This window comes from Lethenteron reissneri, chromosome 36, assembly GCF_015708825.2.
Source record: "Lethenteron reissneri isolate LAM-NWPU_2019-01 chromosome 36, ASM1570882v1, whole genome shotgun sequence".
NCBI lineage: Eukaryota > Metazoa > Chordata > Hyperoartia > Petromyzontiformes > Petromyzontidae > Lethenteron > Lethenteron reissneri.
In genome coordinates, this window is record NC_083814.1 from 7,168,688 (window position 1) to 7,312,866 (window position 144,179).

Consider the following 144,179-nt stretch of genomic DNA (forward strand, 5'->3'; position numbering starts at 1 on the left):
CTCCACCCACTACTCAGGTAGCTCCACCCACTACTCATGTAGCCCCACCCACAACTCAGGTAGCTCCACCCACTACTCAGGTAGCCCCTCCCACTACTCAGGTAGCTCCACCCACTACTCATGTAGCTCCACCCACTACTCAGGTAGCTCCTCCCACTACTCATGTAGCTCCACCCACTACTCATGTAGCTCCACCCACTACTCATGTAGCTCCACCCACTACTCAGGTAGCTCCACCCACTACTCATGTAGCTCCACCCACTACTCATGTAGCTCCACCCACTACTCAGGTAGCTCCACCCACTACTCAGGTAGCCCCACCCACTACTCATGTAGCTCCACCTACTACTCATGTAGCTCCACCCACTACTCAGGTAGCTCCACCCACTACTCAGGTAGCCCCACCCACTGCTCAGGTAGCTCCACCCACTACTCAGGTAGCCCCACCCACTACTCAGGTAGCTCCACCCACTACTCATGTAGCTCCACCCACTACTCATGTAGCTCCACCCACTACTCATGTAGCTCCACCCACTACTCAGGTAGCCCCACCCACTACTCATGTAGCCCCACCCACTACTCATGTAGCCCCACCCACTACTCATTTAGCCCCACCCACTACTCAGGTAGCCCCACCCACTACTCATGTAGCCCCACCCACTACTCAGGTAGCTCCACCCACTACTCATGTAGCTCCACCCACTACTCAGGTAGCCCCACCCACTACTCAGGTAGCTCCACCCACTGCTCATGTAGCTCCACCCACTGCTCAGGAAGCTCCACCCACTACTCAGGTAGCCCCACCCACTACTCATGTAGCTCCACCCACTACTCAGGTAGCTCCACCCACTACTCATGTAGCCCCACCCACTACTCATGTAGCTCCACCCACTACTCATGTAGCCCCACCCACTACTCATGTAGCTCCACCCACTACTCATGTAGCACCACCCACTACTCAGGTAGCTCCACCCACTACTCATGTAGCTCCACCCACTACTCAGGTAGCTCCACCCACTACTCATGTAGCTCCACCCACTACTCATGTAGCTCCACCCACTACTCAGGTAGCTCCACCCACTACTCATGTAGCTCCACCCACTACTCAGGTAGCTCCACCCACTACTCATGTAGCCCCACCCACTACTCAGGTAGCTCCACCCACTACTCATGTAGCCCCACCCACTACTCAGGTAGCTCCACCCACTACTCATGTAGCTCCACCCACTACTCATGTAGCTGCACCCACTACTCAGGTAGCCCCACCCACTACTCATGTAGCTCCACCCACTACTCATGTAGCCCCACCCGCTACTCATGTAGCTCCACCCACTACTCATGTAGCCCCACCCGCTACTCATGTAGCTCCACCCACTACTCATGTAGCCCCACCCACTACTCATGTAGCCCCACCCACTACTCAGGTAGCCCCATCCACTACTCATGTAGCTCCACCCACAACTCAGGTAGCTCCACCCACTACTCAGGTAGCTCCACCCACTACTCAGGTAGCCCCACCCACTACTCATGTAGCTCCACCCACTACTCATGTAGCTCCACCCACTAAGGTATATCCGCCCGTTGCTTCTATCATGAGTCGAGCATGAAGGCATACAAATACTGAACTAGGGACAACATCACAATTCTCACAAATATTTAATGGGGATCAGGGACAGCGTTTCTGAAACCACCGGGCTTGTCCCGGCGAAAGCAAACAATTTAGAAGCCTGAATCCCTGAAACGTTCCTGCTTATCGATCGACCGACATCGTAACAGACGCACCCGTTCATTATGGGCCGGAGTACCAAGGTCCCCACGATGAAGTACATGATGATTGAGATCGCCACCATGATGAGTCCCAGCAGCATGGTACGCATCTCAGCGGCGGTCATCTGCTCCTTGATGGGAGCCTTGACCCTGGGGGCGACTCTCTCCATCTCTTGCTCCTGTACCAGCTGATTGATCTTCATGCTGTGTGGAGAGCATCATAAGAAGAGACACATATTCATCTTCCGCGTTCTTTCGGTAAAGTCACGTAGAAGGGAAGTAATAAAATAATAAAAATAAAACATAATAAAATAATTCTCACGACGTTTCGGCCGCAACGCAAGCAGCCGTCCGTTTTTTTTTCATTCTTCACCTGAGGACGGCTGCTTGCATTGTGGCCGAAACGTCGTGATAATTATTTTACTATGTTTTATTTTTATTATTTTATTACTTCCCTTCTACGTGACTTTACCGAAAGAACCAAGAAGATGAATCTCTGCAGTCACGAAAGCTTTAAATCGAAAATACATGATATTGTTATTATGAATATAAAACACATGCGAACAGCCATTTGGCGAAAGCAACACGTCACGCATGGCGCTGGCCACATCACCCACTCGTACATCACGCCGACCTTAATACGTGCTCGCTAACAGCAATTTCCCCATGGCTATAGTGTGGATCTTCGTCTTTGGGTGAATGTGAACTCTTCGGTGATCCTCGCAGTGGCTTTTGGCTAAGCATCGAACAAAGACGGGCACTGCATCGGGCGCCTTCAGATGCGCTTCTGCGGCCGTCTGGAACGATCTTCCTTCCGAAATTAGGAAGCTACTGGAGCTATGCACTTTTAAATCATCGAGATTGAAAACTCGTTTCTTTACAACTGCTTTGTGTTTGGTATGTTGTCCTTCTCCCACACACCCGATTAGCACGGTTGGCTGCATACAGCGCGAAAGTAGTTCAACATACATACATATAAAATGAGAGTGCTTGTTTGTCTTTGTCGAGGCTTGCATCGTGTGTATGTTGAACTTATTTACGTAGCCAACCATGCTAATCGGAGGTGCGGTCAGGTATGACAGAAGACCCGAGTAGAGGGCCGCTGTGAGAGAGAATAGCGACCTTGAACCTGATCCGGGCAGTGACCGGGACATAATTGAGTGATTTGAGTGCATATCACGTCAACACGCCCACTAACATCTGTTGCTGGAGGCACTTCAGTTTTCCACTTAGTATATCGGGAAGCCATTGAGTTGATCGCCAAACTGGATGTCTCATTGTGAGCTTTCCCAATCATATGACAGACGAGGTGCGGTGGATGAGTTGGCGTGTTCGTGTTCACGACAATGCGCAACAAATGGTTCCGCAGTCGCTTAAAGTTTGTCGACTTTCTTTGTTGCTGTCCGCATGAGTATGGCGTTGAAGTAGGGTGCTACGGTGGCGAGATGTTAACTGCCTCGCCTGGTATGCAGGAGGTCGTGGGTTCTATCCCAACCCTGACACCTGCTGGGTGGAGATGGGAGGGTGAGGAGGGGCTGGGTGGGGAGGGGAGGGGAGGGTGGGGCTAGGCGGGGGGTGGGAGGGGAGGGGCTGGTCACCCCGTGGTGCCCTTATAAAACTCAACGTTTAACCTACTCACGCCGGCTTGTGCCCCCCCTCACAGTCGGGCATATTTGCGAAATACACCACGCCGCCGTTGACCCTGGCCATTGACCGAGCAACCCAACGTTCCTACCAGCTCCCTCCGCAGGAATGTGTTTGTAAAACATGAATAAAAAGTCCATCCCATGTGTTAGTGATTTTTTTAATATTTTAGGCAGGAAATTAGTTTTCAATTTTTTTTTTCTGGGTTGGGACCCCCAGACAGCCTGGCAGATTTTGTCCCCCCCCCCCAATGTTGACTCCATGGCTACGGTCTTGGTGGAAGCCAGCGGTGGACAACGCCTGGCTAAGTGTGGTGGAATTCAATCGCTGCCCAGTCGGAGTACTTTGGATGTACATGAGTTTAAAAGAAGATCATTGGACCAGAACCAGCGCTCCAGTTTAGAGGTGCAAACTTCCCAGCATCTGTATATTTGGAGCAGCAATTATGACTGCGAAGAGCTGAGTGTTACCGGAAATACGTGCGGCATTGGACAGTGAAGCGGTCAATGCGGCGGTCGAATGGCGACAGATACGCCGCAGAGAGCGTAGATATGACAGCAGTCAACGTGGAAACAGAAGATGAGGAGGTTCCAACCGATACAACAACTTCCACCTTATATATATAAAAAAACTATCACACCAAACCAATATACCGTGGTACTCCGCACTCCTAGTAAATGATAATTCTGCCCAATGTGTTGGAAGAACGTTACCAACAATGCATCATTGAGATAAAAAAAACACATTCCTGCGAAGGGAGCTAGTAGGAACGTTGGGTTGCTCGGTCAATGGCCAGGGTCAACGGCGGCGTGGTGTATTCCGCAAATATGCCCGACTGTGAGGGCGGTCACAAGCCGTCGTGAGTAGGTTAAACGTTGAGTTTTATAAGGGCACCACGGGGTGACCAGCCCTCCCCTCCTCACCCAGCCCCACCCCTCCCACCCCCCACCTAGCCCCACCCTCCCCTCCCCACCCCACCCAGCCCCTCCCCACCCTCCCCACCCAGCCCCTCCCCACCCTACCCTCTCCACCCAGCCCCACCCCTCCCATTTTTGGATGCACGGACGGACACAACAATCCCCTGTGGGCTGGTGTAACCAGGATGTTCCTACCAGTATAACTGCTCTTGTATACTCGTCTGCATTCCATGCCAATATCTTGCACACACATCCATCACTCGTTCAGACTGTGTTATGTCTACATCATTTAGAGCACAAGGTGCTACATACGCCTGAGTAGTTAATGTCGTATTACAATATTATCCACAAATAATATTACATACACAAATACAATATTATATACAAATAATGTGAAACACAAATAATATCGATTAGTTGGTAATGGTGGTGCGTCTGCAGTGATGCAAAGTACAATATTTCTTGCCACATGTACCTGCATAGCTTAACACGTAGGCTTTCGCGACCAAAATCATCCACAATAAGAGGTTTTTTTTCGGTTAGATCGCGCAAAAATATAAATGTGTCGTTAAAACCCGCCACCACCCGACACAGCCAACTAGTAAGGGTTGTCACGTAAACAGAACGTGCCAATTCGTCACGAGTACAGCACACCGGTGTGTTGGAGAGCCACATTTATCTATTTACGCGCTCTAACCCAAAAAAACTCTATTATACCTGCATATTTGATCATCTGCAGCATAGTTGTAACTGTCAACAACACATCACAGCACATATATTTAAGTGTAAAATAGCTAGAGTTCTATTCGTGCAAAAGCTTATTTGAGATCAGGCTGTGTTATACTCTCATTATATAATTGAAAACAGTACAGTACTAACAAAGTAATATAATATATTCGTTATCACTCACACATAGACGTAGTGACGTACATTTAAATAATCTTGTCATTAACAGACGACACAATAGCACACAACTGAAAAAAATAATTTCACCACAAACTTTGACAACTGCTGAAAGTAAACCCCTATTAATTACAAACGTGTTCATATGTGAACTCTGCCGATTAGAATATATCCATTGCCTCGCATAAAAATACAGCTCTTTGTCAATCCACTGTTGAAGCACTTAGCACGCGATTACAATAAATCAATCAATATACATGAGGACAAATACTTTGGTTTAACACGTAGGCTTTCGCGACCAATAGTATTAATAATTAAGGTTTTTGGGTGTGATCGCGTAAGTATCAATGTGCCGTAAACCTCCAACACCCGACACAGCCAGGAAGGTTTGTCACATAAACAAAACGTGGTAATTATGTATTACTTCAGCCCACCGGTGTGTTGGAGAGTAAATCCACAACATTTACAATTTGAGTTAACGACGTTTTGCTGCAAATTACATCCAGCATCATCGGGCGTTGTGCAAATCGCCCGACACACCGGTGGGCTGAAGTAGTAACTAATTATCGCGTTGTTTACGTGACAAACCTTAGCGGCTCTGTCGGGTGGTGGAGGGTTACGACACATTTATACTTACGCAATCTAACCCACACACACATTTATACGCGATCTAACCCACACACACATTTATACGCGATCTAACCCACACACACATTTATACGCGATCTAACCCACACACACATTTATACGTGATCTAACCCACACACACATTTATACGCGATCTAACCCACATACACATGTATACGCGATCTAACCCACACATACATTTATACGCGTTCTAACCCAAAACCTTAATAATGGACAAATACTTTACCCGATTCCGAATGGCGCCGTTGGAATTGGCTGAATGTTTGTTTCCGACTCCATGGCTGCTGCATTCGTTGAGTAACAACAGAGGGCCCAGGACGGAATGTCACTGCACGGCTGTCTCCCGCTCACCGTCACCCTCCCGCGGCGCATCCGGAATCATTATATCAAATAACGAGCGCAGTGGCACATTTTGATGCGGTATAAAATATTCACGTGGAGGGCCACAGATTCCATAACAGCGATAATGTTGTTTCAGTCGCGTTTCATTCTCATTCCCCGTTGTTTTGTTGTTGTTGTTGTTGTTATTAAACAAGGCTATTCAGACACTGTCTCCCCGACAGACCTGGTCTGCACCTGAGGACGGCTGCTTGCGTTGTGGCCGAAACGTCGTGAGAATTATTTTATTATGTTTTATTATGATTATTATTTTATTATTTCCCTTCTACGTGACTTTACTGAAAGAGTCAAGAAGAAGGCTAACCAGGCTCTGTGGATGTCGCCCGCGGATGTGTAACATACACAACGTAAGAGAAGTTTTTTTGGGGGTTAGATCGTGTAAATATAAATCTGTCGTTAAACCCGCCACCACCCGACACAGCCAATGAGTAAGGTTCGTCACGTCAACAGGACGCGCCAATTAGTTACTACTTCAGCACACCGGTGTGTTGGAGAGTAAAACTCACGACGTTTACAATTTGAGTAGTACGACGTTTCGCTGGTGATTACAACCAGCTTCATCAGGCGATGAGCCAGACTCGTGATGAAGTCTTCCTGTTTCGGTCTTAAACAGACTAAAGGTGATGTCACCACACAACGTGTAGCAAAACAGAGCTGCAATTAATGGCCTGGCTTGCAAGCTTGCTTCATTTGTATTTGAAATGTTTTTTTCTGCATCACGTTTTCCTGAAATACACTACAGTCCGATGACAGGCAAGGTTCGATAATTGTACTTTTGCCCATGATTGCTGGCTACAAGGCAATACTTAAAAAAAAATTCGTAATTATTTACACCTCTTGATAAATTCACTGCCGGATGGAGGCCTCCAGACACGACCATGGGGGTCATTTGGCCAATGCTGGTTAGCGAGGGCGGTGGGTGGAGGGGGTCAGAAACCATTTCACGTACCACTTGGCACTGACGTGAGCCATGGCCTGGAATCAAACTCAGCTCTCCAGATCCATAGCGCAGTGCGAACACTCCGAACCACTGCACTCCGACTCCCATGCAAGACCGCGGTGTCAACTACTCACCTGGCTGAAGGAGGCATCGAAGACGCTTGGGTTTTCTTTGCCGTGCCAAAGTCTCTTAAACTCCAAAACAATCTTCTTGGTTCTTTCGGTAAAGTCACGTAGAATGGAAATAATAAAATAATACAAATAAAACATAATAAAATAATTCTCACGACGTTTCAGCCACAACGCAAGCAGCCGTCCTCAGGTGAAGAACAGGTCTGTCGAGAAGACAGAGTCATACAGACTCTGTCTTCTCGACATACCAGTCATTCAGACATTGTCTTTCCGACAGACCTGTTCTTCACCTGAGGACGGCTGCTTGCGTTGTGGCCGAAACGTCGTGAGAATTATTTTATTATGTTTAAGTTTTATTATTTTTTTATTTCCATTCTACGTGACTTTACCGAAAGAACCAAGAAGATGAATCCCTGCAGTCATTAAAGCTTTAAATCGAAATCCAAAACAATCTTTAAGCACGAGACAAAGTCATCATAATCTGGAGTGGACCACCCGGTACCTACCACACTGCACCGGATAGAACTCGACGTGAAGCAGTCAGGCGAATTTATGGTCCAGCACTTACTGATTCACTTCACTCACTCACTCATCCGTGGTCATTCACCTCCTCGGCAATCTTCTATCGCTACTACCGTGGTAATTTACCGTTACTCCTGAACTTCGCTCGTTCATTTCCCCCCATCCATGTCGAGGACTCGGTTCTCCCACACTGACAGTTTCGACTCGTCAACGCAGTGCGACCACCACACTTTGCAATTCTCTCCTATAACTTATTTTTCCAAACGCTTACAATAGCCTTACTCCATTGCAGCAACGTGTTGACTCTCGCATATTACAACTTTGACAGTGCTGACCGTCGCTGACCGCTTTATGTTTTTTGGGCTTTGTTCTTGTACTCAACAACCACACAAAGCACTTCATCTTTGTTTCTGCGTTGATGTTTGTGTAAGGAGCTGACTCGCCAAATTTGCGTGAGCACCTGCGAAACACGTGGGTCATTTTATTGACGCAATTAATCCGTTCATTGTTATTCTCCGTACGAAGTGTTGGCTATACGGCGTGCGTCGCTTGTCATCTTACTCTCGCCTACAAAAGAATCGCGCACATGCACAGCCCTTGTTGTCAACCCACTGCTGGATGAGGGCCTCCCCACGCTAATCAAATCGTGCCGGATTGTTTGACTATATTCAACCCAGCTGGACTGCAATATAGGTTGAAGGCAGGGAGGGGGGGGGGCATATAAGTACAGTACAGCAATTTATTTTGCTGTACTGCCTTTCTGCTGCCCACAACGTAGTTCCACAGCCTATATCAACTGTTATGCATGGTGGTTGCCCTTCCGAGCACGATCACGGCTCAAAATCCTGCTTAGCTTCCAAGATCTGATGAGATTGGGTGGACTCTGGGCAATTTCGGTCAAAGGCCATATCATTATTTGTAAATATTGTCCACTTGTTTTCATCATCATCATGATACCGTTTGTCCCATTGACCACCACTACCTATCGATCCAGGTCCGTCTTGCAAATTAGACTATCGCGGTCTCTTGAGTTCTCACCTGGTTAAACGCAACAATATAAACTCTTAACTTGAGAGACAAAATGAGCATGACGACGAGCCGCTGTGTACACCGTGGCAAGACTGCAACACCCGGCTGCATTGGGGCCACAGTCATCCGGAATTATTAATTTTGCTTGCACAAAATAATAATCTGCGTTACTCTTAGGTCTTTTCGGTAAAGTCACGTAGGTTAAAAATCAATAATAAAAATAATATTAGAAATAATAGAAATTAAATAATAAATCACGACGTTTCGGAGGCAACACAAGCTTATGTCTTCAGGTGGAACAGTCACAGCACAATTACTTGATACAGCAATTGTGCTGTGACTGTTCCACCTGAAGACGGAAGATTGTGTTGCCTCCGAAACGTCGTGATTTATTATTTTATTTCTTATATTATTTATATTATTTACCTACGTGACTTTACCGAAAAGACCTAAGAGTATGAATCCTTGCAGTCACGAAAGCTTCAAATCTAGAAATAATCTGCGTTGTTGTTGCGAATATGGGAATGCAATCACCAATAAGGAGAAAATACGCCTCCTTTCCATACGAAATGTTTTTGTTATGTAAGAATACTGTAACTTGCTTGAATTAAACCAATGCTGAAAACATCATTCCCAGAAGACTGTGTGGCCGATGTGATGTCTAAAAACCATGCTTTTATTTCTTTTATATGCAGGGACAGATATTTATGGGAAGCAGACGTAGTGTCTGTCGCTAGCAGACCTCCCAATCAATGATTGTGAATATAATACAATCTATACATGGCGAGACAACCCATCTTAACAAAGAAGTCAGCGTAGGCTGAAAAAAAACTCAAGTTTCACACAACACAGAGAAACGTGTACAAAACGCACTCAGCCTTGTGCATTAAGAGAGCCACGATGCATTTCTTCGGGAACTGTTGATGGATTTTTTTTTGCACAATGCACAAGGCTGGCTGCTTCTTGCACACGTTGCGTTGCGATTGTGATCAGTGATTGAGGCAGGAATCCATCCCGTGTGTGCCGAGGCATGTCAGAGCGTTTATTTCCTTCTTGACTCGGAGATTAGAATCCTGCGCAGGGCGCATTCGTGTGGGAATACAAGAACAACTTGCCATGCGATCTTCACAATATTCAGCAAAGGCATTACACTATTGTGGTCTATTTTACACCAGTGGTTTTCTGTTGAACACGCCTAAGAGCTATTATCACACATATCTCATTTTAGTTTTCGCTCATTAAACACTCGCTTATTATACACACGAGACACTAATTATGCTGCCTGTGGTGTAATGGTTAGCACACCGCAATTGCAACCCAGAGGACGCCGGTTTAAATGCGATCTCACGGTGCAGCAGTTTTAACAATTGGCAAGTTTCTTAAATCCACTACCGCCACCGCTAACCACACTTGCAATACTTATGGGGACACCACAGTTGATTTATCGGTAGGTCGCGTGTGGTGGCATAAAGTTGTGGTCCTCTCACCGATCCCCAATTATGTGGCCACTGTGGAAGAGGAGGCTAAATTGCCCTTTCAAGGCGTTCTCTAGAGCTGCCTCTGGTGGAGGCTCTTCTGCCAGCACTGGCACGCGTACGCATGCACCTATTACTTTGTTTCTATACTTGCTTATTTGATTTAGTTGCCTAAGACCACAGCAGTCTCTGATGTTAAGCCGGGTAAAGCCTGGATAGTGCTCTGATTGTAGACTGCCGGTGAGTGCCAGGTGTTGTTGGAGTGGGCTGCGAGGTGGCCAGGAGGTGGTGGCGTGGCGATGATCACAAAGAAGAGCTGTCGTTATTTTCCAATGCAGTAGAATGACTATTGACAACTCCCTAAGTGCTCGTTGAGATGACGACACCTTGAGTGCTCTCTGAGATAATGCGATGCAACGCGATGACAGTTCAAAGTGGAAATGTAATCTTTCTATGACATTACGACACCGATAGCACAAGTGAAATAACATTGGGAAATACAAAGAATAAAATGCATAGATACGACCGAAGGAAAAAAAGACATTCAACTGTGACCCACAAGTAAAATTCATGCCTGAAAATAGAAATTTCCTCCGAACATGATTTCGAACCGAATCTCTGGAAAACACAAACGGCGCATCACGGCAAATGCACGTGCTTTTCTCCCTTGAGGCTGTTTCCCACAGCGCGGAAAGACACGATGGCTATGCCAGCCGAGCGCAAAGAGGCCCGGCTTTTGGACCTGCCGCTGCCACCACCGTCGCCGCCGGCCACGTCGCTCCTCCAGGGACGCCGGGCGACCGGACGCGCGGTGTCGGAGTGCGCCTTGCGGCGGTGCTGAATCGTCTGTTTGTTCTCGCACACGCCCGCCAGCGTGTGACTCAAGGCCAGGAGGAACAGGAGGGCGGCACCGATGGCCACGGCCAAGAGGGGCCACAGAAGCCACTGCAGCAGAGATTCGGAGTCGCTGGCCGATCGGCTGAACAGGGCGTCGTCGTGGTGCACGCGGGCGTTGTAGAAGCATCGGAAGGGCGTGCGGTTGAGGGCCCTGAAGGACGACTTCAGTGGCTCAATCACCGCGGTGGCATCCGCGTGGTCCCGGTAGCACTTGGGCAACTGGTAGCACTGTAGGGAAACGATCATCGGCGCTCCGTTGTCGTCACTGTCACTGTGCTTCTTTGCCCAGGAAAAGCTCTCTCGATCTAAAAACGCCACTTCAGGAGGGGCCTAACAAGGCTTTGCAGTAGGGGGCGATGTTGCGTTGTGTAATCTCAATTGAGTAATTTGCAGGTATTGTAATTGGCGAGCATTCGGATGCTTTGGCAAATGCTAGTTACATTGCATGTTCTTTTTAACTATCGGAGGAAACTGTAGACCCAGGAGGAAACCCATGCAGAATAGGAAGAAAACATCCAAAAAATTAACACAGAAAAGCACGAGGCACACGCGTTACCCCTGTGCCACCCTGCCACACAGGCTGGATACAGAGTAGGAATAGAAAGATTCTACCACTCCCCACACATCCACGCACCACCAAGAATTGGCACGTTTCTTGGATTCTTGACCCGAGCTGTGTGGATTCTCCAATATCTCTGCATGAGGATTTGAGTGTTATATTCTCCATTGAGTGAGTTTTTCTGGGTAATACGGTTTCCTCCCACATGCTAAAGATGCATACAAAAATGTTCCAAACATTCCGATGCAGGACCCTCCTTAAAAAAGAGTCTTGAGACACATTGAGGTTTTCTTAGTTATGTAAAGGGCATTATTTTTTATACTAAAAGTGTGCCTAGCTTAGCACAAGTGGTATGGTGATATCACTGCCACTTAGCAGTGCATGACAGATGTTGTTGTCTGTGTGTGCATGGCTTAGAACTATGTTTTCTTTCTCTCTGTTCTAAAAAGGGCAATTGCCCACAATGTTAGCTTTCTGCAAACATATTTTTGGTCACAAATCAGTGTCAATAAAGACGATTGTGATACTTCTAGGAATGTGTGGAGACGGTGCGGAATTACGATTTAAACCGTTGAATCCTTGCAGTACAATGCCTGTGTCCATATTGCTGAAGAGTAGATCATTGTGCCACCAGTGAGGTCAACCTCGGTCAAAACTTTAACACTTTGGCCTGTCACTTTGGAGGTCCTGACTTAAGCACAACCATTCTACCAATGGCTCTTTGATTCCGAGTGAAGTGAGGATTTAGGCCATCGATCCTTGCAACGCAACGCCGCTTTGTCCTTCTTGCCCCAAAGAGAAGACCATTCACCCATCGACAAAGCTTAACCTTGGTATTAACCCCAGCACTTTGAGGTGTCACGCTCGACGGCTTTGACTTAAGCGCAGACATTCTACCGATGGCCCTTTGCCACTGGGCGTCAACGACCCCTTTGAGTCTCGTTCTCGACCCAAACACCGATCAAGCACTCATCCCCCTCCACCCGCTACCCGTCCCGTCTTCTCGAGCGAGGCTGGCGCGCGCACCTGCGAGCTGGAAGATATGGACTGCTCGTCGCGATGTAGCAGAACCTTGCGTCCCCACGGCGTCACGTTGACGTAGACCTGCAGGCACGGGTAGCTCGAGACGCCCTTGCAGTAGGGGCCGCACTCGAAGGCGCAGTCAATCCACTTGGGGATCTCGGCCGAGATCACCGTGCAGTTCGCCTCCGTGCTGCCCCGGCTGCGGAAGAGAAAAAGAAAGGCGCAATCTAACTCCCCCCAAAAAAAACCTGTATTATGAACCGTTGTCTTTGTTGACACTGATTTGTGAGCAAAGATGTGTTCGCAGCAGGCTAACGTTGTGGGTAAATGACCCTTTGAAGAACAGAGATTAGATTTTTTTCTTTGATGAAGGAAGTGCACACACAGACAACAACATCTGGCACGCACTGCTAATTGTCTGTGATATCAATGTACCGCTTGTGCCAAGCTCGGTGCACTTTTAGGCAGCTTGGTAACCCATTCATCCTGCAGTGGATTGACCATGGCTCAGGATGATGATGATGATGGTGGTGGTGCATGGCTGGGTGGGTGACGTGAACGTATAGGCGGCTTGGTAACCCATTCATCCTGAAGTGGATTGACCATGGCTCAGGATGATGATGATGGTGGTGGTGCATGGCTGGGTGGGTGACGTGAACGTATAGGCGGCTTGGTAACCCATTCATCCTGCAGTGGCTTGACCATGGCTCAGAATGATGATGATGATGGTGGTGCATGGCTGGGTGGGTGACGTGAACGTAGGCGGCTTGGTAACCCATTCATCCTGCAGTGGATTGACCATGGCTCAGGATGATGATGATGATGGTGGTGGTGGTGTATGGCTGGGTGGGTGACGTGAACGTAGGCGGCTTGGTAACCCATTTATCCTGCAGTGGATTGACCATGGCTCAGGATGATGATGATGGTGGTGGTGGTGCATGGCTGGGTGGGTGACATGAACGTAGGCGGCTTGGTAACCCATTCATCCTGCAGTGGATTGACCATGGCTCAGGATGATGATGATGATGGTGGTGGTGCATGGCTGGGTGGGTGACGTGAACGTAGGCGGCTTGGTAACCCATTCATCCTGCAGTGGATTGACCATGGCTCAGGATGATGATGATGATGGTGGTGGTGGTGTATGGCTGGGTGGGTGACGTGAACGTAGGCGGCTTGGTAACCCATTTATCCTGCAGTGGATTGACTATGGCTCAGGATGATGATGGTGGTGGTGGTGGTGCATGGCTGGGTGGGTGACGTGAACGTATAGGCGGCTTGGTAACCCATTCATCCTGCAGTGGATTGACCATGGCTCAGGATGATGATGATGATGGTGGTGGTGCATGGCTGGGTGGGTGACATGAACGTAGGCGGCTTGGTAACCCATTCATCCTGCAGTGGATTGACCATGGCTCAGGATGATGATGATGATGGTGGTGGTGCATGGCTGGGTGGGTGACATGAACGTAGGCGGCTTGGTAACCCATTCATCCGGCAGTGGATTGACCATGGCTCAGGATGATGATGATGATGGTGGTGGTGGTGGTGCATGGCTGGGTGGGTGACGTGAACGACGTTTGTGTCGCATGTTGACAAAAAAACACCCCACGCCACAGCACACACACACACACGTTGGTGGTGGGGGTGGTGGGGGCCTTTGGGCGCACACCGCACCCGTTGAGCAAGGGCTGCACGACGGTTATGGAGAGGATGAAGAACACGGCGATTCCCAGGCCGACCATCGCCAGCGCCAGGAGCACGACTCGTGCCTCCGCCGCCGACAGCTTCACGTTCTTGGGCTGGCGGCCCATTCTGGCCGGAGCCTCCTCCTCCTCCTGCCCGCCAGCATCGCCGAGGTCGTCGCGGATGAGGATTCTGCGTATTCGTTGCGCGGCACCCAACGGAGAGAAACAAAGGCAGCCGTGGTTTTTTGTGCTCGTGGCGCTTGTTGTTGTTGTGCAAGTTGTGGTCCAGTGTTTTTAAAAATATAATTATGTATTTAATAATTTGCCTTCATTTTCATTTTACCGCTCTCCGATTAGCACGGATGGCTACGTACGGTGCGAAAGAAGTCCAACATACAAGCGTACACGAGGCATAATGGTGAAGTGTAATGGAAAAGCACCAACGAGTGAGTTAGTGTCCCACGCAGGGGGTGAGCGTTATGAGTGGAAGAGACACAGAGGAGGGGTGATCCTACCTGGAGTGTTGTGGTGGTAGGAAAATGCTGGTTTTGAAGGTGTGGTGTGTGTGATGGACAACGTTCAGACGCTGTCTCCCCGACAGACCTGGTCTTCACCTGAGGACGGCTGCTTGCGTTGTGGCCGAAACGTCGTGAGAATTATTTATTGTGTTTTATTTGTATTATTTTATTACTTCCCTTCTACGTGACTTTACCGAAAGAACCAAGAAGATGAACGTTCCTCCATATAGCCGTAACAGACTGTTGGGGCAAGTTCAGTGAGCGAGCACCTATGATGGCCGGCACGAGGGGGTGGGTGGCCAACACCACGCCAGGCCGCCTTTGTCTCCCCAATGGCAATATTTACACACCACACCAGGTGCTCATTTGAGGCTGGAGTCGACGCAGGGAAGGCCCAGAACCGGTTCAGATAGAATCGTCACTGGTGGTGGTCATTAGTGACATAAACCTACACGTCACCGCTCCCCACACTACAGAGAACTTATGCCGATATGCAGGCGCCGTTGAGTTATATCTATTGGCCACACATTGAGTAGTTCGATCATTGCATGGTCAGGTTTCTTTCTGCAGGTTCACCGAGTAGTGTACACGTTTCTTGCATTGCCAATGGAGATAACCGCAGACGTAATTTGTTGAAATTTGGAATTTGAATGTCTCTCTCCCCGCTTCTCGCGTGGATTGTTCGCCGGATCCTGCGGGTTTTCCCCTCCACATTTAGAATCAACATGCGCCTATAGTATTTGTGGTTGCTATGAATTTACACGTGACAAGCCACTTCGTTGAACGATCATTCGTGGCCAGGTTGCTTCTGAGAAAGAGCCACACGACTCCGTGGGCCTCACCTGGTACAATAAAAAAAATATGATAGTTTTCGATTTAAAGCTTTCGTGACTGCAGGGATTCATCTTTTTGGTTCTTTCGGTAAAGTCACGTAGAAGGGAAATAATAAAATAATAAAAATAAAACATAATAAAATAATTCTCACGAGAAGACCTGTTCTTCACCTGAGGACGGCTGCTTGCGTTGTGGCCGAAACGTCGTGAGAATTATTTTATTATGTTTTATTTTTATTATTGTATTATTTCCCTTCTACGTGACTTTACCGAAAGAACCAAGAATATGAATATGATAGTTGAATACTTTCAAGTACAGAAGCCTTTTATAAAAGCATCATTCAATTATTTGTAACTCACTGCACCGACACCATCGAATTCACATTCGTTGAACACATTTGTTGTTTAGTTTAATGTATACGTCTTACGAGAGCGAGCAGAGTGGCTGTTGGAAGGGTGCAAAAACATCGACGGTCTTAGATTCCACAACGTACGAACGGGGCACGTCAGCAGAGACATTACTCACGGCTAAAAACCTGCCTCGCGCCTTCACGCTGCAATGAAACCAAGTTGACAGGCGTGTTCAACAGCCTCGTGCCGCCGCTTCTGTTGCGACGCTTTCAAAACGCATCGTCTAATAACGTACAAACTCGCAACGTTCGCGAACATTTACATTCAACACGGTGCACCCTCCGCTGTCGGCGGGTTTCATCAATGCATCCGTTAGTGTAGGGACGATGCATTTGCCAAAAGACAAAGCTCTTTAACCGAGGAGGTTACGTGTCTGCGTCTTTCGTTCGAACAGTTTGAAGAAAAATTTCTCACCCAATTCCCAAACGATTTGCATCGATGCTCTGGAGTTCCACCGGTGGCTCCATAGCTGTGTCCATGTAGAAGAGCCACAGAGGATTTGACCACAGCCCTTAGGCATCCACATCTACACAGCAAGCAGTCCGAAAACACTACATTTCTGATATTTGATATCAAACTCCACGAGTGCTAAAATATTAACTCGATGCGGACAGTTTCCCGTATCGCGTGTACACTCATTTACACACACACACGCACACACGGAATGTTGTTGCGTTTTTCAAACTCTTAGCAATCGTCATCGTCAGTGGCAGCTGTGATAAATCCACTGCTGGATTATGATAAAAAGTGTTTCTAATTTATCTTGCCGGATTCGTGCGTTTCTCATTCTGCCTCTTTCCAAGCATGCATCTCCACTTCCAAACATGCATCTCTCTATGTTTTCATCAGAATCGTCATGATCTATCTTCTGCTGCATGAATACCTATCCAAACCGTCGGCATCTCTAACGAATCTGCGAGCTGATTTCATCGCTCCATCTCTTTGAGGGATGCTCTGTCAGGTGTCTAACCCTTGGCTGCCACACCTTCATTATTTTTGTTACCATTGGCCCATGATTTAAAATACAACATTTGCAAAATGTATATGTGTAATTCTGCATATATTAATATCGATGTTTTTTGTTTTCTAAACGACACATGCATCGAATTACGAGCAGAAATCTATGTTTTTCGACGTTTAAAATCTTGAACGTCTTCATGGAATAACATGCCCCACCCAGCCACCAGAGGCCGCTACATTCAACACAATTATGACAAAAAAATCAAGAATCGAAACGAGACAATCCATAAATGACAACATAGGAATATGAAATTTCCAAGGTGACTCATGGCTGTGGTTACCACAGTGTAAACAATGCGTTGACTTGAGTGGTGTCTTCGTATTATCATTTCACAACTGACAAAAGCAGGGACCTTTAATTTCCTGGGAAAGACTTACAGATTGCCCGGGATAACTGCCTCAACAAGAGGACGATCCGGGGATAACCAGTACAGGTGACAACCCTACGCATGCCATCTCAACGATCGTTAATTTGACGGGGTAACGTACCATTGGTGGACTATCAGAAGTTGTACAAATGCCCACTACTTACGTAGTCCAGTAGGACCTCCCCCCCAAAAAACCACCCAGAATACAGCGATTGAATTGGCCTTTTGCAGAGGACTATACTCGCAAACATCTGCAAGAACGGTGACAATCTCCACAACATACGCGACCTATGGCCCAAAAAGGTGGCCCACAAAACTGGCTTCTCACCAAACAGGTTCACGGATGTATGTGATAAATTGGAGCACGCATAAATAATAACTGAGCTAACTCAGAGCCAATTAATCAGCGTCATTTGATGGTGGAGGGAAACCTCTTGGCAGTTTGCCTCGGAGTTATTATTAAACGGTCAATTTTAAACAGCATGGCTATTTTGATTCTAAAATAGTTTCACGTCGCTTTGAAAAGAATTGAAATAATTTAGCACACTTGGCTACATACACTGCGAAAAAAGTTCAACATAAGTGATGTATATTTACAGGGATATACATATTTAATCTAACCATTGCAATTGAATGTGTAGTTATATGTACAATATCATCATCATTAACATGAACATTCGTTATTTATCCACTACTTGCAAGAAGGCTTCTCAAAGCCCAAAGCCGACGTAATTCCTCATGGTCAAATGATGCCACAATCCATTTCATTCCAGAATGAACTGATCATCCTACCGCTCCATCGATGTAGTGGACATATACTTTTATATTTCTTCTCTTCCTTTGGCTGCCATTCACCAGTTTCATATATCAGCCACCATTCCTTCTAACAATATGTCCTGCCAGAACCAACTTTGCTTTTCCTAACAGGCAACTTGAGATCTCGAGCTTGCATTATATCTCTGAATCACGCTCTCTTGTCTCTGTATCTCGCTGGGTGCAGTGGTGAATGTCACGGCTACAGTGGAATTCATGAAAAAAATTGGTCGAATTTGAGTACAAATGAGTTACAAAACTAAATTTTCACAAAAATAATACGGTAGTGCATGTGTAAATTAATGAATTTACACCATAGAGAACGATATACATAATCGTTGATTGTATGAAATATTGAATTTTAAATCTATCGTGATCAAATAATTAAGTATGAATTCAGGATCTTCTGACAAAAAAAAATCATTTTGAGGAAATAATTTGACAATTTTCCATTTAATTTTATTTCAATTCCTTCTTCACAATTACATATTCGGGTTTTCTTTGAATTCCTTCACGACCATATGCTTAGAGGAATAAGCGTCAATTCAGGGTGACATGGTGCGTATACACTCACGCCCTCTAACATTAACAGATTAAACGGATGCCCTACTTATATTCTTTTGGCCTGCATTGCAGAGCTGCTGATATGACATTAAAGAAAGGAGAATTGCAACTTGAAATACATTAACCAAAAATTGAAACTCGGCTTTCATGTGCCTCTGTGCATCATCTAAGTGAATGGTGTATGCCAAACGGCTAATGTAATTAGGTAAGAAAAGTTAAACGCAAGCTGAAACTTTTTTATATTTATTTTAACACGATAACGTTTTCACTTAAACCGTACCTCCGATATGTACAATGATTTCATTCGCAAGAGTAGGCCATTGTGCAATTGTGTCATAACCAAAGTCTTAAATTTGAAAATCACTCGTGAAAATATTGTATGCATATATCCCTCTTCCTGAAAACATAGGTTCTCAAATAAAAAATAAAGGTACATTTCAATGGGTCTTTGGCCGGTTAAAGACTGGATCCACAGTATAACTGGTTTTCCCAGGGACAACCTCATGTGTAAATCTGTAATGATTGCCACAAACGTACAATCACCATACATGACGATAATTGTATAGCTCCAAAAGCCTCAGAAGATATAAATTTAAATTCTTTGAGGAAAGAGCAGCATTATGTGATTTAACATGGTTTTAATATTTGATAATGGTTGAGTTCAGGTGGAATGCTAAAGTGTGTAGAGGGCATTTAAAGGTTGTGTCGCATGGAGGACAGTGTTACATAATTACTGTATGTGCGTGATGAATTGCAAATGTAGCACTTTACCAATTCCCAGTGAATGCAAATTATTCTAGATTTATGATATACAGTAACTACATTTATTTTCAGAGCATGCGTTAATTATTCCTGGCAAGAGACATACGTTATATATACATTTGGTTTAAGGGGTAATGTCACAGCATATTGAGGCTAAATTTCGTCATATCTTACTTTCAGTGTGATAGTTTCAGGCGAGTAACGTGTTAAACACGAATATATATAACCGCCTAAGATAGTAGGAAAATAAATATTCTATTTAAATATTAAACATGGAAAGAATCACGTGCACTATGGTGCCTTGTAAGTTATTGTGGTACAAAGTATACGTGCCATTTATAGTAAGAGCAATTGCCTTATAACGACAATCTAACTTCATTACGATGATATATATTGCAGCTCCAAGGGATATATTCACAAAGGAAACATTATCACGGCGTGATGATTCACAAAGGAAGCAGTTCGCGTTACAGCGCTAAGCAATTTAAGTAAAAGATGCGCATAGCCACCACCAGATCACCACAGCTATCAGATGTGGGAAGCTAAGCTCAGTTGAACCTGGGTTGATCACCACCAGGGCTTGCCGGGTGTTGTAGCGGTGAGGATGAGAGATGGCAGGAGATGGCAGTAGTGAGTGCTACCAGAATGAGAAGATTTATACTGGTAGGAACTTCCTGGTTACACCAGCCCACAGGGGATTATTGTGTCAGTCGTGCAGGGAGGGGCTGCGTGGGGAGGGAGGGGCTGAGTGGGGAGGGTGGGGAGGGGCTGGGTGGGGAGGGTGGGGCTGGGTGGGGAGGGCTGGGTTAGGAGGGGAGGGTGGGGATGGGCTGTGTGGGGAGGGTGGGGAGGGGCTGGGTGGGGAGGGTGGGGAGTGTGGGGCTGGGTGGGGGGTGGGAGGGGTGGGGCTGGGTGGGGAGGGGCTGGTTACCCCGTGGTACCCTTATAAAACTCAACGTTTAACCTACTCACGCCGGCTTGTGCCCGCCCTCACAGTCGGGGAAATTTGCGGAATACACCACGCCGCCGTTGACCCTGGCCATTGACCGAGCAACCCGACGTTCCTACCAGCTCCCTCCGCAGGAGGAATGTGTTTTTATACTGGAGGAGGAATCCGATGAGCTATAAAGCTCTTTGTCACATGTCCTGTCGGGGCGGGTCAGAACGTTACAACAAGAAACAATGCCACAACACGATAGGAGTGCAACGTATAGGAAAGGTAAACAAAATACTTTAACAAATATACAATTAAAACGAAACTATTTTTCAGAAGCGACCTGGCCACAAATGATAGTTCAACGAAGTGGCTTGTCATCACGTGGAAATAGATAGCAGCGAAATAAGGGGCCGGCCATAAATGACGTCACGCACCTAGGGCGGGGGGGGGGGTCAGACATTTGTGACGATGTGTGACGAGGGGGGGGGGGTGAGAAATGTGACGTCACATCAAAATGCGCAACTTTAAATATATATAGACAACACGTTCTACTTAATTAAATATACTTTTTAATATATTTTTTTTATCCTACAACATCAGAGTGCAGCGCCACATTAAATACGCACTACAATGACAATAGTTTAAAGCGATTTGAAGCATGTTATTTTTTTTGGGGGGGGGGCAGAGCTTTGTGACGTCATATTTGAGGAGGGGTCTGACTTTTTGTGACGCCGTGTGACAAAGGGGGGGGGGGGGGGGTCAAAAATCGTCCAAAATCGCGTGACGTCATTTATGGACGGCCTCTAAAATAAAAATCTAAACGCGTGTTTCTAAATGTGGAGGAAAAAACCGAAGAACCCGGATTTAAAAAATCGACGCGACCACAGGGAGAGACACCGCAAACTCCAAATATACATACTCTTAGGTTTTTTCGGCAAAGTCACGTAGGTAAAAATAAGTAAATAATAAAATAATAGAAATAATAGAATAAAATAATAATTATTGTATTTCTATTATTATTTCTATTTTTTTTTTTACCTACGTGAATTCATCGAAAAAACCTAAGAGTATGAATCCTTGCAGTCACGAAAGCTTCAAATCTAAAATCCAAATATACAGCAGGCGTCGGGGTCGGGATCGAAGCGCCGACCTCCTGGACACCGCTCGTATGCACAGTGGATTATCTCTCACATGAAGTCAAACACATGAATGGCACTGGCCATTCGAGGAGTATAGACACTCCTGAAAAGCATATTGTTGAGACTCATTAAAGCATTCATGGTTAAATAACCGACATTTGAATTATTTTATATACAAGCTATGCACACATAGTATTTTTCTATTCTCCCTAATAATGATAACTTTCATCCTTAGTTGTCAAAATATGGCACAGTAATGGATAATTTCCGAAAGAGCTTTTTAAGCCACACGCTGCGAATTATAGTAATTATTGTTCAATTTCTGATGCGGCCGTTTGGGTTCAGACTCGCGACCAGCCTGGTGTGCATGCAGTCTCACTGCAGTTCACAATTATGAGTTCAGATGAAGTCAGTGAGAGAACGTTATGAAATGTGAATGTACTCAGCTGCAACATCATAATTCTGGTTTTCATAAAAGTAGCATGAAAATGATTGATGCTAATACATTTAATTAAAACTCTACGCATTGAGTACCATTCACGTACAGCTGAAAACGTGTCAATTAAACATATACAATTTGATTATCAGCAATGATCAATCCACGGCTGAACGAAAGCCTCTCCCATTCGCTGCCACCTGCACAATCTTGCGACGCAGCGTTCCATCCAGCACCTGCGCACAAACTGATTTCATTGCTCCATCTCCTCAATGGAAGTCATTTGGGAAGCGTTCTATTCCCTGATATATAATATGGCATATGTTTTTTGTTAAAAGCTGGCATGGTAAAGAACAAGCAGATATTGGTGGTGTAGTGGTTCGTGCACTGTGCTATGAACATGCTATGTATAACTTTTTTTCCCACCGTATGTAGCCATCGGTGCTAATCGGAGGTGCAAGGGAAGGACAACAAACTAAGCACAAACCAATGCTGTTCTAAAGAAAAGAGTTTGAATCTAGATTTAAAAGTGCATAAAACCTGAACTGAGTTGTTTCCCCAGTCATGACTGCCATCAGTGGCAAGTGACATCTGAGCGGGTCTAATGATACCGCCCTCTCCCAACCCCCCACCACTGGTTCAAAGTGCAGTGGTGGATGGAACAGTGTTGCAGTGGCTATGCACCGCATAATGAACCCTGCGACCAGAGTTCAATTTCCAGTCATAAATAATATAATTATAAATCAGTAATATTTTTAAAACTTTTTTTTAAAACACGCTTTAATGAAATGTACCCTACTCGTAATGGCAGAACTCCACGACTCCAGGAAGTGGCCACCAAGCTTGCCATAACGTGGGCAATTAGACCCAAGCCGAAACATAACATATAAAAAATAATGTTTAAAAATATTTATTTTCTTATTTTTATGATAAAATATGGTATTGTCATCAGTATGACATAAGTATACCAAGCCTGCAGTCGATATCACATTGAGAAGTGGGTTAAATTGAGTTACAAGATTTGAGGATACAACAACAACAGAGTGAGTGAATAAAAAGCGTGTAATAATAAACATCTTTGGGCACCCCGTCTCTTTCCCTTCGCTAACTCACATGGTGAAGTATGATCACTCAACCCTCATTATAGACGTAATGTGGGGAGGCCTTCATCCAGCAGTCGATTGACACAGGGCTGTAGATTTATTGTATGGTAACATCGTTGCTCCAGGCAAGATTGCTTCTGCAACATGCACTGGAAAATCATTGGCTTCAATAGGCTTACAATTTTTAATTAAGATGGACCAAAAAATGATTAATTATACTAAATTTCATCGAATAAAATGGCCTTGTCATTATATATATGAAAAAATTCAATTCAGTCTATCAGGAATTATTGCAGCCAGTTAAAGAATGTTGATGTATGACTTTGCGTTGGTGCATTAGTTATAATTTTTAATTTAATTAAATAGCTTTAACACTTACTTACAATTTTTTGAAAGTTGTAAATTAATCTTGATTGGTTCGCTAAAAATAAGTTTAATTTTATATGGTAATCAATTATTCTTTGATTCTTTCGATAAACTCACGTTAAAAAATAAAGTGAATAAAAAATAATAAAATAAACACTACTAATGTAGACTGTAGCCTGGTTATAAATCGGAGTGCGTGTACTGGCAGTCTATAATGTCGAATATAGCCTGGTTATTAAGTTTGGTGAGTGTACTGGCAGTCTATAATGTAGACTGTAGCAATGGTTATTAAGCTGGGTGAGTATACTGACAGTCTAAAATGTAGACTGTAGCGTGGTTCTTTAACTCGGTGAGTGTACTGGCAGTCTAGAATGTAGACTGTAACCTGGTTCTAAACTTCGGTGAGTGCACTGGCAGTCTATAATGTAGACTGTAGCCTGGTTTTTAAGCTGGTGAGCATATTGGTAGTCTATGATGTCGACTGTAGGAATGGTTATTAAACTGAGTGAGCGTACTGACACTATAATGTAGACTGTAGCCTGGTTCTTAACCCGAATAAAATTAAAATAATAGGCTAAAGTCTACATTATAGACTATCAGTACGCTCACCGAGGTTAAGAACCAGGCTACAGTCTACATTATAGACTGCCAGTCCACTCACTCCGATTAAGAACCAGGCTACAGTCTACATTAGTTTTTTTATTTCATGTTTATTATTTTGATTCACTTTATTTTTATTTGTTTCTATCTACGTGACTTTACCGAAAGAACCAAAGAACATTAATTCCTGCAGTCACGAAAGTTTTAAGTCAAAATGTTATCAATTACTCTGGGCGTCAAATGTGTAATTTGACACTTTTAAATTCATTCGCAGTCTTAGGCCGCATCCGGTCATCAGAAAGAAAACAGCTACTTTCCTGATTGGTGAAGCCACAAAGAATAGATACGTCACTTAAAAGACTCAGTTATTACAGAATTCACACTTTATTTTTTACGAATAATTCCCCCTTTTACCTAACAAAATCCTCACTTAACAATCTCTAGACTTATTTTTCAAAAGGATCCTGCATTTGGATATTTGAGGAATCCCATGAACGAGTGTCTGGCTTCGCGTGGGAGAAAAACTTGAGTGACGGGAGAAATCCACTCATAATTCGTACAAGCAGTATGCTACACACTAACATTTTTTATGGGTAAAAGTTAAGCACCCAAAGGCAGTTGGGTACTTTCGAAGCTCAATTTGTGTTTGAATACTTATAAAACTCCTTGATATTCTACACTCGACCTTTAAAACGTTTCATATTGTGTGGTCACCGCGAACTGCACAAACCCTGCACAATATTATACTGCCACCAAGTGTATCATTGGGTTAACTGCTATTGGCAGAGCAAGAAATCTGTAGGTGAACTATAAGATTTTACTGCCTATGCATTTGTGTACATCGTTTTGCCCCTGAGAGCTTATACCAGTGTTTGTCCAATGGGTAAACTCACCCTTATAATAGGAATGTATAAATAGGGGGATAAGCTTTGCCCCACACTTTTTTTCGTGGAAAACTATTTTGGACGACAAAAACCTATAAACGTAACTATTTTTTTTTATTTTACCAGGTAAGGCGCACCGAGCTACGTAGCTCTTTTCAGAAGCTACCTGACCACGAATGATAGCTCAACGAAGTGGCTTATCTTGTGGACATTTATAGCAACCAAATTCTCTCAACCTCAGGTTTCTAAATGTGGAGGAAAAAACCGGAGGAGCTGGGTAAAAACTCCACACGACCACAGGGAGACATGCAAACTCCAATTTAGAAGCGTCAGCGTCGGGATTAAATCCACGACCTCCTGTATAACATCTCGCCACTGTTTGCCCTGACCTCATAAACTAGATATTCTTCAACCATATAAAATCCTATGTATAAATTTGCTGTGCTTAAACAATATATCTTAATTTTGGAGCTTTCGTGACTGCAGGAATTATTCTTTGGTTCTTTCGGTATAAGTGACTTTACCGAAATAACCAAAGAATTAAACTATATTTTTCACTTGATATTTTACCCGCCCCCGCCCCCTAGTGGCGTGGTTACACCTGTGTGGTCATGTAAGAGATGTCTCGTGTACTTAACCTATTGTATCTCTACTTCTCTATCTCCGTGTATACCCGTGTCCTGTCCTCAACTCCTTGTGATTATTCCATCTTGTTTGCGACTACTCTCCTGATGTCCTGGTGCTGCGATTCCAGAGAGCACGTGTGCAGGATGAGATTCAGCACTTGGGTTCAGCTTCTTTGCGTAAGCTCATCCTTTCTCACACCAGGCACTGGTGCAAGGAATGAAATGCCCCCCCCCCCCTTCACTCTTTGTAGACCAGGGTCTAGGCTCCATTGCAGTTGAACTGCCTGTGTACTCAATAGCTATTCCACCACTTTACCTGGTACAGTATTCAAAATTTCCTGCCACATCTGCCTCTATCTCAGCTGGAGAGCTCCCTCTGTCAATGTAAACAATTAAAGCGCATTAAGAAAAACATGTCCAAGTGGCATTCAGTGGTGTTTCTCTATCTCAGCTGGAGAGCTCCCTCTATCAATGAAAACGATTAAAGCGCATTAAGAAAAACATGTCCAGTGGCATTCAGTGGTGTTTCTGACCAAGTGTGAACGAAATGTGCCCCACTGACAACAGTGTAACATTTTTTTTTGTTCCTGGGTAGGAAGTGTTATTTCCTAATTGCTTATGCCTCAAAAGTACAGAACATGGCTATTTGTGACCAGGACAGTGATATTTTGAAATTTACATATTTTCCAGAACATTCCAGATAGATTCAGTGCTGAGTAAACTTGGAGTGACTTGCAGAACATTCTAGAACTTTCCAGTAATATAAAGTCGTATAAATACAGGGGCCTTAAGCCCACCAGTTCAGTCTAGTTCCAGCTGCCAAAGTGGATACATATCTGCATTTTTCTGAGATGGCATAAAGAGGAATATCCATTTTCAATACTTTTTAGGCATAAGCAATTACGAAATAACACTTACTACCCAGGAATAAAAATTGTGTTACATAGTGCAATCGGATATTTCTGAAAATGACAATTCTTTAGAGCCTTTTCTTTAAACAATGTGTACATAACAGGATGTGCAATGCACGTAACAAAATGCACAGCATTGTTGAAGCAATACACATTTATTGACGTTAGGAAACATACAACAGAGTCTATATTCTTTTATTCTTTCGGTAAAGTCACATAGATAGAAAATAAAAAAAGTAATAAAAACCTATTTTTTTCTGTATCCATTTTATTATTTTCTATCTATGTGACTTTACCGAAAGAACCAAAGAATATGAATTCCTACAGTCACGAAAGTTTTAAGTCAAAATTTCATAGGAGTCTATTTATAGCCACAATGTCAAGTCATTGCGTGGTACATAGTGCAGAATATAAGCATGCCGTTCTTTAAAATAATGTAAATACGAACATTACACTGCATGTAACCAACCAGATTCACACAAAACAATGTTTGGTTCTTCTGTTTTGCTATCATACGAAAAAAAATCACAATTCTCTCTGTACATGGGGGTATCACAAGTTGCATGTGTGTGTGTGTGTATATAGGTTTATGTATAGGTGTTCATATGCGCATTTGTATCGATATGCTGTTATAAACAAATATCCCTTCATAGCCTCCATATACTGTCCGCTTAGGTGCTGTAAGCACACACCTATTAAGCCCGGCGAGGAACACGAGGTGGTGTGGCCAGCACCACACCTTGCTGCGTTTATGTCCCCAGCGTTGATGCTCGCACACCACAGCAGGTACTCAATTAAGGCCGAGATGACCTAGTACAGGGGTCGGCAACCAAAATAACAAGAAGAGCCATTTCTTTCCAATTCGGTACAAAATTCTGTATTTCAAGAGCCGCAATGCATCTGAGTACATACTGTACATACGTACATATCGTCAAGAAGCAGCCCGTAAAGAGCCGCATGCGGCTCCGGAGCCGTAGGTTGCCGACCCCTGACCTAGTACAAGCTTGCTAACAGCACTTTCCCCAAACAGTACGTGTAGGTTACACAGGGTCTCCTTTGTATTGGCGCATTCGTATGCATTTGTGTGGAAACGAGTCTGTGCATGTGTGCATGTGTGCCTGTGATGTGGGAGGTAGAGGGCCCGTGCCAGGCAGCTATTGGCGCCTATGTGCGATCGCAATGTACGATTCGTGAAAAAATCCCCGTGGGTTCCTTCCCGTCATCCAGCGCCGCCAGGAAGCCCTCCTCCCCGCGACGCTTCGACAGAGCCGCCAACGACTTGAACGTACGCGGCTCCGTGATCGCCAGGTCAGCGAGCATCTTGCGGTTCAGCATCACCTGTGTCTGCCCACGGAACATGAATGCATTAGTCCCAGTGCCAGATTTATGACCGAGTGGAGCACAGATGGGAGTACGTCGTTAATTAAGGGGTCCTTGTGCTGTGCTGTGCTATGATGTTACTCACTCATCTACTGCTTACCTTCAGAAGGTTGGTTTTAAAATGGCTGTATTTCAGCCCGTGCTCCAAGATGCCAGCAGTGGCTCGTGTGATCCACAACTGAGAAAAACGACAACATATTACTCACGACAACAATATGGGACACACCAGCCTTTTATTCTACGGTTGAGACATTCATATTGAAGCAATGTTTTGTAGTTACATAGACTTATGTAGATCCACATCCCATTAGAGGTACAGATATATACAAAGTTACATTTACAATATAACCATGTTCCCCCCCGTGCTAGCCCCCTCCCGTCCCTGCACGCCACAAACCCTCGCCCCTCTCCCCTGTGAACTCCTACAGGCAAACTCCTTTCCTCTCCCTCCTGTGCTTATATAAAGCCACAACAGCAGATCATTTTTTCACACCTGAAGACGGACGCTTGTGTTGCGACCGAAACGTCGTGTTTTATTTAATTTTTTCTACCTACGCAACTTTACTGAAAGAACCAGCGAGTATTAAAATGTCTTGTAAAGGGGAGCAAAAGAGTAAGAGGCATGTGATTTGAGATTAACATTTTTACTCATGGGTGCTTGCGAACAGCATTTGCCCTAACAGTCTGTTAAGGCTACATAGGGGATCTTTGTATTTTATGCTTTCAAATCCATACAAGTATTCAAATAAGTTAACGGATTACTCATTGAATTTGTTAAATTATGAACAAGGTTGACATCTACTACGTATATTATTCAACATTATGACTTTCCCAATTATACTGCAAATATGTTTAAAGACTATGTCTAAATGCAAAATATCGACATGGCATTGGATGATGTCATATATCCTTTACATAAATCACTGCATTCTCATCTTAAACGTTTATTGGAAATGTAAGTCAAAGCAATGTATATCCTTGCTGAAACGAGCATGAGGAGCAGTCCTCAATTCCGTTCGTGACTCTAAGCCGATTGTGTACATTCCACATTCCAAGGCGGTGCTCAGTCCTTTGGAAGCAAACCCGCAATGTGGCAGTACATGACAAACTACTGTCCGTACAATGAGCATCACGCACGATGAGAGAACAAGCGAATCGCTAGATCGCGGGCTATGAGAGTCGCGTGCCGTTTGATGCGTAGCAGTTAATTATTCAGTGGCTTTGCGAGCCCAGTGACTTGTATGTTGAACTAATTTCGTAGCCAACCAACCCTGTTAATCGGAGGTAGGGGAAGACAACAGACAGACTTACGGTGCGCATGTTTCGCCTTCGCAGATGACGGGCCTTGGTGGCATAGACGAAAGAGCGCCGGACCGCGCGCACGGCCAGGCCATAGCATCGGTTCTTGCGTCCTCGGAAATGCTGTCCAGATGCACAATGATACAAAGACAAAGATCCCCCGTATAGCCTTAACAGACTGTAGGGGCAAGTGTTGTTAGCGAGCACCTATGAAGGCCGGAACGGTACACGAGGGGGTGGGTGGCCAGCACCACGCCCGACCGCCTTTGTCTCCCTAGTGGCGATGTTTACACACCGCACCAGGTACTCATTTGAGGCTGAGTCGACCTAGGGGAGGCCCGGGACCGGTTCAGATAATCGTCACTGATGTTGGCAGTGAGCGGGAATCGAACTCGTGTCACCGGGTTCATAGCGCAGCGCGCTAACCACTACACCACCGCTCCCCACAATTATACACACACACACACTCGACAACGTGGAATCCATGAAACCTGGACAGCAAGACATGCACACATTCACTGGCTTTCCAATTGGAAGTCACAGACACATTACTCTACATACAGATGGAAACGGTATTTCTTCATCTCATTTCCTAAATATATTTATTTCAAGTGAATAAGATGTAACGTTTATGATCCCGGCTGAATATATTTTTTTCTTCCAATGATGCATTTTAATCCCTCTATTTGAATTTCCCCAACCAAATGAGGGCGACACTGACCCAACCGATTGTTCGATGTAAATACGTGTCAGCCTGTTTGAGAATGACAGTCACTGCAGTTTTAATACATAGGCCCACTAAACACCAGATGCAATCACTCTCGGCGAATAGGCAAATCGCCAGGCATAGAATCGCATTTGTAACACGCAAAGATGCGTCTCAAATAGAAAATAAAAAAACCCAATCAGGAATCTCAGGAAGTGACTGAGCCACAGGCACCACTGGCAACAGTAGGCCGCATAGTGCTAATGAGTCAATAATAATGATATCGTAAGATCGGAAGTTCTCCAGTATTGTTTCAAGCAATCCTGACCGCTGTCAAAACTGTCGAAACTGCTCAAGAATACGCTCGCGTTCAATCCTACTGATATGATGCACTCCGAAAAGGCCGTGCGGCCGATTGCTTAATCACTACAATACTCTGTGTGGCGAGACAGACGTAAAAAAGAGAGTCCGTCAATGATATTCTCCACACCTGCGAATACTTGAAGAGCTCTTTCGCCCGCCAGTAATGGTTATCACTCTTCACCCTGACCAAGCGACTTAAGGACAGGAAGACCATTGCGAAGGCGACTCTTGATGGACACCCCCCCTCTCCAAATAAACCCTTTTTGCCAATTAATTAGAGCCCTCCCCACCGCGATGTCAATGAGAACCCCTCAATTGAGCGCTCCACGTGCGTTCTGCCCTCCACGACAATGACACATGATGTGGGTCCCCACTTCCTCCTTCAATACTCGGCAGCGCAAGTATTTCCGGCGAGGGAAATGATTCCGGGCCGAATAAAAGTTCCGGGGCTAAGAGAGAGGGGGGGTTGGTTACACCTCCCGGATTGTCCTGGAATCTTTACCGATCTCGATTGAAAGCAATCCGCGAGGTTTAAATGCTGGGACAGGATGGTTTACTGATGTAAATTGTGAATGAAATTAAAATCCCTTAACAGTTTCCCGCCATGAATTAAGCTGTCCACCCAAAAAATTGGGCACACCATCGTTTAATCGATTGGCATGTCGCCTTTGTTGATTTCGAAAAGTGTATTGGTTTAGCCATGTTTGTTGTAGTACAGAGTTAGACTGATGGCCTTAATCTAAGTTGTCTTGTGGTTGTTGTTTGACTTGCATCCCACTGGGATTTGTGCACACAGTGTTGGTGTACGGTGCTTTTTCTGCAATATTTTGCTGTCTTTTCTTGGATTTTCTGTTTGCATATAGTCACATTAAGATGTTTTCTTGTTCATGTTTTTGTTTGTTGCGGTTGCACCCGATTCAAGAGCCGAATGGCTCACAGGACTATACCTAATAAATGAACTTGAACTTGTTGGAGTAAAGTGTGGGTACTCGATGATGTCTCTGGCTCTCTCTAGTGGAGGCCCATCCGCTAGCAGTGGTGTGCTGAAGCAATCGCAGGGATTGTCCTTTTACATTTGATTGATGGGTTTTTTTCACTCCACATGTGTCAATCAAGTTGGCATCTATGCACAATTGAGCACGTCGGGCTCCAAGTTAAATTAAGTCTCTTTAAAATGTATTAAATGTATTTGCACGCAGCGTTGATATACGGTGCTTTTTTTCTGGAATATTTTGCTGGTTTTCTTCTGGATGTTTCTGTTGCGCGTCGTCACTATAAGATGTTGCTTGTTCATGTTTTAGTTTGTTGCGGTTGCATGGCTCACAGGGCTAAACCTAATTAATTAAAATGAAAAACTGAAAAATGTAAAATGTTGCACCTCCACGTGCACGCCACGTGTGCGCCCCCTGCCGACGTGTCCCACCACCTCCCAGCGCCACAATGTTGCTGAAACAACAAAGGTTCCGGCCTGAATAAAGGTTCCGTTCCTTATATGCACTTTTTAAATTTAAATTACTATACAATTAAAAACAACGATTACCCCGAGAGATATTATTGGGTACACTCTAGAGTCAATTTAACTTTGTCGCCGCTTGTTTAGTTCTCAAACGCATTTTAGAACGTTAACATTGTCGGAATGCGCGTTCCGTGTTGCGTTCCGGGTGAAACACGTGGGCCTCAACCCTGCAACGTCCGCATGGTCACGGCGAGAGGAGCGCTACGCGAGTTTACTTTCTAACGTTTCTAACGCAACATTCTCAACGTCGCACACACAGCAACAACAACAACAACCCCCCACACACACACACACGGCTATGGGGAAGAAGAAGCAGGGTCCAAACTTGGGCCGATCTATAATCAAAGACAGGAACAATGCGAGCCGAACGCAGCGCAAGAACGACTCGTGGGTGAGTGCTTTGAGAATGGATGCTGCTGTCGGTAGCCACGTTAATTCCCTCACCCTTAAACTTGTATTTAAGGGCTTGTCTCTTGGGATTTTTCCTCACTTGATACGGTAAATTTAGCTGTGACGGTCCCGCCTGATGACGGAGACTTGTGTTGCCTTCGAAACGTCGTGATTTATTATTTTATTTCGATTATTTTATTTTTTCTATTTTTATTTTTTACCTACGTGACTTTACCGAAACAACCTAAGAGCATGAATCCTTGCGGTCACGAAAGCTTCAAATCTAGAACGTTAATTCCACTTGGCTCTACTCCTGAACACAGTTTTTTGCTCGCTTCACGCTCTGCCCAGTGTTGTGTTTCGAAAGGCACAATACTAATTATAATTATACTACTAACACCATTAGCTTGTGCATCACCGTGCGTGTGTCAGACCACGGGTTTAGGGCCCCTTGAACGTGGTGGTTGTGCCACCAACACCAAGTGATGATTATCTGAACCGGTCATGGGCCTCCCCTAGGTCGACTCAGCCTCAAATGAGTGTGTAAACATCGCCACTGGGGAGACAAAGGCGGCCGGGCGTGGTGCTGGCCACCCACCCCCACCCCCTCGTGTACCGTTCCGGCCTTAATAGGTGCTCGCTAACAGCACTTGCCCCTACAGTCTGTTAAGGCTACACGGGGTGGAGGGGTCCTAGGCTTTGCATGATCTGTTTTACACGTCTCTATAATATATAACACAATTATCACGAGCCTGTTGAGAATATTAATAATGCATTAGCGGACGATGTCTACTTCACGTATTCGTGTCTCTATAACTACAAGTATTAATATACGCAGGCCATCGGCCGTACGACCCTCTGGGAGTAATGCTTTCTCAAGAACGACGCTCATGATTGTTTTGAGTTCTACATTACTTTTTTGCTGTATAATTTTGAGTCTAACTCGGATCCCATGTCGTCCATGCTTTGCAAGATTGACAGTTCACTAGAACTCATCCAAGCAAAGCCTGACTGCCGATTGTGGCACTCTCCATCGAAACCGACCCAGAGTCTTGAAACCAGTGCGGTTGACACTATGCAGTCCTGTCATAAGTCCGTGTTGCTGATGGGCTGTGTAAAATATATACTCTTATGTGGAGAAGGCGTCATTATTATCACCATCACCACGATACATGGGCAGATAGCCCATAGGTGTCCACTGTACATTTCGTCATTTGTTTCCACTTTCCTCTGCCTTGTGCCACATGTGCTCAAGTAGGGCCACATCTTTCTGGCACCGATCTCTACTCTGATGTCGTCGTAAAGCCATTCTCTGTTCGGTCTTCCCCTCTTTCTGGCTCCTTCATCGGAGCCACGTTGTCTGCTAATTTACGTCGCTGCTTATATTCTCCACAACGCAGCTCGTGATGATGTAATGCCATCGAGGTGTCTGTCTGCATGGCCAGCACACGGCCACGGTGTTGTCATTTATTCCCCTCCTCCCTGCCGTCTCATCATAACAGCTGCACACGAGCGAGCTGAACGACGGCTATGACTGGGGCCGCCTGAACCTGCAGTCGGTGACCGAGCAGAGCGCGCTCGATGAGTTCCTCAGCACCGCCGAGCTCGCCGGCACGGAGTTCACGGCAGGTAAGGCTCCTCCGAGAAAACCAAACACACGTCTCGCATCGTACACTACGCCCGTGACCAAATCACTTTAGCGCAGGGTTGAGCCTGATCGGTGCTTGGGCGAGTGGCCACCGCACGTGCGTGGTTTGTCACAGGTGGCTGCTAGAATGGCGCCGTCACCGTTCTAGAATCTCACCTCGGATCCGGAGGAACTCTGCTGGCGAACAGAGTGGAACCAACGTGAACGTCCTTCGGAACAAACGCCTCATTCGAGACCCAAATATCACACCTTTCTGGCTTTGACATTCCCCGAAAACACTTGTAACAGGCTGCTGCGCCAGAGGTCGCAAACGGATTTTGATTCCTTACCCGTACCCGGCCGCACCAGGGTCGCAAACGGGTACCCTACCCGATACCCGGCCGGGTATCGGGTAGGGTACCCGTTTGCGACCTCTGGGATGAAGCCATGTTGCAGGCGCGGGTGGGTTGATTCTAGGAACTTGAATTGTGAGAAGAGACAAGACGTTGGGAAATGAGTGACAAACGGTTACTCACTCACCAGTGACTCACGGCCTACCCATACCCAGCCGCACCAGGGTCGCAAACGGGTACCCGTACCCGGCCGGGTACGGGTAGCTGGGTATCGGGTAGGGTACGGGTATTGTGTACCCGGTTGCGACCTCTGTGCTGCGCCCATCTCCTTCATGAATGGAAAATTAAAGACAAGCCACGGAAAGTGCGACTGTCGCCACGCAACCAAAACTCTGGGCCATGTAGCCAACCACTGGAGTCAACCACTGGAGTCAACCACTGGAGTCAACCACTGGAGTCAACCACTGGAGTCTGCGCTCCTTCAAAGGAGGAGGAATAGCAAAAAGACGCGAACTCTCTCCTGAAGCCCTATCGTTGCTAGCAGACCTCGACATTGGAATTTAGCTCCTGAACACATTGCCCATCATACACAAGGATAGAAATAAAAGAGGAGGCTACGGAGGCTACGTGGTAGGGTAGTAGTAGGCAGTGCGGTGAAAGCCGTAGAATTCTTGAGTTGTGGTTCTGTGCTCCCATGTCCGTGGCTCTCCCTGGACTGACCAGCATGGTGTAGTATGGTTTAACAACCTCCCCGTGACCACCACATCATGGGGATGCCTTCATGGATAATTGGGTTGACAAAGGGTTGTAAATTATTATTATGAATTCAAAACTCTCCAGTGTGCAACTGTCATAACCCAGAACAGACTGGAATGTCTCAACAGTTAACAAATACGAAGGGGGCATCACAGCGAAACACCACTCTGCTACTCCTGACACAATTATCTGGCTCATCTACCTCAATGTAAAATTATAGGTGTTGCTCTGCATCAACATCAGCCACCCGAAGAAGATGATTATAATAGACACTAACTCATCAGAATATTGAAGCCTTCTTTCTGCGCTGGCACAAACCATTTCTGAATGAAAAGGGGGTACATGTATTGCTTTTGCTGCGCACTGAACTAGCTAGTGTATAACACGTTGTTTTAATGTTATTTTTTAAATTCAGAGAAGCTGAACATCAAGGTGGTGTCTGAAGTCGCACGGACGGGCGTGCTTTCGGACGAGGAGAGTCAGAAGATGAAGCTGCTTCATGAAAGCAACAAGCACTTCCTGAACATCCCACGACGGTAGGGAGACACTCTTGCCAGGTTAATGTGAGCACGTTGACGTGTCATTATGGTCAGTGTGATTGCAGCCATCATCGCTTCCTTCCGAGTGGTTGTAAAGTTGACGACTGACCTTCAAGGTTTGCTCGTATAGTATCTCACCATTGGCTTTGGATCTTCTCCTGGGCTGCTGACATCTGAATGTTGCTACAATGGCTGTTGTTAGTGTCGGGGTTAATGTTAGCATTTCCATTATGTTTATGGTGAAGGATTACACTTTGGTACGTGTTATCTTGACGTGAAAAGCTGAAGGTTAACGTGAGTATAGCGCCCATTGGTGTTAATGTTAGTGGAGAGGTCACTTTCAACTATTGCTTGATTTGTCAACTGACCCAGGTTGAAACTAATGGTTTCAGCAGTGCCATCCCATTGCTCTGACAGTGTTAGCCCCATCAGCCACATGTCCACATATGCTCGGTTTATTAGAAATGGGAAAGCACTCCGACACTATTTATACGGATCCAGGGTCTCGCTCTCCATGCTGCGGGGCGGCCGCTCGCTTACGTGGCGTTGAGTTGACCGCTTGATTCTAGGAGGTCAGGAAGAAACAGCCCTTTGCTATGTTGCTGGTTTCCTGCTTTAAGTTTTACCCACCCAGCAACATAGCAAAGGGCTGTTTCTTCCTGACCTACTTTTCTGCTTCTACTATCTACATAACAAAGGCTCAGTTCCATTAGCAGCAGCCGCACCTTAACAACTCTGGCACCTCCCAGTTCAACCAGTCTACACAACAAAGGCTCATTCCTAGCAGCAGCCTCAGCCGCACCAACCTCACAATAATAATACAAAACTCCGATCCAGGGGCCTACCTTGGCTCCTCCCCCCTCAACCAGTATATATACAAGGTCGGGTGTCCTGGAATTTCTCTTTACTTGATACAGCAATCGTGCTGTGACGGTTCCACCTGAAGACGAAAGCTTGTGTTGCCTCCGAAACGTCGTGATTTTTATTTTACTTATATTAATTTAAATTTTATTTTTTACCTACGTGACTTTACCGAAAAAACCTAAGAGTATTGACCGCTTGACCCTGTGTGTGCGTGCGTGTGGCCAGACCCCGCTGGGACGCGTCCACCACCACTGAGGCGTTGCAACTGAACGAGCGGGAGGACTTCCTGGCGTGGCGCCGCCAGCTCGCCATGTGAGTGCCGAAGCCTTTTCTCCTCCACAAATGCATTTGGAAGCTTTAATTGTGTTGCCGTGTTTTTGAACGGATGTGTTTGCTCAAGGTGCCCTGGGTAGTCGGAGTGTGAGTGTAAGTGTGAGATGAGGATGCGGGATGGTTCATGGGTTAGGGTACCTGGCTCGCCATCGGAAGGATTCGAGTTTAAATCATGATCTGGGTGTAAGCATGTGTGAGTGTAAGGTTTGACATGCATCAGAATAACAAATTTGTCTCGCAATCAGAAAGTTAAATTTTCAAATCTTGGTTGGAGATTTTAGTGAGTTAAGTGATTTCCTGCTTAAATGAGCATTGATGCATTTCCCATTTCCTTTTTATACCACTGAGCCTGTCAGGGAAATTTCAGATTCGGGGGGAAAGTAGTAAGTCCATCCATAGCACAATCACGGTTGACTATGAGTGTGTGCGTGAGCATTATTATTATTAGTCTGTGATAGTGTCACTGTTAGTCTGAAAAAGCATGTGTGTTTGTCACTGTTTGTGGATATGAGAAATTGTCTGAATATTTGTCTGAATATTTGGTCAACAGTTGCAGTAGTTTAGCACATGAACCCTGGGAGCTAAGTTTGCTTCTTGTTGGCAGCTATCATCGGTGGCGAGTGATCTGTCAACCAGTCCTGGGCCTTCTTTCACAAACTCAGACTGCCCAGAATGGTGACGAATTATCAAACATGACCGACGTGGCGCAGGGAAGCAGGCCTTCATCCATTCGGTGGATTGATAATTGGGCTGTACCTTATTAATGATTATATAGGACCATCACGAATGTACTCGTGAATGTATGTTTGATGCACCAGTGTTGAAGATGTATGAGGGATTCTCCCTGTGTAAGAGTGACGATGGTGTGTGTACACTTCTTCCAGGCTCCAGGAGAAAGAGGAACTCATTCTCACTCCATTTGAGCGGAACCTTGACTTCTGGAGGCAGCTGTGGAGAGTCATCGAACGGAGGTGACCGTCTCCTCTTGACGAGTGACTGACCACTTGTTAAAACTTTCTTCATTGAAGTATTCCTCGTGTGCACCAGGCCTGTGACCAAACCCCTCTAAATGGGCCGGGGAAGCTAAGCATTGTTGAGCCTGGATAGTGCTGTGATGCAGTGTTTGAATGTCAATGGTAGTAGAGTACGTTTAGGAGGCAACACAAGATGGCTTGTGTTGCCTCCGAAACGTCGTGATTTAATTTATTTGTTTTCTTTTAACCTACGTGACTTTACCGAAAAAACCAAAGAGTTTAAAGTATAGTGTTCCTAAATAATAATACGAAATTGAATATGAATGTTTAACACGCAGGCTTTTGCGACGAATATCATAATACAGGTTTTTTTTGGGTTAGATCGCGTAAATATATAAAGGTGGCAGGTTTAACGACACATATATGTACGCGATCTAACCCAAAAAAAAAACGCATTCTGGATGAATTATTTTTAACGTGAGATGTGAATGAATTCACTTTCTTGTTTAAATCTCTTACCACGTTGTCTTTTTTTTTCTCATATTTTGCTGTCACCCTCCCTCCGTTCCCTCTCCATCTGTTACTCCACGTCACCTTCCCCCTTCAACTCCATCCCTCGCAGTGACGTTGTTGTTCAGATTGTGGATGCAAGAAATCCACTCCTGTTCAGGTGTGAAGATCTGGTACGTTTTGCCCAAGCTGTTGCTGTGATTGCTTCAAAGTGCAGGTTCTGTGTGCCTCAATTCACTGAAGAGGTTTTTGGTCAGGAACGACTACACTGTTGCGTGAAATACCGCCACTTTGAATAGTACTGCTGCAGACAATTGATGGTCCTAACTCTATCCCGTAATCCTAACTCTGTATCTCCTTTTACATGATTATCATCATGTACCCATGAACATTCCTGTTGCCAAAGCCAATGCGGATATGGCAGTTGCGGTACTCTTTAGAGCATGAGTATTTTTAACTGCAGTGAACGTTTGTAACACATCAAAAACACTACCTTTAAAAGGACACATAAGCACGTGTGCTATGCACTATGAAGAGGGGTAATTTCCCAAATAGTCGCCTGTTATATACTCTTGAAGGCAGTGTTAGTGATGAATACAAGTGCTTGAGTTTTTATACATCAACATCCGTGTCCTTGCCATTGGCTCCACTGATGCTTGACGGACATTTTCACTTTGACTTGGATGACGCCGGGCAGGAGCGGTACGTCAAGGAGGTATCTCCGCACAAGGACAACCTCATCCTGGTGAACAAGGCCGACCTGCTCTCCGAGGGCCAGCGCCAGGTGTGGGCCGACTTCTTCGAGGCGCAGGACGTGCGCGTCGTCTTCTGGTCTGCGCTGCACGAGGCCAAGCGGCTGGAGGCCGAGGCACAGGTGCGGGGGCGGCGGTGGCGGCGATACGCGTCCATTCATTAATTCATCACGCATAGTCAGCGAAGGAATGTTGCGGCAAAAGTGTGACCTCATGCGACAGCATTTGCGTTGACTGCTCTTGCTGCCATACACCGGTGTCTCGAGTGATTTGTTTGATCCACGTATCACAGTGGGGAGGGGTGGGGGCAAACATGGGGGCGGCACCATTAATTTTATGGTGGAAATTCTCACTTCCAACTTCAACCGCCAACTGAAATGCGTCCCCGAGTGTCAGAATCAGAATATTTATTTATGCTGGAGGAGGAATCCCATGGAGATATTATAAAGCTCTTTTTCACAGATGTCCAGTAGGGGCAGGGCAGAACGTTACAACAACAAATAATGCAAAAACACTACAGGTAGTCCCCGGCTTACGATGGTCCGACTTACGATATTTCGATCTTACGATGGCGATAGCGATAGCGATATGACAAAATTGTAAAATATTTAACATTTCGCGCGGCAGGCAAACGCAGCAGCGTATGAGGTACGATACTGTACGTTGGGACGCTGCCGGGATGTTCTGTACGCATCTCCCGCCTTGTGTGGTGATGCCTCTCACTCTCACCAGCGGTCGATGGAGTTAAGTTGTCTCAGTGTTCAATGCATGTTAAAAGTTTTTATAGCAGATAAGAATGTTTCCTGAAAAAACTTTCTATGAAATTGCAGTTCATATAGGTAGGCTAAGAATTTACCTTGGTTTTTTTACTTAAAATTTTACTGTGCAATACAGTATTGTAATTAATAAGTACATACAGTATATAGTTTATACAGTACGGTACTGTAAATTGCTCTGTTTTGCTAAATTATCACCATTCTTTAAGACTCCTGGGTAGGTTAGGCAATTTTCGACTTACGATATTTTCGACTTATGATGGGGTCGTCATAACGCATCTCCATCGTAAGTCGGGGACTACCTGTATAGGAGTGCAAATTATATGCAAGGTTAAACAAATGACTTAAAAACATAAACCAATAAAACTAAACCAGTTTTTTTTTATCTTACTAGGTGGGGACAGTCCGCAAGTTGCAATCATTTAGTCAGGTTGACTTTCGCGACCAATATCCATAATAAAAACAATGTTGAGATCGCTTAAATATAAATGTGTTATTAAACCCGCCATGGCCAATTCGTATGGTGTGTCACGTAATCAAAACGTACCGGTTAGTTACTACTTCAGCACACCGGTGTGTTGGAGACTAAACCCACTGCAAATGGGTTTACTCAATTATAAATATTGCTCATTTCAAGACGCGCATATTTACTCTTTTCTATTAAACATTCCATTGTGCTGTTTGTTGCTGGCAATTTGGATAGTTTGGCCTTTGGGCCTGTGCTCAGACACCCGAATAAAAGCAGAGACTGCTGCTCGATTGCGCGATACCTTTGGAGCCTTCCCGTTACAACGACGCTGTCCATGGACCATGGACCATAGATAAATTGCAATCCCCTCTCGTTTAGACAGGCAAATCAATCTTCACAAGTGAAAACATAACTGTAAAACACCGAATGGATTTTATACGTCGTTGTCAATCAACTTATCCTTTCCTTTTGACGATGGTTGTGAAGTTGCGGGACTAGCATCTGGGCAAGGGAATAAATGTTGGACCGGTTTGTTATTTTAACACGTAGGCTTTCGCGACCAATATTATTCATAATAACGTTTTTTGGGTTAGATCGCGTAAGTATAAATGTGTCGAAACCCTCCACCGCCCGACAGCCAATTAAAAAGGGATTAGTCACTTAAACAAATGCCAATTAGTTACTACTTCAGCGTGTTGGAGAGTAAATCCACAACATTCACAATTTGAGTTTGACGTTTCGCTGGTAATTACATCCAGCATCATCGGGCGATTTGCCAGAATAGTGAAGCCATCCACCTGCTTCCGTTCTTAAATAGAGCAGTAGGATAACGTCATCACAGTACCCAATCAGGTGCAGAGATCAAAGGCGGATGGGGGATTATTGTAATTATATAATAGATTAGTGATCAGTGATTTAGTATGTTTCCTCTATAAGGTTAAGTAGCACAAGGCATCTGGGAAACACGTAACCTCGTATTTCCGTGGGAACCGCAAGAGGTCATCATTTGTCCAATGCAGTGCTCTGTAGTCCCATGCCTCTCTGTATTTATGCATATGTCCAGAAGGTGGTGCTCTTGAGCGGATGTTACTCAAACTGACCTGTCAATGTCCAGTCCAAACGTTTACCTCGATAAGCAGTGCGTGGAAGAGTAGGCCAAATACCCGCTAGAGCTCCCACTACTGGAGGCTCCACTGCCAATCCCCACTCTCTTTGCCTTGCCCACACACACTCTTGTACACTGATATTTTCTCAGTATCTATTGCTTTGGTAGTTGTTGCTAAGCTTTTCCTTTTTTTTTGCTTTAGATTTATTTTATGCATTGCTCATCCTTGTGCTACTTTTGGTCTTTGATTTGTAAGTGGTATGACAGACAAACTTCTTTCATTTAGTTAATAGTATTTTCAAGGCGAGGATTATTAGTCGGCAAATGACCGTTAAGATTGAAAAAGGTATAGTTTAGTTGGAGACGTCGCCAATTTGTCAATAAATTGCGGTCGCTGAAATATGGCGAGTTCACATGAAAAGCGAACGGAAGCTTCGGTGCAAATACTGCACGCTTTGAGATGCGCTTTTGCGGCCATCTGGAATGTTCTTTCTGACATTAGTATGCCACTGGAGCTATGCACTTGTAAATCTGGATTGAAAATGTATTTCTAGAGAACTGCTTTTTGTGTTTAGTTGTCCTTCCCCCGCGCTTCTGATTAGCATGGTTGGCTACGTAACAGTGCAAAATAAATTCAACATGCATACACTCACCCACTCACGGTTGGCTACGTACGGTGCGAAAGAAGTTGACAAACATAAATGCATACAGTACATATGAGGGCTCCAATCAATCAATGCCGACGTGATCCACGTGGTGGTCACAACCCCAAGCTGGTGCCGATGTCCCACCTCTCCCGGACGTGAGAACGTCACTTCGAGCAGGTGGCAAAGAGTAAAAAGCGGACGGCGAGAAAAGCCAATCGTGACCCGTGATTTCGAGTCACCGAGGGTCACGACGCGCGCGGTGCTTTCTCTCGCCCGTCGGCTCTCGTCACTCGCGTGTCAATAGTCACCTCGCTTGAGCGATGGCTGGCAGTGGGATAGGCGGGTACGCATGTCACGGCGTAGTTTGTTTTCGTCAAGGAGGGAAAAAAATCCTGGGAAATTGACAGTTTCACCCGCAGTGTGGTTCCCCGCGGGCTTGTTTTTTCGCCAGCTGATTTGTGTCTCTATTTAAAAGAGCCCGTGCCGCATTGTGCGATTAAATCGATGACGACGACAGGAGTCTTTCTGCATTGCACTCGACGCTGTGCTTGTGCCAGATTGCATCGCGGTTAATGGTGGGTGAAGGTGTGTGGAGTTCCACGCGCACTGTGTTGCATGCATATTAACAAGAAATACATAGGGAAATGCGACTATGAGAATGTGTACAGAAGGGAAAAAAGGAGGATTAAATAGTCGAGTGAGTGTGGGGATGGTTTGGATCAATACGTGGAATGACAAAGAGCTTCGTTTAAAAATAATGTAAGTACTTGTAAATGGTGCTCTTGGGCTTGACCATCAAAATCGAATAGGAAGTGGTTTTAGTAGTAAACACATCAACTATAAATTAGCTTTTTGAATGCATTCAGATGGTGTGTAATTACCATGGTGTAATGGTTAGTGCACTGGACTTGCAATTTAAAGGTCGCCCGTTCAGAACGTTTTCAAAACTTCCTCGTAGATTTTCACAGCCAATATTCTTAAACCTCTGTCCGCCCAGAAATATGAATGTGTACACTACAGTTTTGTCGATTCGCAGGTTGCCAGTGTGGAAGAGTAGGCCAATACCATCTAGAGTTCGCAATGGAGGAGCCCCTTTTGTTAGCAGTGGCGTGATCAAGAAATTGCAGGGCTGCACCTTTACCGTAAATTACCCTTCATCATCTTGCTCTATTTAATATCGGAAGCAGGAACACTTTTTCACAATTCTGGCAAATCGCCCGATGAGGCTGGTTGTTATCACCAGTGAAATGTCGTACTCAATTGTAAATGTTTGTGGGTTTACTCGCAATCACACCGACGTCCTGAAGTTATAGCTAATTGGTACGTTTTGTTTACGTGACAGACATTACTAATTGGCTGTGTCGGGTGGTGGTGGGTTAACGACACACATTTATATTCACGTGATCTAACCCAGAAAACCTTTATCATGAATATTGTGAATTGCATGATAACGACTGCTCTTGTCTGCTCTCCAGGGCTTGGACGAGTATGAACAACAAGAGACAGAGGGAGATGGCTCCGACCTCAGCGAGGAGGACACCGAGCCGGAAGATGGCACGAGGGAAGAGGAGGAGAAGGACGACGGAGGACAGGACGAGGCCAGAACAGCCGAAAAAGATGGCGAAGATCTCACGGATGGCTGGGAGACGTGCGATGAAGATGACAGTGATTTCAAGTCAGTGACCGACGGCGAGGAATCGTGGCAGGACCTGGGCATGGAGGAGAGCGCCAGCGCGCCGAGGGCACGTTCGCCCGTCAAGAACTCGAGTCGCTTGCTCCACCAGGACGAGCTGCTGCTCGTCTTCAGGAACTTCCACGTGGGACCAAAAGTGAAGCGAGGGCAGACGACTATCGGACTGGTAGGTGCTGCGCGTTTTTATTGACAACCGAGCGAAAGCTGTTTGGTGGCTGTTACGGCAATTCCACCTCGCATGTCGCTGGTAATGCTTGTCTCTCATTGAGTGGAAAAAAGTTTGTTCGTGCCGACGTTCTTGATCTGGTAAGCAATGACCCCATGAAAATGATTGCTGTGCCATGGACTTGTGTGTAGCGGGGTCCATGGTAAAGTGCAGCAGTGGATGAGAAGTCACGAGTTGGAATTTTCAGAAGTAGCCCTGTGATACCGTCTTATGTGGGTCATTGTTGATCACGGGGTCAAGTGCTACTCTGCGACAGTTCCACGTGAACGGGATGCCGAGAGCAAAATTGGAACAGTATTGAAATTGGGGATAAAAGACAAAAGCATTAACTAAAATGTTTTGTTGCTACATTTGGCATATTACAGCTGTTCATTAAAACTTGTGATTTAATTTTCTTGTGATGAACACTTTTTGCAGGGCGTATATAAAAATGTACACTCCTCAGTGGGGATAGCGGACTTTTGAAGCTCCAGTACTTGAGGAATTATTTATGACAGCCTCTTCCGAGATCATTCATATGCTGCAAGGATGGTCGCTTTGAGGGTTCCAAATGGAAATGTATTTGTCTCATGATAGGACACAGATAGCAGAATTGGTATGATACTTTGGAGAAAAAAATTTAAATAAAAAAATTGAAAAAAAAGGAGGGAAAATTATACACTTTGCAATGTTTAATCTTTTCCAATATAAATTCTACACCTGTTGCTTTCTGGACAATAATAAATATTAAATGAATAATTTAAAAGATTTCAAAGTAGGAAACCAGACTATGACAGATCCACATTTATAGAGAATATAAAAAGTAATTCCAAAATTCATCCCTTCCCGTGCCCTCTTCCCCTCTGTAAAAAGAAATAGTAAAGTATCCGACGGAACATTTTTTTATTCCATTGTATTATATTGAACGGACCGTTTTGGCTGCCAGTCCTCGGCGATGACATTTAGAAGATGGCTACGCTGTCCTCGGCAATTGATGCACGTGACCACTTCCCACATTGATTCATTATCATGCCCCTTCATCCATGGGACAACAATCATTGGTTTATCTACAATATCTGGGGATGCTTTTGTTTCCAGTGAAAGCACACACACACATTCCTGTATAATCCTAGGGAGTGCTGCTGCAGCGGTTAGCGCATCGAACTACGAACCTGAAAATCTGTGTTCAATTCTCACCCCCTTGCTCGTTCGTGGTGAACGGTAATCCTTCACCAACTTACATGGACGAGCATTGTGAAGTAGGGTCCAACTATCCCCGTGATGGACGCAGCATTGGTAGGCTTTCATCCAGCAGTGCATTGAGAAGGTCTTTAAATTATTATTATTATTTATTCTGCTACTTTCTGGGAATTGGACTGAAAGTCACGTGTTCTATACTCACACTGGGCTTGCATTTGCTGGTGGTTGTTATAGGCCGAATCCTGACCTACCACCGACATGTTTAATATTAATTTGCATTCAGCCAACAATTGCCTATCACCGTTACGTCAGCAATTGCATACTGGACTCAACTCTCCTTTTCTGCCTTGATGTCGTTTTGAGGGATTTTGCGATCTCTGGCTTGCGGCTTACAACACACCGAACGGTGCGTAAAGTGGTCAGCCGTTTCTTTAATTGTGCTTGGGTAACGCAGGGTTGTGCTAAACGCTGACGAAAAGGTAAACGTGAAGGGTACAGATGCAGCCCTCTAATTACTGGCAGAAGAGCCTCTACCAGACGGAGCTCAAGATCTGTCCTTCTTGAGAGTATTTGGCCTACTCTTATACGCTGGTTAGACGTCTTGACAGAGGAGTGAATACCTCCACTTTACCCCACGACAATCGACTAACTGGTTCACTCATTTCTAGAGTTGTGCTAGAAGATCAACCTGGAAGCCTATGGATTGCAAGGCCGGTGTGCTCAACATTACGCAGCGGCAACAACCTAAAATTCGTTCTACAAAACTACATTTTGTGCCGCAGTGGTGAGATGTTAACCTCCTTGCCTGGTATACAGGAGCAAGTGGGTTCGATCCTGACGCTGACGCCGATATATTTGGAGTTTGCATGTTCTCCCCATGGTCGCTTGTATTTTTCTCCGAGTATTCCTGTTTTTCCCTCCATATTTAGAAACGTGCGTTTAGAGTATTTGGCTGCAATACATTTCCACATGATAAGCCACTTTGCTGTTGGGCTATCATTTGTGACCAGGTCGCTTCTTTAAAAAAAGAGCTATATAGCTCAGCGGGCCTTAACTGGTAAAATATAAATAGTTTTAGTAAAAAAAATTCAAGATAAAATTTGCATTTAAATTCCTGTTTGCATCGCGTTCCTTGTGCATTGTGTGCTGGCGCTGTGAGTGGCAGTCGCTACCCAGAGTAGATGCTACCTGTCACAGTGATTTGCCACCGCACTTCATTATAGGTGGCATTTGTCAAGCACCACGCGTGCGTGGAATTTCATTTAAAATGTCAATTGGCTGGGCATTGGGGTGCCACGTCTGTAATCTGGGGTTGGTGGCTCAGGACTGCTTCATCCTACACTGCTGGGTGGATACGAGGTGCCCAGCAGGGTGCAGTAAAGAAAGTATTTTGCAAATGTATTTTTTTGTATCGTGGGTTTTATTTAATCTCCTCTTGGTTTGCTTTCGCGCATTTAAATGCTCGCTAAGGATTTTGGTGAAACGTCTGTTCGAGTCGGTCAGGTTTTTCTGTGTAAATTGAATTGTTATTGTGAGGGGTTTAGCAGATGCATTACATCCCATATATGGCTCATGGTAGAGAGAGAACCTTTGCTTGTAAGATCGGCAGTTCACCATCATTGGTTCAAGCAAGTGTGGCCCTGCTGATGAGACGCTGTATGTCGATACCGGTCCTGAGTTTGCTTGTCTTGAAACCAGTGCTGCTGAAATGATGCACTCCCAGAAGGCAGTGCTGTTATGTAAGAAATACTTTTATTTTTTACGTAAAGAGATGAATATATGGAAGAGACATTGCATATCTATTTAATTGTATGACAGGATCTTGAGATATGGTGGCATCTTGAGGGAGGCTTTCATTCAGCAGTGGATTGACCATGGCTGACAATGATGATGAAGATTAATGATGCATTGATTCTTAAATGTTGTAGGTGAAGAGTTGACCCCACAGCTGCTAGAGGTCACTACATTCACCCCGATGTTATACAATAAAATATTAAAATACAAAATCAAATTGCAAACCTGAATGGCAACAATTCTGATGAGGGGAGGGGTGGGTGGGTGGGTGAATCATTCCACCCGTAATAATTATAGTCATAATGACACAATTCTATAATATTGCTCAGAAATAATAGTCGTCGAATACAAAGGCAAACACAATCTCTGCTCAGTGCGGAATTGAATGCGTTTGGGCAGCAAATAGATTTGTTCTCTGTGGTGCCTTTCTGTAGTTTGTATCTTTTGGGTGGAAACAAAAAAATATAGTGTTCACTTGGAAGAATTGAGAACATCACACGGAATCGACAATCGCGCCGCCTCGACCGTACGATGAGACGGGTTTCCGCTACCTCCGCCACTGGCAATGCCGACATGAAACGACGTCTGGAGGAAATAAAAAAAAAAACTTTTTTTTATCGTGCGGCTTTTCTGTTGCCCACATTCAAAGTTTCATTTCGTGAAGTAACGCGAGTTGCATGCTGCGAGGCTGAAATCTATTCGGGAGTAAAAAAAAATCATCACGAGGCACGACGAGTGAATTTCGTGGCGCCTTTGCGCTCGTGTTCCCGCAACACACTGGAAATTGGCTTTTCGTTACAGGAGGAGACAGACAATTATTGGGGACAAAAGGTGTCCATGAGATGGGTCCCATATGCTGCTCTCGTGGTCCGCTCTGGCCCGCGGTTTCCATGGCAGCTGGAGGCCCGCGAACCGTCCACGATGTTGACGGCTGGCGTGTGTTCTTGGGGCGTAACCTCGATCGCTTGCCTGTGACGGGGCTGCACACACATCCAGCCGGGTCGCCCCCCCCCCCGGAAACGATTGTGTGATGTCAACGGGGTCAGCGCAACGTGTCGGTGAACCCGGCGACCTGAGTTCGATCCCCAGCGCCTCCTTTACCAATCCGCACCGATCAGCGTGGTGATGGATGGTCAGACAACCTTCTTACACGGCGTGGGGAGGCCTCCATCCACTAGTGGTTGGGCACACGGTTGTGTTTTATATATATAACACGTTGCAATTATATTTATCAACGATAGACAAGAAGGCAGCGAGTTATAAACCGATTGTTAATGAGAAGCAGAACGGATTTTTGCAAACCCCAATGTCATCTTGAATTTCATAATAAGGTTATGTTTACATTATAGACTTTCAATCCACTGCTTGTTGGAAGATCTCCCCATGATGCGACGTTCATGCGAGTTATTTAACTATGCTTAGCTCCACTGGTCTGGTCAGTACAGGTTGCTGAAGGATTGTCCCGGGAGAAGTTCAGACATCACTCCCCGCTGATTGTAAGCCCGTGGCCGGGAAATCGAACCTGGGTCACTGCACACCGGTGCAGTGCGATGCACAGTGCAGTGTAATTCACCACCGCTCATCACGCCTGTCCACGCGCGCGCGACTTATCCTCGGGTGGGCAACGCGCCGAGCCGGCGTGGCACGGGAACAACAAAGGCCTGGGCCCTGAGATCGCACCAGCTGTGGCGTCTGGTGGCATGTGCCGCGTCATTGATGGAAATGCGACTTGACGCCCTTCCAACCGGACCGTCGCGAAGCAATTACAGTTGAAGCCGTTTCCGCTTGGGCGCTCTGCCGCGTATCGGGAAGTGCGATGGGGCCTGCCGAGCTGGCGATAGTCACCTTGGCAGTAAATCATTGTGGGAGCTGACGGCCGGTTAAACGTGTCACGAGCCACTGAGCGGATGTCACTGCAGTGACTGTTAATTGCACTGGTAATTATTTTTCCCTGGCGTTTTTTTTGAACGATGTGTATTATTTTCCGTGGAGGATATTGACGCTGTGTTTTTTATTTGCCTGGGCTGTCTATCATGCCGACCACCTGCACTTAAAAACTAAATTGAACTAAACTGGCTGATTATTATTTTTAATATTTTTCTTGAGGATGGGCACATTTAACAATTTCCAGGTCGAACATGAGACTGCTTCTCTAACTTTACAATTAGGTAACCTACACAGCGGAGAATGCGCTTCCAACATGGTCAAAGTCCTTAACTTGAACACTTTAGACACTCGACTGTAAGGTTTGTTGCTCAATTTTATATTAATGAGGGGAAAAATAAAATAACCCCTAAAAGTTGAAATGTGAACTCAAAACTGTTCATTTGTCAACTTAATATTTTCAAGGGACCATAGACTGCGAGTCTAAACATGTTTGCACAGTAAGAAGGGCCATTGTCTGGAACGTTAGCCTGTTATTTATATTCTGTTTTAAATGCAAGGTTAATGATGAAATTATCCACGCAAACTCCTATTATCTATGCGACGACAGCATCATGCCATTGCTGCTGCTGATGGTGATTGATTATGGTCATCACGCTGTTGCTGCCTCTACTGATGATTAGCGCCATGCTGCTGATGTTGGTTATCATATTATAGGAGTTTTGATCAATTAATTGATCGATGATGACGATCACTGACCATCATTGTGGCTGTTAGCGCAGCACCTCCGATTAGCGTGGTTGGCTACGTACGATGCGAAATAAATTCTACGTAAATAATAGAGTGCTTTTATTAATGATGTTATCTGTGTATCTTCACAGATAAGAGGAGAGAACCGGCAGTGGTTGCAAATTCATGTTATTAGCATTTGTCTCTACTTTACTGCGGGGTTTATGATATTTTATTTGCTCAGATCGTATGTAATCGATTCTCTGGATTTTCCGCACATTATGAACGTGTAAGAACTAATTCCAATCGATGAATCAACGGTGCCTCATCATTACTTGCCCTGCTCTAGGGGTTTGAACCGAGGTTCTTGTAAGTCGCTTGCTCGGTACCCCAAAGCGCGCGGGCACATTGTTTTACATTCCTAACCACTGCCATTCTCCCATCGGTTGTGTTTGCCCACTGTGGTTTTTCGACTTTTCTTTTGTTCTTTGTTTCGCCCACGCACAGGTCCTTTGTGAAATTTCGTTGTCAGAGGAATTTTCCGCTTTGCCCATTAAACCTCCTTCTTGAACTGCGTCCCAATCGTTGGGCAACGGGGTGATGTTTTCTTATCTGCTGGTGACCGTTTAATTAGACTTGTCACAGAGACGCTCATCACGTGGCTCGGCCACAGCCAAGGGTGTCTTGTCATTCTGGCCAAATGAAAACCTCGTTTCTCTGCAGCCATTGACCTCACCTGGCTGCATCAACGCAATATTTCTTTGGGGCTGGGCGTTCTTTATCGTCTACGGATAGTATTCATCACCGTCGTCATCAGCCATGATCAACCCACTGCTGGATGAATGAGTCTCCAAGCTGCCGCCATCTCTCGCCATCCTGCGATGCTCGGTGATATTCCGCCAAAGGCAAAGATCCCCCGTATAGCCTCAACGGAATGTTGGGGCAAGTGCTGTCAGCGAACGCCCATGATAATCCGCTAAGCACATACACACGAGCTTATTTCATCGCTGTGGGTGTTTATTGTCCGTCGAGATTGGACTTGTCTATAGGTGTATTCTTGTATGCGGTCGGGAAGGATGTGATTAGCCGTTGGTTAACACCTGGGATTTCGGGCATAGTGGCTTTACGTCCTTTTAAAAGGACAGTGCACTTCACAACCTCGGTGATTCAACATAGCAGTGAGGTTATAATTGAGGCTCCAGTCGGCTGCTGCTCGGGTCACGAATTCCACAGTCTCAGATGTTTATTTTGTTGCTGTGTCAACAACCCTCACACCCCCAGCGCTTTCAGTTTTTCCTCCACATCACCACCATCCACTCGCTCTCGACACATGCCCCAACCATTCAGAATTCACATTCAGCTGCCGTAAACCCAGCGCTTGGGAGCTGGACAATCGGGCTCCGGACAGCAGCGCTGTATCGCTACGCGTGGTGTGAATCTCTCTCGACAGATTGTGACCAGACAGTTTTAATCAATTTGTTTGAATTCTTTCTCAAGCTTGAGCTTCGTCGTGAAAAAGCCACGGTCCTGACTGACGCCGGTTAATTACGATGAATTTATTTTGCAATCCCTTGCCACCTTCAATTTTCCCTGCTTGTTGTGCCAGCAGAGAGCGTTTCGACGGCTGTGATTCCGCAGAGACGGACATTGTTTGTGGTGTTTGCAGTAAGGGTGGTGGTGGGGGTGGTGTCTCTGGGATCTTGTGCCTTGGTGCTCTCCCAAGCCCCGGCTGCCTCAATTCGCTGGAGCTCCCTCTCGGCAATGGCAAACAATTATTGGTGGGCACCACTGAGGTGCAGGGAGAAGGTCAAGGGGGGGAGGTCAGTCTAAAAAATTATTTAACTATTTTTTATTTTACAAGGTCAAGGGGGGTCAGTCTAAATTTTTTTTAACTTTTTTTTATTTTACAAGGTAAGGCCCACTGAGCTGTATCGCTGTTTTTTTTTTTTTAGAAGGCACCTGGCCACAAATGATAGCCCAACGAAGTGGCTTATCGCGTGGAAATGTAACGCTGTAGCCATATGCCCTTACTCTAAATGCATGTTGATTCTAAATGTGGAGGGAAAAACTGGAGGACCCGGAGGAAAATCCACGCGACGGGGGGTAGGGGGGGGGGTAGAAGGGGGATGGGGGGGGGGATTTCGAGGTCAAATTAATTTAGGGTGTAGAATCAGCTCCATCCATCTAGGGTTGATGAAATGAGTGCCAGTGTGTGGGAACTTCGCCAGTGGTTGTCCTATGGGTAAACTTGCCCCCTGTTATAGGAATGTGGAGTTTATACCATCGGCGGAGAGCCGTAAACAGGAGATGACCAGCGCCTTGATACTTATTGGAGCAGGGAATCATTTAGACGTTTGTTAATTGAGAATGAGTCTTAAACTCACGATGCATGAATCAAATCGCGTGTGCAAAAATCCCTGCTTTTCCATTTGTATGTTGTATGTTGTATGTTCATGGTTGATGTGACCCTTGCAGCCAATCGTGCCTGCTAAATTCACCACTATCCTTAAACAGAATTTATCATTGAACCGAATCATGACCCTGAATCGTGATGATTCCCAAAATCCCCAGTGGAATTAAATCCTGTCAAAGTGTATATGCAGCATAGGTAGACATGCGCATTAGTCTCTGCGTGCAAACGAGCAATATAACGCGTTGCTAAATAATAATCTATTCTAAATTGTGACCCTGGGTAAGCGTTGGATTATTGCTTTGGAATAATTCAGCGTGCTTTTTATGTACATTTTTCTCTAAATTTCACATCATTTAAACCTGACCGGCAAGAATAAAATTGCAATATCAGAGTGGGCCCTTCGGCGTTGTTCTCTGTTGAGGTACAAGGGCAAAAACTCACCGCTGGGACGACACGGCGAGATCGCGAGTAATGAATTAGAGCGAGCTCCCTGCTGGGCAAATGCATATATGTGGCCACGTGAACTCTCCTAACCAGATGAAACAAACATCCAAACGATTACGGTTTTAAGAGTTGCTAAATGACTCGGCTGCATGGCTAGATAATATCAGAATCTGAATATTTATTTATACTGGAGGAATCTTATGAGCTATAAAGCTTTTTTCACGTTATTTTATCGTGTCTGTGCCACCCTTGTTTGTGACTCTCTTTGAGTCTCGTGCATTTTTACACTGAAGCCGGATTATTCTATAGATGCCTTAGTCTGACTCTATGAGCTTTGTGCAATAATATGGGACCCTAAGAATCCTAAAGTTGCCTTTGAGACTGAGTCTAAGGCATTATTATTGAACCATAAGAATCATGAAGGTGCCCTAGTAAATGCCAGTACAAGCTTCACCCTCCACCAGATAGATTTTCTCAAACCCTATAAGGTTAGCATGATGAATATAATTCTTATATATTTTTGATCGAGGTCAAAGGTCATAGATCATACTTAAATATCATTAATTATTGTACTTAGGTCTCTGGTTCCGTCCAATTGTAATGAGCCTCCACTCGAATCTCTACGAGTTGTATGATTAAAGCAACCGCTGAAACTCTTTTTCAACGGAGCACTGCTGCCTTGCTGTGTTGAAGGGGCTTGCATGTTCCTTGCAGATCTGAGTGGCTCTACTGGATAGGGGCACCTATAACCAGTCGGGTACTCGGCCACAGGTGGCACAAAACGTGTTCCCTGTACGGACTGGCACTGACCGGCGTGGGGAAGTATGGACAATCCATCCCACTGACACACTAAAGCCGCGGTCCCCAGTCTCCAAGTGGCTTTGGATCCAACAGCAATGGCTTAGGCTGGGTCGGTGAAGTAGCAGGGGGTTCTAGGAATCACAGGACGCCTTCTGGATGTGACTGTCGCTAAAAGGGGCGCCGTGGTGGCGGGATATTCACTACTTCGTCCGGTATGCAGGAGGTAATGGGTTCGATCCCGACCGTGACACGTGTATATTTGGAGTTTGCATGTTCTCACCGTGGTCGCGTGGATTTTTCCTCGAGTCCTCGGGTTATTCCCTCCACATTTAGTATAGAGTATTTGGATAAAATACATTTCCACATGATAAGCCACTAAGTTGAGCTATAATTTGTGGCCAGGTCACTTCTAAAAAAGAGCTAGATAGCTCAATGGGCCTTACCCGGTAAAATAAAAATAGTTTATACTTTAAAAGTATGATGATGATGATGGTGATTAAATACTGTGACTGACTGACTGGTAGACAAAGTTGCTTATGATGTAGATTTACTCGAATATGAATTCCACAGGATGTTACACAAAGCACACTCTCCTGACATTGGCTTCGCAAAACATGCGGCCTCTTTGGTACCACGATTTACGGCTTGGAGTCGTTCCGTCCGATCTCGCAGCCACAGATCTCAGATCTCTGTTACACTTTTCCTCCCGAGTTTATAAATCACAAGTGCATACCACTTGTGATTTATAAACTCGGGGGTTCACTATGGCGTGTGAAGGCATCGTTTGTCATTAATTTAAGATTAATGAACATTTCCACGAATAATTTTACGATTTAAAGCATTGATTATAAAAGAAAGTTTAACTCTCGTGAAAATATGCTGCCCAATAATACAAAGGGGAGCCGTGGTGCTTAAGTTGGTGCACTGAACTATAAATCCGCTTGCCTGAGTTTTATTCCTAGCCACTGTTCACATCAGTGACGAGTGACATCTGAAACAGTACACCTACCCGAACTGATTGTCAAACAGCCTCCATGACTTACCTGTCATCGATTGTCAACGGAGCTGTAAAATAAATTGACCACAAAATGAATGCTTTTGCAGTGCATATTCTGAAGTATAACTGCCTAAACGCCCAAAGCATTGACTCCCCCATCTGAAGGAATGTAAGGCTATTCGGGGAAAATTAAGAATGATGACGTAAAAATGAAGCCTCAATAATTGTTCTTGTGTGACATGTGATATGCCAGATGCATAGTTTTTATCTTAAAGTTGTGGTCATGCCAGTCACATCCATTCTCCTCCCTCCCCCTCCTCAAAGATCAATGTTCCCAGTTCTCATTACCCCTGCTGTAGTCTTGCATTACGCGTGTCGGATGAGATTAACGACGTCAGTTTAACCCTTCCATCGAGAGCGTTTTCTCTCCGCATTCCCCAAAACTGCCGTGACACCAGGGGAGATGTTTTTGCTCGCCGCTTTGATTTTCGCGGCGCCCCCAGTTTGCCGATCTCAATCAACGTGGGCCAAAAACACCGCTGCTTTGTCCGCTGCGGTTTAACATTCAGTCGCAGCGCCGCGTGGAAAAATGGAAGCTCCCCCGCTAAGCGACGCTCTGTGGCGAATAGGCTTATGAGGTCAGTCATCCCTGCAAGGCATCGATTGGACAGTTTAGTAGACTCTCCTGAAGTTTTGCTTGCGAGCAGAAGATCCCCGTTGCTCTCGACAACAGCAGCAACAATCACAACACCAATTTGGATTTGTAGAGCGTTGAAATGAACGGCTCCGACTTTGGAATGCACTCTCATCGTCTATTTTCTCAGGTTGCTTACAACCTCGCTCGGTTCAACAAAAGTATTGACTTATTGATTTCACCTTCAGCAGTGATATTTGTTGCTGGCCGCTTGGTGCTTTGGGCCTCAGGGCCTATGCTGAGCAACTCTGAATTAAAATAAAAAGAACCACATCTCAAGATGATGTGCAACACTGCAGGGACGTGTGCCATGGAGAGCAAAAAGGCTCTTGGTTACAACGTCACTTTAAGGTGTGCAAATGTCACCTGCAGTGCCTGAGAGTCCATTGAAATAAAATAAAATATAACTTCTGTTGAAAATCTTGGGACACGTGGCCTGGGATCAAGCAGGTCATGATTCGAGTCAGGAATTGATTATGTCTGTCTTGTCTTTACCATCTTGTTTGCATTATTCCTTGTTCTGTCTTGTTAATATGGTTCTGTCCGCTCCTTTGACCTTCATGTAAGATTTGCATATGATTTAGCATTAATTGTCAATGATTTTCACTCGTATTAATCAGTATTAGTGTCCTATCGGGAGATGTGGTTGCAATTGAATGCTATCTAAATCTAAATTTTAATGTGTAACTGAATCCAGCGACCTGAGTTCGATTCCCAGCCATGGCTAACGTCATTGGCGAGTGATACCAAGACCAGTCCTGGGCGTCGCCATTCTTCACTAACTGGCACTGACCACCGTGGTGACGTATGGTCAAATCATCTTCTTGATACCCACAGCATGGGAGGGGGGGGGGAGGCCTTTGTCCAGCAGTGGATTGACAAATGGCTCTGAATAAAATAATAAATGGTAATTTTTGTTAATGTTGGAAATGGATGGTGATGGCTATATTGTGTGTTGGCATGCAACAAATTCTGCCGAGAAGCACACTGTGTGCAGAAATTGAACAAACTAGCAGGAGCCCGCGGAACTGCCGCAGTAAAACGATGGCGAATACGTAGAGACTGATGATTTCCGAAACTGATGTCACGTGGAAATATTGATTTTTATTTCATTTTTGAGGGCATGATGGGTTTCATTTTTGATTCCTGTTTTTGTATGCCGCCTGTACCATTCCCGTTACCGTCATAATGTGTACTTTATTAGGGTGGGCGATATTGCACGTGACATAAATATTGATTGATTGACTATATATATGCCGAAAAGAAATTACAATTATTCACCCCCTCCTCTGCTTCACCCAAATCCCGCGTGATGTCATCACCCCCGTGTCTCGTGACATGACGTCATCACCCCTCAGCTCCAACTAAGCAGTGGTCGCGTGAGGTCATTGCCCGTCTTCTAGACCTAACCACCCCAGGTCTTGTGACATCATTAACCTCTCCCCCCCCAGTCTCGCCTGACGTCGTGGGTTACAGAGGCACACACACCCGCACAAAAATGCGTATTAATATATAGATGATACCAGGTGGGATTTCCCGGAGATCGCTTGCAGGCTCCTGGGTCTAATGATCTGTGTCGTGGCCACTGAGCCTTGCTATCTCCCAGGTCAGTCAGGTGGAAAATGGGCCATCTTTCTTTTTGTCTCCGTCAAGCCCAAGGGGCCTTATCAGCTCTCCAGAGTGAAATCTGATGGGGTTTTCAAGCTGAATACATGATGACTGCACGAACAAATGGAATAGAGATTTTATATTAGGGTGTAGGAAATTGAAACGACATTCGTCAAACATTGTTGGCTAGATGAATAGCAGACGAGGCAAAATATTTCCATATTTGGTGCAACGCTGCGTTGTGCCCAATTCACCTTCGCGAAATAAAATGACAATTTCCGTTGTTTGCCCTGCGAAAAAATATAATATGAAAAATGTTTTTCCATTTAATTCATGAAAGCAGCAGGAATTTGTATTTTATTACGTCAGTTCTCGGTGCCTTCCTGATAGGGTATTTTTACTGGGAACATTATTAGTCAGTAGATTGCCAGACCAGCGTCATTACCTTCAAGGTACATATCAGTCTCGCCGAGTGTTGCCTGCCCTGTATCCATGATGGCTCGTTATGGGTTGATACCAGCTGGAGGGACGCTACACATATGTACGTTGAACTTCTTTCGCCCTGTACGTAGCCAACTGTGCCAATCGGAGGTGCAGTTCTAGATTTGAAGTTTTTGTGACTGCAAGGATCCATACTCTTTGTTTTTTTCGGTAAAGTCACGTAGGTTAAAAGAAAACAAATAAATTAAATCACGACGTTTCGGAGGCAGCACAAGCTTAATTTATTTGTTTTCTTTTAACCTACGTGACTTTACCCAAAAAAAACAAAGAGTATGAAACACCATTGTTCGGTGCCTGCGGGTCGAGGAACAATAATTCACCAACCCTGCAACGATTCAATTCAATGATAGTGCCTCTAGTGTCTGCATGGGTGATGTAAACCCCCGTTACATGATGTTCGAATCGAAAATCTAAATTTTTTCAAAAACGGTTTGATGAATCAACTAAGAATCAATGTTAATCGAAAGTACCTTGGCCTCGGAAAAAAAACTATATCGTGCGAGATCAAGGTACTCTGCAAACCTTCGGGCTACTATCAAAGATTTGTCCATTAAGCCATCCAGATATATAAACACGGAGACAATTTCAACCGAGAAGATGGGTATAAGCTGAGCAATCATTGGGAGGACGTTATTAACCAAGCAAAGTCGTAACTTGCTGTGGTGCTTCCATTCTTCCCTGCCGTTTGGCTGTTATCTCCGACTCTCTGCGTTGTATTGCCCTGTTAGGTGTCTCTGCATGAACGAGCTGGGGTCTCACTAACATGGCCACCTCTGTTCCCTTAGCCTCGATGTATCGATGGTTCTGGCTGTGTGATGGATGGGCTTAGTGTCTCACTGGCACAACCACCGTTGCGGTGGTTCCCTTGCGTGGACGTGCTTGCCTCACAGCGCAGTTGGCAGCGCCGCAGCTTGTGTTACACATAGACATGACATTAACTTGCTAATCCCCCTAATCTCCCTGCCTAATCTCTCCCATCAACATATTGCTAATCTCCCATGAACACTGCTGTTGTGCGCATATGCGGGATGATACTTTTATGCGGAGATGGAAGCTCATTGCATGCTAATCTCTCTCCTTAATCTCCCTCCCTAATCTCTCCCATTAACACAACTGACGTGCTTGCGTCCGGGGATGGAATTCCTTTCCAGCTCAGACCCCGCTTGCTTGCCCATCGCCACATATATAACCTCTTGTTGTAACAGCTCTCTCGCTAGTTCAGCAGTTCCACTGCTGGATTATTTTTTCCGCCTGAGGACGACCGCTTGTGTTGCGATCGAAACGTCGTGATATATTATTTTTTGTTTTATTTTTCTACCTATGTGACTTTACCGAAAGAACCAAAGAGTATGGATTCCTGCAGTCACGAAAGCTTCAAATCAAGTTTATAAGTGAACTTACTTTAACCCATCACTTTCTCGCAACACATTCGCTCTCATCACTTTCTTTCATCACTTTCTCTCTCTCTCTCTCGATGCAGTCGTGTAGCTTTCCGGATGCGATTTGCGGATAGCCAAAAGCGCGGATATCAAGTTCGTGAATGACAATGAATACTGTACATGAGCCTCGAGTCAAGGGGGAGTGTCGCTCCTTCTCTGTTGATGTCCCCCCCTCCGTATCTGGAGTGCTGACTCCCTCCTGTTCAAAATCAGGCTCAAGTCTTTCCTCTTCTCCTGTTCTCACCATGCAGTATCCTCATTTGTACCGTGATGTGGTAGGGCAAAGCCACGTGGCAGATGCGGCTATCTACTGCGCCGATGGACGATTAAGAGGAGCCCACAGTGCGACTTCGGTCAAAGATTTCAAAGCATGGACCAAATAGGGACGCCACCGCTCGCTTCGGTCATTCGTCGGTGGCGTCTAAGATGTTCACCGTGAGGCTACTTGTGAAGAAGCTATCCAGAATCAGACTGTTTGTATATATACTGGAGGAATCCGATGAGCTAAAGCTCTTTTTCACAGATATCCAGTCGTGGCGAGTCAGAACGTTACAACAAACAAAGAATATCCACTGGCTCACTCGCCGCCCTTCGACGTGACCATAGAAACACTGCTTATTTACTACCTACCTATCGCACGAAAGGAGATTTGCCTTCTGGCATCCTGCCATCTTCTTCCCCTCCCCTCTGCCTCTGTACCGTCTAGTTTACTAGCCCTCGCACCTGTCCCTCTGAAAAAAATGCTTAAAAACGTTGTCTCCCCTTAAAATGATCTTAATTCGCACATCTTCCCCCCCTCTGTTTGAGACGAGGCCGCAATCAGATGCTATATAAATCTAGACCGCATTGCGTTGTTTGCCTCCCGTCAGCATTTTCACGAACGCTGCCAGTAATCATGATGCGATCTTCACTCTTCCTACGCCTCTCTGCTCTCAATATTTGCAGCTCGAGAGCAAAGGACTTAATTTCACACGGCGCTGATCAGGGTCCTCCAATCATTTCTTATTCGGCTCTGAACAATCGGCGTCCTCGAAGCCGACTCGCGTGATCTGAAACCGAGGTACACATTCGACATTCGACGTTGGACGTTCTTTTGTTGAGTTTAGGCGCTGCTTCTTGCAATCACATCCCTGGCTCTGCGGTGGTTTGAAACTGATGGGCAGTTTTAAGAAAGCGGCGTGTTTTTGTCTTTGTAGCGGAAAAGAGCGCATTCTTATTTTGTGATCTGTGGGACTGCACTTTGTTCGAGTGTAACGTATAATTTGAAATGATTGTTAGTAATTTTGAGAAAATTGCTGGGCAGCGCGCTTGCTGTCCTGCTAAATTCCCATTAGAAATCTGCAATTTCCGTTGCTTTGGACACAGTGTAATTAAGCTCACGGCCTTGGCTTGATTATGAAATATTCGTATCTGTTGAACTTTCAGTTGGCGGAGCAGTGAGTTCAAGTTTTCTTCTTTGAAGATATTGTAATTGTGTGTTTATTGTTTTATCATTGTAATTATTCATACTATTTGCTTATATTCTGGCTATAAATACATCCTGGAGTGTTTGTTCCCCTTTTATCTGTCCACACATTAAGGAAAACAATTTTTTTCCTCTTTCAAATAAAATTACAGGGATCTAATGAACTTTTCCTGGACAGGCAAAGCGCTGTGAAAAACAGCCACCCGAGTGCCTGATGATTTATCATTATCGCTCCAACGATCATGAAATGTTCCTACTCTCTCTCTCTCTACAGCTTGCTTTGCTATTCATGAGGGGTAGAATAATCCACAATCCCCGTTTCTGGCTCAGTCAATACCTGTTTTCTAACATTGCGGTGACTGACAGCGCCTATAGTTGCTGCAGGCTTGACGTAAACCCATCAAATACAAAACATATACGAATTGTTAAAAAATGAAAAATCGATTCTTACATATGCGATTCGGTGCATGCATCATGAGCTTGGATGGAATGACATCGCGGGGGATGGCAACAACGTATGTAAACCTTCAATCCGTCAGTGGGTAGAATATAGTAATTTCCTGTCCTTGCATTGCACCTTTGATTTTCCTTCCCGCGCACCTCTGATGAGCACGGTTGGGTATAAAGTAAAACCTTGGATTGCGAGCTTAATTCGTTCCGGAAACGTGTTTGTAATCCAAAGCACTCGTATATCAGTTGTGATCACGTGACGCTCGGCAGACAAAGCGTATACACGTACTACTCGTATTGCAAGACCTCGCTCGTTTATCAAATTAATTTCTATTTACATTTTTTTATCGTCTTGCAAAACACTCGCAGACCAAGTTACTCGCAATCCAAGGTTTTACTGTACACAGTGCGGAAGGAATTCAACATACAAACAACGCGGTAGATGCATTCCTGAAAAGTGCCTCGTTAAGCGAAAACGCTTTCACCGTAAGAAATCATGTGAAAGGTGGCGGTTGCAAGATATGATGTACGCACACACAGTGAGAGATTGCGTGACAAAGTACTGAGATGAGGGTATGCCGCCAAGCACCCTATCATTCCGCGTGCGTACCCAGAATTCCCGTACCGCTTGGCCACGCACGTCTAGAAAGTAGTTTGTTGTCGACCGATCGGAAACCGCATTGTAATGGAAACGTTCTGCGTTGTGTGAAAAGTGTTCTCAAATCGAAGAACTGCGTTACCGCGAAAACGCGTCGTGCGGAGACGCGTACAAATACTGGAGGAAGGGCCTTGGCTATTGAGGCCCCCAGGGTCTGGAATGATATTGCCAATAAACTGCAACTTGAATCACTACCTATGAGATCTTCACTCAAAACTGCTCTCGATGAGTTTTCCACCCCTAGCTGCCACTGCTATTCAGTGGCCTAAAATCAAATGTTTTCGTTCCGGATGACCGCTGCAACGTATGATCTTGTGTTTTGATTTAGTGTGCTGATCTTTAAAGGTGCATTTGAAAAATGTTGATACTGCTACTGATGCTCCTGCTGTTGTGGAGTGACTCATGCAGACAGCTATGGCTACAGGGTTTGGTGGTACATGTTGTTTGTCGTTTATTGTTACATTTCGGTCACAGTTCCTATGATGACTGTTATTTTGCTTATGGCTTTATTTTGGTGATTTCGATAACGTTTTTTGGTTTGGCCATGTTTTTTTTAGTACGGAGTTAGAATGATGGCTTTAATCTAAGTTGCCTTGTGGTTGTTGTTGTTGTTGTTTGACTTGCATCCCACTGGGATTTTTGCACAGCGTTGGTGTACGGTGCTTTTTTTCTGGAAGAATTTGCAGTTTTTTCCTGGATTTTTCTGTTTGTGCATAGTCACTTTAAGATGTTTTCTTGTTCATGTTTTTGTTTGTTGCGGTTGCACCCGATTCAAAAGCCGAATGGCTCACAGGGCTATACCAAATAAGCCCAAGCTCTAATTGGAATTGCTATTGATGATTTGGGGCAACCAGGATTGATTGTCACGTTGCACCAAACTGCACACCTACGAACATACACTTGTGTAATTTAACGTTACCGCATGTTTAATTTCTACTTTAGCAAGTGAGATTGTGAGGCTTTCGTAAATACAACGCCTATTTATTTATGTGTCAGGTGCTTGGTGTTCAAATGTTTTGAGAAGGAGATGTTACAGCATGTCTGTAAACTGAATGCAATGAGATAGGGCCTCCAGATAACCCACCTAAGGATCTAATGCTGAAGTCCTTTAGACTTAGATGTTATGCAGTGATTTATTGTGTTTATGGTAAGGAACGTTACTTCTTTTAGCATTACATCTTCAAACACTTAGACGGCTGCTTGCGCATTCTATACATCGTGATTAAATTGATACTTTAACTCGTGCCGTGACTAAAACATCGGATGGATGGCTGGTGATTGTTCGTGCCTATAGGCTGATATGGCAATCCTCATATCTTCATGCTTAGAAAAACATTAAAAAAACCTAACCAGGACAATTATGGAGATTTCCATCAGCTTGCTGGTTGCATAAGTGTGCTTGTGGGAAATTATGACTCCATTACCCCAGTGAAATTGGTAATTACGTACTTGCATTTGTGACCCCTTTTGTTTGTGTGTGTGTGTGCACGTGCGTGTGCTCTGTAACTGTAGGTTGGCTACCCCAACGTTGGCAAGAGTTCCACCATAAACACGATCCTGCAAAACAAGAAGGTCCCAGTGTCGGCAACACCGGGGCGGACCAAACACTTCCAGGTATTTTGTCAACCCTGGCCTTTGTGTGCGTGTGTTGGTTCATTGCAGTTTTGGGTAGTGGTAGTGGTGGGAGTATGGGGAGCGGTTGGCGCGTTTTTCTGCGAACCCGGTGAGCATGGTTCGATTCCTGCTCACGGCCAACACCGGTGATGATTATCTTGGCTGGTACTAGGCCTCCCCCTAGATTGACTCAGCCTCAAATGAATACCTGGTGCGCTGTGTGGTGCTGGCCACCAACCTCCTCTGTGCCGTGCCGGCCTTCATAGGTGTTCGCTAACGGTGGCACTCGCTCTGACAGTCTGTTATGGCTATACGGTTGATCTTTGTCTTTGGTGGTAGGAGTCAAGACGATAAAGAACAGAGCTGTTTTACCAATGAAAGCCTCACGAATGCTGCATACCCATGTGCCATAAAAATAAACATTATTTATTTATTAACCTGTTTACATATCATACGAATCTTTTAATACGAATTTGACACGCTAAATGTACAGTGGGTTGGTCAAACACACCAAATCAAAATCCACGGACCGTCTCGCAACTCGACGAGACTTTGTTTAGAAACAAGAAAAAAGCAATGTACGTGCTGAAGAAGCTTTGAGTTTTGTATAAACCTCGCCTCCTATGAGAAATTGTTAGGTCCACTCGTGTGTCCTGGACTGTCGCCCCCACCGCTGCCCCACAGTGACGCTGTGCAATTAGCGTCTTCCTTCCCACTCTGACGCAAACTGCTTTCTAAACAACGCCCTTTACAACAATATACAATAACTTCACCTCAAGGTCATCGGTATTTTTAAGATTACTGTTATTCAATTGACCTAGACCTCGTATTCATAACCAACATTCTTTTTGCTGTTCTTGCATATGGATTTGTGTAGCAACTCATGCTTTATACTAATGTCTACTGAAGGCCAGTTTACATTACTTTTTTGTTGTTAAACTTGTTCTCTTAGCAGGGGTGGGGAACCTTTTTTCTGCCAAGGGCCATTTGGACATTAATAACATAATTCGCGGGCCATACAAAAGTATCAACTTAAATATTAGCCTGTTATATTTGGTCGAACATTTAGTTTACTCACCCCCAATGTGATGGCTGGAACTGCCAAATGATTTTGCGGGCCTTATACGGCCCGTGGGCCGGACGTTCACCACCCCTGTCTTAGAGGGTGAAAAACGCAAGTACTTTCTTTGCAAGTATAACATACGATAATAACAATTAAATGTACATCCCTCTGTTTACCTCCACATATATATTAACTTTATTTTACCTTTCAATATACATTGGTTTTCCAGACCAATATTGTCCAGCAGCATTTGTTCAAACAAGTAAACGCTCAACATTAGTCAGGGTTGTTGAACAAATGCCGCTGATGACGGGCACTTGTGTTGTGCCCGAAACGTCGTGATTTAATTTAATTTATTTTATTTTATACCTACGTGACTTTACCAAAAGAACCAAAGAGTATGCTGCTAAACTGCCATATGTTATTTGGAAGAGCACTCCCATTGTGTAATATTTTCATTATGTAATATTTTCATTATGTAATATTTTAATTCGTCTGCCATGTGCCAAACAATTGTGCATGGGAAGTGCAGCACCCCTCGTGTGGCTAACTAGTCGTCACTTGAAGGAATCCCCAAGGTAATCCTGTGACAGCTCCTTCAGCGGGTTTCTCTCTAACCCTAGGGTGACACTGCTTTTGTGCAAGTTTCTGAATGGATAGTTCTCCTTCAGACCCAACGCCGATAGGAAAATGTGATATTAATATTGAGATACAGTAAAACCTTGGATTGAGAGCATAATTCGTTCGGGAAACGTGTTTGTAATCCAAAGCACTCGTATATCAGTAGTGATCACGTGACGCTCGGCACACAAAGCGTATACACGTACTACTCGTATTGCAAGACCTCGCTCGTTTATCAAATTCATATTTATTTAAACTTTTTTCTCGTCTTGCAAAACACTCGCAGACCAAGTTACTCGCAATCCAAGGTTTTACTGTACAGACAAAAAAAGATGTAGGCATTCCCTCTCCAACGACCTTATTCAGTAGGTCTTGTTTATATTCTAACTAGCATAAGTACCCGGCGTTGCCCGGGTGAAAAATATATTTCTTAATAACCTTACATATATACACAGATGGGCTGCTACCCCCCCCCCCCCCCCAGCCACGATCTCCTCGGCCGCTGTGCAGTAATATGTACTGCCTATAGTGTGGTGGGGTGTCGAGGCCTAGTACCGTGCAGAGTCTCCGGCCTCGCCTAAATTGCCCACCCGGCTGAGGCTGGGTAACGGGGCCGTTACCCCCCCCCGCGCTACAATAATACTGTGTAATCGCTATAATTTAATTATCTACCGCCCCTATAATAGTAATTGCACACATTGGGGTGGCGGGGGAGTGAAGAGGACGTGAAACTTTGATGAATTTACCTCAGAGTCGCGTGGTGGGTGTCGAGGCCTAGTACCGTGCAGAGCCTCCGGCCTCGCCTAAATTGCCCACCCGGCTGAGGCTCGGTACCGGGGCCGTTACCCCCCCCCCCCCCCCCCCGCGCTACAATAATACTGTGTAATCGCTATAATTTTATTATCTACCGACCCTATAATAGTAATTGCACACATTGGGGTGGGGGGGGAGTGAAGAGGACGTGAAACTTTGATGAATTTACCTCAGAGTCGCGTGGTGGGTGTCGAGGCCTAGTACCGTGCAGAGCCTCCGGCCTCGCCTAAATTGCCCACCCGGCTGAGGCTGGGTACCGGGGCCGTTACCCCCCCCCCCCCCCGCGCTACAATAATACTGTGTAATCGCTATAATTTTATTATCTACCGACCCTATAATAGTAATTGCACACATTGGGGTGGCGGGGGAGTGAAGAGGACGTGAAACTTTGATGAATTTACCTCAGAGTCGCGTGGTGGGTGTCGAGGCCTAGTACCGTGCAGAGCCTCCGGCCTCGCCTAAATTGCCCACCCGGCTGAGGCTGGGTACCGGGGCCGTTACCCCCCCCCCCCCCCGCGCTACAATAATACTGTGTAATCGCTATAATTTTATTATCTACCGACCCTATAATAGTAATTGCACACATTGGGGTGGGGGGGGGGGAGTGAAGAGGACGTGAAACTTTGATGAATTTACCTCAGAGTCGCGTGGTGGGTGTCGAGGCCTAGTACCGTGCAGAGCCTCCGGCCTCGCCTAAATTGCCCACCCGGCTGAGGCTGGGTACCGGGGCCGTTACCCCCCCCCCGCGCTACAATAATACTGTGTAATCGCTATAATTTTATTATCTACCGACCCTATAATAGTAATTGCACACATTGGGGTGGCGGGGGAGTGAAGAGGACGTGAAACTTTGATGAATTTACCTCAGTCACGTGGTGGGTGTCGAGGCCTAGTACCGTGCAGAGCCTCCGGCCTCGCCTAAATTGCCCACCCGGCTGAGGCTGGGTACGGGTGCCGTTCCCCCCCCCCCCCCCCCGCGCTACAATAATACTGTCTAATCGCTATAATTTTATAATCTACCGACCCTATAATAGTAATTGCACACATTGTGGTGGGGGGGGGGGGGAGTGAAGAGGACGTGAAACTTTGATGAATTTACCTCAGAGTCGCGTGTTAATGCGTGCGCCTATTTTTAAGGGGAATTAAAAATGGCGTCCACCCCGCGGCGAATGCGTCGCTACCCGTTGCCAGGGGCAACCGCCGGACCAATCGTGTCTCGCAAATCCCTGACATTTCGTCCAATGAAACTGCGTATGGTCCGATACACAGACACACACACAGACAGACAGACAGATTCGCGATTTTATATATATAAATGAGATGGGACTGTTCAGGTCTCAAGATTAGTAGTATACATTTCACTAAAACCTCAAATCTCTTCAACCCCCTTAGGTGGGTGTGGCTGAGTTAAGCACAGCCACTGATTTAATACAACGAAAGACTTTTATTTTGCTGTTATTTGTAAATCGGCTCAGGCTGGAAAAAGCTCCAACACGAGAACACCTTCTCCCCCAAGATGTTAACTTCATGGTTTGAATCAACGCTGAAGGTGTTTGCTCATGAATCTTTGCACACAAACCGCTCTGTGGATTCCTGGGGAGCCCCAGTGCATTACAAGCGACATGCAAGCTGGCTCAATATACTAAGATAGTTTTCTCCTTAAAGATTTATACCCGGGGATAGATTTTAATCCATTGTGGCAATCCTTTACAGAAGGCGGGCGCTCAATGAACAATGAGAACATTGATTCGGGCCTGATTTAGAGGAAAGCACAGTTTGCCTTTCTCTTGATTTTAAGCATTCACTATTAGCTGAATTTCAGTTTGTTTTCTTTTGTCAACCCATCTCTGCCTACTGGTGGATTAAGTCCTAATTATAATATTGCCTCTAGTTGCATGCCGTTGATTTCATGATTTCTCGCCTTTGGTTGTGCATGAGCTACATGCTATCTTGATTTGAAGCTTTCGTGACTGCAGGAATCCATACTCTTTGGTTCTTTCGGTAAAGTCACGTAGGTGTAAAATAAAATAAAATAGATGACGATGCTTGTGTTGCGCCCGAAACGTCATGATCTATTTTATTTTAATACCTACGTGACTTTACCGAAAGAACAAAAGCGTAGAGCTACGTGCTGTTTGCTGTTTTTGCTGTTCCACACTGTTTCTAGAAAGAAGAATGCTGCGGGAGCTGCCGCCATTATTAAAGGGGCCAGAGTAATTGGCCATTAAAAAACCCAGTTGAAATTGTGAGCCATTTAATTCACCTCATTGAGGGAACCGTCCCAGCTGCCGTGCTTTGTATGCACAGTGATGTATATGAGCAACGCATCTTTTTACCCATGACACACCATGGGAAGGGGGGGGAGTAGAGTCAAGGATAACGTGTTAATGTTGGGGATGAGAGGCCAGTGATAAGAGGGGCAGGGAAGAGAGAGAGAGAGAAGGAATGATTTTTTTTTTTCGATTTAAAGCTTTCGTGACTGAAGACGGCTGCTTGCGTTGTAGCCGAAACGTCGTGAGAATTATTTTATTATGTTTTATTTTATTATTTTTATTGTTTCCATTCTACGTGAATTTACCGAAAGATCCAAGAAGAGAAGGAATGAGCGAGCAGAAGTGAGCCGCACGGAAGAGCAGCGTCTGTTTTCACAGGGGGCGGGGAAAGGGGAAGGACCCAGGGTGGGGGTGGCCACAGAGACGTCACGTGATTTGCTGATCTCATCAAGGAGCATAAACCATCACGTGAACTCCGGTCATCCTCGTAGCAGCGGCTTTTGGTTCGTCATTGAGCAAAGACGGTCACTGCTTCGCGCGCTTTTATTTGCATTGCTGCCGCCGTCTGTAACACTATTCCTTCTCTTTGGTTCTTTCGGTAAAGTCACGTAGGTATAAAATAAATTAAATCACGACGTTTCGATTGCAACACAAGCAATCATCATCAGGTGGGAAAACCACAGCAAGAAAATGTTTTGTTGAAGTGGGAGGAATCCACCGGAGCGATGCACTTTTAAATCTAGATTGAAAACTCATTTCTTTAGAACTGCTTTTTGTGTTTAGTTTGTTGTCCTTTCCCCGCACCTCTGATTAGCACGGTTGGCTACGTACAGTTCGAAATAAGTTCAACATACATACGTACATTTAAGGGCGACTTGAGCTGATTTAGATATAGAGATGAGTTGAGAAAGTATTTTTTTAAATCTTTATTTATACAGAAAAGAAAAAAAAAATATTGGAAGGATCAACTGTAATGTTTTTCTAAACCTCCCTTAGCTCTCTATCCTCGACACGGAGTGAAGTTATGTCTTGCATAGACTCAAACATGCCGTGAATACAGACTTGTGGTGGTATGTAGGTTATGGCACATGCTATCGCACTGGGCAATGTTTTACCATAAACAGAAGATATTGGTGAAATAAAGTGCTCTCCGCAAAAATATGAAACGGAATCTTGTGACGTCCAACTGACAGTTTTATCAGCCATAGGCAATGATATTTGAATAATATTTTTCAAAGCCATTACACTACAAATGTGCATAATGTCAACCTTGCTGTACTGACATTTTTTGCATATGTTGCATATATAAACTTGCATAGAGACCCACGTAGAGACCTTTAGACTTGCATAGAGACTCGAACACTCGAATGCTTTGTATCTAAGAACCTTTAGTTTGACAAATCCTGTAATGTTTTACGGTATGGGTTAGACACTGGGTCACTTAACACACGTAACTAGTGTAATGGCAACCTCGGCCTCACTTCAAGTGAAGTTCTGGGTATTTAAAATAGTAAATGTGCAGCCCTGCAATTTCTTCCTCATACTACTGTTGGCAGAATGACCTCCAATGGAGGGTGCCCTGGAGTGCCCTATTTGATGATAGTTTGGCCCACTCCGCCATGCTGGCCAGATGTCTTGGAAGAGGGTGGGAGTAACCACAAGTTACCCCACCGCACACGACCTGCTAAAACCGGCTTCATGCTGCTGGCTGGAATATGCGAGTGCATGTTAACCCTTTCCTTTTCCGATGACGTTCGTGTACGTCATCAGTTTTTTTCCCCGATTCCGTTCCGATGATGCAGCTGTACATGATGCACCAGTACATCGTCGATTCAGGATGAATGGGAAGAAAAACTGGAACAAGGGGTTAAATGAACCCGGTAGCCAGCAAAACCAAGGGGCTCTGAAACGTTTCTGGTACCATTTATGTGACGTTAAGCAATCTACACTCACCATGTAACACACCACTTGTGGTGGCGTGCAGTTGTTTCACGTAATTGAGAGCATGTGGCAATTTCTTATCCGGAGTCTAGAACAGAGTGCGAACCCACCTTTAAAGGGTTGTGATTTTAAGTGTCGGGGTTAAGTTTGCATATTGGTGGTATGGATTAAGATATGGGTCATGGGTCAGGTTAAGTTTTGAGGATTGGGGTCAGGGATTATGGGAGGCTGTGGTAAATGGAGGAAGGCATGTGCTCGTGTTAACTTGTGGATTATTGCACGTTATTTTGTTTTGAGTGAGTTTTTATTAGAACTGGTGAGCGAAGTGTTTTAAATACGATTTCCCCATGACAGAGATTTCTGGGAGAGAACAGGTTATATGAGGCTTTCCGAATGCTTTTAGTTCAGAGTAGAGTGGGAGAAGGTGACCCAGGCTACGCAGTACTCGCGCTTGTTAATATTCGGTACTTTTTTTGTACAAATATAAGCCTACATCGACAGACAAAACAAGTATTAATAATGTCGTTTTTGCATCCAGGAAAGCCCTGCTGAGTCTCAACACTTTTGAGTGGGTCCTGCATTGGGATGTTTGGACAATTCCATGAAATAGTATTTGGCTTGTAGGAGTAAACCAGAATACGTGGAGGAAGACTATTATTGATTTGAAGCTTTCGTGACTGCAGGAATCAATACTCTTTGGTTCTTTCGGTAAAGTCATGTAGGTAGAAAAAATAATAGATCACGACGTTTCGATCGCAACACAAGCAACCGTCATCAGGTGTGAAACACCAAAGCGTAAAGACTTATTATGAGAGTGTTGCACTTTGCACAGATGGATAAAACATTTTTTTGTACCACATTTTAGCCAAAGTCTACAACGCCTGGTATTCGAAACCAAGTATTAACCAGGTTGAATTTAGCGTGGCTTCTGAGATATGATTTAGAGTGATTTTGTCTCGGGTCAGGTTGGAGCCCAGATTCATAGATAGCCATTTTCCTGTTCCCTGAACTGAGTTTGATTTCCGGCCATTTGCTGAAATCATGTGGTGAGTAGTAGTAGTACAGTTAATGAACCTGCCCTGACCAGGGTGGTGAAGTATGTTCAAACGACCCCCCACGACCAATGCGGCATGGGGTGGGGGGGGGGGGTAATCCAGAAGCGGATTTCATCCTCGCAGTGGCTATTGGCTAACCATTGAACAAAGACGGTCACTACATCGCACACTTTCAGATGCGCTACTGTGGCCGTCTGGAACGCTCTCCCGATATTAGGAAGCCACTGGAGCTATGCACTTTCAATCTAAACTGAAAACGTATTTCTTTAGAATTGCTTTTTGTGTTTAGTTTGTTGTCCTTCCCCCGCACCTTTGGCTAGCACGGTTGGCTACGTGCGGTGTGCGAAAGAAGTTCATCATAGAAAGGCTCTATTCCTTTTAAGACACACAAACCATTTTCTAACCCTTTTCATGGCACCAATGCAGCTAAATTATGGAATATTGAAATATGCATGCCCATAGCTTATACATGACAAAGGGCTCTACGAACACACACATCCTCTTTCCCGATACAGAGTGCTTGACGCGTGTGTGCTGCGACGTGGCGACGTGCGCGCGTGTGTCCGCGTGTCTCCTCTCTAGACGCTGTTTGTCGACTCCGACCTGTGCCTGTGCGACTGCCCGGGGCTCGTCATGCCTTCGTTCGTGTCCACCAAGGCGGAGATGGCCTGCAGCGGCATTCTTCCCATCGACCAGATGAGGGACCACGTGCCTCCCGTCTCCCTCATATCCTTCTCAATACACGGGCGATCGTGTGGCAAATGCGTACAGCTTCCACCCTGCCGAAATGGCATACAAAACGGTCGGTTTGCCCCCAGGGCCTCACACAAAAAGAGGAGACCCACAGCGGTCCTGTTGTGTTACAAATATTATTATTGTAATTTCCCTAATTTAAGCATATTGTGATAAATGTCTCATTTTTAAAAGCGCTTGTGAGATGCCTTCGTGTGAAGGGAACACTATTGTAAGCAAGCAAAGTATTATAATTATTTTTAATTATTCGAGCAAATACGCGCTCTTTTGTCACAAGCAATAGGGATGTAATTTTGAACACAGTGGTGGCAGAAGGTGGCTTCACGTGGCATTCTGTCACAGAAACGTATGTGCAGCTTTTACGTAGGTCCGCTGGTTGGTGAGGGTCTCATTGCAGCTTGTGGGGATTATCTGAGATAGGAGAGGCAGACCGACATCAGATTAAGAATATTTATTTATATTGGAGGAATCCAATGAGCTATAAAGCTCTTTTTTCACAGATGTCCAGTCGGGGCGGTAAGAACGCTGCAACAACAAACAGTACAAAAACATGACGTGGATCGGTCAGCCACAACGTGGGGGGAATCGAGCGCTGTGGAGTGCCTGTGTATGTTTTATGGGACGATAGGCAGAGACACGGAGGTCATTTGAAGGGCCTGTGGAAGGCGCGATATGTAGGCATGAGCGTGTAAATGTTCACCACGGCCATGCGCCGAATGCTATATTTAAATCGAAATGTAATTGCATGCAAAATGAAAATGGGAATGAATAAATAAATGAAATAAATAAAATGCCCCAGCCGGCCCAGAGCCCGTTGCACTGCCGATCGAAAATGTCAGCTGAGAATCGAGTTTGGGAGTTTTCTTAACCACCACGTAGTAAGGTTTGAGTGATGTTTCTTGCCATATCATTGACTTTTTACGGCACACCATTACGTACGACTGTCAAGGCTGGAGATTAGTTATTATAGTGTATGTGGGAAAAACGCATTCTCCCCGTGACTTAGAACCTTGCTGCTGTTTTTTTTCAGGTATAGAAAATGTATACGATTCACATGGGCATACATATGAACACTCATTCACGGATGAACATGATACAAAGACACAGTGGCATACTGCAATGGCCAGGTTGTCTCCATTATCCTAATCGTACTTTAGGCTTCAATTGGAATGTCTTTTCGTGGGATATCAAGATCAATTTGCATGTTGTTTATATTCCGATTTTGTTTTTATTATGATGCGGAACAAAATAATTCAGCTAATCTTAATATACACCATTTAGAAGGCTTTTAGCTACACTTAGCAGCAATAAGCTGTCTTAATATTAATCTTCTTTTAATCTCTAAATGGCTGTATTTTATCGTCACTATAGATGATGGCTGTTTTTTGTTACTGATTTGAAAGGTCATCGTACTGGAAGGCGTTGTAGATATGTAATGATCTTGTACCCGATGACCCATTCTCTTTACGTGTACACACACGTGAGTGGTGAAGCATGATATAGGTGCAGGGTTTTGAGAAATCCAGTATCAGTAGTACGGAAGGTTGCTTACACACCGTTCTGTGCAGAGTTTGAGGGTTGTTCCCTGCTATATATTACCCAGTCACTTGTTTCTCACAAATTGGCGTACATTTACCCAGAAAAGTCTCAGCGAGTCTCGGGGATCTTTTTGAGGGTCCTGCATTGCGATGTTTGGCAAAATTCCACTTTTGGTTACATTTGGCATGTGGCAGGAAACCAGAGTACCTGGAGAAAATGCCAACAAACAAACAAGTGAATATCATGTAACGATCTGCACAGATAGATTCAATCCATTGCTGTACTGTTTTCTTCTAGCCACTCCGCACCATAGATATAAAGTTACTTGTGGTTGTCCTGTGTATAGATGAGTCTCCACCATAGGAATGTGTCCTCCACTTGCTCTGGGTAATCAGTGGAGATATATGTATGTTGAAAATACTTTTGCACAAGTACATAGCCAACCGTGCTAATCGGAGGTGCGGGAAATGAGGACCAACCTTGGCCTCAGCCTGGGTCAGCCAGGCTGAGGCCAGAAAAAAACTTTGATTGATGAGGCAAGTTGCTTGGTCAGGGCTCAGTGTGGTACACCTCGCAAGATCTGCCGAAGACAGAGCCCTGTGCCTCGGGAAACATTTTGACTCATGGCCAGCCTTCAGACCGAGGAAAGCGAGAAACGAAACGATTTCTGTTGCTAGCACGTTACCGCAGCTATCAACTGCACTTTAACAAAGCGATTTGTGGGTCACTTGTGTGGGATGGAGGAGGGCAGGTTACCGAGACAGGAACTGGAGTGGCACTCAGCACTTGTCAACTTAGGTGAAGACCCTACGGCCAGATGATGGTGGTGATGATGAGTTTAACAGACGACCCTTGTAGGTCACGTGTCAAATTTGCTACAGTTGCAAGGTCTAGCAGATGGAGTAAAACAACGGGCAAGCGTGGGTGGCATAAACGGCCTCGATACCACACGACCTCTCGACCTTGACCTTTTTATTTCTTAATTGGCCGCGCCACGTTTGTCAGCATATACCCCGGGCCGTGTTGGAAGCCACCTACGGCATCAACATTGTGCGGCCACGGGAGGACGAGGACCCGGACCGCCCCCCGACTTCGGAGGAGCTGCTTTCCGCCTACGGATGTGAGTCTCGCGCTGCCTCCGTTGTCGCCTTGCCGCGATATTCCATTTTTCGTGAAACGCTACCTCTTTAACGTTCACGATACGACAACGATCGCGATGTCGGTTTCACCTCACGTTATGAGCGTATCTAGCAATTGTATTGCATTGTTGTGGGTACGCTAACTTCTTCCGAGACTTCTGGCCAGTGTAGAAGAGTAGGCCAATGTAACCCTCCGGAGGGCCTCTCGAGTTCTCCGCAGTGGTGCGAGCAAGCCATTGCGATTCTCTGCCATCCGTGCTTCCTGCATTGACCAAACCGCACTGACCGGCACGGTTGGAGTGGGGAGGCCCTTCATCCAGCAGTGGATTGACACAAGCCCTGCACTTCTTAAATCATGGCTTGGCTATGACGGCCGCGGCCGGGTGTCCCTGCCGACCGCCGGGCTTTGGCCTGCGACTTCGCACGACGACACAGCGTCCTCCCCGCGCCGTCGTCAGAATGCGCGCATGGCAAGGTGTCCCCTGCCGCCTGTGCATTCATGCGTGCGCACAGTGGCGGTGGTGAATTTACGGTAGCGTGTCGAGCCAACGTACAATGATCAATCGTAACGAAAACCAGATGAGACCACGCCAGTGAACGAGGGATATATTCGTTTATAAAAAATAATGCGCAGCTCATGAATAGCGAATTTACTGTAAGGCTTTGTTTGAAAGTGTTATGCAATGTTTTAGTTGTTTGTGCATGCAAACTGCTGATCAGACGCGGTTAATCTTAGAGCACATCCTGAGTGGTTGTTAAATAGGTCTGTTGATTTTTTTTTCGTTTAAAAGCGCATTGTCAGATACATTAAGGCTGAAGTTGTTTATATCAACATGTGAAATGCGTGTCCGCTTGTAAAATCCGTGGCTTAATATAAATGTTCTATAAACGCTGATAAGTCAGGACCTATTGTTTTGCCACTGACTAGAAGTTGGGCATGTAAACCCCCACGGAGATTTTGATGAATCATCACAATTCGCAGTCGTGATTTATTTTGTGAATCGATTCCTTTTTTTATTTCCGATGTTCACAGTGGTTTTATTTTATTTTTTATACATATTTATATTATACAGTTTAGTCTATGTCATTAGCATAAATATTTCATTAGCATTAACAACACGAAAATTTCAAAAGTGTGTTGTTTCGGGTAAAAATGGAATGAACCAGAAAGAGATGAAGACCTAACAGAGAGTGGCTTGACAAAGTCATCACAAGAGATTGGTGCCAGACCACTTGAGCACATTGGCACAAGGCAGAGGAAAGTGGAAACAAATGACGAGATGTGCAGTGGACACCTCTACGGGTTAGCTGCCCATGGATTGTGATGGTGATGATGATAGTTTGTGTATAATGTACACACATGTGAAAAAACAGATTCATGCACACCGATTCGGTGCTTATATCTTAAGCTTAAAACATCCTTTTTGATCTGTGAATCGCTTTATACCTAATCGAACAAAAATTATTGTTCAACAAAAGCGTAAATGCCCATCGGATTAATGACAACACATGCCCCCGCTACATTGCGGAATGTAATCCGCAAGCTTCAAATCGCTGATGAATAGCAAAGCAAAGTGGTGCCTGCTGTTATTGCTTTAGAGTTAACGCGTAGCAGTCAATAATATTGGCGGCGCTGTGCGACCACTGACCATGACCGACTTAAGAAAGCAAACACGGCGCACGTGAACTTCACCGATGAAAAATTAACCGTACGTTGCCAAACATCTGGCGCAGATTTTTTTCTTTTCATTCTACCGAGTGACATAATTCTGCACGCGTGTGGCGTCACGTGCTTCAACATTAACATATAAATAGACCGACGCTCCTTCTAATGCATTCACTTGCAGGCCAACTGAGCTGTCCATGTGTCTTTTTTTTCCCCCCTGCAAATAACTGCACCGTGTGCATATTTGCATGAGCGCTCTTGCGGGTTGTTAATAATCTGCCTCTGCAACGCATGCCTGGCTTGGAAACGTGTTAGAGCGCGCTTGACCGAGTACAGAAAACGGTGCTGGTGCGATTTTTGTAATTTTTATGCCGCTCTTGCAGTTCTTCCACTCGGTTCATATATTTATTTATTTGTGATAAACTGTTTTTTCCTCCTTTATCTCTCTCCCGCAGACATGAGAGGTTACATGACAGCACACGGACAGCCTGACCAGCCCAGATCTGCCCGCTACATCTTGAAAGATTACGTTAATGTGAGCCGTTCGTGTAATTGCGGATTATAAAAGGAAAAAAAACAAACAATGAGCAAAGAGGGTTGTGCTGGATTTAAACTAAAGGAGCCCCCCCCCCTTCCCTCCCGCCCCCACCCCTCTTTTTGAACATTGTGTAACAAACACCAGCGCCAGTGCGGTTTCTTTTTGATCTTTCGTTTCGGTGAAGGTCATCGACTAAAATGCAGGCAATTCTCCGTCAAGCTCTACGGCCGAGCATTGCGACGCACATATTCATAGACGCTAAATACATCCAAATCATTGTTGTTACTGTCGCCACCGTGCCACCCAGCCAAATAAAAATGTTCTACACATACTTGGCTTAAAGAAAGGACCTATGTATGTACGTATGTTCAACTTCTTTTGCACCGTACATAGGCAACTGTGCTAATTGGAGGTGCCTTGTTCAGATAATGTCCGCCACTTATGTTCACTGGCCTGGCATAAAACGTGGTAGTGGTTAGTGAGTGGCGAGTGATATGTGATCCAGTCTTGACCCACAGCTTTCACTTACCCACTTTAACCAGTGAGGTGAAGTATGTTCAAACAACCCTCCATGACTAAAATAGAATGGTGGAGGCCTTCATCCAGCAGTGAATTGACAAATAAGCTGTAAATTAAATTATGTTTTCTGCATGGAATTATCATGAGTTCTAAATTATTGATTCTCGCACATGCATGTTCTGTTGCATTTATCGTGAGCGTGAGGTTCTATTTTGATCGATGAATCTGTGCGCTGATATGTGCCTCGAAAATTATCCGGTTGCATCATCCTGATCTTGCTTCATCATAATCTCCGTCTGTAAACACCGAAAAATAGTGTTGATGGGTATTTGAACAGCCCCACGTGTTCCTCAAAATTGGAGGAAGGTTATCTGGCTGGGTGACTCGGCGTTAGAGCATCCGACTTTGAAATCTGGTCAGAGGTTGATTTAGCCCGTTGTACCTCTGGAATGGATGGATAATATGAGCCACTGCCTAGAAAATGTAGAATTTATACCACTGCCTCAAGAGCTCTAAACCACTTTTTAAATGAAAACTTTTATTCGTTCCATTGAGTTTATTCTAAAATACGGACCTAATTTCCACACAACAGACTCGAGGTACAATTCCCCACTTGCACATAATGGTGTGCCCAGTGTTTTTTATTCTTTCTGACTTACTGTGCCCTTGGGATTTTGCAGCAGCCTTGTATAGTCTCGGGACATGACCAGCTCAACCAAGCACCCCGCCACTGTGAATGATGTTTTTGAGTTGGGTTGTGTGCCCGGCTGTGTTCCAGGGGGTTCATTATTTTATTCACTTGACACCCTCCCGCTCAATATCACATGATAGTTCCAGCGAGTCTTGAATTAACCGACTTGAGCATTTGGCAAAATGCCATTATTCACTTAGAATGCATGTAAGTGTACACATAGATCTGTGCTCTCACCGTGATGTAAACATTGATAACAGGTGCGCTGTCCTTAACGGCTTGCACATGTTTTCTTAATTGAACACCCATTCCAAATATTTACATTCCGATGTGTGGCATAGCCAGCGGCTGTCAATGTCCTAATTTGGCACGTGATTTGCTGCTATTTGTTAGGAATGCTCTGAATTTCATATTAAAAACGGTGCTAGGCACTTTAATTCTGCAAGGGACAACCTTTAATGCGTGGGATAAGATTTATGTGCACATAATGTGCCGCGGTAGTGAGATGTTAACTTCCTCGCCTGGTATACAGGGGGTCGTGGGTTCGATCCCGACCCTCACAATGCCCGTATATATGGGAGTTTGCATGATCTCCTCGTGGTTGCGTGGATTTTTCTCCGAGTCCTCTGGAGTTTCCCTCCACATTTATAAACATGCGATTTTCGTATTGGGCTCCTATAAATGTCCACATGATAAGCCACTTCGTTGACTAATCATTTGTGGCCAGCACGCTTCTGAAAAATAGCGATATAGCTCTGGGCCTTACCTGGTAAAATAAAACATGCGATAGTTTTAGTTTAGCATACACATAACCGGTAATCGGAGCTTGGAGGGTTCCTGCAGGAATCGTTTTCCATTCTTACGTTGCCACCCTAGATGACTCCCACAGCTATTTGACCATATTTCACATGTGGTGGGGTACAGAGTAGGTACTCTCACCTCTTCAAAGATGCATGGCCAGCATGTAAAGAGTAGGCCAAAATATCCACTTAATTGGATGCCCTCCCCCCAACAGTGGCTTCAGCAAGCAGTTGCAGTGCTGAAATGATTCCCACTCATGGGGCATACAACTTTTTGGTCCTCTGGTCACTCGTTCTTGTCCTGGGCCATCTTCATGTCCACTCTGCAGTCATTCACACTGCGTTGAACCTCTTTGCTGTAGGCGTAGCAATGATCAAATCAATTAAACAAACAAAAACATCACACGCAGACTAAGCAGTTCCCAATGCTGTTGGCATTGACTGTTCCAACACTGCTTTTGAGTGTAATAACGATGAACGATTAAACGCGTCAGATGTTAATGTAATTGCATGTTTTTGTGTCGGTGGCAGGGTAAGCTGTTGTTTTGTTACCCTCCGCCTGGCTTCGACGTCAAAGCCTTCCAGCACCAGCACATGGCCATTTTGAGTCCGGATCAACCAACAACAGCTTCTGGTTCCCAGGGCTCCAAGCCCAAAGTTTCCAAAGCCAAGTGCATTGTCAACGAAGTGGACAAAAGCTTCTTCCATCAGGTGAGAGAGAGCCCCGTGTCTACGCCAGATCGCGTTGAGGCAATGCCTCTGCTGTTCGATGCCCCTCTTATCCGATGGATGTTTATCTCCGAATTTTAAACAGAAATACACAGAAAATTACTCCATCGGAATCTACATAGCAATCTTTGCCTCCCCCTCCACTGCAAAAACTTTGCAGGATCCTCCTGCGAAAAAGAGTTGTGAGACTCGGTGAGGCGGTCCTGGGTAAACAAAGGTAACAGATACATAAATGAAACCTCTTTCTCTGTAAAAAGAACAGTATTTTTTTTATTAAACCACTAAAAAATTCTCAACTGGCCTTTGAGACGTGATTTTTTTTCAGGAGAATCCGGGCGGCTTTTCTGGATTAATTTCTAAAGATGCCTCTGAACAAACCACCTGACATTGCTACTGTGTGCGCTGTAAATATCAGTAGTGTGCCAGTCCGTCAATATGCTTTGGCTTTTTAGTCCCGATTAGCACGGTTGGCTACGTGCAGTGTGAAAGAAGTTCGACATGTATACATAACGGATTTCTATAACATTATTTTAGTGCAGTTGTTGGTCACTGCGAGGAGCGGTTGCGTGGTGATAGTAGTGTTGTGTTATGACTCTGCGTCTTGAGTCATGCACACATGGGTAAGATCGGTGGTAAAGTCACATCTGAACCGGTCATATCCTCCCCCATCGCTAGGCCATCATATGAGACCATCACATTTCCAATATTTAATCCTTCACCGTTCCAATGATGTAACGTGTACGTCATCAGTTTTTCTTCAGATTCCATTCCGATGCCGTAAGTATATGTCATCTGAACCGAACCGGAATGAAAAATAAAATTAAGTAACTTTATCGTTACCGAGGCTCCCACAAGGCCAAGCGGGAGGGCGTGTGGCACAGTTTTGTATCGGCTATCATAGAGTGCGGTCGTGTCGCTACGGTTCTCTGCGGTGAGTGCAATTTCTTTAAAAACAACGAAGCTACGCCTCTCTAAATAAAATTGATGCTGAACCACTTGCACATTCCGAGATTCAGCCGTGAATGGAACCCCACCCTGCAACTTGTAGTCGTCTCGGAACGGGAAAGGCTTCAGGGACTTGAACACGTTAAGAGTTGTACTCTTGAAACTAAGCTTTATAGCCGAATCGTGCAAGTGAGTGAATCGTTACTACGTGCAGATCCCATGATCTTCGGTGGTTTGCTCATTTCTCTTACGTGGACATTATCATCCCCGCTGTTTTAAGTGTTCGCCCTATGGAGAGGCTGGCCTTGACCACACAAAGGTGGAATTTCCATCAGTGGTTAAGGGTTACCAATCGAGATGAGCGTCGTCCAGTACACATTGGAACAAGGGGGGAGACGCTTGACTTTTATTTATTTCGAGTGATACCACCACCACCACATCCTCTTTTCCTATTTTTCTGCTCCTGAGCGTTGTTATTGTGCCCGTGCGCTTTTGACAGGACAACGTCAGGGCATTCACCAAGGGCGTGCGGGGCTTGATGGGTCCACATCCGGGCGGAGCGGTGCCGCACGCTGCCAACGCCACCCCGGCTGCCCCTGCCGCCGAGGGGAAGCCCTGGAAGAAGCATGGCAACCGCAACAAGAAGGAGAAAGTGCGACGTCTGTGCAAACACCTGGACAACTGAGAGATGCGATGCTGCGCCTCCCACTGATGACGACACAAAGGGAACTCAAAGAAGCTACCCGCTCGCTGGATCCGCTTGTCCACAACCCAACGTGTGACGTGTTTGCTTGTTAGATTGAACGAGTGTGTGGATGTATGTTGAACTTTGTTCGCACCGTACGTAGCCAACTGTGCTAATTGGAGGTGCGGGGGAAGGACAACAAACTAAACACAAAAAGCAGTTCTAAAGAAATGAGTTTGTCGCATAATTTGTGGATTGTTGAGTGAATGTATGCGCCTTTGTTGATCCACTGCTGGATGAAGGCAGGTCTCCCTACGCCGTGTCGGTAACACAGGTTATATGACCATACTTCACCACGTTGGTCGTCGTGGAGACTTATAGGCAATGAGAGGAAACAGGCTTTCGTTCCTCTATCCAAATAACGGTAGAATACTTTTGAGTCCATCGTTCAGCCAGCCCAATGGCTTTCCAAACTTGTATTATCCGGCCAGGCAAACATAAGTATCTAGCTGTGTGAGTGAATAGAATCCCGGTTTATCAAAGCTAGCTGTGAGCAATTGTTTCACACTTGTCTAACATGTACGTTTTTATTTTCTGTATTTAGTGAGAACCTTAATTTGGATTTTTATTTTTTATATGCACAGTGTTTTGTTTGCCCTCGGAGGTACGCGAAACCACAGGCAAGGGGGGAGGCAGCCAGAACCGGCGTCAACAATTGCCCAAGCTCTGTGGCCCTATATTGGGATGTTTGGCCAACTCCATTTGAGTTTTTATACACGTGGAAGGAAACCGGAGCATCTCGTGAAAACTACAGCATGGGAGAGTAGCGGGGGGGGGGGGGGTGCGGTTTGTCGGGGGAGGGGAAGTAGGGGGGGGAGTCAGGAGGGAGTCAGGGGGGAGGGGGGAGCCAGGGGGGCAGAAGTCACAACCGGGTACCCGATACCCGTACCCTACCTGATACCCGGCTACCCATACCCAGCCGGGTACGGGTACCCGTTTGCAACCCTGGTGCGGCCGGGTATGGGTACGGGTAGACCGTGAGTTACTGGTGAGTAACTGTCACCCATTTCCCAACGTCTTGTCTCTTCTCACAATTCAAGTTCCTAGAATCAACCCACCCGCGCCTGCAACATAGCTTCTTCCCAGAGGTCGCAATCAGGTACCCGATACCCGTACCCTACCCGTACCCGGCCGGGTACGGGTAGGGTACGGGTACGGCCGGGTACGGGTACCCGTTTGCGACCCTGGTGCGGCCGGGTACGGTAAGGAATCAAAACCCATTTGCGACCTCTGCAGGGGGGGGGGGGGGGGGCGACGGGGGGAGGGGTAACACTCAATAACCCCGTTGAGATGGACATTAATTAACTTGCTGTAGTTCCATACCCTGGCTAGCCAGAAGATTGCGACCTTGATGCCCATCGCGGTAAGTAGGGAGTTGACCGATTTCTGAGATGCCATGAGCAAAGATACGAATTGCTATTTGTCTTGTTCACAGTTGCTGTGTTGGTCATGTGGTTCACTCGTGATCATATACATCATTTATAAAGGAAATAAGATAAATTATAGTAAAGCAGTGCTGTAGACATGTGACGTTTCATTAATTTAAATAAATTCTGATGGTCATGCAAAATTGTGTATGTGAGAATGATTTACACGATGTGTAAAATAATAACAGATGGTTACATTGAGGTTAGCGGAGTGAACAAAAGTCTACAAATAAGCAAGAAAAAAACCCCGATGCAGACGAGACGGTAAGAATGAGTCGTCAAAAAGGAATTGATTCTTGAATTGAATTTCAACCACAAATTGTAGCAATCATCACACTGCCAAGTTAAAATAGTGTGCTTCAGTCAGCTGTGAGTGCATGCATGCATTTTGTGTTGTAAAGCTTTTTTTGTGGAGATGGAATTACAGGGAGAAATAAGTGCCACAACCATTGTCATCTCTTCAATTTAGCTAATTCTGCTCTTCGTATTATACCCTGCACACCTATAACCACAATACATGGTCCTACGTGTTCGGAGTGATGGTAATCTTCCCTGATAGCCTTTCCTAAAATCCATAGCCATCAATGTGAAAATAAATTACACTGATGTAAGTGTTGAATATTGGTTCAAGGTAGTTTATAATAATTATGCAGTGCAAAAGTGTTATGGATCGGTTATATTAGGTAACAGTGGGGGCTTGGAGTGGCGGGGCAGTGGTTATAACACTGCGCTATGAGGCCAGCAACGTGAATTTGATTTGGTGATTTATATCTGAACCGAGTCTGGCTTTTCCTCCACCACCTAACTTTACCGACCAACACTGGCCAGCCTGGTTGAAGTATGGTCAATCAATTCACAGTGCTGGCATGGCATGGGGAAACCCTTTACCGAGTAATGGAACGACAAGTCGGTGACTTCCTGTTCAAATGAGCATTGAAGCGGAGGCTCATTTACCGCCCTGAGCAAATTTTGAGAATTCCACATTCCTATGCCGGGGATGAGTATATCCAGAGGACAGCCGCTGTTGACTTCCGCAGAAAGCGGTTACTTTTTTTATCTTTTCTCCACCTCGGATGATGGGCTTCGTTGAACCCCGAACCCCCGAACACGATTTGATCTTCCGATTGCGAGCCGACCGCTCTGGACGCTGTGCACACCTGGCCAGCTTGGCGAGTCGTGTGGTACGGAAGCTCGTGGAAAAGGGCTTTTGAAGCCAGTGATCAAGTGCATTGTCGTGCGTTTGGCGACAGAGCATCATCCTTCACCTCTACGTTAAATTGGCTGTGGCGTCACCGATAATAAATAAGCCTTCAATTACTTGAACCCAAAAATCAAAGTAGACGGCCCGAGGCACATATGAAGTGTTCATTTCATCACCCGCGAAGCAATTCTGTTGACAGCGGCTGATAAACATTTCTGACCGGTGAGTTAGGGAGGACCCCGGCAAGCTACATCAGCACCGGTTTCCCGTCGCTCCCAGGTTGTCCCTCGTTATAAACAAGTCCTCGTTAGCGTCGATTGCGTGGACAGGAGAGGCAATTTTTTTCGCCGGTCGTGGTGGGAATGATCGCCCGGTGGAATAGTATTTATGATTTGCATGTGTTTATTTACGGGCTTCAATACAAACGGCTCCAAGTGCATTACATACTCGTGCCGGCGATACAACATCACCGGGTAGAGGAGAAGGGAAGGCGAAGACGTGCTGGAACATTGTCAACGGGACAACACAAAACGCACGCGTCACGATACAAAGCAGCCTCGTGCGCATAGGTGGGCCAATCGTCACCGTCGGCCTTGGTCTATCCACTGCTGGATAAAGGGTCCCCCCCCCAAGTTGCAGCCTATCTCACCCAATACTCTTTGTTTTTTTCGGTAAAGTTACGTAGGTAAAACAAATAAAATAAATGAAAACAACTACATTTATTTATTGTTTCGATTTAAAGCTTTTATGACTGCAGGATTCATCTTCTCGGTTCTTTTGGTAAAGTCACGTAGAATGGAAGTAATAAAATAATATTATTATGTTTTATTTTTATTATTTTATTACTTCCCTTCTACGTGACTTTACCGAAAGAACCAAGAAGATGATTTATAGTTTCAACTAAATTTAGTTTTCATTTATTTTATTTATTGTTTTACCTACGTGACTTTACAAAAAAAAAACAAGTATGAATCCTTGCAGTCACGAAAGCTTCAAATCGAGAATATCTCTCACAATCTCGAGATGTAACAATCAACCTAACTCCAGCAACACGAGCTGATATTGTCGATTCGTTTGAATGTTGTGGACGTGCTCTGCGATGTCCAGGGAATGTTGAGCCAGAATAGAGGCCAGTCCAGTCCACATCCAAAGCTGCACATGAAATCCACCATTCCACCCACACCAGCATCAATCTCCCTCGAAAGCCACAGACCGAATTAATTCTACCATCGATTTGGCGCAGTCCATTTGGCTTCATTTTTTTACCGTAGACTATATGAAGTCGTAGTCACATCCTCATCAAAGTCCTTTAATTATAGCAAGACGAGAGTCCAATGAGATTGCAGTATTTCCTGAAGGGCTGAATTTAAATTATGAGTACACCACGAAAGTGAAAATGAAGGCAGAAACCCAGACAACACAGGAATAAAGACGCGCAATTAACACAATGTTGTAATCTAACCTATAAATACTGCACTTTAGAAAGGTGCAAAAAATGTAGGCAGTTAACATTTGTTTTGTCTAATAATACCATGTAATCCACTGTGGTGGATTGACTAGAGATTGCATTGTGGCCATTATCGGTGCAATGTTTTGTTGTATTTGATTGTTCATCTAAATCTGCGGCAGTGTGCTGCACTGTCGTTACGTCTTGGTTGAATGACTTTGGATTACATTACGGACCAAGGAGGGAAAGGCCATGGAAACCTGGCTCACCAAATCGGGAAAAACATCCTGCCTGGAAATTATTATTTTGACTTATCTATCCACTAAAGTCGCACTGAGTTCAAATGGTTTTTTTTCAGAAGGGTCCTGCAAACATTCAGTGGTTTCGGCCAACGTTTTTTTTACGAGAGGAAACTGGAGAATCCAGAAGAAATTCATTTGGAACAGGGGAAGAACACAATCAACTTCATACAGAAAGATACCAGAGTCAGAAATCGAACCCAGGTTCTTGCTACGAGGCACACGCGTTACCATTGTAACACGAGCATTGAAATCTGCGATGCGATAATCTGGTTGATGTACCTATTTTGAAGGCGAAATTATTTACCCAGCGCTATTTGCAACTGGTGAAAATGTCTCTCCTGCAGAAGCACATTATTCCACATTTTTTATTTTTATTTTACAGAGAACAGGACCTACTCTGAGTAATTCATGATTTGCATCGTGACTTTATTTGTCCTTCTTGATGTAACAAATCACACCTTGACTATACTACGTGATGAATTGTCACGATTCGAGATCATGTTGATGAATGAATAATGCTTTGTTACCTCTGGTGCATGTACTGAACTAAAGCATCAGAAGTAATATGATTTTACATGCACGATTGATGTGTGTACATTCCTACCTTCTAACGGCACAGCGCATATGTGTAGACACATAAAGGTGCAGCCCTGCAATTGCTTTCTCACGCCACTGCTGGTGGAAGGGTCTCCACTCGAGAGGGTTCTCGAGGCAGCCCCTGTACAACGTATTTGGCCTACTCTTCCACACTGCCCAGATGCCTTGGAAGAGGTGGGAGTACACACACACTTCACGCCACCATAGGTGACCTTACCGATTGACGAAATGTGGTGTACCCGGTTCGTACTGCTGGGTGGGCAGAGGAGTCTTTAAGACATGTGCAGCAGCGTCTCACGTGTGCTGACCATCGCACCACTGCAGCATCCTTATTCCAGCTGCAAGCTGCCCAAAATCCGCTTAGCTTTTAAAACATTAACCCGTAAAAACAAAGTTTTTCACTATAAATCCTTTATATGCGTGGCGGCTAGAGTCCTCTCGTCCTCTGGCTTGAGATGGCTGCCACCTATGGGTCAGATGATTGTCTGCCAGCATTAAGCAATTGGTAATTAAATATTTTTAAAAAATTCCCTAAACAGTGTAAAATTTCGGAATTTTTTTTCGCGAAAATTAATTGTCACGCACAACGAGTCTGTGTGCAAAATGTCAGCTCGATTGGGTCACGGGAAGTGGGTTAAAAAACGACCGAAAGATTTGCACGGTCGTAAGCAAGCAAGCAAGCGAACTGAATATAAAGGATTTCAAAAGTGTTTCAAACAAGGCCTCAAGGCTGCCTGCATATGTACGGTAGCAAAATCACGGCGTGTTTTAATAGCGGTGTATTTTTTTCTTTGCGTAATTCCGACGCGCTTTCTGGCACACACAAGACGTTGGTAAATGGGTTACTAGTGTATTGCGCTATGCTGACAAAAGTAATCGCCTTTATGATACATGTAAGAGCCCTGTTGGGTGAGAGCCTCGGCCACGCTCTGCAGGTCATTGGGGTTATTTGTCCATACTGCACCATGCTGGTGAATGCGGGTTGGTGAAGGCAACGAGCATGGATGCGGAAGCATAGAATTACGATACAACAATGGATGTTTTCTCTTCTGCCCTCTGCTAAGCACCACGTAGCCACAAAACTACAGTGATCACTACGTTTTAATATTGAGCGGATTTTTTTTAATTCCAGCAGTGGACACGAAACTCATTCCACTCGAGGTGTTGGGCCCTGCAGCATTTCCCTACCTCGCATGTCGCTTCCTCTGCACTCGGGGGTTTGCGTGCAGCGTGGTCCAGCGTATCGAGGGCAAATTGATGTCCGTGCGACTCGCCTGTGTAATTGACGTGAATGCAAAGAACCGTGATGAATGAGCAATTAAACATGCCGAGTGATTGCTTTCTGTTCATAGCATCTACCGTCGAATTTGTTAATTGAGATAGTTGTGTCCTTGCAGCCTCCGTGGCCTGACTAATTTGAGAATTTAAAAGGGCAGCAAAAATGCACTCGACGCTTAACAGTGGCACAGCGGTTATTGCGCCCATGGACTCGATTTCTCGCCCACGAGTCTCATCGGCGGTGAGTAATATCTGACACATTCCGTCAACCCATTCCCTTCACAAACCCGCGCTGATATAGCGTGATGAAGTGTGTGGTCAAGCGGCCACCACGACAATCACAGGACGCGTTGTCCTTCATCCAACAGTCGATTGACAAAGGGCCCTAACTTATATATTTGTAATAGTATATCTCACACAAACTCAAAAGTGGGGTGTTTCAAGTTTCAAGTTTCATTTATTTAGTATAGCCATGTGAGCCATTCGGCTCTTGATTCGGGTGCAACCGCAACAAACAAAAGACTAAAACATGAACAAGAAAACATCTTAAAGTGACTATGTGCCTATGTGCAAACAGAAAATTCAGGAAAAAACAGCAAAAAAATATTCCAGAAAAAGCACCGTACACCAACGCTGTGTGCAAAAATCCTAGTGGGATGCAAGTCAAACAACAACAACAACAACCACAAGACAGCTTAAATTAAGGCCATCATTCTAACTCCCTACTACAACAAACAAACATGGCCAAACCAAAAAAGTTTTTGAAATCACCAAAATAAAGCCATGAAAGCAATGTAACAGTGATCATAGGAACTGTGACATGGCTTACGCAGTGGGCGATTGTGCATATTGCAGATTGTTCTGGGTTTTTTTTACAACCACCATAAAAAAAGTTAAACGTGGAAAATAACCCCATCGGGATATTCCGCTTATGAGCTAAATTGGCCCCTGTTCGCTGGAGCTCATTCCTTATTTAATGAGGGCCTGTCACCCGCACCATTGTTCCAATGGCATTATTTTTCTCCTGGTGTCAAGCGGCGCATCTTAACACGTGATTCGGCTCTGTCGAGACGTGTGCCTATAGCTCGTGTTTGATTATGCCTTGTCCGCCCAATTTGACGAAACCAAGGAGACCCTGCGCTTCGAATCTTAATGAGACGAAGATATTTAATTTCCATCGAGTGTTCCTGTTAAAGTAATTAAATGAAAGTAGGTGCAAATGTCTTCCTGTACATTTCATTCACTCACTCAATCTGTGAATGTTTATATCAAGGCTTAAGAAATGATAAGTGGTTAAGTCTTTTGAAAATGTAATTGTGTCATAGAATGATGATTATTGCAATTACGATATTTTTATGTTAATGTTAATAAGGAGTTGGAAGTGGATAATTACAATTGGAAAAAAATAGTTTTGGATGGTAAAAAGTCAGTGCCCGTGCTCAATTGAATGTTGTCTGGGGCTCGTCCCCATTGGTAGTCTGTCGCCAGTCGGAATTTCCACATTCCTGTGACGAGAACTAGTTTTCTTGGTTCTTTCGCTAAAGTCACGTAGAATGGAAATAATAAAATAAAAAAACATAATAAAATAATTCTCACGACGTTTCGGCCACAACGCAAGCAGCCGTCCTCAGGTGGAGAACAGGTCTGTCGAGTAGACAGTCGTCGTGAGAATTATTTTATTATGTTTTATTTTTATTATTCTATTATTTCCATTCTACGTGACTTTACCGAAAGAACCAAGAAGATGAATCCCTGCAGTCACGAAAGCTTTAAATCGAGAACTAGTTTTTCAAAATAACAAGCATTATAATACACACTACAGCAGTTCAAAAGAGCACGCTGAAGATGAATATTTATGATAATATTGAAACTTTACGGAAAGAAAAGCATATGAACGTTTACCCAACGAATGCAAGGTTAAACCCAACGAAATGTTCATTATATCAAGTCATTTCTTATTAAATCCTTTATATTAAGTTCGCTTGCTTGCTTGCTTGCGTGCTTGCGTGCTTGCTTGCTTGCTTACGACCGTGCAAATCTTTCGGTCGTTTTTTAACTCACTTCCCGTGATCCAATCGAGCTGACATTTTGCACACAGACTCGTTGTGCGAGACAATTAATGTTCGTGAAAATATTTTTCCAAAATTTTACACTGTTTAGAAAAAACAAATGAAATATTTAATTACCAATTGCTTAATACTGGCAGACAATCATCTGACCCATAGGTGGCAGCCATCTCAAGCCAGAGGACGAGAGGACTCTAGCCGCCACGCATATAAAGGATTTATAGTGAAAAACTTTGTTTTTACGGGTTATACTTTTTTTATCATTATATCACACACACGTGTACATTACAGCCCCCGTCAAGCATCTGCAGTCACTTGCTTTGCGGTCGCAGTGCAAGCCACTATGTCAGTGTAGCCACAGTGTCATATCTTATAGCGTTTAATAACCGTAAATCCCTCCCCGTGCAGACGTAGCCTGAAAAGCAGACTTCTCTGCAGGCGTTTATTATATATGTTTTTAACAAGGATCCGCGCGGCACCGTTTGGGTTTGGGAGAGGAGGAGGGGGGTAGCGGCTCTTCGCTGTTTGATTTTTTTCGGGGCTACATTCAATTCGATCACCCGACGCGCGCTGTCTTTTTTTTGTGGAACGCAGCGGGTGACTTTTTCACGGTTTGACATCGCCCAGTGGCTTGGCTGGGTGCATTTTTTTTTTGTTCAGCGGCTGAGCAATTCGCACGAAGGGTGCTTCCCTGTCCCCGAGTCAATGTGTACGTCGTTGTGCCTCGAAGGCATTCGTTTTGACGCTTGTGGCTGAGCCGAGTCACCGTTACCTTCAATTGCTCAAGTAAGCGGAGAGGAAAATGCCTCCTTATCTGTCCTGTATGTCATCTTCTCTTGCTCTTATTTGCAACTCCGCATCGATCAGCAGAATGTGGCCTCCGTCACCTGGTGTTATGGGATAGAGACCTTCATGAACATCATGGGGCCCATCCACCGCAGTAACCCAAGAAATACCTTTGTCAAGATGATCAAACATACGTTAGACATCTATATTACAAGGCATCGAGTCTGTATTAACACGAATACTGGTAGTAATAACGTGCCAATAATTATGCTTTGATAATGCATTCATTGTACTCTTTGGGTCTTTCGGTAAAGTCACGGAGATAGAAAAATAATAGATCACGACGTTTCGATCGCAACACAGGCAATCGTCTTCACCTGCAGTCACGAAAGCTTTAAATCAAGTGTTCATACTTGGAACTGATTGGCCTACACCAGAGAAACAGTCTCCTTTTATGGCATTGTCTCACCGGTGCTATAGAGCACAGAACCACAAAAGGCGAAAAACACAAGGACGATGCAAACGACAAAGGATTTATCTATGTTAATACTTTGGTTCTTTCGGTAAAGTCACGTAGGTGAAAATAATAATAAAATACATATAAATATATAAATAAAAATCTATAAATCTTTATTTTTATTTCATTATTATTTTCACCTATGTGACTTTACTGAAAGAACCAAAGAGTATGGATCCTTGCAGTCACGAAAACTTTAAATCTAGAATTATGTTAATACTGGCACAAAAAGGTCCCATAGACACACAACATGCGTTAAGGTTTGCTTTATTATGCTGAAACTGCAAACAAAATGTAACATGTAATTTGTGTTGTTCTTCATGCATCTTGTAAACTAATATGTTATACTAATAAATCGTGTACACGTGTGAAATTTTTTTTTTTCGCAAGACTATTATATCACAAATATTCTTGAAGCAGGGCTCCAATCCAGAATCCAGTGTGCGGTTATCCAGTATCCAGTGTGCGATGATCCAGAATCCAGTGTGTGGTGATCCAGAATCCAGTGTGCGATGATCCAGAATCCAGTGTGCGATGATCCAGAATCCAGTGTGCGGTGATCCAGAACCCAGTGTGCGATGATCCAGAATCCAGTGTGCGGTGATCCAGAATCCAGTGTGTGGTGATCCAGAATCCAGTGTGCGATGATCCAGAATCCAGTGTGCGATGATCCAGAATCCAGTGTGCGGTGATCCAGAATCCAGTTTGTGATCATCCAGAATCCAGAACTTCTATCGTACGAAAAAAACATTTACAAAGGCAGATCGAGTTCAGATATCCAGCCAGGAACAACAACGGATGCGGAATGGACGTTACGTCTTCCCGTCGGGAAGACGCGAATGCAAGGGGCGACCGTTCATGTTGTGTGCAGATCACCCGCACGGCCGAAGAAGCGTGCCTCGTCCTGAATTCATCATCATCATCGTCGTCGTCGTCGCCACTCGCGCACCAGATGTGATCCACGTCGCCCGCGGGACGTCTTGACGCGGTTTACGATCGCTTGCTGGTCGTCGTGATTGCGGGAAGCCACGAGGTTCGGTCCCTGGGATCTCTACGAAGACCGTTCGACGCCAAAGCAATCCACCAGCGAACTACACCGATGCCGATTATCCCAGACATCGATTTAAAAAAAAATGCCGTTCCAAAATATCAGTTGCGTATTTCCGCAACACGCCATACGAAAGAAGATTCACTCATTTTGCTTTCCGTAACTCCGATACCTTCATTAATCTTGTCACGTTGTCCATATTTGCATTGCCAGATTCATTTTCCTCCTTTGTGGTCCGTGTTTTTTTGTGGTTTCGTATTAAATGAGATTGCAGGCTTCAGAAAGGAATGAAACGTCTTGTTACCTGACATAATAAGCATGAAATGAAAATGTACATCAGTAAAAATGTTATTGTCCGCAGTGGACCATAGCCCCTGGCTTTAATTTGTGAGCATATTATTCGTTGTTATTTTGTGTTTTAATATCGGCTGTCGTTGTGGCTTGCACATGGTAATTGCCCCAAGCCTAATAATCTGGCAACATAATCTAGCACATTATGGATGGACATTTAGTTGTGTTCACGCTAATTGCATCGTTACGCTACCAAGCGATTGTTTCCTTTCATGTCACCCTTTGGGGACTAGTCATTGTCAACATACGAAAAACAAATTAAACACAAATGGATAAAAAAAATATGTTTACAAATTCTAGATTTGAAGCTTTCGTGACTGCAAGGATTCATATTCTTAGATTTTTTCGGTAAAGTCACGTAGGTAAAACATCAAAATTAATAAAAATAAAAATAAAATAAAACAAAAAATCACGACGTTTCGGAGGCAATGTTTACAAAATTATTGAAACAAATCGCAATCCCGAGATTTAAAAAAATCCTCTCGTTTTTACCCCACTGCTCTCTCTCTCGCGTTATTTCTTGTTCCGCCTCGTTTGTAGTTTGGTTCCCTCCGTGAGCCTCATTGCAACACGAGCGAATTGTTTTTGAGAATTCTTTGCGTAAATCGAAAGCGTCGATTCCCACGCGATGCAATGCGCGTGAAGTCCCCGAAGGCACCGCGTTAATCGATGGCTTGATGATGTATCATTAAACCCCGATTTAAAACAGAACCACACTTGCCCCTCCCCCCGTTTGAAACAATCAGAATGTATTCGTTCATGGCCCTCTCTTGTGCTTTGTGTGGTTATTGTTTGTCTGTGTGTGTGTGTAAACGGGCTCCAAGCGGCATCCCCTGTGGAATACCAAAAAGGGCCTCCGTTCCTCAGGCACTCAAGCAGGAATGGAAATCTTTTAATCTACCACTGCCTACGATACCCCCCCCAACTGCTGCATTTTTCTAAACAGGTTTCGCGCGATGTAAGCTTCCAAATTGGTGTTCAAATTCTCAATGTGGCATCACTTTGGCTTTGAGTCTTTGTTTTGATATTCATTCCGAGGCCAAAATTTGTCTTTTGTACGAGCGCGGTCACACGCTGAGTTTCACTGTTAAGCCCTCTTTTAATTTAGTAGAACGTTTGGCACTATTGTATCTTGATAACATTTCATTTTAATAAATATATGGCGACATTGTCATAGCTTATTACACCAAATGGTTGAACAGCACGAGTGAGAAAAATAGTCGCTTTATGAATGCCGGTGATTGTTCTCAGATGTTATCATGAATCTTTGGTTCACGGTTATGCATAATGGTTCTACGTTTTTATTTTTAACTTTATGAGTATAACCAGGGTAGCTGCAAACGAAGTTGGCTGTGGTTACACGAAGCAACCATCATATACTGGACATATGTGAAACTACTGGACATCTGTGAAAAGCAGCTTTATAACTCATCGGATTCGTCTAGTATGAATACATATTCTGATTCTGTTCATAACGACCTAGATTTTTGCTCTGATCGCACCCAATCTCCTACCCCTTAGCTGACCATTAGGCTGTGTTTCACTCACAGAGGAGATCGCAAATCCAAAGTGTGTAGAACTGAGTGTCTTGTTGATTTTTCCGGCACAGGGTTTTCTATACCAGAACCGTTTTGCCGCCCCTTTCCAAGCAACGAGACTCCTCACCCACTGGCTCCCAAATCCAGTCTGAGTCAACCGTCAGATCGCCCTCACCGTATTCAAGAGAGACCCTCATGGACTTGCCCCTGCCTACCTCTCTGCTCTCATCTCCCCCTGCATCCCTTCACCCACTCTCTGCTCCAGCATCCAAGGCTGCTCCATCTCGCTTGCTCCTCCCGTCCTATGAAACTGCCCCCCTCTCCTTCCCAGTCATCCATGCTTTTGACTACATGCCCCCCCCCCCCCATTCAGGATCAAAACCTCCCTCTCCTCCTCTGCCTGTGACTGACATTCCCCCGTGTATCAAGGTGATTCCCTTCCCGCCTTACTTAAGATTAAAACACCCCCCTTTTAACTCCGTGAGTAGCACTGTGAAACGCAGTCGCATGGAGACGCTCCGGTAATGAACACGTTGGATTCCTGCATTGTAGTTGTAAATGCGGTCCGTTGTGCACGGCGAGGTGCTGTTGTCGGGCGAACACGGAGACAGGAGGGCAGTGTGACAACCCTGCAGCATAACCTTTTTAAAACGGGGGTGTCGTACAAAACAAACCCCATCCTTGACTCGGCGATGAGAATTTTAAATGGGGTGCTAAGCTTTCATTCGGCAGGCCGTACCGTGAATGTGACCCCTCGTCCCTGTTGTGTTTGCTCTCCAGCAGCCAGAGGTACTGATGACCCACGCAGTGTGGACCTTTGTTGCACGAAGGCAAGCGCGTGGGGCGGTAGAGGTGGAGAGAATGCACCCTCGTGAAACATTCACTCCCGACCAGATAGGTTTCTCTTTCCTCCACCAAGCACTGCTCGCCTCAACCTTGCCACTTTCCTCGTGTCGAATTCATCTCGGGTGACCCAGGGTTCGAGTCTGGCCTCCAAGCCTCCGAGTCCTCGAGGGTAGCAAGTCGATGGTCTCTCCTCGGTCACCATGAACTGACAATTAAAATTAGTTTGACTGCCACGCGACGAAGACTCTTTGCAGGGCGTATACAAAAAAAAACGTGTGCCTCCAGTGTGAATAAAGAGGAACGTGTGATGCAATCGTAAAGGACTGCTCGCTGACACAGGGCGATGCACTGCTTACTGCGAGAACTTCAACCATATAGTGCGTATAACCGTATTGTCTGGCAGAAATATTTCCCGCACCTCCGATTAGCCACGCACGGTGCGAAATAAGTTTAACTTACATACCTACATACAATAATAGCACGATTGCAATTCAATCGGGGAGAGAGCGGGGGGGGGAGAATGGTTTTATTTATTTGATTTAACATAAAAGGAAGCCACCGTCTACATACAGGGTTACAAGGCTGCAGGACCATAACTCTTGGCACAGCTCTGCAAAGCCATTACGGTTGTGGCATAGTTGCTAGAGCCATCTGGCACTCATCACGGAGCGGTGCCTCCCTTTCCAGTGCGACCCAGCGCTCCGCCTTACCACCACTCCCGTCGCTCGCTCTCTTTAAGTCGGTGGGAGGCACCCCCCCCCACACCATCCCTCTCCCCCCCCCAAAAAAAACGAGGTTAAGATTCGACAAAGATAAGGCAGATAAATAAATAAGTGGGAAATGCTGGAGCCCACCCTCGTGCCCTGGAATACGGGGCACGGGAGTCCGCACACACCACCACCTCCTCCTGCTTCTCCACCGCGCGCGCGCGCGCTCGCTCACACACGCGGACCGTTCGTCGCCCCTTAGGCAGCGGCTGCTGCTGCTGCTCAGACGAGCGGTCCCGTTTCTGCGGTGGTTTGGTGCCGTGGGTTTTTTTTTAGTTATTGTTGTTTGGTTATCCGCCTTAAGAAAAAAAAAATTCCCCCCCCCCCCACCCCTACTTTTTGTGCGCCGGCTATAGCGCGGTGGTTTACGGTGCAGAGCGATCGGAGGACTGCAAGCGAGGCCGAGTTTGTAAATTGTGCCTGGGACACGGACTCCCGTGGGGGGAGGTCCTGGGATACTACCCATCCTGGAGGTGCGTGAGTCGTCTCTGTCTCTCTGCACTGCGCTCCGTCGCGTGATGCCCGGGTGTCGATGATGATGATCATGGTGGTGCGGCTGTGAATTTTGATGATTTGTTTTTATAAGGAGTTTAAGTGTTGGTGGCATTGGAGGCGCGTCTATTGGTTGCTATAGTGGAAATTAATTAAATTAATTGACTGTCTTTTATCATGATTTTTTTGCGCTATATGGCATAAAATTGCATACGAAGCTTGGCTCTTATAATTGTTCAATCGACATTTGACCCCTGCAGTAACATAATGTCAAGGCTTCAAGTATATTGCACAGCAGAACACCTACAGTTACGATATAGAAAATGTATAATATTATGTAACTGTTCTTGAGCAAAATTTCGTTCATCGCTTTATGACAACAGTTGCATATAACGCGTGAACGCTTATAATACGCTCAGATACTTCACTGTAAAGCCAAATGCATCAATGTGCAATACTCTTATATATATATAAGGTGCACACAACAAGCACAATAAATCGATTCAGATTAAAGCTTAATTTGCTCTCAACCTTTAATTAACGCGCTTCGGTGCATATTTACAAACAGGGTAGATGCGTAACGCAGAGCTGCTACTGCCACTACCGCAGTCGTGTACGACATTGGGGGCCGGCTCTGATATATTAGCGCACATTATCACCTCCAAGTGTAATAAATTGCCTGGCTTCTTGTGTTCAAGCTTCACTGGTTCGCAGGCGCCCGCGCGCGGCTCCCCTTCAGCAGTGATGGAACATTATCGATAAGTGCCGCTGCGTGCGTGTGGGGAACGCAACGGGCTCGCTCTCCTTTTGTCTCCCACCGCGAGCAAAATCCACGGCTTTTGTTCTCGGGCGTGAGCCGCTTGCAACGTAATGGAATTGGTCAATCGGTTTCAAAGGCAATGCGTGTATTATCAGAGCATCGTGGGATCGTCTTTTGGCAGTATCAAAGTATGGAAAAATAAGAATAGGTTGTACCCTTTATTTCTTTATTGTCAGAAAGGGTAAAATGCATTTTTATTTTTGCATTATCAGATCGTGTTTGTTTTGCATGTTCACCGCACGCACGCGTGGTCAATGCACACTTGATTCCTTTGCAAAAATATATCTATTTGGTGTTTGAACATCTTAACACCTGTTTTATTGCCAGAAAGGATGAAGCCTATTCCTATTCTAGATTTGAAGCTTTTGTGACTGCAAGGATTCATACTCTTAGTTCTTTCGGGAAAGTCACGTAGGTAAAAATGAAATAAAAATTAATAAAGAATAAAATAATTTATTTAATTTCAATTTCATTTTTACCTACGTGATTTTACCGAAAGCACTAAGAGTACCTATTCCTATTCTTATGTTTCGTACTTTGATACTGGCGAACAAAGATCCCATGATACAGCCCATTTATCAGCGTTGTGGGAGCCTATGTGATCACATTTGAACCACGCTGGTCAGTGCGGTTTGGTGAACGCGGGGAGCATAGACGTGGGTAACGTAGTGCAGTACAACGACGGGTGCTTCTGCAGTGCTCTCTGTGCTGACAACATAGCCATGCAGGAAAGCCGACAGCACCTGCTTCATATGTCCATGGCGGTCGCCCACGTAACCATCATCCCTAGTGAAGCGATCTCACAAGATCGGGGACATTCCGGGTGATTTGGATTTGATCGTCGACGGTTTACAAAGCGGTCCCACAAAATAAAACGATGTATAGGAGGGAATCCTCATTGCACGCGACACACCAACTGGCCGTTAAGCTGAGCCCTTTGACGTCAAATTAATTCGCGCGCGCATCCGTGCACGTGCGATAAAATAAAAACCCAAGTGGAAAGGCCTCCATGTTCTCGTGCGTATTGGGTGGTGGTCATCTCCCGGGGCGGTCCCGTGCCCCCCTGGTTTGAATTTCAAATTCACGTGCCGAGGTCCAGTGTTTGTATAGGGCAACTGCTGTTGACTTTCAACAAGGGTTTGCGCATGTTATTCACCCGTGGGAAATGATATGCCGATGTTGAATCACACCCCCCCACACCCCACCTCCATCCACACTGTGACAATTCGTAACAATGCAAATCGTACGTTGCGTCTTGCAGACCCTTTGACTTTGTATTCATGAAGCTGTAACGTTGAGAGTGGGTGGCACGGTGGTTGGCGTACGACACTACGAACGTGCCATGGTGCTGAACTGTTTCTTCACCATCCCGTACTGAATTTCGATTTAAAGCTTTCGTGACTGCAGGGATTCATCTTCTTGGTTCTTTCGGTAAAGTACCGAAAGAACCAAGAAGATGCATTCCGTACTGGTCAGCGTGGCGATGTATGGCCAAAGAGCGCCCATGACCGCTGCATTGTGAGAACACCTTCATCCATCATTGGGTGGATAGAGTGGCCTGTAAGTTATTGTATTGTATACTGTTAATATGGGGAGTAGTTCAGTTATTTCGGAACATCCAGTCCATTTGGTGTTTGGCTGTGATACCAACCCAAGTGCCCTCTTTCGTTTCGGTCTGTGCCAGTTGTGCATTCAATTTCATGGCTGTACTTGGGCCGCACATCTTTCCAGATGACGTTTCGCTGCCAGCACGTGGCGGTCCTGTCTAACGCTGTCCAATTTCTCCTCGTCTCATGCGTAACATTGAACGATTTCGGGAATTAAGTGGCTCAGCAGTAGAGCGAGCGGTTCGTTAACAGAAAGTTGTGAGTTAAAATCCTGGTTGTGGGATGGCTATTCTATGGGTCTTTCGATAAAGCCACGTAGATAGAAAATTTATAAAAAATATCACGACGTTTCGATCGTAACACAAGCAATTGTCTTTACCGAAAGACCCATAGAATATACACTATACAGTACTGCTTTATTTATAACTCATTAAATTTAGAAGAATGTAGGCATATACAATAATACATCACATGTGCTTTGTGCCTTCTTTAAGCAGTGGATTGATAATGAACTGAAAGCTTTTATTTTTATGCAATTATTTTGTTGAACCCGCTGCTGCAAGGCGCCTTACAAGATAAGCAGATACAACGTGTCCTAAACAATTACATTCGCTTAAACGGGACACGTCCAAGAGGATGTCCTCCAAGGAGATGGAGCAATTAAATCAATGAATGTGCAGGTGCTGCACGGATTATTACATTGCATGATCATGAGAGGTGGCAGTGGTTTGGGGAGGCCTTCATCCAACAGTGGATTGACCATGGATGATGATAATGATGGTGGTCTGGCATGTACTGTAGGGTGCATGGAATAATTCTTAGTCAATCTGTGCATTCTCGTTTTTCTCTGCTTGGGTCCTAATATCAAATGTGTCCATGTGCGTCTTGGTATACTTGCGAACGTGAACATTGCAAAATTAATGAACTAACCATTAACGCCGTGTAAGAAATGCAGCTGGTAGTCTTAACTTATTTAGCACGATGGGCCATCTTCATGAAAGGTCGCTTTTTAACTTGGTGGATTCTGGGATCTGCTTTGAAGATGTTTACTTTGGCATCTCTCTAGATGAGCAAAATACGAGATAATCTGAGCTGCTTAATAAGTGGTGACGTATGGCACGTAAGGGACGAACTCCATTCAGCGAAGCTTGGATTGCAATTATTTGTCATTTAGAAGTGGCTTCTTTGTAAATGTATCTTCCAATTATTTCTCAGGTTGTTATATACAGCATCGATAAGTCTTAGTTAGCAGGCACTCTGAATGTGTAAGGAGCAAGTGAGGCTACAAGTCCCCTGAAAGAGAGATCTGGGACGAACAATGGGAACACATGTTAAAACATTCCAACGCAAACTCTCCGATTAGCACAGTTGGCTACGTACAGTGCGAAAAAAGTTCAACAATCATGCAAAACAAGACCAAAAATCCTATCAAAATGTTATAACAAATTCTTACCTTGATAATTAGAACTTTTACAAAATAGAAGTTTTAAAACATATATATGTCTAACCATTGGATATTAATGTTGAACATGTGAACAGTGTAAGAATGACCATTTAAATATATGATTAAAGTGGCCTTTATAGTTGTTTGCACGTAAACCTTGTCAAAATCTCAAAGTTTGTGCGTGGGCCTCATGGTTCATTTAAAAATCCCTTCTGTTCATCTCTATCCATTTCTCCAAGTCAATGATGGACATTCCACATTTCTGTGACCATAAAACGGCTGAATATTGCAGTGTAACGTGACACGTTTACTTCCAACAAGGTGGAATTATTATTTGTATTAACCACCGAAAGATGATAATATGCTGGGCTGATTTGACCTCGCAATGTTCCAACTGCAAACGTAGCTTTTTTTTTTGCTCCACATCGCGCGCTTTCAGATGTGCTTCTACGACCGTCTGCAATGATCTCCCTTCCGATAGTCGGAAGCCACTGGATCTATATTTAATCAACAGATTGAATCTGTATTAAAAACTAATTTATTTTTAGAACTGCTTTTGCTGCTCAGTTTGTTGTCCTCCCCCCAGCACGCTTGGCTACGTACGGTGTAAAAGAAGTCCAACATACATACTTCCACCCCCCCCCCCCCTCGGGCCCTCCGCAGACGCGTTCGCTATCCCGGCAGCCGCCACCTCCTCCCAGGATGACGCTCGACAGCCTGGAGAAGGTGAGCGTGTGCGAGGGGCATGTGTCGGGAGACGGGGGCAACCCTGGCGGGGAGGCGAAGCCCCCCAGCTCGGCGGGGACGTCGACCATCGGCGGCCACCACCACCACCACCATGCCACCCACAAAGGCACGCTGACCGTGCCGCCACCCTACTCGGCCGATGAGCGAGCGGCGCCGCTGGAGGCGAGGGAGCCGCTGGATTGCTGGGCTTGCGCCATCCTGCTCACGGCACACAACACGTGCGTGGCGGCGCTTAACCTGCTTCTGCTGGCGCTCGTCTTCGGCCTGCTGCTGCTGCCCGCCATCGTCATGGTGTGGTTCGGATTCTCGTGCCATTCCAGGGTAAGCGGCGCGCGCGCGCACGGGGTGCGGTGACCTTTTGAACTTTCATCTTCTTGGTTCTTTCGGTAAAGTCACGTAGAATGGAAATAATAAAATAATAAAATTAAAACATGAGAAAATAATTCTCAAGACGTTTCGACCACAACGCAAGCAGCCGTCCTCAGGTGGAGAACAGGTCTGTCGAGAAGACAGAGTCAGAAGACAGAGTCTGAAGACAGAGTCTGAAATTTCAGACGCTGTCTTCTCGACAGACCTGTTCTCCACCTGAGGACGGCTGCTTGCATTGTGGCCGAAACGTCGTGAGAATTATTTTATTATGTTCTATTATTATTATTTTAATATTTCCATTCTACGTGACTTTACCGAAAGAACCAAGAAGATGAATCCCTGTAGTCACGAAAGTTTTAAATCGAAACTTTTGAACTTTTTAAATTGCGAGGTTTCTCAGTTTCATTTATTTGGTATAGCCCTGTGAGCCATTCGGCTCTTGAATCGGGTGCAACCGCAACAAACAAAAAACATGAAACAAAAAATGAACACGAAAACATCTTAAAGTGACTATGTGACTATGTGCAAACAGAAAATCCAGGAAAAGACAGCAAAATATTACACAAAAAGAGAGAGGCGGGGGGAGGGCGAGGTTTGGACGCTTGGTGTGGAGAGTGGCCGATGAAAGGGATCGCAGCACGATGCATCGATGTGCCGTCCTCCTACGCCAAACTGTACCAACGAGCGTGCTGAAGTGTGATCAAATAATCCCCGTTACCGGCACGGCACGTGGAGGCCCTCATCCAGCAGTGGAGTGACAATACTAGCTGTATCTGTACAGGCACAATACGGCTTTTATTTGATTGTCAGTTGACCAGATGATAACTCAATCCATCGGTGCAACCTTTGAGCGTTATCAGCTTACATGCATGGTGCTTTGTCTGCAGTTTCCTACCAAATGAAGCCAAACTGTAATTTCGTGGAAATTGAATTATTTTATTTGGGCCAAACATCCCAATGTAGAACCCTCCTTAAAACAAAGAAGTCTCAGGTCTCGGCGAGGCTTTTCTGGGTGAAAGGAATGGCATTGCCATTACTCTTAGCGAGGGAAAACAATAAGGGTGGCATCCTGCTGTTTACCACATCATATCCTTGATTGGGGGGGAAGGGTCTTGATGCAATGTTCATCATGTATCGCGTGCAGCGTGGCTTTTGGCAACTGGATTCAATGATCAATTCACAAATTCTCAGTCAAGTGGCAACCCTATAGGTAGCAGGCAAAGATAAAGATCACCCGTGTAGCCTTTAGAGACTGTTGGGGCAAGTGCTGTTAGAGAGCACCTTTGAACGCCGGCACCGCACACTAGGAGATGGGTGGCCAACACCACGCCCGACCGCCTTTGTCTCCCCATTGACGATATTTACACACCACACAGGTACTCATTTGAGACTGAGTCGACCTAGGGGAGGCCCATGACCGGTTCAGACAATCGTTACTGGTGTTGACCGTTAGCAGGAATCGAACTCGGGTCACTGGATTCACAGCACAGCAGCGCGCTAACCGCTACCCTACCGCTCCCTCCTGTGTAGTAGGCTCACACACACTCACACAACCATGCGTGGCTGCTTTCATAATTTCCACTGCTGGCTTCATAGGAAGCTTTGAGCCCTCGATTGAAATCGTTCGCACAAACCCAAGGTTTTTTAGAGAAAGCTTCTTTCGTCTAGACAGTTATTAATTGTGCAGTCTCCGTGGTTACTCAGGGTCTCGTTTGTACAATCTGTCCGTTCTCGTTCAATTAAATTCAAATGAGTGTAACCACTTTCATATCATGCGCATGCGTTGTAAAATAAACGATGAGCACGTACACGATTCGATTGCGTGTGGTCAGATTAAGAATCGTTATTCAACGATGAACCGATGCATCGTTGTATTGCTTCGACTAGTATTAGCGTATGGACTGAGTTGTTTTAACAAGCATGTTTTAAATGTTAGCTGCCATTGAACGACTTTATTATATTGACTTCTTTTATGAGAAATGTGCCTTGAATTGGATGTTTAGGTGAGCTGTAACAAAAGTGTTCCTCGAGATAATGTATCTTTTGGCTTGTATCAATGTAAACGGTGGAATTTTGCTCAATATTAACATCCTTATATTTTTTTATTTATCTAAATATTATATGTCCTGAATTTTTTAACTTACAATAAATACACGGTTGGCCACAACAATAATGACATCATGTTAGTTTTGTGCAATTTGCAAGCAGTTTGAGAAGGCACATATTTGATACAATGTAAAGAAAAAACCTATTTGAAAGGTTAAAAGTAGGGCAACATGGTTTGACATTGTTTATGAAACTGCATCAAAGGTTAGGCTCACGAAAAAAACATTTGTTTTCATTTTCAACTTTTAAAGAAAATATACTGCAAGGGCAGCGGACTCATTAAGAATTCCCAGAGCGTGCGTGAACACGGGGAACTAAGAAGACATTTAGAAAAGCGACTGTGAGCTGCGCAGAAACGAGTCGAAGCGATTTCCTGAACAAATGATGATGATTGAAGGCGGTGGTCATCTCCTGTTTACAGCCCTGAGAGTTCGTGGTGGAATTTCCACATCCCTGTGGCAGCGAAAAGATTATATCCATAGGAGGCAACCAATGTTGACTTCCCCCACAAAGTGGTTCCTAATTTATCGATCCCAGTGGGATGATGGGCTTAGTCAAACCCAAGCCGGGATTTAAACTCGAAATCTTTCAATTGCGAGATGCTCTCTATCTACCGCTGAGCAATCTGGCCAGTTAGCAACAAGATAGAACACATTTTCTTGGTTCTTTCGGTAAAGTCACGAAAGAACCAAGAAAATGAATCCATGCAGTCACGAAAGCTTTAAATCGAAATAGAACACATTTGTCATATATATTTATTTGTATATACACACGCAGGGCTAAGGCATTCTGCCGTGCTGCTTTCTTGAAGAACTCTGAACTGTAACCAGTTTTATTGACTTTTAAAAATTGCTTTTGAGATACAAGTCCTACAGATTTGAACGTTGGGTAAAAGCCATTGTGTAAATAAATCTAAAGCCAGTGTTCCTTTTGATGCCCAAAACACACACACACATTGAGATCCCAAACCGTTATATTTGTTTGAGTTTAGTGGAGCCTACTACTTTACGAATTCCAAAAATAAATAGATATATATTTTAAAGGGGTCGGATGTCGCATATCATTGTAGCTTGTAACATTCTAAAAAGATTATATAAAATAAAGCATAGAATATAATGTAATAGCATAAGGGAAACTGTAATTGTGAAGCGAAAAAGTCAGATGTCCTTGTTAAGCTATTACATCAAAAGTGCTGACCCTTTGGGAAATTCCATTTCCTCTGGGAGCTTTATGTTTAAAATTTCCCTTCTCTTCAAGTCGAGTTCCAAGATGGAATCTTCCTTATCTACGAGTTATTTAAGGTTATTTGCCCAGACTCTGGGTGGCTCCTGAACCTTCCCTCCCACTACTTTGGGGAGGGATGAAGTTGTTTACTCTCAGAAAACAACCGTCACTTACAGACATTTTAAATCTTCCCCAACTGTTTTCTACATAGAAGAAAAACTAATAAGAGATCGAAGTGTCTTTTTTTTTTAAACACCGTCAAGCCCAGTGATAAATAGCAGACCTAATGGACTGTGTTTCACCCCAGTGTAACGGGGTTACCCCTCTCGAAGCCCTGCGCACGTCACGGCACATAGCGCCGTGTGATTTGTGTTGGCACATAATGATTCATCTCTCCCCAGCGATTTGTGGCCACAATTCGACTTAACAATAATCCAACGAAAAAAAATATTGTCTCATTGTATTTGAACATCTCGTGATGAATTTGACGCTGCCGTTGTGTGAGGGGTAGCAGCATGCCGGACTTGCAATCCAGAAGTTGACGGTTCAATTTGATCTTCCGGCACGGCAGTTGAAACAGTGGGGACATTTTGATTTGAAGCTTTCGTGATTGCAGGTATTCATATTCTTGGTTCTTTCGGTAAAGTCACGTAGAAGGGAAATAATAAAATAATAAAAATATAATCATTATCAGGGCTGATGATGATTGCTTCAGGGCTGATGATGATTGCTTGTGTTGCAGTCGAAACGTCGTGAGAATTTTATTGTTTTATATTTTTATTATTTCCCTTCTACGTAACTTTACCGAGAGAACCAAGAATATAGTGGGCACATTTTTTAACCCCCCCCCCGCCTCCATCTCTCTCTCAGTATGTGCCGTGTCCTTGCCAAATATGTCGAAAATCATGGCCTTCCATTGAGCTCTGTCCATGATATTACTCAAGAACTTTGCATGATATAGATACTCCTCCCATGTATGGATGTTGAACTTTTTTTGCACCGTACTTAGCCAACCAGTGCGAAACAGAGGTGCATCTGATTGTTCAGTTAGCTCACGTGAGTCGATCGGCAGGTCACGTGTGGTGGGGTAAAGTATGGGCATTTCCACCTCTTCCCACACAACATCTGGCCAGCATGGAAGAGTAGGCCAACATTTCCCTAGAGAGGCTCTCTTTAAAGGTCACTGTAGTGGAGGCCTTTCTGCCAGCAGTGACGTGAATTAGCAAATGCAAGGGCAGCACCTTTACCTATTATTATTATTATTACCACGTCGTGTGTAGTGTTCACACATTTTATATCTCGTCTGTGCAGTTGCGTTTGCTCAAGTTAGCCTAAATGTAACATTGGCTTGTCATTTTTATTTAATTTGTATAAATTCTGACATTTTGACAATTCAATTAAGGTGTTGTGAGAATAAGAATAAGGACTGTGCGTTAATGATTCAATAGATCGTTACCTGTCTTCCTCTTTGGGTTTTCAAAATCCAGGTTGGTAAAAACTGAGTGAGGTAATATACACATGTAGGGGGAAAAGCCACAGGTCTTGTAACGTGGTGGCTTAATTTCAGTTTTAGTTTAAGAATTAATAGTTTAAGAAATTGGAGAAATAGCTCATGTGGTTGGAATAAAAAAGAGATACCCTGTTTTAACACAAAAAGTTGAGTGGCTTATTCTCTAACAAAACAGATTTGCTCATTTTTATCGGCCACTACTTGCATTATGTGCTGGAATTTTCACGTGTTATTTTCATTCTGACATCCTGATTATAATCCATGACTTGTAGCTTGGTAAAAAACTGGACTCATTCAGTATCGCCGTCAATGTATTTGCTGAACAAATATAAAGAAGGCCTTAGACATTCAATCCTGTTCAGGAGTAGATTGGTTTAACTGGAAGGACTCACGCATTTTAATCTATCTTCTTTATTTTTCCCAACGAATTTCATTCAAATAAACGACACATATTCTACGACAAATGAAAAATTGGAAAAAACCATTAAGTGACTATGTATTTTAAATGTTTATTGGGCCAACCAAAATGTATACAGATATAATTTGTGTGTTTATACCGTATGTATATTGTACATTCCTGTACATATTTACGTTTAAGTCCTGATCTAATGAGGACAATTAGGAGGACCATTTTGTAAAAAGGAGATATTTTGAAAATTCCACAGTGTGTTGGTTCCGTTTCTAGTCACTGCAATTTCCGATGGCTTTGCTCACCAGCCTTGTGTGAACATGTGGATAAGAGGTTTCACTTTCACATTAGGCATACATTTATTGAAAGTGAATCGGTAATAGAATAAATAAGAATGTGGAATATAGCCACAATAGTGGTAAAGGTAGAACGATCCATATATTCATCTATTAATATAAATGCTTGAGCTCTCAATACATTCATATAATCACGTGTTAGAATACATATTGTTTAAAATCAGATAATGTGGTTATGTAATGGGTTTCCCGCACCCCTGCAGCTATTGGAGGTTCTACCATTCACTCATTAAACACATTTGCTTCAGATCCACATTACCTTCAGATGCTGCAGCAAACATCTACGTTGTCACACATATGTTAATACAGTATTAGTGCCAGGTGTATTAGTATTGTCATTTGGAAAATATGTAGACTCGTGGCCTAAAGCCCTTGCGTTTTGATGATTTTCAGTATCATTCTTTGCTTGAAACTGAGCAAGACTGATAGGCCCATTGAATACACGGGGGCCAGAGGAAAGGAACTCCACATAATAGTTGCAAGGAACGTCGGGTGCTCAATGTGGGATTAGGTGGCTCAGAGGTCACACCACTGAGCTGGAACCACTGAAACCCTGGGATTGAATGTTGGGTTTCAGTCACTTGTGATTTAAGCACGGTTCTCAAGTGCAGCAAGTTGATGTGTCTCAGCCCAGTCACCAATAACTGCACGAAAAAAAATCATCCCATGAAACTTGATTTGTCCTTTAAATTGACTAAATTCCAGTGCCTGCAGCTTACTCATTTTGGTTTGATTGACATGTCATGATCAATCGCCATATGGGATGATAAGATTCACCCCTAGTGTGGCTAAAAATGTATATTTAGTGCCATCTTCTGCAACTGACACAGCATGATCGTCGGCAGTCTCTCGGAGTCCGAGGATGACGTCCATCAGGTTTAACGGTGGCTCTTCAGGTGGCCGATGAGTCCAGTTCTCGATCGGCAGATCTTTGGGCATTGAGGGCGCCACGCGGTCCCAGATGGAAGTGGAATCCGCAGTGCCGGGTCGGCTTCTTTCTCCTATCTGTTTTTGGGGTCTCGAAGTGCTCCACGGCCTGGTGGATGCAGCGGCGCCACCCACCCTAGGGAGTTAGCAGCCTGCCGCTCCTCCCAATCTCGGAGGCTGATTTTTTCGTCTAAAGATAAAATAATAAATTAAAATAATAAGCATATTACGACGTTTCGATTGCAACACAAGCAATCATCATCAGGCATAAAAGAAATAGCAACAGAAATTTAACTAGAAAACTATAGACAGACATACAAGCAGACAGACATCACATGTCTGTCTATAGTTTTCTAGTTAAATTTTTGTTGCTATTTCGTTTATGCCTGATGATGATTGCTTGTGTTGCAATCGAAACGTCGAAATATGCTATTATGTTAATTTATTATTTTATCTTTAGACGTGACTTCACCGAAAGAACCAAATAATAATTCCTGCAGTCACGAAAGCTCCAAAATTAAGATTGATTTTTTCGTGCTTCAGGAAGGACTTGAGTCTCTTCCTTTGGCCTCCCCTCGCCCCCGCTGCCCATTGGAGAACTGGGAGATGATGCACCATTCGCTGCAAACTTCGCACCTGGAAATGTACGGTATTTTTTGACATTCCAAAAGCAGCAAAATTGGAATATAATTGAGGGGGGGTGGGGGGGATCAAACCAAAAATGTCGGGTGCTCTGAAAAAATGTAAGGTTACAAATATGGGTATGAGGGAGTAGCGAGGCAGTGGTTAGCGTGCTGTTCTATGAACCTTGCCCCCTGAGTAAAATTCCTGGACCATGGCTAACATCAGTGGCAAATGATATCTGAACCAGTTCTGGATATCTCCCTTACCAAAGCCGCGCTGACCAGTGTGGCCACACAACCCTCATGACCAACACGAGTGTGGGGAGGCCTTCATCGAGCAGTGGATTTATTATCATTATTTTTTTAGATATATATTTTTAAGTATAATAATAGATGCTCCTATATGATTCAAGTAAATTCTTGCGCCCTCAATTTTTTTGAAAAAATATATTCCTAGGTCCTCAAAAGCATTGTCTTGAACAAGACACAAATCTCAATATCATGCCACCACCATACCTCACCAGTGCTTTCCACCCTTTACCAGATCCTGACAGCTGCTGCACAGTCGTCACGCGACCTCCAAGGTCTGCTCTGACAGCATCAGCAGCCACCAATTGGACTTAGGTCTTCCCCTTCCTTTGTGACCAGATTCGTGGAGACGACTCCAACGGCCGTCTCAGCAAACGGGCATCCCACCCAGCGCAACCATTTTCGCCTAATCACTTCTACTCACCTGTCACGTTCTCTTCCGGACTTGTTTATCCTGCATTGCCTATCCTGTCTTGGCACGGCATTCCAAGTTGAGTGATCGCAAAAGCTTTTTAATGTCAGACTGGACATTTTACCTCCCACCAAGCGCTAAGATCAACATGAATAACTCAACCCTAGAAAATGTAAATGGATGTGCACGGCGAAGCCATTTGCTCATCTTGCTTAATAGGGGACGTTTTTTGGTCATTTACAAATCGCCCCCCTCAATGTGTGGCCATGTGTGGGAAGGACACTCGGTGTCCCCTGGCACGTCAACCACAAAAGCAGCTGCTGGGCATCAGAGAGAGTTCAAATTCCTCCCTTGACATCAGATAGCCGAGATAACCTCGCGGATCAGGATTCATAATTTAAACGCGTTCCCAATACAAGTCGACATTTGTTTTAGTCTGCGGGCAGCATTAGTTACGCTTTGTAAATCTCTCCGCTCATGACTGCTCCCCTCCACCTTGCTCCTCTTACTCTCCACCCAAACCCATCCCACCCGTGCCACGTGCCTTCATTTTCTCAGAGCTAGCAAGACTAATTGTAGCACCTCTCAACCCGTATGGCTAAGTAAGTATATACATGCTTTTGGAGGAGGAATTCTGACGCAGTATGCCGTGGTAAAATAAAAAAAACCCACGTGCGTGCCTAATGTTAAGGAGCGTGAGCATATTGCATGCATTATTTCATTTTGTAGATTCGTTGATGTGGGAACCAGGTCCTTCTATAGCTCAGTAACGGATGCTGTCGTATAAATCCTCACATTTGACACGGGGCTCTCAGATGTATTCCTCAGCAACGATCACCTGCTTGGCTGCCAATGTGCCAAACACATTGTATTGAGTTGTGTCGCTGATACATTTCAATAATTAAAACGAGTTTGTTTCACTGGTCTCTCGGTATCACTGTCTCGGCTGCTACATTTGATAATATTAATGTCCTCCATTCACCCGTGAAACCTTGCCGAATTTCAAGACTCTTTTTCAGTAGAGTTCTGCATGGGGATGTTTGGCAAGTTCCCTCAATGCATGTTTGGCAATGTTTGTGGAAACCAGAGTACCTGGAGAAACGCCATGCATATGAATGGACAACACTCAATGCCCTCCACAGATAGATTAAATAATCCATTGCTGTACTGGCAACTCCTGGCCAGCTCCATGCCTATGGGTCAATTCTACAAATATCGGTATTCCCAGGCAGTCTCCAAGTACTAACCAGGCTCAAACATGATGAGCTTCCAAGAAATCAGGCACATTCAGAGTTATCTGTTCATGGGCACATCCTTCCATAGTCGTGCCTTCCATTCATTACGAATGGTTGTAAGTCACTACAAAGGTTCGGTCAAGGAGTGATTATGGGAAAAAGTGTTACGTGCTAAGCTGGCTCCATCTCAACGATACAGGTTTCCCTCGCTTTATACCAGTTCGATTTGTGCAATTTCCATTATACATGCGGCTAATGTATTTCTACCCAAAATGTGTTATATGCGGTTTGAATTCACTCACATGCGGCTATGCGCTCGGACGTGGTACGACATTGTGTAGTGTGTAGTGTGAATGTACTGTGTGTATACTCTGTATGCTGCTACTCGTCAGGCTGATGTCCCGTTTGGTTTCACTTTGCGTGCCTTTTCTACTACCGCATAATTGATAATTGAATCTAATCACGACTCCCGCATCCTTACAAATCATCTAAGAGAGGTGAGGGTGAATCTGTGTGCGTACATGTATAACCCTTTTCTCAATCCACTGCTGGATGAGCGCCTCCCCACGCCGTACGGGTTGAGGGCTTATCTAGACATACTTCACCATGCTCGTTTAGTGCGGTTTGGTTTGGTGACCGTGGAGAGCATAGTTGTGGAAGCATAGAAGTACAGCACTGCCCTCTGGTTTCCATCATGCATCTCGACAGCCAATAGCATACAACACCTGCCATGCGTGGTGATCGCCCATTCAATAACGATCCAGGCTCCATCCTTCGAAGCTTCTGAGCAATGACAGGACCGGGCACATTCCAGATGATTCAGTCACAGGCAAACTAAAACTATGTGAACATTTTTTTTATTTTACCAGGTAAGGCCCCAGTGAGAAATATAGAAGCGATCTGGCCACTAATGATAGTTCAACGAAGCAGGATTATCATGTGGAAATGTAAAGCAGCCCAAATACTCGAAACGCACGTTTCTAAATATGGAAGGAAAACCCAGAGGACACGGAGAAAAATCCACAACCACGGGATCGAACCCACGACCTCCTACATGCCATGCAGAGCAATCATTCGCGGTTGTGCTGTAGAGCTATCTCTGCAGACGTGTTTTCGTGTTGTACCGCGAGCTGTCCAGTACAGTGTCAGACGTTCCAGGAACTGACCTGCATTCATTTTCTTAAGAAATGCCCCCAGCACGTGCAGTGGACCACAGCGCCACGGCAACTGCAAGCGCGCCACGGCACACCACAAACAAAAACGCAGCGGACAGAGAAGCGACGCCGTCGTTCATTTCGTTCCCAAGCATCGCATCTCTCCGAGTGATTTGCTCCGGCGCAGCGGTGGATTTCAAGCGGCGTGTGATCGTGCGTGCGCGCGTGCCGAACTCAAACAAACGTGTTGCATGTTAGCCCCCTCGCCCCCTGCCCCCCATAGGTTCCTTCTCACCATTTCACCCCCCCCCCCCCCCGATGCCCCTTCTTGCCCCGCGAGCAGATGGTTCGCATCCGCCTACCGCTGTGCCAGGGCGTGCTCAACGACAACAGCTCCACTGCGCTCATCATCGTCGGCTTCGTTCTCATGTCGCCCCTGCTGGTGCTCGCGCTAGCCGCCTACTGCCGCATGGCCCGGCGCCTCCAGCTGGGCTTCTGCTTCCTGCCCTACAGCCGCGCCGTCTACAAACCGCCGCTGCCCGCTGGTCTCGCTGCCCCGCGCTGCCCGCGGCTGCTGGCGCCCTGCTGCTGCTGCTACTACACGCGCGGCTCGCTGTCGGGTGGCAGCACCACCCCGCATGGCACGCGCTCCGTCTGGGTTTGAAGTCACCAAGCGGTCTCCGTGGCATTCCTCGGCTTATTCACCCCCCCCCTCCCCCTGCCTTGCTCAACCCCTGCTGCCACTCTCTCTCTCTTCCTTTCTCTCATCTTCATGCCACCCCACCCTCTCGTACCTCTTTTCCACAGTATGACCGCGCCACGCCGAGGCCGTGCCGTGCCAGCCCGGTGTGGCTCAGGAGGCATCTGGTTGCGTTTTTTTCCACTGCGGAGGCCGAGCCGTGCCGCTGATTTCACGCGCAACGAATGCATTGTTAACACCAGCACTGAGCGTGCTTGGCCCAGAGCCAGATGTCTCGTGAGGCCTGGATATCACAGTTATGGTTTTGGCTTGGCACAGCAAATAGCCAGTGGATTAAAACCTACACCGGGAGGCCCTCCCGCTGGCTCGGCTCAGATGTGCCAGTGGAAAATGGGTATGAGCAGCTGCATACGCTCGTGTGGAGTGATTGGCGGGTGGAAATGGCATTAATTTTTGTTGTTGTTGAGATGGTTGGATGACTGTGTTGAGGTCATCGTTACTGTGGTTGCTTTTTTGGGTTGGCCACGGGCCCGTGTAAAATGAATGAAACGGGCCCAACCCGCCTGTTCAGTTTTCCAATCTTCTTTTGGTAGCTCGACACCTGGGCCCCTCCAGCCTGTGAGTTACGGTGCAGTTGCGCTGCCTGTACCCTCGAAAGCTACGCGACTGCTTTAGGAAGTGTGCTTTCCTTGGGGTTTTTCATTTTGTTATAATGTCCCCCCTCCCTTTGTGGTTAATTTCTAGAGAAGCACTGGTCAAGAGGCTGTTGAATTTGTGGGTCGCTGCTTGAGATTCTATCACCGGCTATGGTGGAGTGGAGTTTGATGGTTTCAGCACCCTCACCGATAACGGCGCACAATTATACCACGAACGAATTGTGTTGAATTACATTTGGCTGAGTTAATCTCCCCGAATGCTTACCGCGCTTATCTATCTGTACACTTGCAGACAGCACAGTTTGGAGATCTTGGTAGGATAAGTCCTTGAGGGATGCCAGGGAACGGTCTGCAATGTATATTTTGGTTCATTCTACAAAGTAACGTATGGCTTTGCTGTCTTTGGCCAATCTATTCAATCTGGAAATTAATTTGCTTTGTGGCTACATACGAAATCAGAGGTGGGATATAGTGATTACTTTTTTTTGTTCAACATAATTAAATGCAGGTGGGATACCAAAGCCAAAACTGGTCAATTGTGTCTGGATTATAGCGAGTGCCAATGTTTCTTTGCGGGAGCAGCCACCACATGATGATCGTGGTGCCAGCCTGGTTGCCATAGTTATGGGATTTAAAAAAATACCCACAGAGCTTAAATGCATAATAGCTTGTAGGCTGCCCATGTACAATGTAGGCTTATCAATTATTTTGCAAACAAAAAAGTATATAGCGAGCAGTCTTTGATAGTTTTGGCCAAGTCGGCTAAAAATGTAATTCAATTTGATTGCTTCCAAAACACATAAAAACGTGTATTTGCTAACCACTCAGAAATTATTGCCCAAATCGAGTACAGACATTCTCATACACACACAGATTGTCACGATTTGGAATTGTATATCAACTAAATAATCTTTTGTTTTTATTTTGGAGTAAATTGGAGTGTAAGGGTTACGCAGATTCATTACATGCAGCATCAATAGAATATAATCGATTTTAAACATTCTCCATTGTGGTTGGACGAATAACAGAAAAGTTGCATTCATAACCAGGTGAGAGCCCTTTGAGGCCAAAAGTCTCTTTTTCAGGGATAACCTGGCTTCAAACAGAGTTCTGAATCACACAAAAACCCCACAAAGTACAAAACAAGACAAAAAATAGAGCGCTATAAAAATTATTTTAAAAAAAATTAACGTTATCGATAAAGATGAAGAGAAAATAAATGCAACGGGTTAAACATAATACTTTTACGTAACAAAAAAAATTGCTGTGCAGAAAAACTGGTGGCTAATTTGCCCACTTCATCTGTCCACGGTAGTTTAAAGGAAGTCTTAGGGTCATTGAGGCTCACTGGCGGATGGAACGGCAGGCAATTTGTAAAAATGGGATATGGTTATTTCCCCAGGTCTGAACTGCTGGCCCTTGTTAAAGCGTCCATGCATAGCCAGTGGCCTCTCATGATAACCTTAGCACAGGGGTCATTGTGAAGGCATTGTGCTTGGGTTTAGGGAGAAGAACAGTGGTGACAGCTCTACGGATTCACGCGCACACTCGTTCTGACACTGATGAAATAGCGGACGGATTGCCTGTCCCGGGCAATTGGCAATCGGCCAGCCGTTAGAAGAAAACTGGAAGAAGTGAGTGTACATACGTCAATCATTCTTACTGTGAACTTGCAGCATCTTGGGCAATCTCCGTTGACGGAGGACAAAACGAGAATGACAACACGGGCAACAGAAACTGACTATAGCGATCGCAATTCGTTACCGAGTGCTGATGATGTCCCAGATGGACACACAAACAGAAACCACCTGACCAAACTTCACACATGGCACTTTAAATTTCACAGTCCTCTCCATGTTGTTTGGACTGCATGTTGTCAAATTAATTAGTGATGTTGGCCTTGACTGAGATGAGCAAGTGTGTGACCCTCTTTCTGAGATGATGCATCATTCGGGGAGACTGATGTTGAGCGTGCAATGTTCGGCACGATGTTTGACGTTCTGCTGCACGTGTTGGGAGCCCCCTCAAGACACTCCCTGAAGAAGTTCCCAGCACGTGGAGAGAAACGTCGGACATCGTAGCAGAACAACGCGCGGCACAACCATAAAACACGCCTGAGAGCTCCTTGGTTTCTTATAGCCGCTGGATGTCAGAATCTCAAGCAGCGGTGCCCTAAATGTGTTTCAACTTAACTTCATTTCCGAGATATGTTTTGGAGCGTGCGAGCAAAAAGCAGTTTGTAACGAGGTGCGGGAAAGAGAAACCAATGCCCTTGAGCTCAACTTCCATTCAGAATTTGTGTTGTTGTTGTTGTTGTTGTAAAATAGAGGCGCTGAATCAAAAGAACTGCTGCTCTTGCGAAACGGCAAACAGAGGCCACGTTCAAGGAGGGGCCGTTTAAAAGCCACCGACACCGTGAAGGATTGCACGAGATTCCACGTCGGTTATCTCCATGGCAATGGGTTGGCGAAATTACGTCCATGTATTTCCGGCGTGTGCTTTTAACAATAGAAGTATTCGCTTTCGTACAATTGATAAACGCTTGCAGTGTTTCTGCTGACGTGGCGTGCGGCTGTCATTCTAGGAAATCGCATTATGCAATGTTGTTTTTATACTCCATTTAGTTTGTTAACATTACAGAAAGTCTCAGCGCATGAATGCAAAATGGTCGTTGCTGCCAACTCGATGATTGTGCTCGGCTGTAGCTGTATTAAGAATTCCACAGAGGCTTCGCAGACCTGAAGGGAGACGCAACCTGAAAAATATACTGACGTTATTGTTTCACGCCTTCCAATTAAGGTTCATTTGGGCATTTGCTCTGTCCAATCTACCTTGTTACCTGTATGTCACATGGGGGAGAGTATATGGCTTGCACGAAAGTGCCAATGTTGTGTAAAGACGACACAGGCCACTTGAACGGGTTTTTCATCCATTGTTTTACGTCTCACAACATGATACTGCAGGGCACCACGGTGGCGAGGTATTAACTACCTCGCCAGGTATACAGGAGGTCATGGGTCGTGGGCTCGATTCTGACCCTGACGGTGCCTGTATATTTTTGTTTCTTTCGGTAAAGTCACGTACAAAGAACTTTACCGAAATAACCAAGAATATGAATCCCTGCAGTCACGAAAGCTTTAAATCGGTGCCTGTATTTTTGAAGTGTTGCATGTTCTCCCCGTGGTCGCGTGGATTTTTCTCCGGGCGTTCCGGTTATTCCCTCCACATTTAGAAACGTGCGTCTAGAGTATTTTGCCGCAACTAAATGTGCACATGATAAGCCACTTCGTTGAGCTATCATTTGTGGCCAGGTGGATTCTGAAAAAGAGCTATATAGCTCAGTAGGGCCTTACCTGTTAATATAAAAAATTGTTTAAATAGTTTCAATGATACTGATAGAGCACAGGGAATATATATATTAAAAAAAGCAATATTTAGAATAGTTACAGTATCCATACCGCGCTCGAGTGCACAATAGCAGCTCTTTCGAATGTCACGAGACGGTAAATTTCACCTCTTTTTTCTCACGTGCAAACCTCGTGATGCTTAGATGAGTCATTTTTTAGGTTGCGTCTTCCTACAATGGAATGAAGCCATGCCATGGTAAAGTCTGCTTCAGCTTTCCCATATCTTTACAGGCGACACCAAGGCATGCACTGACCAGTGAAAATGGATCCCCAGTTTAATGTGAGCACTGGGAAGACACGGTTGTGAGATTGTGTTTGATCAAGTTTATGCTTGCATTGGCATAGGCTACGTTGAGTGGGACAGAGGGTAAATGGGGTTACAACGGCAGGCATGCCGAAGCTCTTTTATAAAGTCCAGTGGGGTCTGGTGTGTTTCAGTGCTCTCCCAATGCACTAATGCACTTTCCAGAGCTTCATTTTATCAGATAACAGACATCAAGATATATCTTTTTTCTGTACCATGTTCACCTTTGAAATAAAATTGCCAAAAGCACTTAAAAGTGACACCGGTAATAATTTTAGGAATGTAATTCGTGCTTAATCACTAACTTTAAAAAAAAGTCGAATACTTTCATACTTGTTTGAGCTTTGTGACTAGTTTTTTTTTTGTGAGAGCCCACTAAATTGAACATATACAAATGAGTTAATGTATTTTGTTGCACTGAGAGGTGTTTTTCGACCAATTATTGTGGCATAACAAAGTAGAAGCCACCCAGACATTCATATTCGCCAATGACCAAACCGTCTTAAATACTTGACTTAAAGCTTTCGTGACTGCAGGAATTCATATTCTTTGGGTTTTTCGGTAAAGTCACGTAGATAGGTTCAAAGAAAAATTCAACCTATCTACGTGACTTTACCGAAAGACCCAAAGAAAACGTCTTAAATACGCGTGATCGAGATGGGTCTTCGAAGCCAATACGAAAGTTGAGACCTACGTTAAAGTACTTAGATGGTTGACCAGCATGGCTTGCCAGGTGTTGTAGGCGCAGGGCTGCCAGGAGATGGCAGCAGTGAGTATTATCCCCTCATATGTTGTGGATTTTCTTCCGGTACTTCCGTTGTTACCTTCAACAGGCCTAACACTCCCAATGCAGGATCGTTTAAAGATTGGCGCCACACCAATATACATGGGCCACTTTATAAGCATTCTTTGTTGACCGGTAAACGTGCCATCAAGCGCGGCCCTGCTTGGTAATGTTTTGTTGGTTCAGTTTTACTTAAAATTATACTAGATTGGTAATGAAAAAATATAAATTTGAGGATTTACAATATTTTTTTTAATTTTAATAATCGCTGTGCATTAAACAAAAAGTTTTCCTTTGAACCTTGTGTCTCTTTCACGTAATAGTGGAAAGGAAGTTTTTACCGTTATTTGATTGAAATGTTTTGGCGATTTGGCTAATTTCTCTACCAAAAATTTGGTTTTCTGACAACTCAGACCTTGCATTGAGCAGAGTGGAGGCCCTTTCTGAGCCCATTTCTCCCACTTAATCTTGCGCCGTTCTGTCACCTATTCAATTTTTGCCAGTCAACACAGGTGAGACAGTTTTATATCATTTACGTTTCACTGGAGGCTATTGGTAAGCATGTCACCCATAGGGATGTGCACGTGGGAGATTTGCAAACTGAGAACATACCTTAAATACCGTAGTCCAAAAAAATACTTTGGATGATGATGTGGATGATTATTATGCATGTACCAATTAACTTTCCCTCTAGTTTCGATTAACTATCATGATTCAGGGTCACGATTAAATTCAAGAATCGATTGTGTGTTTTTTTATCGTTAGTTTTGTGGTTTGGATTGTTAAAAAAAAAGTTAGTCTGCTTCATTACCTTAAATTAACATTAACATAAGATGTCCATATATTTTGCATAGATAATACATAATCAAATCTTACACGCACGGTATGATGAACGTATCGGGAGCTTAAGAATATATTTGAAGTTATGAATCGATAACAGTGTTATATGCCAAATTATTACAATGATGATAATCTAAGTATGAAGTGTGATGTATGCTGCCAGCCAAAGGGTAATGTTAAGACTGAACATCTGCATTATATATTCTTCCCCTGCTTGTCCTCAGTGATCCTTACTCATAAATTCCCATCTATATATTTTTAGTTTCATATATCTTTTTTTTGTTTCATTTGCAGCCTGTGCTTTATACACTTTGAGCCAGCACCACAACCCAGCAAAAAAAAAACATTTAAGTGTCAAATTAGTTTTTTTTATTTTGACTGGAGAATGTTGGCACGTTTGAGGCAGCCTTGCACATGCACATATACTCCACCAGTGTCTGGCATTATTCATGGCTTCAACACGTAACATTTACTGCATTGACATCGCTAAGTCATAGTGAACGTGCATGTTGCAATGCGTTGGGACCAAGTTTAGAAATTTGCTAATTGTGAACGGATGTTATGATTATATGATGTGCGTGTTTGGCATTGGAGCAACAACTTTTATTTTGAAGAAAATAAAGATAAAAAATTTCACTCGTAAAAAAAAAAGGTCTACTTTAGCTTTGCGTAGCTTTTTTTCTGTTTGTGCCCTTGGAAATGTGACTCTGCGTGTGGCGAGCAGCGCTCAATTAACGGTTCACTTGTTACACGGAAAGTCCCGTGTAGCCAGTTACCCAGCTGGTGCATAAGGGAGAGCCGTGGTGCATCAGCACAGAACAAGAAGAGCAAGATTTCGATTTAAAGCTTTCGTGACTGCATGGATTCATATTCTTGGTTCTTTCGGTAAAGTCACGTAGAAGGGAAATAATAAACTAATAAAAACAAAACATAATAAGATAAAATTCTCACGACGTTTCGGCCACAACGCAAGCAGCCGTCCTCAGGTGAAAAACAGAGCTGTCGGAAAGACAGCGTCCTCATTAAGAGGACGGCTGCTTGCGTTGTGGCCGAAACGTCGTGAGAATTTTATCTAATTATGTTTTAGTTTTATTATTGTATTATTTCCCTTCTACGTGACTTTACCGAAAGAACCAAGAACAAGAAGAGCAAGACTTCAAAGTATGGAGGAACTGACTGCGTCAGAGGTGCGTGCAAACATCGTGCTTGAAGAAAGATTTTCGTTGCAGGAAATTGTTTTGCCAATTAACAAACTAAACAATAGACATATAGCACCAAACACAAGGACGAGGTCGTGAATGGTTGGAGAGGAGATGTCCGCAAGGCGAAACGAAAACGATCAACACCTCAATGTACAGCAATCACCGTCGACGACACCGCATGCAGGGTGATCCATTCACGGATACTCCAATCACAAAAAATGAACCCGTAAAAACAAAGTTTTTCACTATAAATCCTTTATATGCGTGGCATCGGTTTTATTTTATTATTCATTTCTGTTTTTCTTGAGTAAGAGTTTCATTTTTATCACATTGGTATTTTAAATAAAATATGAAAATTTATTTTTTCCTAAAAAGTGTAAAATTTTGGAAATTTTTGTTTCACGAAAATAAATTGTCACGCACAACGAGTCTGTGTGCAAAATGTCAGCTCGATTGGATCACGGGAAGTGGGTTAAAAAACGACCGAAAGATTTGCACGGTCGTAAGCGCGCAAGCAAGCAAGCAAGTGAACTTAATATAAAGGATTTAAAAAAGAGAGACGTCATCACAGAGAGAACAGCATTTTATTCCCAAGGCACCACACGCCTCCCACCAATCTCAATACACTTATTACATCGTGAATATTCCCCGGACACACTTTGCCTAACATTGCTAGTGTAATTTTATTGCAACATTCAATGATGACGCGCAAGTTTATGTAATTCACATCTCATGGTTGTTGTTGTTTTTTTGTGTGCAAAAAACAAAGATCCCCCGTATAGTATTACCACACTGCTGGGACAAGTGCTGTTAGCATACAACAACAACCGCCATTCGCCACTAAGTGGCGGTGACGTCACCACGGCGCTCGTGCCATTATATGTGCACGTTAAGGGCACGTAAATTGTCGAACTACCGCTGGCAGGAGGTCACGGGACAGACCCAGGTGCCATGGGTTGACTGGGATGACTGGCCGATGCACCATCTGTGCCTCCTACTGTGCCAACTTGCTGTGTTTTAGCTACCAGGCACTCTGCTCGTTGTTGTGAGCGTCGCTCCTCTGCCCTCCGTTGTTGCTGGAGGGCGACTACCTCCAACTGCCAAGCAGTGTCCTTCAAGAGCCTCCTTCTATGTTAGCACACACAGACATACACACATATACACATACACACATCTGCGCAGTTTTTGACGTGACCTGGCAATAAAAACATACAGTTGGGGTCATGCCAGGTGAATTCAAAGGCCACACACAGTTGTTCCACCTCGGCCAATCTAAAGCAACAAATGTCTCGTGTAACTACTCAACGGTGCTGCAGGAGAACAACATCATTAGAGATCAGTGGTGTATCTATAAATGGATCGCTCTGTGCTTTGATTGCTTAAGAACTATTTAAGAGTGCGGTAAAAGATGGGCCTGGCAGGGGCATGAAGGGGCAGAGCCGACGGTGGAAGGGGCCACCAGGGAATGGAGGTCACGGTTGATGGAGAGAGAAGAGGAGCCAGGCTAATGGGGAATATTCACCCCGTCCTCAGGATGGGCTGCCCTAAAGCATTATGCAAACACAATTCTTATTATTAGAGCTCCCAGAGTAGACGTCCTTGATACAAGGTGTCTGAAAATGTAGAACTGTTCGGAAATAAATGACTGTTATATTGTTGACATATCCTGTCCGTGTATTATTTTAATGATGCAATTTTGCTGCATATTATTTTGCCCAAGGCTTAATAATAATAACAGTGCAATGCATTCCTCTGTAAACGTGTTCCTGTTTTCCCGCATCATGTGGGCAGTCATGCTTTAATACCGTGTCCTCTAAAAATGGTCCAATTGCCCTGGATGAACTCAATTATGCTCTAATCACCAGATTCACTCACCTGTGATAAATGTACCCTGCAAAACAGAAACGTAACCATTACTCATGGGAAAGATAGCCACTCCGGGTTTGATCATGCTGCAATGTGCATGAGGTTGATTATGAAATCATTACTATAATTACCGTACTTTCGCTGGACTCTGCAAAAGGTCTGGGTTTCCCAATCGAGTACTTTTGTTCCGCTTATCTGTGCGTGAATAAATGCAGTGCATGCTGAATGTTTCCCATCTATTCGAGGCAGTCATTGCCACAAGTTTGCCTGCTCTGCCCGGAGCAATGTTCCACCAACAAATTGGGCACACATGAAAGGTGCACTGGGCCCTAAGCCAACGCAAAGCCTGGCTTCAGTACAGGCCTCGTTTACTTGGAGACTGTGACCCACACTCACTTAGTAATGCATAGCATTTGAAACTCAAAGTTCCAAAGGCTTGAGTTCATGGATCTCTTAAGATGATGCATTATTGGCAAGGCATATCAGCCAAAAGTAGCTATCAGAACTAAAGGTCATCATATCGATGATCACTTGGTCGGTGTTTTCAACTCTCTCCTCGACTAGATCAGCAACTCTCTCATTTACAAACTCCAAGTTGCAGCCCGGATCCCGCACCGCCGATTATTAGGCTTGCTAAGTACGGTGAGAAAGAAGTTCAACATACGTGCATACATACACTTGCATCTACAGGTGTGATAACATTACAAAGATACATCGATGCCTGCACTGGTTCTCAATCCAGTCTTGGATCAACCCTAATATTGCCCTCCATGAAGTATCCCCTGCAAACCTCTGCCCTCTCATATCACCACCCAAGTCCCTCTTATGCGCTCACCACACCAGAAAGCAAGGCCTTCTGTCAAAGGCCCAGTCAACCTACGCTAAGCAGGAAGTCGTTCATTTTCCTTTGCTGACCCAGTGGTTTGTAACTCTCTCCCTCCAGCCGTCCTGTCCGTCCACGCCCAGGTTCAAGACCTTTCATCTTCTCCTCTGTCTATGACAGTCGCGTAACAAACGTGGGGGCAGGGGGATGCTCCCCCCCCCCCCCCCCCTGTGGCCAAAGCTATGAGTTGGGGCCCACTTTGGAAACCAGCATGAGATATGTTTTGAACAACAGTGTGAAAGAACACACACTTTTGTAAAACGTGGTTTAAATACAAATTTTAATGGAAATTCTTCATTTTACGTTCCAAGAGGAGCCACAATATTTCATAGCCTAGTTGCGATCGTCAGAGACAAATCAAATATTGGGGCCCCACCTGACCGTGTGCCACAACCCCTGAGCCGACAATGTAGTCACTACGCCACTGGCGTAGATACACCTCATTGTTTTCCATGATACACACAACCCATCGTTTGGTACAGCATCTTGAGATGCAGTTGCACTTAAATGTTGCATTAATCCAAATTGCACCGCACTGTCACACGGGTGGATAAAGCGACAGTGTTCCCATCATTGTGTGGCATCAACAGCGTGCCAAGAATAAAATAAAAAAGGCCTCTTTTGTCATCCCTTAAAGTCATTAAACTCTTGCTCTTAACATTTACCTCGCAATTTGTCAACTCTTACAACAAGGAATGCCACCATAGTTCACGTCGCAAAAAGAGTGATTTATTAATAATTGTGCTATTTAAAAGAATGTTATAGAACGACGTTAGAGAAAGGCTAAGATTGTGTAGAAATAATTGTATTCACGAGATAGCCAGGTGGCTGAGAGGATTAATAGCATCCCAAAGTCTGCCTATATGTACATTATATATACAAAATCATATATATATATATTTTTTTAAAGCACCAATTGCTTAAGCAGACAAATTCTGCACTGGTTTGAACTTTATCTCATCAGCAGAGTCAGACCTATTAAACAAATGCTGTTATGTTGCCAGATGTTGTCAGCAATATATACAATGCCGTCGGTGTAAAAACAATACAATATAAAACCTCAATGCACTCTCATGGATATTTTGAGCAAAAAATCGTGTAAAGCATACTACTCGTCTATCAGCCATTGGGCCTTTCAGACGAGTGTTATATACCGTACACTGCAAGGCGTTCAAGTATCAAAACCATGGGCCAGTTTTGACTTTTTTATGCACTAAAATGCAAAGAACACTGCCTGGCATATATGTAATAAAGGTCGTTGAGGCGACTTCTGGAATCTGGTCTTTTATTCAACTTGCATTACAGCTTCCCTTCACGCTGCTGATAGGCAGCGTGAGAGGGATAGATAGAGACGCACTGCCACGTTCCCGTTCTGACCACGTGTCGTTCGTCTCCACCCCTATTTAATACCCGGGTCACGTGGTATGTTTCCACCAATTCTGGTTAGCCTCCATGGAATATTCCAGGCTCCCTCGTAGGCTCCCGGAACCACGCCTCTGACTCATGTCCCTATTGGCTGTGGCCAAAGCCAGCAGAACCAATCCTCTCCTTACAGCTGTCACCTTTCCATTACGTCAGGGCCACGCCCCTAGGCTTCCCCCCATTGGCTATAAACCAGGACCAGCAGAGCCAATCATCATGACGAGTTGTGATACGTCAGTGAGCCGGATATATCCTCACATTACATATACAAGATATGCTCAGTATTTATAATTAGGCCTCCAGAAGTGGCTTGTGATGTGGTACTGTGATGCCATCTTTGAGGACTGTTCAGACACAGGGTGGTACACGAGAGCTACGAGAATTCCACGTGGAACATTCATACATCTCAAATGGAAGGACATTTGGGGGTGAAATTAAAGCAATAATAATATTTTAAAAATTAGAATGACCGTTCTTTCTCAGAATTCAACGATTTTGAGGCTTTAAAATGTCTAGTAAAAATACATCTCAAGATATGAATAGAATAATTAATGTGTTGTTTCTATAATTAATATTTTTTTGTCGTCCACACACATACATAGAACAGACCTGCATCTGGAATAATGAATAGCATTTACGGGTAAAAAAGCTTTACTTACGTATCATTTTTTCAAAGAGGTAATGCTCACCGCCATCTGTTTTGATTATTGTTGCTGTTCATCTCCATAACTGCCAGTCATTATTTGGCCTCGTTTTAATGCACATTTTTACGATTTGTGCTGTGTAAACCTGGCAGCTCAGCTCACAATACCTTCCCCGGGTGCTGCCCCACACTGTTGTTGACAGCTGCTCATGAGAAATGGGTCTCAGTCATTAAAGCACAATTGAGATGATTGAGCCTGATGACGGTGCCACTGCTCGGGAGGCACTTTACTGAAGCGTGATTGACAGCTTCAAAGCATTGTAGCATTAAAGCGTTGTGACCTTTACTTGAGAGAGAGAGAGAGTCTGTGCCCGCGCGTTTTATTGCTCAAGGTGTTTGGGCCAGCTCGGAAGGCAGATAATGAAACGGGAAGAGTGGCATTTGTGGCTACTGTGAATGCACTCAGCACAGCACAGCTGCCTCGCTAATTAGCATATCAGGTGAAGATTTTGGATATACTCCAGGACCTTTTTGTTTGCCAGTATCAACCTGAGCTACGAATGCTTCGCTTTTCGCATTGTCTTTGTGCTGTTCGCCTTTTGACATGCTCTGGTCTAAGTCTAACGCTGGTGAGAAAAGGCCATAAAGAACGAGGCTGTTTCTGGTGTAAGCCAATCCGTTTCAGAGACAATACATATATTATCAGAGCATCCATAATCGAGGTTTTTGGGTTAGATCGCGTACATACTTACGCGATCTAACCCCCAAAAAAACTATATTATGGATAATATTGGTCGCGAAAGCCTACGGGTTAAGTTATGAGAGCATATTTGTTCGTATGTATGTTTTACCACAAGCACGTGTGGTTAATGCAGACTTGATGCCATGCAATCGGAGTCTATTTGTTGTTTGAACATCTTAACACCTGTATTATTGCCAGAAAGGGTAAACGCCTATTTTTTTTGTCATCATTTTGATATAGCCTGTGATTGCTCTGTCAGCCGAGGTTAGGGCTTGGATCATCTTTACAAGCCGACTACGGGAAGCTGTACCCATATTCGCTCGGGGTGGAACGATGGCATCGATAGCCCGAGTGGTGGTGGCTATGCACGTGGCATGTAATCCAGCACTGTGGGGGCAGGGAGAGTTGGTGGATTATTGCACACATGTTGTGAAAATACCTTCCCGTGGACGTTGAGATGCCATGCCTTGCCTTGCCAGGAGAAGGCGGTCCAGCAAGTGGACTGATCACCATCTGTTTCCATCTGTATAGGGATAGTGTTGCTCCCTTGTGCAAGTGGGTTTTCTCCGGGTCCTCTGGTTTCCTTCCATGTGTATAAAAACGCATTAATTGGATGAAAACATCTGAAATTTGACTACTCAGTGTGCCTCTCCTCGATCAATAAGTCAATATTACTATATTATATCGAGTATTAAGTACATGGATGATACCGTGGTGTCGTGGTTAGAAACTTAGCACAGTGAACTTACAATACAGGGGTCGATACATTCTCCCCACATGCCTGTTTATTAACGACGAGCAAGTTAGTATAATAATAATAGTAATAGTTCAATTTGTAACGCGCGCAAATTTGCAGACGTAGTGGCCGCAACTCAGAGGCGCGGAGCCAAGCTCAGAGTCGCTCAAAAGCGTGATTGTAAAGGTGAGTTTTTAAGTGTCTCTTGAAGGAGGCGATTGAGGTGATGCTGCGAATGTGCAGAGGGATATCGTTCCAGACTGTTGGGGCTGCCACCGAGAAGCGGCGCATAGACATGACCATCCTGGATCTATGTATGTTGAACTTCTTTCGCACCATACGTAGCCAACCGTGCTAATCGGAGGTGCACGTTTCTACCATCTCCCTACCTCCGTCTAGCCAGCAGTGTAAACGGATACAGCTCAGCCAGTTGATTAGCAGTTTGCGTGCGGGGGGCTAAAGTGTCTTACAAGACGTCTTACCAGTCTGAAAAAGGAGGCCAAAAATAGCTGCAACAGGGGCCCTCTAGATCTCGTGGCCCTCTAGAGCTCCCTCTATTGGAGGCGTTTATCACCAACAGTGGCAGGAGCAAGACATTGCAGGGCTGCACCTTTACCTTATATCCAGGGGCGGTTTCTTCATTAGGGCGATTGGGCGATGCACCACCAATGTCATTCAACCACAAAGTTATGCTCGCCGTTACTGTGCCTCTGGATATAGTCCAATCAGCGTCATGTCACGTTCTGTGGAGTACCGCCTCTTTTTGGGCGATTTCACTCCGGCTGAGAATCGCCCAGAGTGTTCCCATAGACTTACATTCAAATATGTTTTTTTTTCGAACGGCGGGCGCTGCAATGCATTCTCTATGGCTTCCGGGAGGGCTCGCCCTAACGTGCTTACGTCATCATACGTAATCACGTTTCAGTCAATATTATTTGTCGCCACCTAGTGGAATCTTTAATAAAATAAACTGAGTGGATTGTAATAATAGTGAGTATAGAAACAAACAAGGAGATGTATTGTAAGAGTCACTTTATTTTTCATTAATATTAAAGAAGTGAAGTTGCCTTTACATGCTTAAGCTGTTAATTTATCCATTGCATGGGTGGACCTTATCCTTATCAATCATCCAGACATTTGCCCCCCCCTGAGAGATTTTGCAGGAGCCGCCACTGCTTAGGTTCCTGATGGATGCATCGAGTCACATGTGTAGGAATCGCTGTTTGGTATACTGTATTGGCACGCAATGCCAATATTAGCATGCGACGTTAATGCACCTCCAACGCAATGCTAATGAACCCCCACACCTCGAATTAGCACGGTTGGCTGCACACGGTGCGAAAGAAGTTCAACATACGTTCATAGTTCAACATACGTTCATAGTTCAACATACATACGCAATGGGTTCATTACACAGCTGCAGCCAATAGATGTGCTACAGTTCATCACAATATAAAAAAATAATTATCTGGGGTGATACCCAGGCGTACATGCTTCTTTTAGGATTGTCTCAAACTGCAAGGTTTTGTCTGTGAACTTCAAACGCATTTCCGTTTTTTTTTTTTACAAATGTAACACATGAAGCTTGTGTGTGTGTGTGTGCAAGGTGAGCCCTCACAACTTTTCCAAAACATTTCTTCCACTGCTGCACATGGCTTTTCATAGGTTATGGGAGGCTTATCAACAAACTTACTGTGCGTCAAGGAGCATAATCCATTACGCGAACTGTGGTCATCCTTGAAGCGGCTTTTGGTTAGCCATTTAAAACAAAGACGGTCACTGCATCGCGTGCTTTTAGATACGGTTCTGCGGCCCCCTGGAACACTCTTCCTTCAAATATTAGGAAGCCACTTTAGCTGTGCACTTTTAAACCATCTAGATTGACAACTTATTTACTTTTGCGTTTAGATTGTTGTCCTTCCATACCTGTGTAGCAGAGGTGTGGACTCGAGTCATGTGACTTGGACTCGAGTCAGACTCGAGTCATGAATTTTATGACTTCAGACTCGACTTGGACTTGCATAACAATGACTTTGTCCCACCTCTGAGGTGTGGACTCGAGTCATGTGACTTGGACTCGAGTCAGACTCGAGTCATGAATTTGATGACTTCAGACTCGACTTGGACTTGCATAACAATGACTTTGTCCCACCTCTGCTGTGTAGTGATATTAAATGAAACAGGCGCAGAGGCGAACACAACGTGCAGTACCATTCAGAGGACCACTAGGAGCATGGTACTGGGTGCTCGCAGAAGGAAGCATGATGAGTCCTACCGACAGAGTAGGGGATTGCAGCCTCCACCAGCGCCGCAGGGAATCACCACATAGTGGGCCACTGGAAGAGTGTGGTAGGGGGCGGCTGGTGGTAAGGGCCATGTGAGGACGAGTCACCCCGGCACTGGGTTAAGCACGTGATGGGCCGGAGTGAGTAATGTGGGCCAAAGGTGAACGAGGGGGCACGGAGGGATTAGCTGAGAACGTCTGGAGAGTTCCCGAAAGAGGCGTAGTTAAGGGCGGAGCCAGAAAGGGAACAGGTGCGTTGTAGCCTAGAGCCGTGGGGAATATACTGGACGTAGGGCGCGGCCGAGGGTGGAGCTAGGCCGCGCCGAGAGAGATAAAAGGGAAGCCCCGATCACAGATCCGGGCTGTCTGCAGGTGAAGTGGAACCCAAGTGCTACGTCTACGTCTTTGTCCCCGTCTTCGTGGCTGCTCTGACCCGATTATAGTTATCCCGTATGCAAGATAAATAGGTGTATTGTGGTCCTATGCGTAATAGGTGTATTTAATCCCGTGTGTAACGGTGTTGCGTAAAGTGAAGAATAAACGTTGTTGCCACCTAAATAGTGCCTCTGAATGACTCACTACACATACCTAAGGCTGTGAGTTTGTCGAAAGCATTTCGCAATGTGTGGTGGCTTCAGAGCCGAGATCAGACTGACTGCAAGTAAGGTATCGCACTCAAGGGGCGCTAAAGCAGAAAACACTTTAAATATTTTATTGGCCGCAGCTAAATTGAAAGGAGCATAAAGAACGTGGCCCTCTCCGGTGGAGGCGTACAACTGTGATACACTTTTATTGCCCTGCATTTTTTGTTTGAGGCAAAATCCATTATTTTGGTCCGACAATAATTTGAAATCTTATTTGCAATGAAAATGTCAACTTGCAGCCCTGCCGCGCTTTACTGCTGCTGTTTATTGTCGCCGCGAGAGATGTTAACTATAGCTCTGTGGTCCAGCGTGCTTACACCTTTAATTAAAGTATGAATTTTACCGTGAAGTTTTTTTTAATATAAAGAAAAACAAACAAGTTTATTGAAACAGTAAAGTGTGGGTTTATGTTCGCGAAGAATTAGTAGCTGTGTTTGTGTGTGCCAAAGGCAGCCTCAGTAGGTACTTGCTCAATATTTCAGCTCCTTAGGGCTTTTTAATAATTGCAAGAATTAGCAAAACAGGATTTTTGCTTTCATCCCTGAGAGCTGTGAGAGATGGAATATTTTATCTAGTTTGAAGTTTGGTCAAGTTGTTCCCAATGAAAAGAACATCCTTAATGGAGATAATTACATTTCTTGGTCTTGTGTTTAGGTTTTATCTCAATTGCTTTGTGTTGCTTTTTAAATTATGCGTTCTATTCAGATGCTTTTATGAACTCAAGTGGTTATTGTTTAACTATTATTGTTACAAACAACAATTGGTCGATGAAAAATAAGTTTGCATGCACATATTCCCTAAACGTTGCAGCATGTGTTTGCTATTGTATAGGCGTTCAAATTTTGTTTTATTAAACTGAACAGTCCTCATAGCAGACATCAATAAGCACGACTCTCAAAGGCTCCCACGATGCTTTATGTTGATTCCATCTTCTTGTCCCTTAGGATGTGCAGGCACCCGTACGGTTGAGTCGTTTGCTTTTTGTAGATCGGCATCACGATATGAAACGTTAAAGTGATTTCCTGCTGAGATGAGCATTGAGGCGGTGCTAATCTCCTGGTTACATCCCTCAGACAGTGGTGGAAAATCTACATTCATATGGCAAGGATGGATCTCTGCATAGGACAACCATATTGATATAAAACTTTTAGATCATAATCGCGGTCTTTTATGTTATTTTATTGTCTGACTCTCCCATTGTTCTCCTCTTGCCCTATTGTTCCTATGTGACTTGCCTTGCCCTCGAATCGATTTGCATTAACTCTTATTAGCTAAATTTCGATTTAAAGCTTTCGTGACTGCAGGTATTCATCTTCTTGGTTCTTTCTGTAAAGTCACGTAGAAGGGAAATAATAAAATAATAAAATTAAAACATAATAATCTTATTAGCTACTTGATGTTTCTTGCTATTACACATGTTAAAATGCGGGTAAGATGAAGAATGAATTATCATAATGATGCTCAGAGGGAGGTCGCTCATTCTCCTCTGCTGCTCCCATTGTCTGCAGCTCTCTTCCTTCATTGATCTGTGGTGTTGACCTGCTCCTGTTCAAGTCCAGGTTCTAAACCTTCCTTTTTCCCACTCCCTATAATTGACAGCCCCTCTCTGTATATTCTTAAATATCCACACGATTTATATAGAGCATCTTTAGATGTGATCACATTTAGATTCTATATAAGTCTAAATTATATTGCACTAATTACATATTTGTTATATTTAATGGTCATGAAATGGTCAGTCTGCAATAATAACTACTGAGAGTGCAACAGTCTCTTGATTAATATTGATTCTTACGCTCACAGAACTTGCATAGAATCACACGTGGAAGATTCCATGTTTCCGATTCTAAAATGCTCAATGTAATTAATTAATATCTTCCTGCAGCCACTAGAGGCGCTACCATTCACCGCAATGTTGAAGAATTGCATCGTGACAACCGCACCACACCACATTTCCACAGTTAACGATGTTCAAAATAGTCTTTGCAGCGGTAAATATGAAGTACGCTCATCTAAAATGCTGTTAAAACATGAAAGCATTCAACTCAATTGCTGGCATAAAATCATTCTGTCCTGTCATTTTCACCTCTGGAAAGCAGTCACCATTTGATGCGGAACATTTAATGAGCGTAAATCTTCCATGACAAAAGCGTTTTGGAAATTCATTAACCTTCCTTCTTTATATAAGCCCGTCATTTTGTTCAAATGCTTTGATTGATACCGACAACCTTGAATCAGAATTTGGTTGAGGTTGGCTTTTTATATATTTACGTGCCAAACTCTCCTCAATTAATTTACACAGTTAAGTGCAATTCTGTGAATTCGTGCATAGCAATAATTAAATACTAATTTCCAGCCTCCTGTCAAGCCACTGCCGGTTGAAGTTCTCCCCGCACCATGTCTGTCATGGGGCTTGTTTCTACCATACTTCACCAAGCTGGTCACTGCATATCGGTAGTGTGGTTTCGCATGGCTGGTTCAGTTATCACTCGCCACTGATGTTAGCCATGGCCGGGAATCCAACTGAGGTCTCTCTGGGTTCTTGGCGCAGTGTGCAAAACACTGCGCCCCACCGCTACCCTCATTCCCTCCCACGATCATCACTCTAATAAAAGGAGAATGATGCACAGATACACAGAGATAACTGGATCTACCCAAACTATATTCACAATGGATAATTTATAATTCTAGATTATTCATGGGATTCAATTGCACGTGTAGCTAGGCAAACTGCCCGAGTTGGATCATGGTGTACACAAAGGAAGATGTTTATTTGCCAAATACGCCACTGCGCTTTGCCCACGTAATTGGCAATGTAATTGATGCAGTAATGTGGGCCCTAATGTAGCTTCGAAAGCGGTGCATACAATGATATTGCTGCCCAGATGGGGCCGAAATGGTCAAAAATGTGTCATCTTGTCTCATTAGGGTGCTGTTATTGGGAATTTAATTAGTGGTCATTTGGAAAAGTGCATTTGCGAATTAATGGCATATTGCCTTCTCTGCAATGCAGTCAGGGTGATGTGTATGCTAAGTGGTAGTTATTGCAACTTTGCAAATGTCACGTGACCAAAGCTTTACTTGCAATAATTTCTCTGTCATTATATTTGTAAAAAAATATGTTTTGATTTATTTTAATGTTGTTGTAATTATGATTATTTATATGAATGATCATTTATCCAGAGGTGGGCGGTTTGTGCTACCGGTGTGGCAGTTGAAACAAGGAGCGCTTAAAAAAAAACTCCCTCTTGCTTCTATCTATCCAGCAGTCAGTGGGTACAACCACAGATGATGATCTGCAGGTATGCATGTGGTGGAAGAGTAGGCCAAATACCCTCTATAGGGGCTCTCTAGGGCTTCCTCTAGTGGAGGCCCTTTTATTTCAGGGCTGCACCTTTACTTTTTATATGATCTTAATTTGCTTTGCATAGAGTTGACATTGTGCTTTGTTCTCCCTGGAAATTGGTTTTAGAGGGCAAGAAAAGGTTGCGCTTATAATAAAAGGCTCTGAGGAAGGCACTTATTGCCCAGTCTGCACCTTGCAGTTTGAATGAGCCGCAGCTAAAGCGGATAGAACGATTCTCGTGGAACCGTTGATTAAGCAAAGATTGTATCACGCTAATCTTTTCTATGTGCATAATCTTTCACTTTCAATGGATAAAGTCCAACCTTGTGCACCTTCACTGATGGAATTTGTTAACACACTTATTGATTTTGCTCTGGGCCATACATTCACTAAGTTTTTTTAGATTCTGGATTGAGGATAATCATTGTATGCGGGTGGTGGACGGGTAAGAGTCAGCGTTGGCTCAAACATATTTTTATTGTTGTTTAAAATTTACAGAATATAGATCAATCTTAAATATTACGTCTTCTATTAGAGCAAACCTGATATACATATGTCTTACGAAATATTTCGTGGCACTGTGAAAATATTAAAACATAAAGCGATGCTTTTGTCGAGGTAATTATTAGGCGTGTAAGGCTTCAGATTGCATAGCGAGAGATGGTTGCGGCTTCCTGAAGCTTTCATCAGCAGTGGATTGACCATGGCTGCTGATGACTAACTATTAATCCTACCCAGTAGTTAAAACAAATTCACGATTGGGGTCACATTATATTCAAGAATGGGCTATTTTTGTTTTATCCTTTGCTATCTCTTTGTATTTTTTTCGGTCTCCTTTGCATTTGCTTCATTAGCCTGAATGGAGCATGAGCATATCATTCACGTGTAGTTAGCATACTTCATAAGCAATTCTCACAGGCATGACCTAAAGTAAGTATCATGAACGCAAATACAGATTTTCATCCACGACTCAATGTTTCATTAGACGCCTATAAATTAACCTCAATGTGCCACGTGGTCACCGCAAAGGACATCTGTTTGTACGTTATCATTCATAACGGCTTGTCTTTAGACCGTGAAAATCAACGTTATCAATTATGTCCAGGACGCTGCGATGTTGGGATCCAAATCTCCACAGCAACAATGCCTGAAGGCTCCACCATTGTCAGAGCCTGAGTGAAATCCCAATGAGTCATAGCCTTGGGGCCTGATTATCCAGTACCCACGCCACAATGTTGCTGTTTGGCCCACGGGGTTCAGACTAAGTTTAGCAGTCGGAAATCCAAAGCCAGGGGATCGAAAAACACACCATCAAAAGGAAATAAAACAATTGCGATACTGGAGAGAGATATAGAGGCATAATAGTTGAAGGCTGCACTATACACCACGGGGCCCTGATATCAATGTACAGTGGTACCCCGGAGATCGAACTTAATTCGTTCCAAAAGGCCATGCGAACACCGATTTGTTCGAACACCGAATACATTTTCCCCATAAGAATGAATGAAAATTAATTAAATTACATTAATGTAAATTACATTAATTGGTTCCAGACACAAGAGATCTCTCATTATAAAGCATTTTTACACGAAATTTTCAGTAATTACATGCATAAAGCATACAAAAAAACAAGAAACACAATAAATAGAATAAATGAATAAATATATGGAACAAATGAAATAAATGAACATTCAACTTCACTTTACCTGTAAAAAGGAGAGTTGATTTACTTAAGTGGAAGGTGGTGAGGAGGAGGAGGTGGTGGTGTTATTGTTTGGAAGGGAAGTCCCCTTCCAAATAATAACGTCGGGTAACTGCCCTTCTGGGGTTCTTTCTCGTTTTTGCCTCTTTTCTGCCACTAACTGTGAGTCACTTGAGCTCTTTCTGACTAAAAACTTATCTAAAGAGGTTATCATATGGGAAAACCTTTGTCTGGGCAAGCGTCATGCACGCTGGCCATACGCGTCTCAGCCGTACAGGTTTTTTCAAGTCGCGATTGCTCATTCGACCTTCGAATTTCGTTCCGTTTCCGGGGAAAAAAAATGTTCGGAAATATCGTTCGAACACCGATTTGTTCGAGTTCTGGGTGCGTTCGATCTCCGAGGTGCAACTGTATTTTAAATAATCTTTGTATATGAACGCTCTTGAATTAGAATATATGGTCATGGTGAGTCGGACATAAGCTGTGATACTTAAACATGATTGTGATTTATTGGTTTGGAGGCTTAGCTCTTTTTACCGTTAGCAATTCACAATAATCTCGGGCCATTGTTACTTCAAACTTAATAATTTTAAACATATTTTAACTTACTCTTTGGTTCTTTCGGTAAAGTCACGTAGGTATAAAATACAATATATCACGACGTTTCGGGCGCAACACAAGCGTAGTTTATTGCAGCAGACCATGCTTTCCCACCTGATGACGGACGCTTGTGTTGCGCCCGAAACGTCGTGATTTATTTTATTTTCTACCTACGTGACTTTACTGAAAGAACCAAAGAGTATGGATTCCTGCAGTCACGAAAGCTTCAAATCAAGATATTTTAACTTACTCTTTGGTTCTTTCAGTCACGAAAGCTTCAAATCAATATTTTAACTTAATGTATTATATTTATAAATGCTTCCCTCCAACAATGATCATCTTTTGTTGCGGGAACTTGTTGGACGTGACTTTTTGCTGTTGCTCATATTTATCGTTGGTGTAACTTACGATGTGGCCTTCTTTGTTAAGTTCTGAAACGATATTCTGTAGATTCTAGATTTGAAGCTTTCGTGACTGCAATGATTCATATTCTTAGGTTTTTTCCTTCGCTCTCAAATTTGCTGATGAACTGTCATCAGTAAATTTGAAATGGCTAAATACTTTCAACATTTATGTTTGCGTCTTAAGTTTACCCATAAAATTTTCGTAAAATATCATCTGTCACTGTGCATAGCGTTGCTATTGGCGCTATGACTTTGCTTAACTCTTCCTCTGTTGAGTGTTTGTTACTCCATGCAATCTCAAATAGAGCTGTTACATTTTAATGCATGTTTTATTATTGTTATTTCTACGTAGTATTTTTTTTATTAAGGTCTTGGTTAGTCAAGGCTTGGGTGAGTGTATCAGTTTCCAAGTTATCAGATGCCTTTTCATCTACAAAAGCCAGGCATATGTTATGCCATGTTCAATTGTTATTTTCCTGAATCTGATACGTGGTCAATAGTAAAGAATATGGGTTTCTTTCCTCCACTGCGTCAATATTATATTGGGATGGAGTCATTCATACAAGATCCGTGTGGTTGGTCACACATGCAGTTGCTGTGTACATTAATTGTATACAGTATTCCCTCGTTATTCGCGAGGGATACATTCCAGAGATGCTCATGAATATCACATTTCGCGGATAATATTGACCTCAAATAAATACGTAAATAAGCTATTAAATAACTGAAAAATATCATAACACAAAAATACAAATTCGTTTTCATGAACATGAAGTAAATAAACATTAATATAAAGTTTTCAATAAAAATGTATAAATGAAATTACCTTAAATTACGATGATCCTGCGCATTCTCTCTCATCGCTATATTTCATTACTTTATCTCTCACCGTTTTATCTCATCACTTTCCTTCGCTCTCTCCCGATGCAGTCGAGTAGAGTTCAAGATTCGATTAGCAGATAGCCAAAACTCACGGACAGCAATTCGCAAATAACGCGGAAATCCTGGAATAACATTTTTGTGGGAACCCAAGAATGGTCTCTTGGTGGAAGCCGCAGTCTCCCTTGATGGAGCACTTTGCAACTGAAATTTATTGGGCTGAAATTAGTGACATCAGAGGCAGTAATTCCTACTTCTGTTGAACTTGAGCGTGAATTTGTGAGCGCACCTAAAACTGTGTTTGAATATAAAGTCGCCCGAAAGTCGTGAGTGACACTGCTTGAGCGACCGCGGAACGCAGAGAAACGTAACACGTTCCAATCATGTTGAACTCCCGAAACGATCACCTTTGGATAAACATACATAACAAAAACATAAATCGACACATTCATTAATAACACCACCTTAATAGGATTTTTTAAAATTATGATATGCAATGTTTTTGGACATGGTGTAAAGTGGAGTCTCCAACTCTTATTCACCTTATCTATGAATAAGAGCCATTGCTCATAACGTCACATATTGTTTTTGTTTCAAGGCTAAAGTGTTATTAACGAATGTGTTAAGGGCTTTGCGTAAAAATGTTTTTACTGGGAATTTGATGAGGAAGCTACGTTGTTATGTAAAGCGTACATAGTTGACGATGGTTTTTAAAGCAATACTGATCTTAATGAGGTGAGTATAGGCAATGTTCGTTGCACGTGTATATATAATTCTCTACAACTTAATGTATTTTTTGTGAGGTTTATTATAAAACAGAAATTTATTTTAAACAGAATAACAAGAAAAAACATTTCCACGTAAATTAATCAGGGGTCACAAGACATTTGGAGCACCCTGTAGATTGAGCGGGTAAAAAGTGGCTTCACGACGCACCGTTACTATCCAGGAATAACCGTTCGGCTTAAAGTGTTCTGCCGCAATTGTAGTGCCATGATAACCATGCTCCCTGTAGGCGCACACACACCGGCACGTGCGGCACGCAAATCGATAGTGAGTTTGTACCCAATTATGAAACACAATTGTGATGTGGCACATAGGTGCCAAGCCAAATCGTTTGCTTACAGAAGTGTCAGCAATATTATTACAGCACTACCGCCCCCTTCCCCCCCCAACGGAAAAGCTCCCGGTGGCTTTAGTACAAGTGTACGTATTGAAAAATGTGGTTTCGTCATGGAAATACTTGGACATTTTGGGTGGCTTTAAAATAATAATGGTTTAATGTCGTTAAACGTGAATATCTTGAATGGCACAGTAGCGTATCGACTTTTAATTTCATAATAGCAACATCAACGCATGCGTAAAACACATTAATTGGGTAATAATATTGTTAATTCGAGTATTTCATGAAATATACTGTATATTCAGTTCTGTACATTTGAACACGGCAAGTGAAGTTGGTGGTAATTTTTTGTTAGATATTTTGCCACGAAAGAAGTGGCGTTGATTCTTGGAAAACAACTTCGTGTGGGATGAAGCATGGAGTTGATAAAAGCACGATGTACCATGCTTGACATTCATTTGTACATCAGCTTGATTTAATATTGAATTCAAACCATTTCCCTGAACCTGAGTTTAATACCCGGTAATGGCTAACGTTATCGGCGAGTGATAGTTGAACATGCCCTGAGTACTGCCTTCACCAACTCACATTGACCAGTAAGGTGAAGTATGGTCAAACAACTCTTGAATTACATGACGTGGAGAGACCTTCATCCAGCAGTTGTTTTACAAAGGGCTGGAAGCTATTATTTTGGTAAAGTAGGCCAAATATCGTTAGGAGATTTCTCGAACCTTCCCTTGTGGAACTCCTACCGCCAGCAGCGATTCAACAATGGAAGGGTTGCATCTTTATCTTTCTCATTATCAGTATAATCGAGCAGCTTGCTTATGCTGCATGCAATCCACGTTCTATGGTGCCTTATGGGACATCTGAAAAATGGCATGAGAAATTGCGGCTTCAATTTGACGACCGTATTAGAATCTAAATCGGAGAAAATTAACTGAGATTACCTCTGTGAATAGACCAATGATAGGCGGCATCCGTCTTTCTTGGTAAGATGAAGACATTTTTACTTCTCCAAATGTCTCCGTAATGTTCACTAAGCTCTGATAGAAAACAGACAATATGTCCGCACCACATTTGACCTTTAAGAAATAATAATCAGCAGAGAGGTTTTTTTAAATAATAAACTTAACAAAAATATTAAAACAGAGATAAGCGACTTATGCAATAAAGTGATTACGTGAAATTACTTCTGTATTTTTTGTTAAGTACTTCATTTGGGATTTTACTACTGGGGTTAGTTGCATTTAAATGTGTGTATAATTTGGCAATTTTCTCTGAACATAAAAAACTTATTTTAGGAACTAGTTTCATGCCCAGCAAGTATTACCAGGGATAAATATATTTTTTTACAAAAAAATGGTCCTACTTGTATTTACATGTACTTACTTAACTTCCTCTGTCATTTATTTGGCCTATTCTTCCAAAATGGATACGCTGCGTAATACTGGTAGGAACCTCCTGGTTACACCAGCCCACAGGGGATTATTGTGTCCGTCGTGCAGGGAGGGGCTGGGTGGGGAGGGAGGGGCTGGGTGGGGAGGAGCTGGGTGGGGAGGGGCTCGGTGGGGAAGGGCTAAGGTGGGGAGAGAGGGGCTGGGTGGGAGGGGAGGGGCTGGGCGGGGAGGGGCTGGTCACTCCGTGGTGCCCTTATAAAACTCAACGTTTAACCTACTCACGCCGGCTCGTGCCCACCCTCACAGTCGGGCATATTTGCGGAATACACCACGCTGCCGTTGACCCTGGCCATTGACCGAGCAACCCAACGTTCCTACCAGCTCCCTCTGCAGGAATGTGTTATTAACACGGTCACTTCCTTCCTTTGCATTTCATTTATGTTTCGCTCACAGACGTGGCTCGTGACCTACGGGCATAATGAGCAACGATCCCGCGTTTTTAATGTGCCCGCTGAATTTGTGTCGGACACGCTTCATTATTATGATGGAAAGTCACAGAATACCAATGTCCGAGACACAACGCCTTCCATAATTTACGAAATCTATTTTTTTAAAACACTAAAAAGTATCCACAATGACTTTTAACTAAAATCCACAATTGAATTGAATTTTTCTTCTTCATAATTTTACATCGAGTACATCCGTTGAAATATCACAACAGCAGGAAAGCAATAATAAACCTTCACACTCATTTTCGCAAAATGTGCTGCGAAGTTTTGTATGTGGCTGGAGCGATGGCGCAGTGGTTCGAGCAGGGCACTGCGTTGTGACCTCACCTGACCTGTTGTTCAACTTTGTTTTGGAGTTTGTGTTTTGTCTTCCATCAGGACTCTGCTCTCAGCCAGGCCTCCCTTGAAAATTAGAGTTTTGGTCTTAAAGAGCTCTCACATGTTACAATTAACGTATTACTCTGAATAATTCTATGATAAATCATAATTCTAATTCTTCCAAGACGTCTGGCCAGGGTTAGTCGACAAAAACACCCTCTCGATCTCAGTGTTCTTCATTGCAAGGCTCGCGGGCCACTGGCGGCCCCTGGTGGCCTTTAGTGCGGCCCCCGACAGTACACAACAACAACAACACGTGACATCAACACGTGACAACACCCGCATCGTGCTGCTGTCAAACACCCAATAGTCTTTAATGTGTGGCGGCCCTCACGCCAGAGGTCGCAAACGGGTTTTGATTTTTTTCCCGTACCCGGCCGCACCAGGGTCGCAAATGGGTACCGTTCCCTACCCGTTCCCTACCCGTACCCTACCCGAAATGAGTGACAAACGGTTACTCACCGGTGACTCACGGCCTACCCGTACCCGGCCGCACCAGGGTCGAAAACGTCTACCCGTACCCGTACCCGGCCGGGTACGGGTAGCCGGGTATCGGGTAGGGTACGGGTATCGGGTACCCGGTTGCGACCTCTGCCCCACGCTGATGATGTCTCATAGGCGACAGTGGCCGCCCTCTGAAATGCACTGAAGAAGACTGCTCTGGAAGGTCTCTCTTTTACTATTATGGTAGCACTGCAACTACAAAAGGAGTTCTGCGTTCGTAGAAAACGTACATATCAGTGCCAACAAACCAATTCGGACCTTATTGGTCACCACATGCCCTTATACATTTCAACGTCCATCCTACAAAGTTCCATCACAAGGGAGACACACAAACGAATAGACATCTATATATTTTTTGCCCGTATTGAAACGGCTGTAAGCCGTATGGACCCGAAACCTCAATTTCCCTGTCCAAGAATATGGAGTAAACCGTATGGGTTGACAGGTATGAGATTAACAATGTAGAAGGGAGCATACACACAGTGGCTATAGCGCGCTGCGTGTGAACCCAATGAATCGGTGGCGAGTGATGGTGTATGTGAACCTGTCCTGGGCCACCCACTTCAACTAAGCCAGCGTCTTCAAGTAGAGGCGTACCTCGCTTTGTTGCACTTCGCTATAATTGCACTTTTTTAATGTCGGATCTCAAGCTACATGTCGCATCTCAAGGTTCTAAACTTGGCAAGAGAATAAGATTCGATGAATTATTACATCATTTACAATTTGATTGGCTTATCATCATCATCTGTAACTCCCGCTTTTTGCATGTGAACTTAGTGAGTCAGTCGGTGTCATTTTAACTATTATATATAGTGTAGTTTAAACATGTTTTAAGGCTTTTATATGCATTCGCAAGTGAAAAAAAAAGCATGTGACTCGCTCTATTGCTATTTTCAGTTTATTGTGGTGCTCTGGTCCTATAAAGAGCAATTCTACCGAGGTAGGCCTGTATGGTCAATCATCCATGGTGACCAACCCTGGATTGGGAAGGGATGGGGTTTCATTCCAGCAATGGCATTGACATAAACAGCTGTTATTTAACGTTCTAATGTAGTGCAGTGTTCTTCACTCATTTTCAGACGAAGGCCACTTTCACCCATAAGACATCAGTGTGATGGCCGCGACCGCCTGCAAGACAAAATCATGCAATGGTCAATGCAGTTATGTTATATTGCAGCTAGGTTAACTAAAAAGAAGTCTGCACGTGCAATGCAACAACGTAGGCTTAATCATTAGAAACCAACAATATAATATGAAGCCACTTACTTGGGGTACACAATTTCCAATCAAAATAATGCAGATAATATTACAATAATACGAACAACAATACTGCCACCTACTCATGTAGTTATGTTACTTTGATTTATTTCATTTATTCGAAACCATTGGGTTTGTGATAGCACGATGATCTGGGGGATGTTTTCACTCGATGTGTATTGTCGAGAGACGCACGCCATGGTCTGCACTCAAGTCCACCAGGGGGCGGTCAGTGGCCCGCCGGCCCTGCAGTTAGGAACGCTGCTCCCGTGCGTTTGTCGGATGCGCTGCATTGCAGAGTGCGTGCGAAGTGCGCCATCTCTTGGCGCGGCAAATTCACGTGCGCGTTTGCGGCACGGCGAGAGTTTTAAGCGAAACAAAGTATACATGGGATTAGGCATTTGATGTGCCATCAGCCCGTTTTAATTAGCAACCAGCAATGAAGAAGAACGTATATCGAATGGTTTAACAAACATTTAAGGCTTGGAGCTTTTAGAAAATTACTGCATACGGAATCTCCTTCAAACAATAATGTTCTATATCAGAGTGGTAATGAAAATTAGGACATTCAGCCTTTAGTAGATATGCCATCAATCTGCCTACTATTCTATCTATTTATCCAGCGTCATTCCAGTAACTCTGGGTCGATGGCCATGACAGGCTTTCTGTCTTCCGCGATATTCAGCATCTTCATAATCTAGTCCGTCTCACATCGTTCCACAACCGTCTCACAACTCTCCCACAAATCGTTTCACACTCTCCCACCAACTGACCTTTTCCATCTTCTTCCCGTCTTCTCTTTCACTTTCCCCTGCCCAATGCACATGCAGTTATATACAGTACTTAACAATACACTCCGGTGATATCTATGGGACACCTTTGAGGCAGTATCAAAATGATGAAAACTATAAGAACAGGCTTTACACACTGGTTACTTACTTAACAATATGGAACCATCATGAAACCCTCACATTAATCGTGAAAACATTAAGGTTACACAGATCAAGCAACCGAGTAACTCAGGCGTTAAAGCGGCTGAGCAGTCACCACTGAGATCCTGGTTTTGAATACAGATTAAGGCGGTATTTGAATTAATTGCCTTCTCAAGCGGAGTGAATCGGTGCTCACTGCTCAGTCAACCTATGACTGCACCAATGATACATTTTGTGAACATTTGTTTTTACACATTTCATGTTGCTGAAATCGTTTTTTAGAATATGCAAAAAAATATCAGTTTGACTGTGATGCATATGTCCTTGTCGCTAGGTATGGAGGTGAGTACGTACCAAGTGGGGATAGATTATTTGGCGATGATGCATTGGCAGTGGGTGCGCAAGAACAATTTACGACAAAAAACTTCAACACATTTGTCAATACCACTGCCTTAAAATAAACAATAAAAAATAATATATAACGTTACAGGCAATGGGCCTTTTTCATTGCACATTCGTAGCATAATAGAATAGGTTTTCTGGCAACAGGTGTTAGGATGTGTTAAGATGTTAAAACACCAAACTGAAACCTTTACAAGGAATCATGTCTGCATTAACCACAATACTTTTGGTCAGAATGCAAACAAAAAAGGTACTTTGATAATATATGCATTGTCATTGAAACTGATTGGTCCGCACCAGAGACAACTTTCTTTTGAGCCTAGTCTCAAAAGGGTGTTAGACCAGAGGACGTCAAAAGGCGTACAGCACAAAGACAATGCACAATCAGAGTAATGAGGGCTCGGGGTGAGAAACTACATCATGGGACCTTCTTTGCCAGTACCATCTTAACACCTGTTTTGTTGCCAGAAAAAGGGGAAAACCTATTCTCATATTTTGGTACTGGCAAATGAGGTCCCATGATTCATAGCACATGTTGGGTTTTTAGTGTGAATAAGGAGCTTCCATACCTGTCAACCTCTTATTAGCGCCTACCTTATTACACACAAATTTAGACCTTATTGGTCACACCGTGCCCTTAAAATCTCAACGTTTATCCTACAAAGTCCCATCACAAGGGAGAAACACAAACATATAGACTTTTTTTGGCCCGTATTGAAACGGCTGTATGCCGTATGGACCTGAAAACTCAATTTCCCTGTACAAGAACACGCGTAAACCGTGTGGGTTGACAGGTATGAGCTTCACATGAAAGGGTCTCAGAAGTAGTTCTGTGAGATATCATTCTGCAGGGAATCTTCTCACACCACGGGCTGATAACTGCTTTGTGATAGTTCTGAATGCATCTCTCGTTCATAACGTTACGCCACTTGCACGACAGGAATACAAATGATCAACGTTTATTGAGTAAATGATGAATACATGGTGAAGTTGCAATGTTGATGTAGTTTTAAATGCGTGTGGATACAAGCCTGTTTAAAGCGAGCTCATTCTCAATTTTAAACAATAAAAAAAGGAAACATTGCTTCAACCTAAATGTACTAATTATACGAGGTGTATCATAATAAAAAAATGAAACATTGCTTCAACCTAAATGTACTAATTATACGAGATGTATCATGTCAGCATTGGTGGCAGTGCATGAAGCAGATGACCCTGCCCCAATTTTTGTACAGCTAAGGCCAGGCCACTTTAAAAAATGTTTCGAGACAATGCGTTTAAAAATCCCCAGCGCTCAGCTAACATTGCTATTGTGCTCGCCCTGCAGTACTCAACAGTGGGATTACTTTGAGAAGCCATACTAATGAAATCCATTTTGTAAACTGTATTCTTAGAAGCCAGCCTACAGACCATTGTCGCAAATCGGTCTAGTCTCCAGTGATACAGCACCCTTACACCCCATCTCAGGCTTGCCACCACCTTGGCGACCTTACATCCGGTGCAGACACAGCAACGTCTCTGCACCTGCTGCGACACGTGACCTCGCATGGGTTAAAATGTCCTTTCTGTCATCTCTGTGTGTGGGCGGCGCGCTTTGAGAAAAAAAAACCACAAACTCTTTTTTTATTCAAGCAAGTAAGGCCCACTGAACTATATAGCTCTTTTTGTTCAGAAGTGACCATGCCACAGATGATAGCTCAACGACGTGGCTTATCATGTGGACGTTTATATCAGCCGAATACTCTAAACGCACTTCGATTCTAATTGTAGAGGGGAAAAAGCGGAGGACCCTAATAAAAATCCACACGACCACGGGGAGAACGTGCAAACTCCAAAGATACAGGCGTCAGGGCCAGGGGATCGACCCCACGACCTTCTGTGTACAAGGCGAGGTAGTTAACATCGTGATGCCAAATCCGCGTCATCGACAAATGGGCTTGGTGCCCAGACACGGCCCCGTGAAGTCCACGAAGCGACTGTTGAAGGGCGCGTGCGTGAAGCAGGCGGATGCCCTCCGATCGCACTCGCAGATCTTCCTCTCACACCAGTCGTTCTTTGCGTCTGTGGAGGGGTTTGGTGGGAATGAAAGTTATCATTTGGGATGGTGGCGAGCACCGATTAATGAACAGCTTTAACGCTTTGATCGACGGAGTTTTTTTGCGTGGTTGATTATGTACGTATGATATGTTGAACTTCTTTCGCACCGTACGTAGCCAGCCGTGCTAATCGGAGGTGCGGAGGAAGGATTACTTGGGTCCCTTAAGATGTATGTCCGATCCAATAGCCTCGCTATTGAAGGCTGGGGACCCCTTACAAGCCACGCCGGCGTGACACGGCTAATGATGCCGTTCCCGTCACCAAGTCTCGTCCATCACCCCCCGTCCAGCGGCGCACGTGGGAACAGAGGTCAACTATTTTTTTTTTGCCCAAAAAAAATGTCTTGTTATCGAAGCAATATATAATCGGTAGAGTAATTGTCTGCTCTACGCCACTTTTATTTCCGAACGTTTCAGCTTTTCGATCCCACTTTATTTCGCCAATGGGCCATCTTTCTGATCCGTATGTCCAACGGGCGTTCGTTTCTGGGTTGACTTCAGAGTCTCGCTGAGACGGCACTTGCCCATTACCGCACGTGATGCGTCCGTGTTTACAGGTGTAGTGGTAAATGTCGCTGTAAGGGTTGCAGCCCGCCGTGATCGCCCGGTTGTAGCAGCAGTCATGAGAGCGACAGCAGCTGTTGAGATCAAAAGAGACACAAAGTCGGCGTAGCGCTCGATGCCTGAATACGTGCGCGCATAACGGTCAAAGAATCACAACAGTTTGAGCGCACAACAACCACTTTAATGCCGCGAAATAAAGCCACGTCGGTCTGCCGCTAGGGTCCCGACTGACTCGGCAGGCAATTTCAGAAGAGACTCGGCGACCGCTTCGGTGAACAACAAGAGCCTCATGGCCGAGCCGCCGGTCAAGCCTCCTGTCTTCTTAGAAATGCGTCGGCCACGGTGGACTTCACGCGGAATCTGCGGCGGATTACACCGCTTGCAACATTGTTGGCATTCGCCTTGATTGTTGCAACGCCATCCTTAGTCGGCGAACAACAAAACAAC

The 144,179-nt window shown here is 44.4% G+C and overlaps 6 protein-coding genes across 7 annotated transcripts in view; 2 read left to right on the top strand and 4 right to left on the bottom strand.

The window, feature by feature from the left end:
- Positions 1 to 6,230, bottom strand: part of LOC133351236 (calcium-activated potassium channel subunit beta-2-like) — a 14,106-nt gene extending 7,876 nt beyond the window's left edge. The window contains exons 1-2 of the mRNA XM_061566320.1: positions 6,106 to 6,230; positions 1,783 to 1,971 (exon numbers count right to left, since the gene is read on the bottom strand). Coding sequence (XP_061422304.1) covers positions 1,783 to 1,971; positions 6,106 to 6,158 — 242 coding nt within the window. The 5' untranslated portion in view covers positions 6,159 to 6,230. The remainder of the gene's footprint in view (positions 1 to 1,782; positions 1,972 to 6,105) is intronic.
- A 4,784-nt stretch (positions 6,231 to 11,014) lies between these two features.
- Positions 11,015 to 16,809, bottom strand: LOC133351264 (calcium-activated potassium channel subunit beta-3-like). Its single transcript, XM_061566366.1, has 4 exons — positions 16,716 to 16,809; positions 14,529 to 14,729; positions 12,858 to 13,053; positions 11,015 to 11,500 (listed from the first exon to the last, which is right to left on the bottom strand). The coding sequence occupies exons 1-4, from the start codon at positions 16,778 to 16,780 to the stop codon at positions 11,015 to 11,017; spliced, it is 948 nt and encodes a 315-aa protein (XP_061422350.1). The 5' UTR covers positions 16,781 to 16,809.
- A 10,004-nt stretch (positions 16,810 to 26,813) lies between these two features.
- MRPL20 (mitochondrial ribosomal protein L20) lies at positions 26,814 to 31,158 on the bottom strand. 2 transcript variants are annotated; one of them, XR_009756158.1, is made up of 5 exons: positions 30,706 to 31,158; positions 29,522 to 29,632; positions 28,311 to 28,388; positions 27,824 to 28,174; positions 26,815 to 27,640 (listed from the first exon to the last, which is right to left on the bottom strand). XR_009756158.1 is itself a non-coding variant. In XM_061566242.1 (4 exons), the coding sequence occupies exons 1-4, from the start codon at positions 30,790 to 30,792 to the stop codon at positions 27,995 to 27,997; spliced, it is 456 nt and encodes a 151-aa protein (XP_061422226.1). In that variant the 5' UTR covers positions 30,793 to 31,158; the 3' UTR covers positions 26,814 to 27,994. The 2 variants fall into 2 exon arrangements, 1 of the variants encoding a protein (XP_061422226.1); XM_061566242.1 differs by having other exon boundaries at positions 26,814 to 28,174.
- Positions 31,159 to 32,226: 1,068 nt separating this feature from the next.
- LSG1 (large 60S subunit nuclear export GTPase 1) lies at positions 32,227 to 81,376 on the top strand. Its single transcript, XM_061566045.1, has 14 exons — positions 32,227 to 32,485; positions 33,987 to 34,113; positions 35,636 to 35,756; positions 36,849 to 36,935; positions 37,841 to 37,927; positions 38,553 to 38,613; positions 39,138 to 39,314; positions 43,665 to 44,048; positions 62,677 to 62,778; positions 71,127 to 71,270; positions 73,833 to 73,956; positions 76,097 to 76,176; positions 78,721 to 78,900; positions 80,363 to 81,376. The coding sequence occupies exons 1-14, from the start codon at positions 32,393 to 32,395 to the stop codon at positions 80,546 to 80,548; spliced, it is 1,953 nt and encodes a 650-aa protein (XP_061422029.1). The 5' UTR covers positions 32,227 to 32,392; the 3' UTR covers positions 80,549 to 81,376.
- A 13,504-nt stretch (positions 81,377 to 94,880) lies between these two features.
- On the top strand, positions 94,881 to 115,293 carry LOC133351072 (transmembrane protein 88-like). The gene is made up of 3 exons (XM_061565989.1): positions 94,881 to 95,252; positions 99,806 to 100,210; positions 110,867 to 115,293. Exons 2-3 carry the CDS (start codon positions 99,845 to 99,847, stop codon positions 111,185 to 111,187), a joined length of 687 nt encoding a protein of 228 aa, XP_061421973.1. The 5' UTR covers positions 94,881 to 95,252; positions 99,806 to 99,844; the 3' UTR covers positions 111,188 to 115,293.
- A 26,790-nt stretch (positions 115,294 to 142,083) lies between these two features.
- Positions 142,084 to 144,179, bottom strand: part of LOC133351187 (neutral phospholipase A2 3-like) — a 6,547-nt gene continuing 4,451 nt past the window's right edge. The window contains exons 3-4 of the mRNA XM_061566211.1: positions 143,700 to 143,806; positions 142,084 to 143,133 (exon numbers count right to left, since the gene is read on the bottom strand). Of these exons, the coding sequence (XP_061422195.1) occupies positions 142,994 to 143,133; positions 143,700 to 143,806 (247 nt within the window). The 3' untranslated portion in view covers positions 142,084 to 142,993. The remainder of the gene's footprint in view (positions 143,134 to 143,699; positions 143,807 to 144,179) is intronic.

Excerpts from the sequence above, each read along its gene's own strand:
- LOC133351264 (XM_061566366.1), bottom strand. The coding sequence starts at position 16,780 with ATGGACACAGCTATGGAGCCACCGGTGGAACTCCAGAGCATCGATGCA. Across the intron at positions 14,730-16,715 it reads GCAAATCGTTTGGGAATTGG|AATCCTCATCCGCGACGACC; the intron begins GTGAGAAATTTT and ends ACGAATACGCAG. Across the intron at positions 11,501-12,857 it reads CCATATCTTCCAGCTCGCAG|TGCTACCAGTTGCCCAAGTG; the intron begins GTGCGCGCGCCA and ends GTTTCCCTACAG.
- MRPL20 (XM_061566242.1), bottom strand. The coding sequence starts at position 30,792 with ATGGTCTTCCTGTCCTTAAGTCGCTTGGTCAGGGTGAAGAGTGATAAC. Across the intron at positions 29,633-30,705 it reads AGCTCTTCAAGTATTCGCAG|CATTTCCGAGGACGCAAGAA; the intron begins GTGTGGAGAATA and ends GCATCTGGACAG. Across the intron at positions 28,175-28,310 it reads TTAAAACCAACCTTCTGAAG|ACACAGGTGATGCTGAACCG; the intron begins GTAAGCAGTAGA and ends TTCCGTGGGCAG.
- LSG1 (XM_061566045.1), top strand. The coding sequence starts at position 32,393 with ATGGGGAAGAAGAAGCAGGGTCCAAACTTGGGCCGATCTATAATCAAA. Across the intron at positions 34,114-35,635 it reads CGGCACGGAGTTCACGGCAG|AGAAGCTGAACATCAAGGTG; the intron begins GTAAGGCTCCTC and ends TTTTAAATTCAG. Across the intron at positions 62,779-71,126 it reads GGCGGACCAAACACTTCCAG|ACGCTGTTTGTCGACTCCGA; the intron begins GTATTTTGTCAA and ends TCTCCTCTCTAG.
- LOC133351072 (XM_061565989.1), top strand. The coding sequence starts at position 99,845 with ATGACGCTCGACAGCCTGGAGAAGGTGAGCGTGTGCGAGGGGCATGTG. Across the intron at positions 100,211-110,866 it reads GATTCTCGTGCCATTCCAGG|ATGGTTCGCATCCGCCTACC; the intron begins GTAAGCGGCGCG and ends CCCCGCGAGCAG.